Source organism: Onthophagus taurus, chromosome 2, assembly GCF_036711975.1.
Source record: "Onthophagus taurus isolate NC chromosome 2, IU_Otau_3.0, whole genome shotgun sequence".
Classification (NCBI taxonomy): Eukaryota; Metazoa; Arthropoda; class Insecta; order Coleoptera; family Scarabaeidae; genus Onthophagus; species Onthophagus taurus.
The window spans coordinates 11848137-11992315 of record NC_091967.1 but is presented as its reverse complement, the minus strand read 5'-3'; the positions used below and the strand labels follow the sequence as shown (position 1 = coordinate 11992315).

The 144179-nt window shown below is 33.6% G+C and overlaps 3 protein-coding genes and 1 long non-coding RNA gene across 4 annotated transcripts in view; all 4 read right to left on the bottom strand.

Moving 5' to 3' along the window:
• Nucleotides 1–861, bottom strand: part of LOC111425977 (homeobox protein zampogna-like) — a 4739-nt gene extending 3878 nt beyond the window's left edge. Inside the window, exon 1 of the mRNA XM_023060298.2 lies at nt 218–861. Within this exon, the coding sequence (XP_022916066.1) occupies nt 218–395 (178 nt within the window). The 5' untranslated portion in view covers nt 396–861. The remainder of the gene's footprint in view (nt 1–217) is intronic.
• An 11930-nt stretch (nt 862–12791) lies between these two features.
• Nucleotides 12792–19144, bottom strand: LOC139429162 (uncharacterized). The gene is made up of 2 exons (XM_071194661.1): nt 17841–19144; nt 12792–13089 (listed from the first exon to the last, which is right to left on the bottom strand). Exons 1-2 carry the CDS (start codon nt 19142–19144, stop codon nt 12792–12794), a joined length of 1602 nt encoding a protein of 533 aa, XP_071050762.1.
• A 23637-nt stretch (nt 19145–42781) lies between these two features.
• On the bottom strand, nt 42782–95022 carry LOC111426002 (uncharacterized). Its single transcript, XM_023060332.2, has 2 exons — nt 94077–95022; nt 42782–43243 (listed from the first exon to the last, which is right to left on the bottom strand). Exons 1-2 carry the CDS (start codon nt 94858–94860, stop codon nt 42861–42863), a joined length of 1167 nt encoding a protein of 388 aa, XP_022916100.2. The 5' UTR covers nt 94861–95022; the 3' UTR covers nt 42782–42860.
• A 21311-nt stretch (nt 95023–116333) lies between these two features.
• Nucleotides 116334–121803, bottom strand: LOC139428996 (uncharacterized). Its single transcript, XR_011639703.1, has 2 exons — nt 121599–121803; nt 116334–120287 (listed from the first exon to the last, which is right to left on the bottom strand). It is a non-coding gene; the product is annotated as an uncharacterized lncRNA (long non-coding RNA).
• Between the last annotated feature and the right edge of the window lie 22376 nt (nt 121804–144179).

Here is a 144179-nt window from a genome sequence, read left to right as displayed (position 1 = left end):
AAGGAGCAGAAAAATGTTGGAACTTTGACTCTGACATTACAAAGGAATTATTCTAGGAAGCTCCTAATTTATGGAAATTAAGAAAAATAGCAAAGAACATTAGATATCTAAGATATAGGAGAATGTGTACAATACATAAAATGCAAATTCGCTCAAATCACCGGATTAGTTGCAATAGAGTACAAAATTTTAGTAAAATAAATAAATTCTAATCTACCTGGAGTGCCAATCCTTTTGGTATTCTTCGACATATCAATAGCCTTTTCTTGCCCTTCCACATAATCCAAATCTTGCTCATTTTTCTTAGAACTGTTTAAAATATCTTTAATAGAAAAAGGGGTAACAGAAATTTGTTGTTGACTTTTCTCAACTTTGCAATAAATTTCCTCATCCATTCTTTCCAATTTTTCTTAACCCCTTCTTTTTTAACCCTTTCTCCAAATGATAAAGTTTTGAACCACTTATAGACACTTTATTGTTTCTAATTTGTAATATATTTCGAGATAATTTTAACTCGAAAACTTCACGAAGAAAACTGCGGATAGCAATTCCATGAAGAAACCACCACGTCGAATAAACACTCTGTTTCGTTATATTCTCTCTAAACGGCGTGCCAAAGTAAATTTACGACCTGACGTTCGGTTCAGGTGCCCCCTTTAAAGTGCGGGTGCGTAAACAAGTTTTCTATGTCCGCGCGAAACTCATATACTACACAATACACAAGTCGATATTAATGATGATTTTTTTGAAGGTGTTGTTGTGTCTTAGACAGGATCCGTTTTGAAACTGACAGTGTACGTCATCTAAATTGTTCACGAGAGAGGTTCGGGGGCCCGACTCCGAAAAGTTATAAGCGCGATCCTTTTCTAACGCGTTTTCTTCGACGATTCGAAGCAGTTGTGTGGACGCTCGGCGTCCCTCTTCGACGACGTCGCACCACAGAAAAGGGGAGGGACTAGTAGCTGATTTTTTCGATTGGGGAGGACGCTAATGTTAAAACGTTCAATCCTCGACGACATCACACACTTTATGTTACTATAATAAGAATATTGCACTTGTACTTTATTAGTTGTTTTCTGAAAATCATTTCAAAATCTACTTAAAATATTGATAATGCAGATTAACCTACAAAAACATTCTTAACAGTAACATCTTAAGCAGTATTTATAAAAAATCAACTATAAATGATATCATTAATAATTTCACTTTTTTGGAAAGGTTAAATTAGAAGATTTTTTTTACAGTAGCTACACCTATTATGATGAGGAAGCAGTGTTCCATTATAATTGAAACTCTTTCCTTATCAACAATTAAAACCCATCTAAGTCTTGTAGAGCAATATGAAGTAGTGAGATAAAAACCTTACGTCAAAACAGTACCACTCGACAAGTGTATATGGAGAAGCATAGAGAGGAGAAAGAATTTTGAAGAGGGCATCTCCGTTAAATAGTACAAGTATTTAAAGCGCAATTCCGGGGGCCCACTTATCCTCCGCAACAACAATTTTGGACGCGCGTTGAGGCCGCGGAACATGCCACTTAATGTTTTAAAATAGTTATTTTATAAACATATCCGGCTAAGTACACATACTTGAGAGAAGTGCTTACCTCACATGTGGTTATTATAATTCATACCGACGCGCTCCCGAGGCCCGTTCGCGATCACCTAACCGAAAGACGAATGTAAACGATTTACCTATTTTTTTTACCTAAGTTTTGATTTTCATGCTCATGTATCTAGAAAATAACAGCTCCAGTTTAAACAGTTAAAGGTACAGTACAAAATATTGAAATTTTAAAACATTAATATTAAAATGTGCAATAATCAAAATTATAAATCTGGTGATTTTTTATATTTATTACTAATTAATCCTTGCTTTCTAATATAAAATACTAAAAGTTCGAAAAACTTTAAATCTTTAACCAAATAGTAATAACGATATAACATATATGAACGAAATTGCTCACATTCAAAGATGTACATGATTTTGTAAAGTGAACTATTCAATTGACATTAGTCAAAAGTCAGAATGAGAATCAGAAAAAGTATTACCTTAATGAACATCCTGGTGAAAGTAGTCCCGTGTGCTTCTCATCAAGTTAGCTGACTTACAACTTCGTCGATTACGAAGATCTCCACGGGATCAAATAACAGTACTAAGGAAGTAACAGTTGTGTATTTAGCCATTAGTTTTTTCCTTAGTTCTTCTTGTTCTGGCGTTTCCTCACTATCATTACGAAGCAAAGAGTAAATTAGAGTATCAACCTTATTTTTCCAATCTTAGCGTCTCTCGTTCTTAGACAAGATTAGAAGCTATTGTGAATCTGCTTCAACTGTTCTGAACTTTTCTGCGCATACATGTAAAAAATTTAGAACTACAGAACTCTTGAACCATAACAGACCAAATTATTTCAATTTAAAAGTGGTCGTTGTATTGTGACATATAATAATTTTACTGTAATAAGATAATTAATTTAAAGTTTACCAAAAGAAGAGTTATGAAGTGAGCTTTATATAGAGAACTAAGAAAATTGCTGATTTAATTTTCTCCCCTTTATTCCCGTCGCGCGATTTCCGAAAGTTCACCATGGTGTAATTGAGAAAATGGCAAGAACTCTTCGTTGCGCGGAGACGTAACCACCGTTAAGGCTCATATTCATATGCTAATGGGATGGAATTGGCGAGAAGAAATCGTTTCCTGCCGACGTTCGGTTAAAGTAAAGCTTCGTCGTAGGGTTTTCGTCGTCGAGATTCAATTAGGAAACGTTCGAAGCGCTTCGCAGAGCTGGGAAAACGGTTGGAAAAATAAATCCACCGCTTAAATCAACCAATAGTCGGCCGTTTAACGGGTCCATTACCGACGTTATTTCCGACTACTGTTTATTTACTTAGATAGTGCGAGGCAATAAAAGTTTGTTTAGGATGGGCGCGTTTATGCGGCCAATGAAAGGTGCCGTTTAGTTTTTCGCGAGGATCTGGATGAGTTAAAAAAAATTCTTACGGAAAACGTCACGTTACAAAAATTACAAATACTAAAAACTTTTCCGTCCATTAACCAAATTTGTTTAATAAACAGGAAATCAACCGGGGAAAAAAACGTGTACTGCACGTGTCGCTTTTTTTATACAACATGGAACCGAGCTAAATCAAAAACCCTCGCGACACACAATAAAAATACAATCAATTCTAAAATGTGTAACTTGTGGCACTTTGAAGTTGTTCTTTTGATGGTGTTGTCGTTAAAACCGTTGTCTCGTTCGGTTTTGGTTTGGTGTTTTAGTTGAGTCAACGGCGTCGTCTAAAAGAGAAAGATCTATGCGGTGGAAGACGCAGAGAAAATCATAACCATCTCCACCAAACACATGGTTGTTCTTAAAATGCTTAAGTGTAAACAATGCATTTTAACAGCAAGCCCAGTTATGACTCCTAATAGTCTAAACGAACGGATAATGTTACCTACCAACGTTCCCGTAGTTGAACAAGAAAATAAATAACAAGAAAAAACTATCTGGGGAGATATCCTGTCGACGCCTTTAAGAACAAGACCTTAAATTTTTTTTTTATTAAAAAAATAGGTATTACAAAATTTTTTCTGTGATTTATTTATTAAAATGATTTATGAAAAATTTAGTTTTAATTCAATAGGTTAATGAGATTAAAGTTAATGGACTGAATTCTATTAGAAAGATAAACTTTAAGATGCTCAGTAGCAAGCCGTGATCAAGGCTTTTGTGAAATCAAGCAATATCAACAAAATTGACTTGTCCTGATCTAAAGCCAAAATAAATCATTAATCAAATCCAGAAGCCCAGTAGTACAACTAAACTGTTTTCTAAAACCAGACTGTTTAAGTGGTAGTATACAATGCGCATTTAAATAAGACTGAAGCTGCTCAACCATAATAATAATAATACTTTATTCCCCCCATTTTACCAAAAAAGCGTAGAGTGCGTCAATTTAACACTCGAGGATGTGATATTTGATATTTTTTGAAAAATTCAAAGTAATTCTTCCTAACCTATACGGCACATTCCAGAATATAAAATCCATACAAGGTAGGTATTTTATTGTCTTTAGAGTAACATCTACAGCTATCAATATTTTTTAAACCAAAGATTACTCTTACACACCTCTTCTGTAGTATGAAGATTCTATCTATACCAACACCACGGCCCCAAAAGACAATTCCATATCTTAGCAAGGAACATATGTTTAATAGGCATTTAATGCTGCCTCAATGCCAGCTGATCTGGAAATAATCCAAATGGCATAGGAGAAATGACAGATCTTGCCAGCAAGGAAATCAATATGATTGGTCCAAGACAGTTCAGGGTCCATTTTCCAACCCAGAAACAAAATCTCTTCTACACTGGTAATCTCAGTGTCCCCATATCTCGCCTTGATCTGGTCAGAGCATAAGTGATAATCAACAATTTTCGTTTTTTTTTTACTTAACTTTATGTTGTGCGCTTCAAACCAATCTGCAAGTTTATTCAGATCCACAGTAAGTGATTTCTGGATTTCATAATTAGTACTACACCGCGCCTCGGTCGTTGTGTCATCCACAAACATTATCGTAATGTTGTTCGTTACACGTGGTAAATCATTCACATACAGGAGGAACAATAGAGGACCCAATATGGAACCCTGAGGTACTCCCAGCTTGACTTCCCTCCAAGCTGATCTTATTTCTGTTCCCTATTCATTGTGGGCAACTACACATTGTAACATCCCTGATTGATACGATTTCATCCACGACAAGCTAACACCTCTAAAGCCAAGTCTCTTCAACTTGATCAAAAGGATTGAATGATGTACACTATCAAAGGCTTTTGTAAGATTCATGAACAATGCTGCTGTGGCCTGTTTTCCATAAGCCACTTCAATAATTTTGATTACACTGGCAATATTGTTATAGGCCTCAGATCCTGATATGTATTAACTGGAACTACTTTGGGAATGGGAGTAACATAGCCGTACTTCCAGGAGTTTGGGAATACTGATTGAGTAAGACAAAAATTGTACAGATGGCCAAGTACATCAAGAATACGGGGACGGCAGAAACGTATCATGTCGAAGCTGATCCCATCAGACCCAACACAAGTCGATCTCATATTTAATAAGATGCTCTGAATGTGACCAGTAGATACTTCATGAAATGCCATTGTCGGTTAGTCAGGACGAATTCTGTTACCATTATAATACTCCAAAAGATCAACGTCGGGAGAAACTAAGGTATTTTTTATACAGTTACTGAAAAATGTGTTAATATTATTAAGATCTGACAAATGTGGAGGCATGCTAACACTGGAAGATTTCAAAACACAAGATTTTTCCACATATCTCTTGATTGGCGCACGATTTGTAATATTGAAGTTTCCTAATTTCTTAGACTTATAAAATTTATTGTAATTTAAGTCCCCCAAACATTAATTTTGCTCCAAGGTCTTGTTCCTTTATGTTGGCAATTGTAAGGCGAATTTTACCTAAAATTTTGTGTCTTAGGCGGCCTCCGGCGATTCTTTATTAATTGAGAAATTTTTTATTAGAGTTTCATTAGTGACCTCTAAGAAGAATTTTAAAGGTGGTCTTAAAAACGTTATTTATCGATATTGGATTTTGTGATCATCTTTTCAGATATTATTATTTCAATCTAAAATTTTTATGTGTAAATTAAATAAAGCTACTTGAACAAATTACAACCAATAATTAATTTTGAAAATGAAATAATTCATTAAAAAAAAATCTGAATTTTACAGAATTTAACTATTCAAATGTATAAAATGGTTAAATTTGCATTTAACAACCACAAAACTCTACCAATCAATTTATTATGTCGACTCTTTCCATCCACAAGACAAGTGACGCTTGAAAGGCGAACAAAACGAAAAACGAATCCAACGCCGACGACGCCACGGGGGGCAGTAAAACTGAGCAATTTTAGCCCTTAAGAAATAATATTTAATCGATTCGATCAACTGAATCAGAAAAAGTACGCTAATGAAAATTACGGTTGAATATGAGATAGAAATAAAGTTGATAATAAATTGTAAATTTTCGGATCATCGCTAAAAATTGATTCTAATGACGTCAATAACACTCTTAGAGTATTGAAAAGTTGGCGTTAAGTCGATGAAATTGAAAAGGGGCTCAAATCCGTTTGAAATCAACACAAAACAGTCCCGAAATTATTGCGGCTCGTAAAATTTATACGAACTTTTTTATAACCGCGTATCTGGGACGACTGTAATTCTCGAAAATTTTGCTTAGATATACTCTGTTTACGTTTTCTCTTCAATTCGAATTTAATTTATAAATAATTTTGAATAGAAAATGTCTTTTTAAAAAACCGTAGTCATTTAACGTCTCGAAATTGGCTATGAAAAAGGATAATTAAAAAAGAAACTGTTCTTTTCAATATAAACCGGACGAAAGATAAAAGTTAATTAGTGATTAAGGGGCGATTGGACATCGATAATTGATCGACTCAAATTGCTCCTTCTGGTTGCCGTTGGGATTCTGTCGTTCGTGTCCCCTTCGACTCGACAAAAAGGACTCCAAGTCCTTTTTCGGTTCTGGGGGAATCGACGGTAATTTGACCTAACCACAGCTTCTAACAGGATGAAATGGCTCACGTACAGCCGGGGCGATTTTATTTGAAAACGTCTCAATCAAGAAACCTTAAACTTCGCCGCAAGTTATCTACTCGAAAAGGAAAACCGAACAGAGATCGTACTATTCGATAATATTCGTTGAAAATCGTGAATGAAATTCACTTAAAAATGATTCAAAAAATTTATTTTATTAATCAATTTTATTTTATTAATAACATATTTTATTAAATGATTGGTGACTAAAAGAATATCATTCCCTTAACATTTATAACTTTAAATACGATCTGAACGTGGACTTGAAAAAGCTTAACTCACCTCGACCGAGAGCTTTTGTGAACCAATCAAATGCTATTCTGTCTATACTTTACACGAGAGGGATTTGCTAAAAAGGAAAATTGGCTATTTAGGGTTTGAATAAGTTAATACGCAGGTAAGTTTTTTATGAGTTCAAATAACGGGTCGTATAAAAAAAAACGTGCGTCACTCGACCAACATCGTATACCCAGTCCTTATACATTAACAGCATCTATCCTGGAAGACAGATGACTGACGGATTGTTTTTATTGCATTATAAACAAACGATTGGATTACTTCTGACTCCTCTTTTAAATGATCTCTAATGGTCTAATGGCGTGTTTTCCCGACTCTCGTCTGCTTCACTCTCTCTCCTCTGTCGTCTCTCTATATGTGTACACATACTACAAGGCTCATCATCTGCTTATCATGTTTACAAAGATTACCATCCCCCAATCTATTTTACTCTTTATGAGATAGGAGCTTTATTTCCGTTCAAACATACAAAAGTCCTTTTAGGTGTCACTCTTGTACACAAAGAGAATTGAAAATAGCTGAAAACATTATTATTATTAAACAGTATTATTACAAATTTAAATAAGTAAGAATGGAATCATTTCAAATCATAAGTTTGACTTTAATTGAGTTGCTTTAAATTCCTATATTTCCATTAGAAATTTCAAGAAGTCGTTCTGAGAGATTTATTTCCGAGTCGTTTCATTTTAAGACATTCGGGCACGTGCGAAAATAAAAGGTTCTTCGACCAGAGAAGTCAGCAGCAGGAGCAGGAAGAGAGCCGTTCGAGAAAGACTCGTCGCTAGCCGCAGCATCTCAAAGGTTATAAAATCCGCTGTTTATACACAATTCGGAGCGCATTAAGATCGGTCACCCAGTAGATGCGGACGTTTCTGGCACCGGGGGACGAAGAAACATTCGACTTCTGTATATACTCTTACTACCAGACCGAGCTTTTAATGTTACTTAAACACACAAACATCGCTGCCGGTTTCACTTACGCCAGTAAAACGTAAATACCTGCGTTCGTTTTGCGGCAGTCCGAACTCAACCGAAGAATAAAGTATTACCAACGAAATCGGATTATTCTTTTCGTTTTTTGTCAGGATATCTTTTTACCCTTCTTTCGATTTATCGTTTCCATTCTCCTCAACCGGTAATTGTAATTAGCCGACGTTGTTGTAATATTGCGTATTTTTGCTGCGTCGTTCCGAAATAATGACCTAATGGCCGCAATGTTCTCGACGCTAAGCAGGCGATTTTCTACACCCCGCTCTTTAGAACCCATAGAAATCGCTTAGGGTGGTTTATGCACCAACGATTCTTGACTGGTTATCACAATTACGCCACAATAGGCTCTTTAGTACTGTTTTGTTGTGCTAAGTACATTCAAACTGACCCTATATAGATAGATCTTACAAGTAATCCAAAAAGATTATAAAAAGTCCGTTTTGTGTTATTTATTAAATTAACAAGAAGAATTTTTTTTTAAACCTATTCCTATTATAATCCCCTTTTAAAATAAAAATATAGTATTTTTATTGTAACTTCCATTTTTAATTTAAAATTTTATTTTGAAGAGGTATTTAAAAATATTTTAACTTTCTAGTATTGTTATGCCATGCCGAAACTAGAATGAGTATACTCTACCTTAAGAAGTTTGCAGATATTCTGGTGTTGTCTTCCGTTGAACAAAGAGCCAATACTTCTTGGGAATGTCCAATAAACACCAGAATCATCCTCAAGGCAGATACCTGAATGCACTAATTCTTATGTGAGTGTTTTGGTTTAACCAAAGTCGTTATGAAGAGTTGTAGTCGTCATAATTATACATAAACCTGCAAATTCACAACAAGATTATCTGATGTTGTCAGCTCTACAATTCAACAAATTCATTTCAACAAATCATCATGTCTCACATCTCCACCAATGCTAACAAGTAATCTAGAGATCTTCTGGAATTGCATATCTCAACGACATACACTGTTTTAAATAACACTACGTTCTCCTTGAATAGGATTTCCAAAAATAACTGTTGATATTAGCTGTCCCATCTGAAGTTGCATCGAAAATACAAGTCTTTAATATTAGTACTTTAATATTTGGATTTAAAACTTTGATGCGGCGAAATTAAATTATTACTCCTTGAAGAGAAGGGAGTACATTACTAAATTTGTAATGAAAATTCTTCTAATTCTGGTGAATAAGGCCACAATGAAGAATGAGTGAACATTTTTGATTGAAGGCAAGTGTATCAAAGAAACAGCTAGGTTATTAAATATTTGGACACGTTACAAATGTACTGCCAAATATAGAGGAGGAAAATATGAGGATACGCATACTTTAACTGTGCGACAAGTCCTAAAAGACCAACAAACATCAAGGAAGCGCAAAAAAGTGAAAAACGTGAATACTGGAGAAAGAAAAGCTAAGATTGAAAGTGTGTTCTATGGTAATAAATGGGTACAGATAGTGCTTCCAATTGATTGGAAGGATTGGTAACTACAACACTGGTTTACATCAGAAATGATAAGTAATAAGTAGTAAATAAGCAGTAGATATGTAGCAAACTTACTAACAATATTTCACTTCAGAAAACCAAATTGGTGACATAAAACGCCAACACATTAGTAAGAAATTTCGGCGATCAGCAACACCCATATCAAGCCATACAAGCGATAAAAACCAATTCATATGGAAATTAATGTTTTGACTTCTATTTTATTGGAAATCAAAACTCAAAACGTCCTTCAAAAGTACGATAAATCCTTTACATCTACGACCCAGGAGAGGTTGAAGTTTTGTCGGTTAAATATGTACTACTGCAAGAAGAGAATGGATAGACTAACAGAAAACGCCTTTAATAAACAGATCTATGAGAGCAACTGCAAGAAGAAGTAGACAAGAAACGCTTACTCTCAAAGAATGAATTAGTACTCAGGGAACATAGCCGATCTATTAAGTAGGCAGCGAACCTCACTAATACATTGGAACTTGCCCAGAAGAAAGGACCACAGTTACAGTACTATTAAATGTTAATAAAAGGTGTACAACTTCATCTGGAAAAATGACCTGATACCAAAGATGATCGAAGCCAACCTGGAAGGAAACGGCTTCTTTTCTGAAGAATAAGTACTTCGAGATAGAGATAAATCCAAGGCAGAAATTTTTCAATTTACAGATGATGCGTCGAGCTTGGACGTGCCAAAACAGGGGTTACTGGGGTCTAAATACCAAGAAGAGAGTAATATTAGGTTCAGCAGAGAAAATGTGAGGAAAGACTCTCTTACAATTAACATTTACATTAACATACCGATAGCATACTGTTAATATACCATTAACATGCCGGTTTGTATTGAGAATAACAGAAAAAAAAGCAGGCACAATAAGGCAAACATAGGACTAACAATACAAGAAGAAGAGACTAACTCAATGCACTGATCACGATGCAAAGTTCGTGTTCAGCTGAATTTGAACGAAAAGTAAGATGTTTATGCAAAAAATAAATTAATTAAAAATTAACAATACTACTGCGTTGTTCGTTAAAGTACTATATAAAAATGAGGTAATAAAGTTTATTGTTGAATAAATGAAATTAATGCAATAACATTGTTCTAATAAATTATTTAGTTAAATTAAAGATCACCACGTGTTCGTTTTAATTTATTTCCGGTGAAAAGTGCCCCGTTACTGATACAGTTTACCCGTCGACAGAATCGGAGTTAATACAGGAAACCCGTCACTAACTGTTTACGCCAATAACCATTCCGAGAGTAGTTAAAAATATAATCCTGCGGCCTCCCAGCTTTGATTATTTATTTAACAAACCGTCGACAAATACGAACCTAATTTCAAAACATTTAATTTAAAAGATTTCATTGGAACATCCCGATTTCGTCTAAAAACATAAAAAACTATCTGTACATCAAAAACATTAAAATTATATTAACAATTTAAAAGTTCATCTTATTTTACAGCGACATCTTTTATAAGAAAGCTAAAATAGTCGTATTTTGTACTATAAACTCTGTAAAGCTGTAATAATGATATAGCTTTTCTGGTTTTAGTTCTGCTATTCATTTATAGGGGACACCACAGAACGGTCTTTTATTACTTGATTAGAACTTGATTCTTTTGAATTGTACCTTCCCGCAATAAAAAATCTTTAAATTGAGATATTTGAAATTTGTTTAATACGTAGTTAAAAATATAATTGAATGGTCAAGTTGTAATAAAAAATCATATGATATAACGGTTTAAAGTTGATTGACAAAGCAGCTGGCCTTCGATGGTCCGAACGAAACCGTATCAAATTAATCGCAATATTTCGCACTTCTACCTGGGAGGTGTTTAAGCGACCACTCTAGACATTTCCAACTTAAATTTCTTTGTTCTGTCATCATCAATCAACGTACGGTTCGTTTGTACGATGATAAATAGCGAAATGGGACAGAAACGAGAAGTACTCGTGATGTTCTTAATTCGACCTTTCTTAATATTAACTACCGAATATGATTGATTTGATTTCTTTTTCTCAAGATGATCATTTTGTAACCAAATAAGAAGAAAAATATTTTAATTTTATTTTCCAACATTTATTTTCAAATAAGTTCTCTTCTATCTCTTCTTGGTCGACATGATCATTAACAAGATAGATTTTCTTTTTCCTATTTTTTTCCTCTTCCCACGAAAGCCTTGGGGCGTCGTCGGCAAGAAAAGCTCTAAATCACGACGGAACATCTGGACGCTTCTTGAACGGGGCTTCTTCGGTCGCATAGTCGTCGAAGAAGTGGTCCTTCGACGGCTTCTTATTGGGTGGGCAGCGCAGGTCGGGGACGGACCGAACGGCAAAAAAAGACAAAGAAGGCAGAGCGCCGGCGAACACCTGAATGGCGCGACCTAGGGAAGGGGCCATGTTAGCGAGCCTCTTTGTTTCTGGGTGGCATCGTCGGTCAGAAACAGCCTCGCGACGCCCGAACGGCGTCGATCGAACCAGCAAACGACGACTATGATGTTGTCGTGGGCGACCACTCATGGTATAATTTATAATTTGACTAATAAACCAATTTATTATTTATGTAATATTCATTTTTATAACAATTCATAACAGAAAATTGTTAATAAAGTTTGAGAATTGAAAATTTTTAAATGATTGTGGCATTTTTTTGTAACTTCACATGCTTCTCCTGGTCTTGATCCATTATTTCACCCTTATAATACCAGAGTTCTAGATTTATGATAGCAATAGTCATCAATAGTGTGGACTTGAAAATAATAAGATTTATGGAATTAAGCAAAAAGCTATTGAACCATCTATAGTCACAATCTGTATTCACTACAATCACCAGGTCAAAAAGTTTTTGCAAACATTATAGCAAATCTGGTGTCTTCTTTGGGATATTTTGCAGCTTTGTGGTATTCAAAATTAAAGCATGTCCATGCTTCTAATTCAAGTTTGTTAATATACTGGAATTTAAAAATCTAAAAATATATCTCCAATAGGTTTAACTCTCAAATAAAGTCGATAATAACTCACCCTGAGAAAAGGTGTAGAAACTCATGGAATCTAAATTTTTTTGAATAACTAGGCCATTGTACCGGAAGATGGAGTTACTTGGACACGTTTTCTGCGCATTTTCCAAGATTAAAAGTGAAGAAATTAAAAAGTTAGGACAACAGAAACTTGTTCATCATACCAACCTAACCTTCAGGATTCTATAGCTATCATAAAACAAATATATAAAAAAGTGATGTCCGAATAGCCCCGTTGTTGGGGCTTTTTGGACACATCATAATTATATAGGTTTACACTTTTCACTGAAGAAAGGGCAAGGTTAGCGTTGTTAAAGAATGTTGTAATGTGTCATTTCAAATGTCGGCCTTTGTCAAGGGGAACCCCCAATTCGCAACAACAGGCAAAGTTTCAAAAATCAACAGCTCCTCAGATTTGCTTAAAACAATCGGATGTCCAACTGGTGTTGAATTCCATTCAAGCATCTTCTGTAGTAATGCTCTCCGAGGCACTTTGAACTTTTCTGCGGCCTTTTTCCTTGACATCCCCTTCCGAACTGCATCCATAGCCTTTTCCAAGTATTTCACTTTATAATTCATGTAAGATTTTGACCCTGGAGTTTTTTGATGCGCACCATTTTTAGTCAATGACTTCCTTTAATAACAAGAAAAAAAAACACCAGAAACAAAAACATAATCTAACCTTGCTTTCGTGACACAAGTAACCCCGGGGTGGCCAAGTAGCCCTATCTTACGGTATGTTTGGATAAATCAATCCAATTATGGCACCACTGTTCCAGTTGGAAATCAATGGCTTTCTTGTTTTTATTTCTTTCTTTCGTATTTCTAAACTTTTTATCGTCCACTTTTGAATTTCTGATAAAGTTTAATTCAAAAGTAACAAAACCGGTGAAAAGTTGACAATATATACTTTAGACTTAATGGTATAATATCATCTAGGTTCGACTGGATTTCATACTAATCTTTCCTATTAATGGTGTTGTTGTAGCGATTGTAGTTGTAAATAGGTAGTACTTCCCATTCTTCCACAACAGTCTGTATGTGTATTTTCCTTTCTGTCACAAAACGTACTTTCTTTTAGGTTGGCATTGGACATACATCTAACTATCTTGTCACAGTCTTCTGACAATCTTTATCGGGATACCATCTACATCAGGAGGTTTTAATTTTTAATGATTCGGAGATCCATCACCGGCTCCTGGAAATAGAACTACACATCCAAAGCAAGATCCGTATTTTTTATATCAGGACAGCTTAAAAACAAGGCGTGAATAAGCAGTAACATCCTCCCAGCATCACATTTAGTTTGACACGTAATTCTTATCACTTCCAAATAATCAAAAATTGTCAATATTTGTAACGTTTTAATTTTCTCTTTAAAATCTTACAACTCAGTTAGTCAGCAACTCACCTGTGCCTAACTCAAACACTCAATCCACCTACATTTATAGTCAGTGTATGCCATAATGTCTGTGATACAGTTTTGAAGCCAACTCTATTGTTAGTTATTGTTATATTGAGATGTGGGCTCAAATCACAGTTTAGGCATTGAGGACTACATATTTTCGCCATTTTGTTTAAATATACGCTAAACGAGAAATGGACAATCAAAAACTGTCCAAGATAATATCCAGTGTCCATGTTCTCTTAATACCTAGAATAAGGGTCTTAATTTATTGCAATTTTTGTATCTCCTTGTCCCATCTCGGCTAATGATATAAATATAGAATATAAATATAAATAATAGCTGTTTCATCACTATTGAATTAACAACATGCTTCAGCAGTTTGCACTGAATCTGGGTTCTTCTATGATTGCTATAGCGCGATACAACATGGCCATAATTGTGCTCGTATTAATATATACCAAACGAAAGTTGTTTTTGAATCACACGATTGTTAGCCATTATTCCCAGGTATTTTATTGTTGTAGTGTTGGAAATTTTACTTCCTACGAATGTACCAGTCTCTCAGTATCAGTCTATTGAGCAACAGCATGTTAGTTTTTTCTGGCCATCCAAGAAAGAATATTTTGTATTACCACATTCCGAGATGATTCCTGTAGTGTAAGTGGAATGTTTTATTGAATATTTAAAGTTTACTTTTGTTAACTACATACATTACATAGGCTGGATTTGAAAAGTTTTTTTTTAGTGTTTCTTATATCTAGAGTAACCAACATGATATCAGCTACGAGTCATGATTATTTTATGCGTTTCACAGACGATGCATAATTTTTCATCAGCAGTCGATCATCTATAACCTGTTAGACAAACTACCCGCAAATTCAGTGCTGTAGATTACTCTATTTAGCAGCTTTTCAAAAAAATACCTAGCTGTGTCAAACATACATATGGTTGTTTGGAGGGTTGCTTTTTTCTTGAATATAAACAACAACTTTTGAATTGGTGTTAAATCATTTAGCCAACTTTTCTCAACAGAGGAGTATCGTTGATCAAAAGACAGGCGATTCTTAGTTTTTGGGCAAGTTGGAAAAAACACGATGACCAGAAAACAAATTGTGACTACATCAATCGCAAAGATTAAGATTTTTTCCTGAGTTCCTTCATAATGAATCTGTATCTAAGGTCTCAAGGATCGCGGATAATTATGCCTCTCATTTCATCTCACTTTTCTTCTTGCTTTTATTGCGATATTTTCTTTGTAAGCATACTTTGCGAACGTCTGCGATCTGTTATCCACTCAGTCTTGCATACTTGTTTGTATCATTATTAATCGTGCTGATAAGTTTTGCTGGCTTTTTCCAGTGCCAATACAAAATTTCCAGTTGCCAAATTTTCTATCGTATCAAAATGATTCAACACTGGAATTAACTTACAATAACCTGTATTAATAATATTAAAATTGCTAATTATCATTAATATTAAGAATTTTCTCTATCACATGTTACATCTTCAATTTCTTCTTTTATTCAAATCATGAATCAAGCTTAAGTCTTGAGTAACGCGTGGTAGGTATGTTCTTTTATGTCGGCCCTTCCTTTGAGAGTCAGCTAAACAAACATCAGATAAAAGCTGTTTTAATTTTAATGGTGTGTGTGTATACGTGTGGGGCAACTGTTGGGAAACAGAAACGGTTCCTTTCAAAAAAAGCTACTAAAGAAAGAAGTAAGACCGAAAACAAAGAACGAAGCCGAAACGCGCGTGAAAAAAGAGAAACGACATTAACTATAAACGTATGGATAAATGTGTTGGAGAGAAACGGAACTCTGTTTTCTTCGTCTCCATTGATATCGTTGTTGCTGCCCTAAAGAAGTTCTTCTTCGTTCATGCCCTCTTCTCTGTACGCGCATGGCCTCGGCCTCAGTCTTTCTTTCTTCGTCTTTCAAGACCCGCGAAGAGACAATGGTATTTCACTTCAGCTTCATGGTTTTATTGATACCTGTGGTTTCGGTCTTCGGGCGTGTTGGATATTGAGCCGTGGGCTGTTATTACCTTTTAGGCGTTATTACGTGTCGGCGCGAGAGGCAACGAACTGTCAGTTTAATCGCAATTGACAATGGTGATTGTCGCATTATGCCTTTATTCGACAAGTCAAAAGAATTTTTTTGTTTTGCTAAGAAATCGATGTTTATAAAAAAATAAATACGTAAAAAAGTTGTCGAACTAATTTTGCCTTCTGGGTGTTCTTCTGGGAAATTTAGTAATTTAAAAAATAAGAATACTTGGAAATGTATCGGATATTAAGTTTTTTTTTATTTGAATTATTTAACTTTGACAAAATGGTTAAGTTTAGTAACGTGGAAAAATATTTAATTTCGTTTTTTTTTTTCGATATTTTTACATTGTAAGAGAGTGTAAAACAAAATGTAATGGCCAACGAGAGCAATAATTTTCTACGTGCGGTTTCACGGTTAGCTCCCGGTATAAGAGAGCACTTCTTTTGCAAAGGGAAAGACATTAAGAAAGTCTGACACCTTGAATACGAGAACATTTTTGTGGTTAACTCATCCCATCCTATACAAAATAACCTAATAAAAAGTACTCACAAATTCAAACAAAAACATATTTTCAAAACAATAACAAAATAAATAAAGTCATAACAACCCCACCTAATAATAATAATATGAATTAACTTCGAACATGCAATATGGAAATGATAATGTAGCAATTAACTGGATCTATGTAGTAATTATCGTTACATAACATCCACATTTATTAATCGAAAAGAGAAACTATATATTATTTAGCCATTGATGTGTATCTAATCATGTTAAATAAGATTCGTGTACTAAATGTATAATATAATATCAATATGATAACTGTATTTAGTTAGTGTTGAGGTTATACATTTTGATTTAAAAAAAAATTTTTTTTTCATTTGAACTGTTGTAAGATTTATAGGAATATCAAAGATAAACTAAAAGGAATTTATGCCAATGACTTACTGATGTTTGTACTAATTGTGTTTAGTATTCAGTACTATTTTCAACAGGTAGAATCATTGGCACCACGCTTACACGCTACAATGTGTAGAATAAAGTTTCTCTTTTTACTTATCTATATTCGCTTCTATATCTAATACATTGAGGTCTTCTACAAGTCGAAAATAATCGTCTGCAAGCAATGTATACTCCTCATTAATAGTATCTACTTTTCTGCCATCAGCATCTAGTCTTCTGCACATAGGTTAAGATTACGAGAATGACAGAAATTAAAAGGAAGTGTCGTGCTAGGTGAGCACCCTGCACACTTTTCCATAATTAAGTTGCACAAGAAAATTGTTTCTGCATTGAGTGACTTGTGATGGCCATTTTGGTACTTCTTAGCTACACTCGTAGAACTGATACTTGTATGTATGTATGTAGTTTCACGTGGGGGTGAGTTACTCACAGCACTTAGGCCCCAGCGGACCCTTTGTACGTCCCCACAGTTTACTGTTCATTCAAGGGTCAGAAAACCAGCCCAATCTTTTCATGAACGTTAATATAGAACAGAAAGGTATGTTCCTTATATCCGAAATTTGGAGCCATGGTACTCCGAAAATAGATTCCCTTAAGTACACGAGGTTTGGACAGTCACAAACAGTATGACTTACCGTCTCGTCTTCCATTTCACACCCTCTACAGAGGGGTGTATTCGCCAGCTTCATGTAAAACATGTGCTTACGTAACCTGCAGTGTCCGGTCAGGAAGTGGGTGAGAAGCCTCAAGTCACTTTTCGATTTTCCCAGAAACTGAGTAGATGTCTTCCGGTCAGGGTAGAGCAGAGTTTTCTTAGCAAAGGCACCTACTGCCGTCCCATCCCATCTATCGCAAAAAGCTCGGTGGGAGATGGAGTTTATCAGTTTTGATGCTGTATTAATAGCTAGTGGTACAAACGGTTCAGGGGAGATTGGTGACTTGTTAGCCGCCCGTTTCGCCAACCTGTCCGCATGATCATGTCCTTTAATTCCGATGTGTCCTTTTCGCCATTTTATCGTGACGTTGTTGTATACGTTTGCCTCTTCGAGTGATTGCCGACAGGACTTCACCAACGATGATGCAGTATGATGCCTGCCAACCGCCAGCACAGCCTGTCTGTTATCAGTACAGATTACAACGTTTCTGCCGACTTTTTTGGAGTCGATAATCGCATCGGCTGCTATATTTATAGCAATTAATTCGGCTTGAGCAGTCGTGCAATACGATCCTAACGAAGTGGAAAGGTGCAGCTGGAGATCGTGCGAGAAGATTCCCGCTCCGGAACCTTCAGCCTTCTTTGATCCATCAGTGTAGATGGTCAGCGTTTTGTCCGAGCTTGAGTTGCTCTGGGGTATCGTTTCAATGCCAAAGTGTGGCTTGCCTAAGAAAGTAGGTGTAATGTAGTCTGTGCGAGCTTTAAGGAGGGGTTGTTTACTAACAGCCTCACTCCAGAGCTTGCTCCGGACTATTCCCATTTTAACAACCTGCTTTTCATTTACTGATCGCAACCGAAGCAATGCCATCACGGCCACCTCCCTGATAAAAATATCTAGGGGCAGCACGTTTAACATAGTCTCCATTGCAATCGTAGGTATAGATCTCATAGCGCCTGTGATTAGCAGGCAGGCCAGTCGTTGCAATTGATGCAGCAATGTAGCTTTATATGCATGTTTTAGTGCTGAGCACCAGACTATGGCTCCGTGAGCTACCATGGGTCTTATCACAGAAGTGTAGATCCACATTGTAACTTTCGGATTTAATCCCCAAGTATTCCCAATAGCCCTTCGGCACTGGGTCAGTACAATCGTTGCTTTTTTGATTTTGCAACTAATGTGTGATGTCCAAGTTAGGCCTTTGTCCAAGATAACACCCAGATATTTCACCTCTGGAGCAAAGGTTAATGGATTATTGCAGAAATTGGGTGGCGTTAAGTGTCCCAGTTTCTTCTGATTAGTGAAGAGAACAGTCTCTGTCTTTTTGGGATTGACAGAGAGGGTATGTTCTTCACACCATCGTTCAACGAGTTTAAGTGCCTGCTGCATTCTGTAACAAAGAAAATTGTCAGGTTTACTTCTTATCAAAATAGCCACGTCGTCTGCGTAACCAACTGTGAAGAGATATTTATTATTTAACTCACGAATGAAATCATCAACTATTAAGCACCAGAGAAGCGGTGAGAGTACCCCACCTTGTGGGCAACCCTTAACCACAGCTCTCTGTACTGTGTGTCCTTTCGCCTTAGTCTGAACAACTCTGCTTGCTAGCATTGTTTTAATCCAGCCCGCTATGACCGATGGCACTCTTCGAGATTCCAGTGCCAGGCTTATGCTACTAAAGGTGGTTTTGTCAAACGCTCCCTCTATGTCAAGGAAAGTTCCCAGAACTGATACTTAACATTATTTCAAATTTCAATTTAACCCATAAGAATTTTATGTTGGCTGGGAACCGGCATCAGCGTTCTTTCTAGAATTTAGTCGATTCAGTACTTCTCTCATTTCTTGAAGGACCCATAGAATCATACGAAAGCAGGTTCATGCTTGGTGTGATTTGGAATACGTAATAATTTGGTAGTTTTGCTCTTCCACAATTATAGGGAAACTCAATAGTTTTAAGCAGTCCCAGCTGTCACGAAGCATCTTCACATCTTCAACTAGAGATCTAATAAATTTATCTCTCATCTCTATGTATAGAAAATTATAATTTAATAGTTATGAATCGTCTTTGAAAAAGAACAACCGCCTCCACAAAATCCATGATATCTTCCTGAAATAAAAAAGTCCCTCCGCAACTCTCCCACACGGCAATCAACCGTAAGGATCTGTAAAGAGCCATAAACCCCAATTCACGCGACGGCTCTAATTCCATCAACAACTCCGTTTCAACCGTACACATTCACAAACGTTCCTCTTCATTCTAACACATTCCAATAGATATAATTTAAGATATCGTCTTCGGTGGGCCATGGAAGAAGAAAGAAAAACTTAACACAAAATGAATTAAAAATTATTATTCTTTAGAATCAAATAAACGATTAATATTAAAAAATTTAAAAAAAACACATCATCTCTGGTGGCCTATTCTATACATTTTAAAGAATCAAAAAAAGCAGAATGGAACAGAATGTGAAAAGAGAAAGGATGTAAAAGTTAAAGGAGGCGCGACGTTAGAATGTAAAAGAAAAAAGGAAAGATAATGGGAGTGAACCGAGAGCGCCAATATAATAAACTAATTGTTATATCAAAGATCAAAGCCCAAATTAGTTTTGATAATCGGCAATAAAGGCGGTGCCGGTGCTGCGGTCTCGACGGCCCCTAGTCGTCTCTCTCTGTCTTTCTATACTCGGCGTGGCAGGAAGGCGGCACTTTGATCCTGTGGGGCCGCGGAGGGTGCGGGTTGCGGGCTGAACGGCGGCCCCTTTGTGGCCCCATATAAGGTAACTAATTATCGTCGACCGGTGCTCCGACGGCCGCACTACAATGAACGCGAAGAAGAGGACGGGACGAGCCCGATGAAGGAGAAAGGATGTGGTAAAGAGAACGTCTCCACACCACCACCGACAATGTTCCAACAGAAGAAGCAGAAAAGAGGACTCGATAAAGTTATATTACTTTAAGATTTGTTCTTGTTAAAATAAAAGAATATCCTATCTTTAATTTCAATATTAATATTTATCAGAAAATAATTTACCACTAAGAAACATTTTAACTTTTCTTTGTTGAAATGTTTTTACAAGTGCTATAACTTAATAGCAAAGTAATTAATCAGAGTATTTGAAAAAGAAGATTACGTTGCCTTGACAGATCAGATTGAGCGACCAGAAGCGCCCACAAGACGAGCACATATCATAATCATAGCACGTTCTCGTACGGTTCATTTACGGTTGCGCGTGAATCTCTCTGTCTATTCTGTTTTCGCGGTCGCCTTTGATGTGGTCGCGAGACAGCGAACACCGATGGACTATGACGGTTAAAACGTCTTCGTAGCCTCCAAAGAAGATCCCCTTTTCTCTAAGAACAATTCCGACACATAACAATTTCTTAGAAATTATCTTCAAAAAATCTTCAAGAATTAGGTTTTTAATAATTCTTTAATATTTTTTAAATAGGACTTACTTTTATACTTTTTTTTGGTTCCTTTCTCCTGGCAGGTACTTAATTCCCTCTAAACGATATCTCTTCTCTTTTTCCTTTAGAAAGGTACTCGGCTTAAGGTGGTCCCGGACACCTCAGGCGTCGAGTTATATCGCAATTAGTAGTTGGGAGTCCGTCATTAATGACATAACTAGACAAATGGGCGCATATGAAATTATAGCGCTCGGAGCCGCTTAGTAATTTTGGCGGTACCTGGTGGACACCTACTGACAGGACGAAATCCTGAAACCTTTTCTTCACTTTTAGCTTTTAATGCCCGTTTTAGACGGTCAAATAAGGTATGTCATAAAATTAATAAAACCTTTCTTAAAAATCATATTTATTTTCAATCAAAGCTAAAGTTAAATCATTACTAATCTTCATTATCAAAATGATATATATGTCTTTTTTATCGTATTGGCGCTTTTGTGCAAAAAATTGTGTTAAGTTTAGCATTTTTATACATCTTTCCACACAAATATAAACGAAAATAGTTAATAGTAAAGTAATTGTCCAGAAAGCTCTTTTAGATTCTCTATAGATGATTGGCATAATTTAAAACTCGCGAAGCGTTTCAAACGCTTCTCCTACAGTAATTGAAAACTCAATTTTTGCTCAATGCCTATTCTAACATACCAATAACTTTAAATAGGTTAAATGATCTAAAATTTCAACAATGTTAGATAGAGGATAAATAGATGTAAAAAAATTTTCCTTCAATTTACAATACCACTAGTGATGACAAGCGAAGCTGATTACGAAAAGGATCAACGTACGCAAACTGGTCTCAAGATGTAACAGCTGGATTGATCACAAAATTAATAGTATCCTTCTCTTCAATGACACCAGGAAATAAGGTATCTGCTATTGTTTCTCGACGTAGATGTATTGGTTTGTTGTAGTTTATTAGAAATTATTTTAGCCACTTTAGAACAGTACTCATCTTTATGTTGTACTTTCTGCACCATGATATCTTTAGTTTCTTGAAGGATCGACAGAATCATATGAAAGCGTTTTCATGGTTGGTGGCGTATTGGTCTACAAATCTGTACTTGTCAGAAATTTCTATTTCGAATACTTAATCTTGATCATCTGCTATGGATAAAGCGACATAAAGGCACAGTCGCAACACATTATGAAAATATTTATCGAAGGCCTGTATGTCGTATAAGAAATTATCTATGGAGTAATATGCTTTCTTTATTAAAACATTTTTAATTTTGGTTATAAAAACTTTATAAGGCAAGCTTCTATAACCACAATGCAAAGCATTGAAGAATTTCACTCCATAGTAATTATATGCGTTTCGCGACCTCTCCAGTCGCAGTGCCCTTGGTCGAATGTCGTTCCTCCCCCTAGTGCCATAATTGTGAACATCACTATCTTTTCTGAGCTGACAATGATGTAAAAAAGTGAGCGTTAAACACTACAAAATAATGAAGTTAGTGTTAATATTTTTAATTTAATAAAAGAAGGCCTACAGTCATGAGTATGATTCAAGTTAGCAACATTTCTAATAGCTCTCCTTTATATACCAAATATTCTTTTATTGATCGGAGCATGTCCCCAGATCAGTAACCCATAACTCGGATGACTCTGAAAAAGCGCAAAATAAGCGGAACGCAATATCCGAGCAGAGGAAAACTCAGACAGACGTCCCAACAGAAAGGCAGTGGAGCCTAAGCGTGGGGCTAATTCCTCTGAACATTCCAGGTAAGCCCGGAATCCAGATGAACACCCAAAAACTTGACTCTTATATCCGCTACACAGGATTTAGTAGTAGTTTGCTTTAGTGTAAAGGTTATTACTTCTGTTTTATCAGCATTCGGTGTAAGATGATTACTTGCAAACCAATGCCTTGCCGATTTTAACATTAAATCTTGCAATCCCCTGGCGTCAACGTCAGAATCATGTTTTCTCATCCCAATCTTACTTAATTGATATTTTTCTTTTTGTTTGCGGTCCAAGTATTTTGCATTTTGATACTAGATACGAATTTTGTAATGATATCTTAGAATGTATAACACAGTTGTGACCAGAAATTAAAATGGTTAATTACAAACCTACAGATAGCATAACTCAAGAAAGTGTAGAACAAGCGAATCACGTCGTTGACAACATGCTTATCTCTTGGGTTGGTTTGGGTAACTCAACCAAAGTAACAAGTGAGGACATACTATTTATGCAATTCATGAAGAATCGTGTCTATCATTCTGCAATTAAAAGAAGTTCATTCGAAGCCATATTTCGAAAAATTCTAAAGATTGAAAAATTAGATGATTCAGAAGAAACTGTGATTATGGGGTCACAGCCAAATATTACTGAAGAAGACATTCGAATATAGAAAAAAATATAGCGCCAAGATAGATTTAAAAAAACAAGTAAAGAAAATGATAGCAGTTTCTGCCCGAAATTAGACAGAGCGAAAACTGTTGCCTACTCTCTTTTAGCTACGGTTCTTAGTAAAATAGCTTGGTAAGGGTATTTTAGAACGATTGTATGCAAAATCTGAATTCAGTGTTAAGGTAGTAAGAAATGGATACCACCTCACTATGTTATGTGAGTTATGTTCACTCCGGCTTTCGTTCTGGATTTACATATTTACATTTTGAGATTTAACCATTATTCTGTTCCTACATGTTTTTTTTAAGTCTTAATTCTCATTGAATACTAAATGATCGCAATCTGCAGATCAACTTGTTCTACACTCTCCATGAAATTGATCACAACAACACCAATTGATGTCATAATATGTACTACATTCTATACTTGGATCTACGTCTATACTCCAGTAACATAATTAAAACATTGGGTTTAAAACTGAGAAATACATTACTTAGGTTGCTAAATTGACTATAACATGCCAGAAAGTATGGCATACAAGTGTTGCTATAAAAACGAAGGAATTGTTATGTAATATAAGAAACTTTTCATTATGTATAAGGAAAGATTTCTGTCAAAGATGGGTTGCCAGTTTTCTTCACATTCTCTACACTTTTAAAATATAGATGAGTCTGCTCCTCCTATCGTCGCATAGCATTGGAAGTCGGCGATATTCCATCGTCCACTTTTAGTAACCAATGCTTTCTCGAGTATTCTGGAAACAATAAAAATGAAAAGTTCTCGGTATTAGTTTTGATTATTTATACAGTGTGTTAATTCATTATCGTATTGAAAGTATGCAACCAATATCACAGTGCCCGTATTGCAATATAAGTACTGTGATATTGGTTGCATACTTTCAATGATGACGTCGGGTACGATAATTAAGTAACACACTGTATAAACCATTCTTTTACTTCTGGAATTAATATCTGGTAAAAAGCAAGGATAACTTTGTAAGTTATTTTCTAAAAAATTAATAATAATAATAATTAAGGTTTGTACAACATTTTAAGTGATTTTAATTAGTTAATTGCTGTAAAAGATTTAGTTAATTAGATCATGTTATATAAAAAATTTAAATTGGTAATAAAAGAATGTAAAAAACGCATTTTTTCTGATAAATATTAATAAGTAACACTTATAGAACCCAGCCCCTTTTTTTTGCTATTAAAGTAAGTACGCACATAATTTTTTTATACTCATTAAAACTACACATATTTCGGAGCGTGTATATCACGTGTTCCATCACGACCGTCGATCCTTAAACACCGTACTCTCCTTACCTCAAAATTGCACCAACATTACCGGGTAAATTACGCAAAACACACTGGTGTAATTCAAAGTATTCTCCCATCCGCGTCGACCGCCACTTACGACGGCAATTTATTAGCTTTTTTTTCGTTACCGTATAAACCCACCGCCGCCAATTTGAATAATAAACAAGTAAATGACGCGCGGTCGAGCGTAATAAATTTTCAATTATCAACCTGCAGCCTTTGGCCCCAAGTGAATTGGTCGGTCGGTTACCTATCTTTGGACGCCCATCACGGGGTCATTACTGAATTAATAAAAGCTGGATAGCTCGCGCAATTAAAATTAACTCTATCACCCCGTGCGCTTTGAGCGCCAACCAAATTACACCCGATATTGATGCCCTGTAATTTTAGGCTGAGGCCGAAAACGTACCGGGTTTGAGTATTTGTATAATTTCGTTAGGGGGGAAAAGATTAAGGTGTAGGTAGCTCGGGGCAGGTGTTTCGGAATCCGTCGTACTTCTTAAATTACAATTTATTAGTGATATCTGAAGTTTTCTTATAGCCACTCAGCCGCAAGGAGGTAATGGGGGCGGGATTATTGCCTAAATTAGGCTATTTATACCTAACCGGGGGTTGATTCGACTTTGAAAAGAAAATTAGGTTTATAAGATGGAAGGTTTAAATTAGTTCTTATTTATGATTTAATACGGACACCTTTTTAGATAGAGTTAAAACTTTAACAGATTTGAAATCTTAAAAATCGTAGCTGAAACATTCTATAAATCACAAAGCTTTCTTGAAATGAAAAAAAGGGTTTCCGGTTTTTTAAAAACTAATTCTCGCGTATTTCCCAGAATCGTTACCGTTTATAATGGTACGTAAGGTACGCAGTAATAAGTGTTAAGTAAAAATGGTATCGGTACCTTGGTAATGACAAGATAGTCAGACAACAGAGAATGGGCCTGTTTCGCTTGCATGTCTGCTCCTAAATTCGATATATAGCAGTTTTAGTCCGAAATTACACCCATTACGGAACGCGTGTTTCTTAAAATTCCGAGAAAGGAAAAAAAAGTGTCTTCGTTTCTCATCGTCGAAGCCGTCATCGTCATCGTCGTTACCATCGACGTCCATTTGCGGTCGTGCGACTAATGATATCTCTTTAAAACGGTATCGTTGTGTCAGAACATACTGCTTTGCAACGTAAAAAGATGCGTCGAAATAAAGAAATACATCAATAAAAACAGACGTCTTTAACCCGGCGATTTACCTTTCAAAGAATAAAATTTTAACATCTCTTTCAAATTGTTTAAGTTTTTAAATTATTATTTTTGGATTTTTTTATATGGAGCGATGAGAATAGCCCAAAGTGATGTAATTTATCCTCATCCATGCACGTATCACGTAGGTGGTTCGATATATTTAAAATGCCCCCAACGGTTGGGTTTCGCGTAATTCCAGTGACCGGGTGTTCGATCGGAAAATTGCTGGGATGAAGTCGTAACGCAGGCACGAAGAACGCCTTTGGCTCATCGGACACCCAAAGAGCTATACACACACTAGAATTTTTACATGACCGGACTAAGAAAAGTTTGTTATTAATCTTTATTTTTTTAAGTTATAAATCTTTCCATCAGAACATCATTATAAATTAATAATAGAATGCAATATACATAAAATGGATCTTTAACATAAAACTAATAAGTGTGTCATATAGAAAAATGATTTTCAAACCAAAAAGAAAGAATACATTTTTGTCATATCATCCTTGGTTTTTAAGATATTTGCCTTTAAATTCTTAATTGTTGCTAAAAACGCGAATGGTAATGAATTTAAAAGGGAATATCTCAAGAATGAAAAGAAATACGATAAAATCTTATTCTTTAGTTTCGATTTTAAATTTGATTCTCTACCAGAAAACCATATTAACGATATAAAGAAAATGATCAAAATGGAATGAGAGGAAATGTAACAAAAATTAACCTCACAGTTCTCAAATTTTTATTCGTGTTTTCGAATGGTGCTTAATAATAATCATCTTTAACGTAAAACCAATAAGTATGTCATGTAGAAAAATAATTTTTAAATCAAAAAGGGAGAATACAATTTTTTCGTATCATGCTTCGTTCTTAGGATATTTGCCTTTAAAGTCTTAATAGTTGCTAAAAATTCGGAATGGTAATGAATTTGAAAGGGAATATCTCAAGAATGAGAAGAAATACGATAAAATCTTATTCTTTATTTTCCATTTTAAATTCGATTCTCTACCAGAAAACCATATTAACGATATTAAGAAAATAATCAAAACGGAATAAGGGGAAATCTAACAAAAATTAATCTCACAATTCTCAAATTTTTATTCGCTTTTTCGAATGGTGCTTAATAATTAATCATCTTTAACGTAAAACCAATAAGTGTATCATGTAAATAAATGATTTTTAAATCAAAAAGGGAGAATACAATTTTTTCGTATCATCCTTCGTTCTTAAGATATTTGCCTTTAAATTCTTAATTGTTGCTAAAAACGCGAATGGTAATGAATTTAAAAAGGAATATCTCAAGACTGAAAAGAAATACGATAAAATCTTATTCTTTATTTTTGATTTTAAATTTGATTTTCTACCAGAAAACCATATTAACGATATTAAGAAACTAATCAAAACGGAATAATCTAACAAAAATTAACCTCACAATTCTCAAATTTTTATTCGCTTTTTCGAATGGTGCTTAATAATAATCATCTTTAACGTAAAACGAATAAGTATGTCATGTAGAAAAATGATTTTTAAATCAAAAACGGAGAATAGAATTTTTTCGTATCATCCTTCGTTTTTAAGATACTTGCCTTTAAAGTCTTAATTGTTGCTAAAAATTCCGAATGGTAATGAATTTAAAAGGGAATATCTCAAGAATGAAAAGAAATACGATAAAACCTTATTCTTTATTTTCGATTTTAAATTTGATTTTCTAGCAGAAAACCATATTAACGATATTAAGAAACTAATCAAAACGGAATAATCTAACAAAAATTATCCTCACAATTCTCAAATTTTTATTCGCTTTTTCGAATGGTGCTTAATAATAATCATCTTTAATGTAAAACCAATAAGTGTGTCATGTAGAAAATTGATTTTTAAATCAAAAAGGGACAATACAAATTTTTCGTATCATCCTTCGTTCTTAAGATATGTGCCTTTAAAGTCTTAATTTTGCTAAAAAAACTCGAATGAAAACGAATTTATAAGCGAATATCTCAAGAATGAAAAGAAATAGGACAAAATCTTGTTCTTTATTCTCGATTTTAAATTTGATTTTCTACCAGAAAACCATATTAACGATATTAAGAAACTAATCAAAACGGAATAATCTAACAAAAATTAACCTCACAATTCTCAAATTTTTATTCGCTTTTTCGAATGGTGCTTAATAATAATCATCTTTAACGTAAAACCAATAAGTGTGTCATGTAGAAAATTGATTTTTAAATCAAAAAGGGAGAATACAAATTTTTCGTATCATCCTTCGTTCTTAAGATATGTGCCTTTAAAGTCTTAATTTTGCTAAAAAACTCGAATGAAAACGAATTTATAAGCGAATATCTCAAGAATGAAAAGAAATAGGACAAAGTCTTGTTCTTTATTTTGGATTTTAAATTTGATTTTCTACCAGAAAATCATATCAACGATATTAAGAAACTGATCAAAACGGAATAAGAGAAAATCTAAGAAAAATTATTCTCACAATTCTCAAATTTGTATTAGCTTTTTTGAATGGTGCGTAATAATAATCATCTTTAAAGTGAAACAAATAAGTGATTCATGCAGAAAAATGATTTTTAAATCAAAAAGGGAGAATAGAATTTTTTCGTATCATCCTTCGTTCTTAAGATATTTGCCTTTAAAGTCTTAATTGTTGCTAAAAATTCCGAATGGTAATGAATTTAAAAGGGAATATCTCAAGAATGAGAAGAAATACGATAAAATCTTATTCTTTATTTTCCATTTTAAATTCGATTCTCTACCAGAAAACCATATTAACGATATTAAGAAAATAATCAAAACGGAATAAGGGGAAATCTAACAAAAATTAATCTCAATTCTCAAATTTTTATTCGCTTTTTCGAATGGTGCTTAATAATAATAATCTTTAACGTAAAACCAATAAGTGTATCGTGTAGAAAAATGATTTTTAAATCAAAAAGGGAGAATACAATTTTTTTGTATCATCCTTCGTTCTTAAGATATTTGCCTTTAAATTCTTAATTGTTGCTAAAAATGCGAATGGTAATGAATTTAAAAGGGAATATCTCAAGAATGAAAAGAAATACGATAAAATCTTATTGTTTATTTTCGATTATAAATTTGATTTTCCACCAGAAAACCATATTAACGATATTAAGTAAATAATCAAAACGGAATAAGGGGAAATCTAACAAAAATTAATCTTACAATTCTCAAATTTTTATTCGCTTTTTCGAATGGTGCTTAATAATAATCATCTTTAACGTAAAACGAATAAGTATGTCATATAGAAAAATAATTTCTAAATCAAAAAGGGAGAATACAATTTTTTCGTATCATCCTTCCTTCTTAAGATATTTGCCTTTAAAGTCTAATTGTTGCTGAAAATTTCGAATGGTAATGAATTTAAAAGGGAATATCTCAAGAATGAAAAGAAATACGATAAAATGTTATTCTTTATTTTCGATTTTAAATTTGATTCTCTACCAGAAAACCATATTAACGATATTAAGAAACTAATCGAAACGGAATAAGAGAAAGTCTAACAAAAATTAATCTCACAATTCTCAAATTTTTATTCGCTTTTTCGAATGGTGCTTAATAATAATCATCTTTAACGTAAAACCAATAAGTGTATCGTGTAGAAAAATGATTTTTAAATCAAAAAGGGAGAATACAATTTTTTCGTATCATCCTTCGTTCTTAAGATATTTGCCTTTAAATTCTTAATTGTTGCTAAAAATGCGAATGGTAATGAATTTAAAAGGGAATATCTCAAGAATGAAAAGAAATACGATAAAATCTTATTCTTTATTTTCGATTTTGAATTTGATTCTTTACCAGAAAACCATATTAACGATATTAACAAACTGATCTAAATGGAATAAGAGAAAATCTAAGAAAAATTATTCTCACAATTCTCAAATCTTTATTGGCTTTTTTGAATGGTGCTTAATAATAATCATCTTTAAAGTGAAACAAGTAAGTGATTCATGCAGAAAAATGATTTTGAAATCAAAAAGGGAGAATAGAATTTTTTCGTATCATCCTTCGTTCTTAAGGTATGTGCCTTTAAAGTCTTAATTTTGCTAAAAAAACTCGAATGAAAACGAATTTATAAGCGAATATCTCAAGAATGAAAAGAAATAGGACAAAATCTTGTTCTTTATTTTCGATTTTAAATTTGATTTACCTTTAAAGTCTTATTTTTTTTACTAAAAACGTGGATAGTGATGAATTTAAATGGGAATATTTCAAGGATGAAAAGAAATAGAATAAATGTCTGAAAACACACTGCTAAACCCGAAACTTTCTAGTTCTAGGTCTAGTGCTAGTTCTGACGTCACGAACGGGCCTTTGTGCTGTGCACCTGTTTCCAGAATTTAGCAGTCCTCTTAGTTTCTACCATCTTTAGTATAAATATAAAACCACGTAGATTGAACGCAACTAAAAAATAGTTGCCCAAATTTGTGTACATTAAAAATATTCATAAAACGGAGTTTTGGTACGGTATTAATCCGTTTTATCGAGGTTTTACTGTAATTGAATAACAGGACAAAGTAAAAAAAGAAAACAATTTTAATAAATGAGACATTCCCTTAAATATCCTTTCAAAACGTTTTCAAACCTCTAATGAGTGCGTTTCTTCGAACAAACAGGACAATTACAAACGACCACCGCGATACCTTCTTGGGTCGATAGCACGCTCTTAATTGACGTTTAAATCGACATTTAATTTACGCGGACTGTGCGGTAGGTTTCTTATTCATACAAGTAAGAATAACAAGGAAGATAAAGAAAAATAAATGTTAATAAAAAAATGTACCAATAAAAAATTACGAGTTATCCTAGATTAAGTGCGTAAGTAAAACCGGAAATCTCTCGACTACTTTACTAGTTTGGTTTTGCTCTTTTCTTTAAATGCAATTTGTTCTAGTTCTGAGTGTCCCATGAACTTGAGAAACAAAAAGGAGGATAAAAACTTGATCGTCTGGATGGAAGTCGACGGATTTTGCGTCTAAATCGTTTCCTACTAGACGACGAAAGGTTATTCTAAGAGGAAATTGCAACGGATTAATTTAAATGATGAAAATTGGGTTATCTGATTAGTTATGGTATATATCTTGGTTATAAATCTCTCGTAGTAAAATTAGAATGTAACAAAAAATTAAGTTCAAATTATAATTTAATCTATTCCAAAGATAGGTTAAAATAAGTTTACTTTTATAGACATTTGCAGGTTTATACTTATAAATCCAACTTCATTAACACAGTTGATAAATTAAATCACCGTTAACACTAAACAGTAATAAATAAATGTATAAGTTTCCCACACAGATTAATTATAATTAATTGCTTAAAATCACGTTTTTATCGTCTAATACGCAATTAATTTTTTGTTGTGCTTGACAATATTTCGATAATTACGAGGGAGTATCGGTGTAAATAGTGAAGAAGTCGTCCCAATTGCTCACGTAGCCGTGTATAGTCACCTTTAAGTCGCCTTAATTTATTATTAATGCGAAATATTGTTGACGGGTTTCATTGTCAATCGAGAGCTTCGAAGCTACGTTCTAAGAATGCTCTCTTTACTAGGAAATTCACTGACTTAATCGACTCCGCGTTGGTCATCCAGATCGGAATGCATCTTTGAATCACACAGGGTGATTCAAAAGGAATGTGCTAATTTGTATTAAAGTATTCTAGTATTGTTTAAAAAATTAGAAATCGGTTAGGAATTTTTGTTGCAATTTACAAAAAATAAAATGATGGGAATTCTTCTTAAGATTAATTCAGAATTAGATAAAACAGTTCTGTGCCATCTATTATAAAAATAATGTACTTTCATAACTCTGAAGTTATTAAGTATGGCGTGAGAGGAGACAGACTTATATTATGCTATGCATCAAACTTTAGAATTTAGGGTTGCATAAATATATCAAAAATTAACAGATGCACAACTAAGTTTAATTTCAAACTATCTGCTAGGGAGAATGCTAAATTCATCCAAGTGCTCTTTCAACCTGGCGCTTTTTGAAGTCTTCATTGTTAAGCAAAATAGATAAGAAAAAACAAGGTAATCTAGAGTCATTATAATCTAAATGATGATACATATATTAAAGCTTGTTCTGATATTGGTGGCAACTCAGCCAGAGTAGCCACTAAGTTGTAAGTCAAATGTTCAGAACATTATGATATGTGTCATGAATCTCAGTATGGTTATCTCTCTGCTATTCCATGTTATTGCTATATTCTCTGAGAAACTTCAATTCAGAATTTATAAAAGGAAAATAAAGAAAATCTAAAGTATCCCACCACTCTATGTTATATCTTTAGAACATTTGTTATTGAAATAGAACGTGAATCACCCTGTATAGTTCAACATATAAATCGTTTAATTTTTGAATATATAAAATGAATAATAACATAAATATCAAAGTAATTTTTCATAAACGTTTCCTATTTTACACTAAGTATTTAAGTTTTAACCCAGGGGGCGATTATACTGTAAATAAATGATCGTTAATGTATTCAAATAACATAGGTTCGCTTTCCCGGGCTCTCCGATTGCCGAAGGCTATTGCTTTCTCGTAAAGTGCGGTAAGTGATACAGTATTACGTTACAGTTGGTGGTGGGTAATGAGTATGCTAATGGTTAAAACGCGTAAGAATTCCCGCTTAATGTCGGATTAACGGCTTTGAATGTGCGTGTTAATTTAATTTTAATTTAGATTGATTAGTAATGTATAGAAATTATCTTGACTTGTAAATGTCATTATACATATTTTTCTGCAAAACAGCAACGATAACTAGAAGACTATGAGATTTGTTTCGCTGATTGTGAGTGAATTATTTAAATCGATGCAAATATGAGGTGTTAATATGTAGGTTAATTTGCAATTTTTTATTATATGATTAAATTGTTACTTTTTTTATCGTTTTAACCTGTTTTATTAATTTTTATCACGTGTTAACATAATTTTTTTAACAGATTTTCTTAATTAATCTCTTTTATAGTGATTTTTACATTTCTTTATTATTAATTATTAATTTTATTATTAAACGATTCATTTTTGGGGTGATAGGCGATTATGATAACTAGGGCACGGAACTTTTGTAACAAAACAATACGATTTCCCCCCTCCACTCGTTCTCAGCAAAAAATTTCATACAAAAGTTGTTCTAAATTAAATTTTAAAACGATTTTCTCAATAAAAAAATGTATAAAATGTTTTTTGAGGTTATGTTCTTAATTATTAATCAAATCAAAAAATTTTATTAACAAAATTTGTGTAGAATTACTTCAGGAACAGTGTTTGTTAATAAAATTTTTTGCTAACTTGAAATATTAATTTCCCTCTGAATAGTATGCTATCAAAATTAATTATCTCAATAATTATTGTTTTTATCAAAAAATGTTTTAAATAAAATTTGTTTCAATTTCGATTTTGAATCAATTATCTTAATAAAAAAATTTTACATTTCTATTAATTAAGCATCCAAGTGTAATTATGTATAAAAACGGAAAAATTATTATTTTGAGGTTATCTCCTTAATTATTGATTAAATCAAAAAATTTTGTTAACAATGTTTGTTAAGAATTGCTTCAGGAACAGTGTTTGTTAAAACAATTTTTTTCTAACTTGAAATTTTAATTTCCCACTGAACAGTATGCTACAAAAATTAATATTTTTGAGGTTATATCCTTATTGTTGATTTAATCAAAAGATATTGTTAACAAATTTTGTTTAGAATTACTTCAGGAACAGTGTTTGTTAATACAATTTTTTGCTAACTTGAAATTTTAATTTCCCTCTGAATAGTATGCTATCAAAATTAATTATCTCAATAATTATTGTTTTTATCAAAAAATGTTTTAAATAAAATTTGTTTCAATTTCGATTTTGAATCAATTATCTTAATAAAAAAATTTTACATTTCTATTAATTAAGCATCCAAGTGTAATTATGTATAAAAACGGAAAAATTATTATTTTGAGGTTATCTCCTTAATTATTGATTAAATCAAAAAATGTTGTTAACAATATTTGTTAAGAATTGCTTCAGGAACAGTGTTTGTTAAAACAATTTTTTTCTAACTTGAAATTTTAATTTCCCACTGAACAGTATGCTACAAAAATTAATATTTTTGAGGTTATATCTTTATTGTTGATTTAATCAAAAAATGTTGTTAACAAATTTTGTTTAGAATTACTTCAGGAACAGTGTTTGTTAATACGATTTTTTGCTAACTTGAAATTTTAATTTCCCTCTGAATAGTATGCTATCAAAATTAATTATCTCAATAATTATTGTTTCTATCAAAAAATGTTTTAAATAAAACTTGTTTCAATTTCGATTTGGAATCAATTATCTCAATAAAAGATTTTTACATCTCTATTAATTAAGCATCTAAGTGTAATTATGTATAAAAACGGAAAAATTATTATTTTGAGGTTATTTCCTTAATTATTGATTAAATCAAAAAATTTTGTTGACAATGTTTGTTAAGAATTGCTTCAGGAACAGTGATTGTTAACACAACTTTTTTCTAACTTGAAATTTTAATTTCGCTCTGAATAGTATGCTGTTCTTTTAATCAGAACGAGTGGAGGGGGGAAATCGTATCGTTTTGTTACAAAAGTTCCGTGCCCTAATGATAACGAAACTAAAACAACTCAAAATCTAATTAACATTTTATTTCCTTGCATTAACAAGTGACTTAATAATGGTGAATTAACTTTAATAAAGCTTTGAAGATCTTCTTATTAAAGAAACATGAAATAAAAACTTCAGTTTGATTTTTGACAAAAGTTTGAAGCAGTAATTAAATTTATCTTACATAACAAATCAAATTAATATGAAATCAAAAAAGGTTTTAAATTATTTATGAATATGTAATAAAAAGTCTTACTAATTATACTAAAGATCATAGTTCACAGATGTAATTGCGGCAATTACTTTTAATATCTTCGACCGCACACGGCCGTTTAATAGCACAAAACCGTCACAAACGTTTTCTCGCCAAGAGATCATCTCATTAACACTATATAATTCGTTAAGTTCATTAAGATTTGCCCATTAAACCTTTCTGATTTATCCGTTCAAATTTGAATCTTTCCAGCAATCGTTTATTATTACCAAATTAACTCTCTTTTAAATGCCCAAACGTCGTTTACAAGAGGAACAAAAACAGTAGCATTTTCATTGATATCAATTTGTTGTGTTCAATTTCTCCTCCTCTTCCTTCTAAAAGAACCGAAGGACTAACCCGACCAAAGAGGGAGAATGACTTGGAACCTGCTCGAAGCGTCGCAGTCGCTCCGTAAATTACCCAGCAGTGTTTTGTCACGGGAACAATTGGTCTCACACCTAGCGGCTCTTTGATCTCGCCGACACATAAATCTGACCACTTGCCTAATGAACGTTGCACGTTCGTGACGTCACCGGTTCTTCTGCCCGCCTCGCATTCTGTGTTCGATTCCGCCATACGCTCGTAGTCGTAGTCTTCGCCACCACCGAAGGAGGATCAACGGTGTAATACGAAGAAAAGAGAGAAGGGATGAAGGCGAAAAAGAAAAAAAAAACGTTTCGAAGAACATCGTATGAAGGATGGGGAAGAAAAGCTCTTGCGCTTGTTGGTGCAGTGATGTTGTCGTCGTCTTGTTTCTTGTTCTCGATGATGATGGTGGTAACTGATGGTTGATTTATTATGTGTTGCTAACTCATAATGATAGCTAATAAGTAACTATATTTAGCATCATTAAAATAAATTGGAAAATCAAAAATCAAAAGGTTTTACTAAAAATTTTATCTAAATAACTTCAGCATTAAATGGTTCTAGACATAAAAAAATCAAATCCTGGAAACCTAAACTTAATAAATAAAGTCGTCTTATACCTATATATAATTTCTCATCCGTAAAATCTGGTTCATCATCCCTTCTCTAAACTGCACTCCAGTAATTCATTGATCTGCTTTTCATTGCTATCTTCATTTACAATATTTTGATTTGAGGTAAGAAGTCAGACAAAAGTCAGTCTGCAAAATAGATCGTATCAGCATTAACCTGGAAAACCGGAGAGTTTTCGATCTCTTGGCGGATGTTGCCAAATTTGGCAAAAGATCATAAATTAGCGAGTGGCTATAAAGCAGCAACTCTTCAGGTGAATGATGCATGAATGTTCTGAATGTTTATGATTATCGTGAGATAGATGTCATTGCATTAATGATGAACAAAAAATTGACCCAACCCAAACCAACCCAATAAAACCCAACACAAACGAACCCAACAAAACCGAACCTAACCCAACATAACACAACCCAACCCAACCGTTTTTTTTCTTTATACAGGAGGAAAAAGCTCTAGCAGCCGACCTGGCTCAACGGCAAGTCAGTCTGCAAAAGAGATCGTATCATTAACCTGGAAGACCGGAAAGTTTTCAATCTCTTGGCTGAGGTTGGTCCCAATAGATTTACATGTCTCAGTTGCTTAATCTCAGACAAGAATACAAAAAAATAAAACGTTTCAATAAAACCACATTCATTAATGAATATTAAATGACGTCTAGGTTGTGTCTATGTAGAATTATTGAAAGGCTAGTCTGAAGCATATACAGTATCTAGCCCTTTTTGGATACCTATATATCCTTCTTTATTCACACTCAGACTACATCAATCAGCTAAGAAATTTTCAGGATGAGAAAATTCCCTGAGGTAAATTCTTTCTCAAAATAGTAACTATGTAGCTAAATAATTATGCCTAGAAAATTTGCTGTCTAAATAACTTATGTCAGAGTTGAAATCAGCACTATAATTAAGGTTAGGTTTCCAAAGTAACTCACCACAACCACGTGTAAAGTCACATCACAACAAGATGAGTTCGGAATTAGGTTACTTTATGATTGAGTTACTAGGAAGTTTAACTAGCTTACTTTAGGTTAGGTTATTATATGTTTAACTTCTTTACGGTTTTCTTAATTTGATATTTGGTTAGTTTCCTTATGGTTTGAGTTCTTTTGCTATGGGGTATGATTGGTTATATTGGGTTGATTTGGAGTTTGCCTCCTTTATTACTGGGTTGAGTTTCCAAAGCCACTTTTGAAGAGCGGATTACAATGTGATAGTTTGGCTTAGTTTGAGGTTGAGTTACGATTAGTTGAGTTGTTTTGATGTTTGTTAGTTTTTCAAGCACATTTCTTTATTTTTTACTAACCGCAATCTGTGAAAGAGTAGACTAGTATGAACTTTCCTTTAATTGGGATTGTTATATCTTCAATATAATAAATAGCTTTAAATTCGTTGCTGTTACTTGTTTTATAAGGTTATCACCAAAGGTAACCCACTTTGCGTGATTATCGTGATATCACCAGGTCTGTATTTTCTTCTTTTAGAGTCCATCATCACTAAGTTGGATTAATACTATCTCTAGTAAAGCCAATGTTGGCACTTTTCAATTCATTACCTTCATACATAACTAATTCATCCAGTAAAGGAGCGTCATTTTAAACATACTTTGAATCTAAGCATTTTGATTGGTGTCTAAAGCTCTACTGGGAATGTCCCCAGAATGGATTGCGAGTAATGGAGAATGTAAGTAATACCCAGTGGTGATCGAGAAGCTGCATTATTACATCAGACATTAACTTGAAAAAACTAGTTTAGCAAAAATGAAACATAATATGTGTATCACTAGCAAACTAGATGTGCTCCCTATCATCAAAATATATCTTCGATAATGGATTGTGTCAGTAACAACCTAGAAAGAAGTCATTTAGGGACAGAGGAGTTTTATTTAATTGTAAATTTAACGTTTAGATATACATTTTGTAATAAAAGAATCAACATATAAAAAAATTCATAAAAATTTCTTCAATTAAAATTATATTCAATAATTTATGTTACTGGCTATGTTACGTTTAATAACTTGTTCAGGTCGTTGTAACCCATAAACTTGGCATCCATTCACCTCAACTTCCTGCCCACAGAATACAACGCACTTAAAAGCGTGAAAACCCTACCGCGAACAATTTTGTATACCTACAAAAAAAGTTTCTCGACTAATACAAGGCAACCCTTGTATTGGAGATAATTAACTCTCCACATTCCGGTTTTTTAAGAACCGAAAAAAAAACGAATTACGATTGGTAATTTTTTAGCGCGTAGCATCGAAAAAGTAAAAAATTATCGGTTTACGATCGCGCGCGATCTCGCCCCGATAATTACCAAACGCCGCCCTAATTTGGGTCGCTTAAGGGCGATCACGTTTCCGATAGCAAGTCGTAAATTCCGCCCGGCGATAAACGGTTGGTTTAAACGTTTTAAAAGACGTACGGCTAAAGACGTGCGACCTCCTTCCTGTTTGCCTCCTGCTGCGGCTTCTTTCTAGTCGTCGGCAAATATTTGACGAAGACGACGACGACGGCCGGGTCTTGTGGCACGTTTGACAGCCCAGTTACCGAACTACCTTAAAACAATGAGACCCTTCTAATTGTCTCGGTCAATATTGAATCGTTTCAAACCCCGGATGGCCTTTTCGCCTTCTGGTCCGAAATAAAAGCCGCTAGCAAAGAGAGGTGTGTTTAAATTTACCAGTCACTTCCTGTTTAAAAATTCAATTTGAAAATTATCCAATTTTAACTAACTAAATTTAATTATTACAATTTTAATTTAAATGATGTATATATTTCTGTACTTAGACAAGCTTTTAAAAAGCTTCTGTTATTTCTATAACATTATCTGTTGTCATCATCAGATGTTTTTGAACAACTGTGGAATACTGGTCTTCTTTTTGCCTCTCTTACATATATTTCATATATTTGCGTTGCATAATTTCCTGGTACCAGTTCCAGTGTAGAACCATATCCCCTAGTCAATATTTTAGGAAGTGCTCGGTGTCTGGAAAACGATTCGTACGTTAATACTTCAGCAGTTATCCACTGCTGTGGTATGATGGAATTTTATATCAATACTGAAGTCTAAGTACGGTTATACATAACAAATACTTATCTAGGTATTAACTTAGGTTTGGCATGTTTCCGAATTTTGGCATGCAATAGCCATTATTATCCAAAAGCCAAGAACATACTTTGAAAACCTTGTATTTTGGGTCGTCTTTTTGGTAGACTCGCCAGACTGTACCAGAAGATATTTTAACATCACAGATCCGCCACCATTCTTTGCCACAGTCTCAGATTCTTTAACTGCAGATAATCATTTTCTCTCTTTAAAAATATGGCTTGCGATCTAACCGAAAGATTTACAGACCATACGCATCGCAAAGTATATTTCTAATAGTTAATGTAGCAATTTTTTTATAACTTATTTTTAGCACCATTCCTGTTTTGGTACACTAAGGAAGAGATCTGCCTTTATTCCTTTACATGTTGCTATATTTTATGGCAAGTTATAATAAGAGCAATAAAAAGAAATGAAGACTCCATTAGCAAAAGTGCTGCAGCTGGATGTTCTAGGAGCATGAGCACAATTTCTTATATACAGGATGTTTAGAAATTGGCGGATAATGAACACGTGCATCGAAAAGTCGATCGACTCTGAATCGAAAATCTTAATTTTAAAATGTTGTTCTACTATGTTGCCAAATGTGTTTTTTATGAAGATATGATAATAAAAATATTTTAAAAACGAACTTTAAAGCAAAAGAAAATAACTATAAATGTTAAATGTTAAAAAATAAATTATAAATGTTTTCAAAATTCTTTTTATTCTAAATTACAGTTTATTTATCAACAGATATTGAATATTAATGATGATCCGAACTTTGAGAACCTCATATATTATAATGGAAAAATGCTTATAAGACACAACTCAAAAGAGGATTACAATTTAAAAAATTAGAAATATTTATTTATGAAAAAAGTGAGAATTAATCACCTATTACTTTTTCAGCTGAAAAGAAACCATATTTTTCTGTAAACCATGTTTGGTTACAAAATCTCAAACAAAGACGTACTTTCTCATAACGTGTCTGTCGATTCACGCATGGTGGAACATAATCTAGCAAAATTCGCTGTAGTATTTCCTTCTGATCATTTCTTAAATGCTGGTGAGATCCGGTTATTTTGAAAACAAATACCAGAAAGAACCAATTTGGCAAAAGATCATAGATTAGCCAGTGGCTATAAAGCAGCAACTCTTCGGGTGAATGATGCATGAATGTTCTGAATGTTTATGATTATCGTAAGATAGAGGTTATTGCATTAATGATGGAGAAGAAATTGGCCCAACCCAACCCAACCCAACCCTTTTTTTTGTTTATACAGGAGGAAAAATCTCCGCAGTTCGGTCGTTTCAAGCTTGGGCATATCTCTTATACTCTTCTTTCCTTTTTTCCTTTCCTCTTTTTATTCTCTTATAGATCGTGTGTCCTTCATATGTTTCACTCTTGCTTTTTCTCCTCCGACTGCTTCGCCTGAATCACCCCTCTCACATATCCGTCCACAATTTCCCATTTTTCCTCGCTTTGTGGCATAGTCTCTATGATATTTTCCGAGCTTAATTCCCTTTCCAGTTTGGAGTTCATTTCTCTCGCCATGTTCATCCATCTTGGACAGAGATGAAATGTATGAACCACATCATCAATCTCTCCGCAATACACGCACTGGTTTCTCTAGATTCAGCAGATCCCTTGTACTTACTTCCCTCTTTTGGTCAGTATTAGGGTCCTTCCAGCCATATTACCTTGGAGGCAAAGGCTGGAATTTGTCCTGGTTGTGCTGCCCTGATTCCACTCATGCAAATCTAGATATCTCCAAAAATGGATAACTTTAATGTTTGGAGGGCCACGCAGTCGCATAGAATGTGTTCCGCCGATTCCTCCTCCTCACCGCATCTTCTACTGATGTCGGTGTCACTTATTTCCATGTTCAGTAAGTGCTTCTGTAGATGCCAGTGTCCAGTGATTAGACCTATGACCAAACATAGGTTCTTCCTGGACAGCCTCATAAATAAATGTGTTCTTTTAGGGTCAGGGTACATCAGAGCCTCCTTGGTTTGACGACATCCTGGTGTTCTGTTCCAGTAAGTTAGAAACTTCTTCCGTGTTTCCTCTTTTTGATGCTATATTAAAGACCTTATTGTTGGGGCGATGTATGGTTCTGGCGATCAAAGGAGGTAACTTTCCTTGTCAATTTGTCCACCATGTCACGAAGCTTATTTCCCGAATGACACTTTGTCCAACAGATCGTAATCTCATTACTAGCAGCTGCCTCGTAAAGATTGTTATGGCAGTCCTCAAGCAACGAGGCTTGTTTGCAAACAGAATATATTATAATTTCTTTGTTACTAATTTTCTTGGAAATTTCCTCAGCCGCCAGAAAAATGAGCACCAGCTCCGCTTGGAGTGCGGTGGCCCAAATTCCCAGCGGTTTAGAAACTTTTATTGTTGGTTCGACGGAATAAACCGAATCACCAAAGCCAGTTATTAATAATCTTTGAGAGTTTATCAAATTATTAAGAAAATGTTAATATTTTTTGTTTCAAGAAACCTTTGAATTAAAAAAGAAAGTACCTAACTATAAGTTATTGAAACTCTTATTTTTAATTCTTTATCTTAACTCTTAACATAAATTAACATTTTTAATTTTATCTTTTTAATCTCTTTTATATCACATAAACCAAAAAATTATCAGGGAGTAAAAATCGAGACCTACCTGAACCTTCTTGTACGAAACCGTTAATATCGTTTTAAATAGGCGTCGGCTGCTTATAATTAAATGATTATTTATTCGAGCAGAATACGACGACGGCAAGAAGCGTCGAATTTATGTTCGCATACGTTCGAATCGCACATATCACACGCTAACGCTAAGCTCCTAAATAAAGTTAAGTTACGATTCGCCTACCGTATTTAATTAAATCTTATTAAAAAAACCGAGCCGAGCGTTTCGGATTAACGGTTAATTTATGTTTTAGACCTGGTCAACCCAACGATGCCGACTCACATAAATAATTTTAAATATTAAATAAATGCATATCTTTTAATTTTTTTTTGTTATGAAATTTTGATTTTAAAATAAAACATAATTAACTTACCTTTTCGTGATGATACCTCTGCACCTGTCTATCTAGGACAAATGTTTATTTAATAGATAGGCAGGAAAAGTAATTTCCTGTATTTACCCGTATCAATTTAACGTTTACGTTAAGTAGTTCTAATGATGTTTATGTTCTGTCATTGGCTACTACTTTAACTGATTTTAGATTAGGTAAAAATAAAAAAGAAAAAAACCAATTTCATTTGGAATATGTTTATTTCACATATATAATAGCGATAAAGAGAAAAAAGGGGGATTCTTTTATACAATAATTTTAATAGGATTATTTATTTTATATACAACAAATAAGTTTTTTTACTATTTAAATCTTTAAAATCTTCGTAATGTTAATCGCAGTTTTACGTTAAGTTTGTATAAAAGAACGAAAAATAAAATTATTTAGTAATATATTGCAAGTACCCGTTAGAAAATGTAAAAAGAAATAAAAATTTTTTTTTGTTTGGAAAAAATTAAAATTATTTTGTTTAGTTTTGTACGTTTTCTTTCTAAATTATTTTAAAGGCCAAAAACCAGAAGAAATGAAACGTAAAACTTTTCTTTTATGTAGCAATAATAACACCAAGTATTTGTTGTTAAAACATTTTAACTAATATGGACACATTTTTCTCTCTCTCTTACAATTTTAATAAATTGAAATAACTTATTTTATCACTACCTATTTACACATTTGTACATGTTTTTCGTCTTAAAACCTTTCGATGTCTACATATTTATAATTATTAATTAATAGATAAATAGTTCGTATAAAAAAAATAATAAAAAAAATTGTAAAAGGCGAACAACTTTTTAAGTACGTAATCTCAGGAGCACACATTCTCGGTCCATCCAATTTATTTAAAATTTTTGTATGTACACGATCAATCACAAAACACGACTCGAAATAAAAGTAAATAAGAGAACTATTTCTCGGGTGATATCACCAAGTTCTTCGGACAATCATCGTCGCTAACCAAAGCTTTTTTCTTTAACAACCCCAAATCTTGAACGTTCTCTAAAAAACTCTTGTGCGCCGTTAACATTTTCGTACTTTCCACGTCTTTTTTTAATTCTTCCATGTCCCGTTTAAGTTTCGCCCGCCGATTTTGAAACCACGTTATCACCTGGGCGTTGGTTAATCCCAAACTGGAGGCAATCTCATCTCTATCGGCCGGACTTAGATATTTTTGATACAAGAATCGTTTCTCCAATTCAAAAATTTGATGATTGGTGAACGCCGTTCTTGATTTCCTTTTCTTTTTCGGCTGTTGTCTCGAATTGAAAAGGTTTAGGTGACTCTGCCCATCTGTAAATAAAAGGAAGAAATTAAACTTCTCATAAATCAGCGGAATGAGATTGATGAAATCAGTGTTTATAAAGGGGGAGGAGGGTCGTTAATACGACAATATGTTGACTTAATACGTATTAATGGTTTGTACCGGAGGGAGAAACGTCCCCTTGTTGTAATCCGGGTAATAAACCAGAGGTAATGTAGTGGACCGTTATTTGCAAGGATAATCGACAAATTCACCCCTGAAAATTTATTTTCCACCTCTTTATATTAACATTTATTATTAAAATTTCTCTTGGTTTATTAACCGTGATGGTATTTTTATTTGAACCTATAAATATTACTTTTTTTTATTGTCGTGGTAATAAAATAAATCTGTATTAATATAGCACGAACTATATAACTTGAGTTATTCCTCAAGTTGTTCTATTCCATGCTCATAGATAAACTCAGGGCTTTCTTAGAGTTGTCTATACCATTTATATATCAAGAACTAACACTAGACCTAGAACTAGAATCATTCGGGTTTAGCCGTCTTAAGAGACGCAAGGCTAAACTCGAATGTTTCTAGTTCTAGGTGTAGTGTTAGTTCTAGTGACAGTGCTAGGTAGCTCAAATGCTAAAACAATCGTATCTCAAGCACGAATTGAGATATAATGATGAAATAAAAAACATTTCAAAGCAAACTTAATGAAGATTTAATGTGTTAAAAATAATTTCTTAGTTTTTATAAACCTCGTAGTTACGATTGTTTAAACTCAACTCTGCAATTTTTATTATTGTAGATTTTAAGTGTAATGATAAAACAATCGTATCTCAAGCACGAATTGAGATATAATGATGAAACAAAAAACATTTTAAAGCAAACTTAATGCAGATTTATTGTGTCAAAAACATTTTCTTAGTTTTTATAAACCTCGTTGTTACGATTGTTTAAACTCAACTCTGCAATTTTTATTATTGTAGATTTTAAGTGTAATGATAAAACAGTCGTATCTCAAGAACGAATTGAGATATAATGATGAAATTAAAAACATTTTAAAGCAAAATTAATGAAGATTTAATGTGGCAAAAATAATTTCTTAGTTTTCATAAACTTCGTTTTTACGATTTTTTAAACTCAATTTTGTAATTTTTATTACTATAGATTTTAAGAGGAATGCTAAAAAAGTCGTATCTCAAGAACGAATTGAGATATAATGATAAAATAAAAAGCATTTTAAAGGAGACTTAATGAAGATTTAATGTGTCAAAAATAATTTCTTAGTTTTCATAAACCTCGTTTTTACGATTGTTTAAACTCAACTCTGTAGTTTTTATTATTGTAGATTTTAAGAGCAATGCTAAAAAAGTCGTATCTCAAGAACGAATTGAGATATAATGATGAAATAAAAAACATTTCAAAGCAAACTTAATGAAAATTTAATGTGTTAAAAATAATTTCTTAGTACTCATAAATCTCGTTGTTATGATTTTTTAAACTTAATTCGGCAATTTTTATTATAGTAGAGTTTAAGAGTAATGCTAAAACAATCGTATCTCAAGCACGAATTGAGATATAATGATGAAACAAAAAACATTTTAAAGCAAACTTAATGCAGATTTATTGTGTTAAAAATAATTTCTTAGTATTTATAAACCTCGTTGTTACGATTGTTTAAACTCAACTCTGCAATTTTTATTATTGTAGATTTTAAGTGTAATGATAAAACAGTCGTATCTCAAGAACGAATTGAGATATAATGATGAAATTAAAAACATTTTAAAGTAAAATTAATGAAGATTTAATGTGTCAAAAACAATTTCTTAGTTTTCATAAACTTCGTTTTTACGATTTTTTAAACTCAATTTTGTAATTTTTGTTACTATAGATTTTAAGAGCAATGCTAAAAAAGTTGTATCTCAAAAACGAATTGAGATATAATGATAAAATAAAAAGCATTTTAAAGCAAACTGGATGAAGATTTAATGTGTCAAAAATAATTTCTTAGTTTTCATAAACCTCGTTTTTACGATTGTTTAAACTCAACTCTGCAGTTTTTATTATTGTAGATTTTAAGAGCAATGCTAAAAAAGTCGTATCTCAAAAACGAATTGAGATATAATGATAAAATAAAAAGCATTTTAAAGGAGACTTAATGAAGATTTAATGTGTCAAAAATAATTTCTTAGTTTTCATAAACTTTGTTGTTACGATTTTTTAAACGCAACTTTGCACGTTATTTATATTTTCCAAATTCCAAAATATCGTTGGAATGATAATTTTAATTCAACACTATTTGCTTTTAATTTAGTAAAATTAAAAATTTACGTTGTATATTTTTATTGAACTAAAACTAGAACTAACACTAGACCTAGAACTACGTGCGTCTTTAAAGTATAAATTAAAAATATTTGATACAACGTACTTTTTGTTATAACGGATACTCTCTTCCCCGTATTAGTCCGTTATATCGTTGTATTACTGTAATAATAATTGGGTATTGAAAGTCGTTTATTTTAACTATCTAATAATTTTCGTACAGAGAACGTCCCCATTTTCGGCTTTTCAATCACGTTTAATCCAAAACCTCGACTCCAACAACAAAACGGAACAACAGTAAAAGGCGTTCAACTGTGAAAGTGGATTTTTCTCCCTTCGCCGATACAAAACGACTCGACGACAAAAGACGAAAAAGACTATCGTCGTCCCGTTCATGGACGATTTGTTAAATGGGGCCTTCGGGGGCTCGGCCCCCTAACCTCCAACCCCGGACACACCACTGCTAATCGAGGAGCGGTTTTATTATCTTTTATTAGAGACTTTATTGTTAAACGATTGATTTTATTAAAAATCGTTAAATATGAATGTTTTCAAAATGATTAATATGAAACAAAGTGTATTTTCAAGATAACAGTTGTTAAAATAAAGATTAATCGTTACAAATGTTCAGTAAACGTAACGAAAAACATACTAATTTTCGAAACAGTTGTCAAAAAAAAGTTGAGTCAACCCTTAAAACTCCAATAAAGCTCAATTGCCAAGATACCTGTTATTTTCCCCCTGAGTTTTTTTCGAGCGCACGTTACTAATGTTAGCTTCCACTAATATATCTATTATAACGGACAATTCCGGTGGGTAATTTCGAAAAGAATGGTGCTGCGCAGGAAGCCATTTGTTGTTTCAACAGTTATTAATAGCCGTCCGACACCTCGACTGTCGTTTCGTTTCGTCAGGAGAAACGGTGGCGGCGGCAACGCAATAAATTGCCTGCTTTCTTAATTAATCCGATAATAGACTCTTCGGTCCGGGTCTTTCGCGGAAAAAATTGGCCGCGAAATGGAAGAGAGGGCACTTCATGATCTCCGGCTTTCAATCTGGCGGCGTTAATTGGCAAGCACGTAAGTGAGACGTAATGAAGAGCAGCTGTCATCGTTCGAATTCAATATCTCCGGACCCGTGACAGCGTAATAAATACGAGGGCCGCGCTTTGATGCCTTCATCTTCTCTACAACGTTCGCACATTGGACCTCGGGCGTTGTAATTTTTATCAGATGCCGAACGACGGACGCGTGAACATATGTGAACGACGTCAAACGCAATTAAGACGTACAGAAAGCACGTGTAACCATTCGAACTCGATAATATTACATACAGAGCTATTTTCGTAATAATAAATAATAGTTGTGACTTAACTGAAATATAGATAATTAACATAAAGAATGTAACATGGATTAATTTTTAAACATATTGATATACGTCTAATGTTTGTAGAAACTAAGGTGGTCTGAAGTCGATTCCAAGAAACTCGCCGCTGAGTACGAGCGGAACGCATTATTCCCATTAAAATCTGCATAAAAGCCCTCCGAGGCGGTTAAGTGGCAATTCTTGAGCCTGTAATCGCCCGGGAAGTCGTACTCTACTCACATGGCCTCCACTTATGAAAAGCACGTCGCTGGCAGCACCTTTAGAATAACTTCCTTTGGAAGAAATTTGATGGCTTTATTAATACCACGTGAATGAAGGCAAAAAGGATACTTTACCGCTAAATATTTAATGTTCTTTTTTGTGTTTTTTTTTTCTTCTCTTGTGTTCCGCATTTTTTTTTCTTTATTAAATTAAAATGAACTACACTTAAAATATAAGTGCTATCTTAATCTTGATCTTTTCATACAAATTATTCAAGCTTTAAATGCGATAAAAACAAAGATTAATTATAGAGCTATTGTAATTTATTACAATAAACGTAAGTAACAAAGTAAATGTTTGGATATCGCTTCAAATAAGGCAATAAGGCAATTTTGAGTCAATTTTGAATCGCATGTATCAATATAAATGTACCATGAAGTTAATGTTAAGGTGGAACTATTTAATTTGACTCTCTGTGTTAAACATACAGCTTTAAAAATTCCAAATATCATCGAGAAGTCACCAATCATATCATATATACATAAGACTGAAATTCAACAGAACTAAATTTGTTATCATGCCTGTATTCTTCTTAAAATGACATCGTTATTGTTCAATGAAAATTGAAACTATTGATCATACGATTAACCTCATTGCGAAACTGCATATAGAAAGTTATAAATAATATGGTAGAAGTTCAAGATTTTCAATATCTAGTAAGTACTTTCACCAGTTTTCATCGTAATATTAATAAAATAAATTGTGGGTATTGACTGATGTTTTGCAGTGATCTGAAGTTAATTCTGTTAACAAATCCTTTATTGTGTAATGTCCAAGACTAGAATGAACGCATTGAGATTTTGTGATTGCTTTGATTCTTGATGAAAATAATCAAAATCAACTAAATACTAGGCATGATAATGATGAACGATGGAATGAAGTTTTTTAATATTTTACATTGGGATCTTCAATTTCAAACTTTGAACATAATGTTGCAATGAATAGTTGAGAATGCCTTGGATTGACGGACATTATTGGATATCTATTCCTTGAAGATTGATGGTAATTTTATACAGAATAAGGTTGTTGAAAGAATGATGAGATAAGATACACAACCATTTATTGTCTCTGTCATTTATTTTTTTTCGGTCTGATTTTTTTGTCATAAATGACAGAAAATATAGCGGCTGTGAACACTGCAACTACTTCTGATAACAAAAAGTATCAACTGGCTGTTGTACTGATGTTAAAGAGCTGCCAGTACATTTTTCAACCAGATATTTTATAGCACTAGCTCGTTTTTAGATTAGGTTGTTGTGGTCTTGAGCATTCAGAATAAGCTATTTGATTTGGATTAGATGAATCACGATATTATTGGCACATAGCTAATGCAGTGCCAACTCCGTGAATGTTTTCTGCATTGTTTGATAACACTGTGACTATGATATGTTCTTGGTTTCCTAGTGATTGGTTGAATTGTAAATTCATCTCATTTTCATATTTTCGCATTTTTCTCGATATTTATGCATCTGGCAGTAAAAGTGAAAGAGAGCAATATTGTTTAGAGTAAAATTTGCTACAACTTTTGTTCTAAAAGCTTTTCTGTAATATGTTCCAATCCCGAGTTATACCGTTAACAACTAGTAAATTCAATCAGTACTAAATTCAATTGCTCGTCAGCATGGTTAATACGTTTTTATAAACAATTACGACAAAATGGCAACAAAATATGAGAACAATCATTAATTATATACTAGAACTGATGAAAGAAAGATTATGCATAAGCAGATCTAGCCTATCTTATTTTTGTAGGAATAAATTAAAAATGTCCAAATTTTTCAAGTGTGCACTCTGCGCTAAAAAATTTGACAGTATTTAACAAGTAGGATACTCCTCCATTTGTACTATATTGTTTGTGTATTTTCAAAAAACTTAAATCCCCGATTTTCGGAAACAAGTGTTTATCTCAAAAGCTCTTCTAAGCAACTTCAACCCAACCCATCAAGAGATGGGTTCATCGTTTTGTTAACAATCACCATAGAGAAGGGTTTCCACAAACTCTACATTATAAAAATTCTTAACTCGTTGTTACTTAACGTTTACACACACTATTCAAGGGCATAGGAGTCGAAATTTATTTACAAATTTGAATCAGACTCATAACTTGAGTAATTTAAGATGATAATGACCCATATCATATATCACATTAAAATTTAGATTTCCAGTTTGTGATAGATGTTGTAAAGATAATCTGTATATTACATAATTTCTTATTTATAATGAAAATTAATGTGCACACAACAATGACGAAGTACATGATTGTTCAATAGATACTGAAATATGCAAAAAATAACTGTTAAAGAGAAGGTTGTAATAGCAGGCCAGTAACACTTAGGTAACATATAATTATTACTGTTACACAGTTATTGTTATAGGTGCATACAGAAAAATGGTTTCAAAAATTCTTCGATGTTCAAAAAATACAAAGCAATACGTTTAAACATTCTAAAAGATCACGTTATATCTCAGACAAAAATAAGGACACCTATGGTTGTAGTATCAGATGATGCCTCTAATTGTAGCAGAACTGTTTTAAAATGTCATAGTAATTAAATTACAGATAAAGAGTGAAGTACTGCAATAAATTTAGGTTCCGAGATTGTTATAGATGTTGCAATAATGTGTTTGGATGAAAACAAGTAAAATGCAATCTCAACTCATTGAGGTGGATGATAAAATATTCTGTTTGGTTGGTACTCGCGAAACCAAACAAAGAATAAAATACTCTTGACAATGCGTTTGCAATTAAATTTTCAAAATTGGCTCACTTCCATGATTACATGATATCCGTTAATTCATTACATGTGTTTTGCGGTTTAAAGGTGTCCAAATAGATTACCGTTTCATTTGTATGCTTTGTACGATTTGTTGCGAAAAATTTAATCTAATTTATAATAAATATATGAACAATTTGTAATAAGAATGAATGTTTCGATTATAATATATACTTGTTCGTTCTAAGTTAAGGTTTTAAAGTCGGCCACCGTGAATCGTCCCCGTACGAATTCCGATCTTAAATACATGAAGATTACAGCTTAAAACATTAAGTTACACCGACAACGCTGTAGGTGAACTTGGCGCGATAGCGCAGCGGACCAGTTCGTTAAAAGTCTTTGCCGACGACGAATCACCGTCGCTAATCGATATGACTGGACGTCGGCGGCGGCACATCAAAGGGTCGCGTTAGTCACACCTGCCAGTAGGCAACTAGCGACCTCACATCCACCAAACACAATGATTTGGCGATATCCATTAATAATAATAATACCGAATAACTCTCTCGGCCGAGAAGGCCGTCCAAAAAATGAACAAATCTTTGGGCTTGCGGCTAAATGTCGAACAAGAAGACGATCAAGTCGATCGGATACATGCAAATCGAAAATCTAGTTAGCTGGTGCGATTAGGATTGTTTTTTGTGTGCGGGCGGCCTCTACCGGGAATCGAACGGGGACGGTCAAAAAATTAATGGCGTTTCCAGACGGGACCATAAACAATGGAATTCTACGGTTTTTTCGTCGTAATTAATTTATCTCGGCCGTTTTCCAAGAAAACCGGGGAAATGTCTTCTTTGTTGGTTCTCTCAACAAAAAATTGCTCCTCTTCTAAGAATACAATTTTTAACGCGATCTGTCAATTTTATACAATTTCAATTTTGAATACTCGCCACTAAATGATGTACTTTACAATTTAAGTAATCAAAAACAATTTTTTTATTTCTGAAGACAATGAGAAGGTTCCGTTGAAAAAAAGTGCAAAAACTGAGCTTTTTTATTTAATCTACAAGATGAAAAAAGACAACGGTGATAATAACATATTTTTCTTATAGTCTAGTAAACTCAATTTAGTACCAAACGAATGTTTCTAGTTCTAGGTCTAGTGTTAGTTCTAGTGACAGTGCTAGGTAGTGCTAATTAGCACTAGATATCATTACCTTGCATAATTTTATTTAACTAAAACTAGAACTAACACTAGACCTAGAACTAGAAACATTTGGGTTTAGCCGTGCGTCTCTAAAGACGGCAAAACCCGAATGATTCTAGTTCTAGGTATAGTGTTAGTTCTAGTTTTACACTTACACTGTCACTAGAACTAACATTACACCTAGAACTAGAAACATTTGGGTTTAGCCGTATGTCTCTTAAGACGGCTAAACCCGAATGATTCTAGCTCTAGGTATAGTGTTAGTTCTAGTTTTACACTAGCACTATCACTAGAACTAACACATTACCTAGAACTAGAATCATTTGAGTTTAGCCGCACGTCTCTAAAGACGGCAAAACCCAAATGATTCTAGCTCTAGGTATAGTGTTAGTTCTAGTTTTACACTAGCACTATCACTAGAACTAACACATTACCTAGAACTAGAATCACCTAGTACTAGGTCATATGTTAGATCTAGTGACAGTGATAGTTAGCGCTAGTTAGCATTACAGGTTGCGCTAAATGATGTACTTTTCAATTTGAGTAATCAAAAACAATTTTTTTTATTTCTGAAGACGTTCAGAAGGTTCCTGAAGATGACTTGTTAGAATCGAAACCGGTAGAACTTAAAGTTTGTTGCATATTAGGTTGGCAATACCAACCAGTGTGATGTACAACATGTAAGATGAAGAATGACAAGTTAACTCAAGTGAATACGAACATTGTAAAATAAAATAATTCTAAATTTGTTATAATAATGTAGTTGTGAAAATCCTGACTTTTATTGACAGAACGTAACAAAATTAAAATATGTATTAATGGAAAAAAAGTGTAAAAACTGAGTTTTTTATTTAATCTACAAGATGGAAAAATACAACGATGATAATAACATATTTTTTTTATAGTCTAATAAATTCAATTTAGTACCAAACATTAAAAATAATCAATACTTTTAAAATTCTTGCACTAATTCAATTATACCAAGCGTATTATGCCTGCTGATGTCACCATTCGAAATCGTCGATTGCGTGTTTGGGTGTTTTGCGCGCGCACGCAAACTTTAGGGTGGCGAAAGGGGTGTGTTAGGGGGCGGCGGGCGGTGGCGTCAGTTAACGCCGTTATACGGGGGCGGTAGCCAAGGGAGTTGGCGTAGTGCCGCGGGGTGCCCGGAAGGGGGCGCTAACAATAACTCTGAGCTGCGTGACACGCTCGTAATAAATACGGTCTCCCGACTCCCGCTATTTTCCACCCGATTTAATCCTGATGAGAAAATGAGCATTCCTTGCGCTCAGGATGGCGAAAGGAAGAGAGAGGATTTACCCCCGTTCTCAAACCCCTCTCAAGTTATAAATCCGGCGTTGGTGGCGTTTTAGGTGTACCCGTCGGAAAATCTTGTGGAAATAAAGTAGCGAACAATTAACGAACGTTTACATTAAAATTTGTTTTCTTTTTATAGTTTCATAATTATTTAAGATTCATTTTGTAAAATTGCCGTGAAGAATTCGAACAATTTCAAAGCGTATAGATCAACAACGCATTTCAACTGAACACGAAATGCAGCGTGAAATGGTTTAAAGGCTCGCGTACGCGGCAAGAAAAAGTTAATAAATTGTATTTAATACGGGCGCGCACTAATTTAATGGGGTGTCAAAACGGCTCGGTCGACGGGTGCGCCTTTAAAGTCGCGCTGACAGAGTTATTCGTCTCTAAATACCGGTAGCGTTTACGGCGGATTCCCTCCTTCTGCTTCATCGTCTTCCACCACCGCGGTCGGTCTTTCAATATTTCGAGATGGTGCCGCGTATATGACTTCCATGTGGACGACGACGCACGTCTCGCGACCACGACGTCTAAATTTAAATACTAATTAGTCCCAAGTGAGAAGGAATCCTCTCACTAATATCTGCCATTAGCGGTCCGCTTCGGCTCGTAATAATAAAACGCGGCGGATCAGTCGCTATTTTAATTGGTTTTTAAGAGCGGCCAGATTGTTTGGTTAATTGTTCCGAACGCCGCGCCGTGTTTCGCTATTTTTAATTTAGTAATTTATCGCTCCCGACTGGGCAACTTTATTCCTCCGGGGCCTTTGATGGTGATAAGCACGCCAAATCAGGTCTCATTAATGGACCTTTAAATAACCAATGAATTTTCACTACCACTTCTATTCTACCTACTGTAAATTTCACTTAAGATGCAATATACTAAACTATATTTCCATAGAAACTAGGGCGTACCTACTTACTTTCTCCCACATAAAACACAACATGCCAATATAATTTGACATTACAGTTATAGCTATATATTTGTTATAGTTCAATAAAAACATACAATAATCTAGTGCTGAATAACAAATAAAACTAGACTAACACTAGCACCAAAACTAACACTAGAGCTAGAACTAAAAACATTCCGTTTAGCCGTGCGTCTCTTAAGACCGCTAAACCTGAATGTTTCTAGTTATAGGTCTAGTGGCAGTGCTAGGTAGCGCTAGTTAGCATTAGATATCACTGTGTTACATATTTTCATTGAATTAAAACTAGAACTAACACTAGATGTCAAAGATGTCCCCAAGGGAGAGTGTTATCACCTCTACTAACAAAAAATGAATTCAACATTCAGGGGTATGCTGATGACCTGGTAATCACAATCCGAGGTAAATATGATACAATAATAACTCAACTAATGCAGAAAGCCCTACTACTCACCAGTACTTGGTGTAGAAGCAATGAGCTGAACTCGAAGAAGGAAACTACAAATAAAAGTACCCTCCATTCAAACCAGAACTATTAAAATCCTAGGAAGGAACTGTGGTCTCAAACCACGAATGGCTCATTGGGCCTACGTAGCAATAATCACACCCATGATTCTAACGCTTCGTTGGTTTGGTGGCCAAAAACAAAACATAAGACAGCACAACAATAGCTGGCACAAATCCAACTTTTAGCATATCTTAACATAACGGGTGCAATGAGATCTTGTCCGACGGCTGCTTTGGAAGCTCTATTCAGTCTCACAACACTCCGTTTATATATATACAAAAGGATAAAGCTTCAAGTGCCTTATCAGTTAACAGTTTCTTCACTCAAGTTGATGCAGGGGAACCTCAGAGGACACCTCGAAATCTTCAAGGACCCATGTCTAAATCACCTGATTGAAATTAAAACGGACCTCATACCGACAGAATACAATTTTAACCTGCCGTATAAGGTCATATTTAGAAGCAGGGATTATTGGGCGAAGGGTACACCGATACTTCAAAGACAGTTAAATCCGGAGTAGGTACGCACTGATCAGAGCATGTACCAGCAACCTGAGAGAACTCGCTAGGGGCAATGATGTTACCCTATGGTAGGTTCCAGGTCACAGCAACATTGAGGGCAATGAGCAATTTTCCTTTGCAAAACCATCCAATACACTACTGCAGTCATATTGCGAGTTATATGAAATTCCCGGTATAATAAAACTTAATACAATTTCTACGCACAACAATTCAAATTAAGTTGAAAATCTAAAGTTTGACTTTTCTATAAAGTATAGATTTTAATGTATTGGTTAGGAAAAAATCTTGAGGATAACGTCGCGGAAATAATTTGTACAATAACACTGTGCAAGAAAATTTTGGTCGTGGTTTATCCTAAGGTTCTCATCTATTGTCCATTGTTCAAGCGCCACAAAACTGCTAACCGTTTAGAAATAAAAATTCTTTTGGGCTCAGAATAAACCATTAACCATTTTTTCTATTCTTTTTACCACATCGCGAGTTAAAACTGGCTGTGGGCTAAGCGCAACTTCTACTCATAATCCGCTATGATGATCTCTAAATGATATTTTACACCTTAGCTTAAAAGCTTCCAGGTGATAATTCAAAACACTTCATGAACATTTAAACTGAATTAGGATAAAATTGATAATTTTGAGTAATTGCCAAACCTCTCTTTGTATTCTCCAACGTTCAAATTTGCGTGTTTTGGCCACACTTTCTTCTTGTAATGGTCATTATTACTACTATTATCCCACTACTTCAGACAATGGATACTTTATATGGCGCCCTCTGTGTACGTTGGAAAAATTTCTATTTTATAACTTCAACAAAAACTTTCCAAATACATTATTTATAGAAAACAATTTTATTCATACATAAATTTCAATTCATGATCTCCTTAGTGGAATCGCTTACCCTACTTATCACTAGAAGTTATTTTTGAAATTGATGGGATAATATTAGTGTAAGTCTGGGCTCGCCTACTTTTAAGAAAGCTTTTGACTTAATTTATAAACCAACCAAGCATTTTTTACATCTATGATGAGGTTTTCTTCTATGACATAAGAAATATATTCCACAACACATAGCTTTGTAAGACCCATTTTTTGATAATTCAGAGCTGAAAAACATTCTTTTTCTCAGAAAGAGGCAGATGTAGAATGTTTGGCCTAAGCGACTCTTTTTTAAACAGAGTTGGTAAAATGCAAGATTTATTAATTTAACCCCGATTAGTACATGACTGGATGACATAGCTTTATTGCGAGTGACTAGTCTCCAATTGAAACTTCTTGCGATGTTCAGCTTGGTTCTAATAAGCATATCGAATGACTCTAACGGATATAGAGTCATATAAGCCATTCTGAATGATTTTGGTCAAGTTTTTCTGAAATCTTTTCAGCAGCCATGTTAATTGAAATGCTGGAATAACTAAGATATCAAGATTTTACACTGTCTAGTAGTCGTAATGTCTTTGGCCGATATTTTGAATGTCTTTGCGTGACGTATAAATAAGTAGACTCTGAATGAGTCTTTCTACAATTGCTATGGTTGATTCTAGCTGACACTGTGAAGTCATTTAGTCATTTGAAGTTCATTTAGATATTTTAAATTACTTTAACCGATACTTACTGCGCTTTTCCGCAATTTTGTATGACTCTGGCTGGCTATTATTCAGAGATGGCCTTTTTCAAATAACTCCAATGAATTCAGGCATTCTGAAAGTATTTCAAATATGTGCCAATTTTCAACACATCATATCCACTGAAATTTTGAATAACTCTGACAGGCACGCAGTCATTAAGGTTATTCAGGGCGTTCGAAATGACTCTGTCTTCTTTTCTTTGAGTTTAGATGAGTTTTCTCAGTAAGAGTCTTTATGGACGATTCAAAGTAACAAGTAATTTAGATGTTTTTGATGTTGTGGTATTGTGAGGATTAATTGGACTTCATTCCCATTCACTTTGCCAAATAAATTTTCAGTACATAGTGAATTTTTGTATCATTTTCATGCACACTACCTTTTCTACTACAAGAACAAACCTTTGCTGGCTTCCATGACAGCAACTTTAATATTGTTCGACGTCTTTCGCTGATAAGTAGAACATGATGGGTTCCATATTCCTTCATACATGACACCTAGAAATGTCTTACTAGAAATACGCTACTACACTACTTAGTTTGTATCTTGCGGTGATCGCTGTTTTTGCCCTTCATCATTGTTTTAAAACGAAGGGGATAATGGCTAAGTAAGGATGATTGAATTTATCAGAAAAAAGTTGGTTGAATCATTTCTCAGTTTAATACAGATTTATCTACATAGTTAGACATTAGTTAATCCTTCGTTTAAATCGTTTAATATCCAAATAATATATTTTTAATCAAATGATAATCGTATCAACTTAATAAATATTTGATTCTAAATATAGAATACGTGGTTCTACATAAAACTTGATCTTGTAGGTCGTGTAGGTGTCAATATAAAATAAACTGGCGAGAGATTATTTTAATCGAGGTTCCGATCGCGGTGCCCCGCAAATAAGGGCCGGTCGGTGATGAATCGGGCAGCTCCTGAAGTGGCAGGAGCAACTAAAAGCTCAGTGCACGAGCTGGAGAAGGCGCCCCCGGACGAAAAACGACGCCTTGCTCTCACGCGCCAATATGTCACTATTACGCTGGACAGATCGCTTTTAATCTGGATTACGCTTTATTTGTTTGTTTGGGACCCGTTGGGCGAGTTAAGGTTCCGATCGCTTGCCTTTATCCGTTCGAAGCAAATCAGTGATCGCACCGCTTCGTTTACATTTACGAGAAGAACCAATAATCGTCATTTTATCGAGCAGTCATTTATCTCTCTTCTCAAAACTTGTTTAAATACATCACTTTAAATTCGGTCGTTTCTTTGAATTAGTAAAATACAATTCTTGTTGTAAATAAGTATTATCGCGTCTCTTTTTATAAAGAACGTATTAAATAATATTTAGCCTGAAAAAGATATTGCGTGAGGATTTGCAAAACATGTTATGGCGTGCCGCCCAACCATTTAGCGAATAACAATCTGTTATCTTATATGAAAGCGGCAGTTTTGCCGTTTCCGTTATTTTAATACGGCCGAGAATTATTGCCGGTTTTGAATTTAATATTCATCCTGTTTACGGGTATTTTTTTATTTGCTGTAAGCGAAGTCTTATTTCGCACATATCGACCATATGTAGTATTACCGAGAAGTTAAGACAAACAACCCTCAGGAAATAAGAAAAAAAAATACTAAAGAAGCTAATTTAAAGCATGTCATATTTTCTTGGAAAACCTTCGTGATTGTTACATTTATAAACAAGGTAATTATCTCCTTTTTTTACTTTATGATTATGATTTTTTATTTCTTAATGCTTATTTTTATAAATCACATTGACAGATGGTTCCATAATGAACTTCGGTTGAACCTAAAACGCAATCTTCACATCGGCAAGTCTTCATGTTCATGGCATTATTTAATCGTTCCTGGCGTTCCCTTAATTTTTTTTGTTCAATTTTACACAGATCAACCGGATTTGCTTTGATTGTTTGAAGTTCACTTATCTTTTGATTAATGATGTCGGTTTGTAACTCATTATACCGACAGTTTAACATGCACAATTTTTCCTTCAATTTTTTATTTTCCTCAGATAAATCGTTGAAATATTTATTGGCGTGATCAAGCTGATTACGAATAAACTCGAGTTCCTTTTGTTGCATTATTCGCGTATCTTCTTTACTCCCATGCTCACGTCGAAATTTTTCTTCTAAATCACGAATTTTCTTTTTCTCGTTTTCGATTTTTTTCTTCATCCGTTTTTCTGTTTTTCTTCTAAGATATACTATATCCCCCATGGTATTTGCAATCTCATCTTCAAGCATGTGATTGCTTTCTTCTAACCTTGCATTTATGCGTTGTAAAGTTATTATTTCATAATCTCCGGGACCCGAATAAGCTTCTCTAATTTCTGCGCGCTTTTCAAAACATTTTGCAGCGCGAGTTAAATTATCTATTTCTTTATTTAATTGAGTTTCATTTTTCAACATTTCTTGAATCTTATTAACATACTCTATATCATTTGGATCCACATTAACTTTATAAAATTTAGCGGGCAATTTAGGTAGAGATGAAGATTGTGATTCGCACGAACAACTTTGTGAGGAATCACTTGATGATTGGATTGAATCACATTGACAAATTGTTCCATATTTAACTTCAGATGAACCTAAAACACAATCCTCACATTTACATATCTTCTCATTTTCATTAGTGGTGTCATCACGCAAAGCAATGCAATCTTCACATTCACATTCTTCGGAGCTTTCATTACTTTCTTGATTTTTTTCGATACATGGATCAGCTGGGTATGAATTTCCATTTTGCAAGAGTGGTAATACTTGAAAATCGGTTTTCATAGTCTGTAGGATATCCTTTATCATTGATTGATCACTAAGCTGGTGATTAATTTTTCGATGTGCTTTACGACAATTGTCTTGAAACCAATTTTTCATGATTGTATTGTTTATTCGATGATAATATGATAAATTTTACATTGAATTTTGAGTGATGTTTAATAATAGTCGAGATTATGAGGTTATATTTGACACTCATTTTAGAGTTACTTTGGTTATGGATTTTATTTATTACAAAGAATTGTAGTCTTTGTAACCTCTGCCAACCTCTGCATGGTGTGCAATCTTACTACTATAAAAATGTAGACCCAGGTTTTAGTACCCTCACAATCCACTGGATGACGTTGTAGACTGAATTTGTAGCAATCTGCATTATCTACACAAACAAAGCGCTTGTAGCCATAGAAAAATTTATACATATATTATGTAACGTCAAACTCAAAGGTGAAAGCAAACGTCACATTTTTGTTTTGTCGGTTGGTGTGATAACTGGTGATAACCCCGTTGTATAAGCAAATATTCTTCCTTACTTTCCTTTGGCTAAGTGTTTTATATCCTTTAGTTAACTGTTAAATAAACTAGGGCTACTTTTACCACCTCTTCATAGCTTTATCCGATAGATAAATTTAGCCAATGAGAGCAATATATATTATATTTATAATTATGAATTTTGTCTTGGAAAAACTTTAAATTCATATTTTTTTGCATTTATTTGTAAAATGTACTTGACCTCTTCAAAATAAAGTATTGGTATAAACCGGTATAGAAATACCTATATTTAAATTTCGCGCTTTAACCTAATTAGTTCCCTCACAATCCCCTTGGGAGCGCTGAATGTACCAAAAAATAGTGGGGAGATGACCTTCTATATACATAATATATATAAATTTTTCTATGAACCTCTGTGCTTAATGCCAGAGAGACAAAGCTTTTAGTAATTTGAAGTGTGTATGGATCGTGTAATAATGGTAATTTTGACAAGTGCAAGATTAAATAACACAAAATCTTTTCTGTGTGGAAAATTGAAGTATTTTCACAAGAATTTTTAAGGAAAGTGTAACTAGAAGCGAGGTATCGATGAAATATTAGCCTTTCTGTTGAAAACCTTTTAGAAATTTAGGAAGGTTTAGGAAAAACTACAACTTCACAGTTAATTTATTAATTAAGGAATTTTTTCAAAACGAAGTTAATAAAAAAAAAATATATTTCTCGATGGTAAGACCTCTTGAAAAATGGTGACACATGTTTACAGCGATTAAAAACATCGAAACACCAAACTCCGGATCGTTTAAAATTAGTCCCAAACGCCCCCGGTCGTCCCAAATTGGTTCCTAATAGCCCGACTAGATGAGATTCAGGGTAACGTATCTCTTTCCCGGGGGCACTAGATCTCAGTAGATTTATGTTGTTTTGGGCGGCTGCGTGTCACAATTCTGCGGTGCCCTCCGAGATTTGGGACCGTCGTTTTGTCAATTTGCCCTGACGTACCCATTTGTCTCTCAACGGTGGCGTTATAAGTTCCTTCTCTTTTCCACCCTCTTTCTCATTTTGCATCCTATCCTCATTCTCTTCTCTGTGTTCGAAGAGCTTTCATCGCTTGGCGCGTCTATGTCGTCGTCAAGGATTGATTAGGTGTCCCAGAACGCAACCAACGAAAGGTACGATTGATAAATATTCGCCGAGGGAATTCATTTGGAGGAAACTGGGAAGAAAGCGAAAGTGTAGAATTTCATTTTTTTTTTAATTCCTATTCGGTTACATCACTCTCGTTTTAGATACGCCCGTAATAATTGCGTATACGGTTTATCAAAATCGCGCGATGAAATACCGCCGTTATAGCGAATAGCGAGCCGCTGGCGAAAAGCAATCAACTTTCATTAACATCGTTACCGATAATTGCCCCTTTTAGGTGATTACACAAATGCGCTATATTGCGTTGGGTTTTGATTAGTTACTGTGTGCTGGAATTCGAATCTGTCTGTTTTACTTTATTTAATATCTACCAATCAATTCTTTTCTAATTTAAGTAAATTTTCTTATGTAATATTTAAGTTCTAATAAAAAGATGGCGTCCACCACATTAAGGGCTGCTTTATGTTTGGCGGATCTTATCGTTGAAGAGGGAATTAAGGGCACGCCTTGACGGGATAGCGGCGCCTCCCGGCGATCGTCGGCAACGATAACAACGAAGGAAAGCGCCGGAGCGTGGAGCGGTGCTTTTATGGCCGACGTAAACGCTCGGATTAATTAAATTCGTACATGAGACGGAGAGAATTCAATTTGACGACCTCCGAGGTTGCTGCCGTTGCGTTCTAGTGGATTTACTGGATGATAGCGGCGCCAAACGAGGACGTTGTCTTTCTGCTTTTACAACCACGAAGTTATAAGAACAATGTGTTCTTACTCGAAACAATCAGGTGTTGAAATAAAATAAAAATAAAAACAGTATAAAAGAAAGGTTGAGAAAGAAAAATATATTTAATTATGTTCAATTAACATTCATTAATCATCTTTTATTACAAGATAATGGATTTGCAATCATTTAGTTTAAGTGATTTAATCATTATTGTAATCGCTTTCTGGATCACTATTGAGATTAAAAAAGTCGTAAATTATTTGAACACATAAATTAGTCGATTGACGTGTTAATGATTTTCTTAGTAAGAAAAATGTGTTTACCATCTTGGGAGGTCCCAATGGTTTAAACTTTGACCCACCACTCAAGTACAATTTGTCCAAAATGACAGACAACTTCCTCCTTTTCTCAAGTGTCTATTTTAAACTAGCGGTACCCGAGGATAGGTACAATAGAGCATCAAGAAACAATGCAACAATGAGACGTGCGTAATTTGATCTTTCTTGTTCGGGAAAGATTGAGATGTAATAACAGGAATTATTGGTGCACCAATATGTTATGATTGAACAACTTAATAGACTTGAAGACCTCATGTTTCCTAACAAAGTGTTGTTATTAATTTGTGAATCAAAGTATTATTAATCATAATTATGTTGTATAAACTAAATTGAAAAAGATTTACTAATATTAATATCTGATCACAAATTATTTCTCTACCCAATTGAAACCATTTGAAAAAGCAAATAAAACAGTAAGTTTTATGAAGTCACTTTAATTTCTTTAAATCAATGAGTAAAGTTATCAAGAAAGAATGTAACTTTGCGATAGCTTTAGGGGAAATCAATAAAGTCGGAACTCCATTGGTAACTTTCATTACTAATGGTGTTAGAGCAAACGATTGTACAACGTTAATTACGATGCATTGTATGAAGTGTTATTGGGAATTGAGTATTGTTGCGTCTCAGAGCTTCAAAATTTCTCTAAAAAATTCAAAACGAAAAAATTGAATCAAGTTAATTTTATAACTTCTGGGTAAAAGTATATATCGCTCACCATGCAACAAAGTTTAGTTTAAAATACCAATTACTGTTCATAATTGCAGATGGTGTATCAACATATATTCCTTCTATATCGATTTGTATGGTATTTGTTCCCCAACCCAATAAAAATTACTGATTACTGAAAAGTTGTAGATGAAGAACTAATTAGAAGATTTTGGTTTTGACTGATTTTCAACTTTGTGTATACAAAATTCTATAATAGTGACTCATTATTTCTGTATTAGAACCTACGAAGATAAATCTTTCGTATTTATGCAAAAAGGTAATCGCCTAACTATGCACGTTTTCACACCTGATCTGTAACATTTTTTCTTTATTGAACACATTTATGTCATTGGTTTAGATAAGCTCTAAATTTTTTGTTTAACAAGAATTACGAATTTGCAAGCATACATTAAGTAGATATTATGGTACCATACATTAGAGTGCTTTAGAGAGGTGCATTACTGCTTTTGCAGAGTACTTGTTTACTTGCTGCAATCGCGACCACAATATAGAGTGTCTAGATACCTCTCAGTCATAGTTCTTGTCCTGAAATCAACTACAAACTTTATAATGGTAAGAATAGGTAAGGTTCATCATTTGTTAGCATAAACTTGAATGGAACACTGTAATTAGAGTGTCTTCTTATGGTATGATGCACTAAAAAACAATCTTCAATCATTTTGAAGGATCATCTGGCTCGTTTTCAATGTATATCATTATTTCATTGTTGAAGAATCATAAAGAAAAGGGGGAATCGTAACAATACCCTGAAACTGTAAGCCCAAACTGAACCAACGGAGTACTGCGATGACATAATTCCATGGAAATATCATATTTAGCAAACTTTTGGACAAATGATTCTTTTTGGCAGTTCCCTTCATTGCTGTTAAAGTGGAATATGATAATACCAAAGCTGTATAAAAAACAATGCAGAATACGATAGAACATTTCATTTTAACACTTCATTTACCAAACAATAATTGCCTTCAAAGGACGCTCTTTCCTGAAGCAGTATATGCCTATAAAGCCTGTTAAAAGACGCTAAGAGAACTTTGATGCCTGGCGGACCAAGCTGATGAGTTGTTTTTAAGTATCGCCGAAATAAATCAGTGTTATTCACATTGAATGTTATTGGTAATTAATGAATTAGCAAAAATATGGACACTACAACTGGCCAAATTTAATTGAAGTTGTAACACTGTCAAAACTTAGCAATTGATCAATTATAATAAGTAATATTAAAATGGGTACAGTGTTAAATTGCACCAAATTATTACTAGCAAGTAAACGACATAAACAATGGTGGACAAGCTGGCAAGCACTAAGCAGTTTGTACATAGTAAACTGTTGAGAAAATATTTGCACTTTATGGCAAGTATTATGAAAACACATATCAAATGGCAGCTTAATGCAAGAGGTAGTTTACGTGACAAAAATGTCATCAGACTTATTTGGGACCTGAGTAGAAAAATCAGGAAAAATTGGGTGAATCTTATTCCACTGCTCCGAATCGGAGGTAATAAGCTGTTTGAGATGCCAGATCATATACTAATAATATGCAACATCTGATGTGGCAATCAACAGACTGATACCAGGGCGAGTTTGCACCTATTTCTTAAATACTGCAAATGAGATGCCAAATCCCTAAGAACACTTAAGACGTGGCACGATTTGCATAGCTTATCGACAGCGGCTACGAATAGGTTAAGATTCATCGATTTCTCCAAAATAGGGTTGGCTTCAGTTTTCCTTACCATACATTATGTCTTATGATTTATTAGGTAGTGCCCTAATTTATGACACTGGTAGTAGTTAAATAATCATACTCGATGGAAACCCACCAAATTTCAGGAACGAGGTCGATGGTTTTTGTTATCGAAACATCTCCAAATGTTGTTAGGGCTTTTGCTCCAAAACTATCGAAATTACTGGCTAAAAAATAAGATACTGATTTATCTATAAATGTTTCAATACCTAATTGTAAAAGGTACATAAAGATAATACTAAAAAAATACTTCTGCGTTTTGATTTTTATGACTTATACTTATTTTGTTTGGTTACAGGCAAAGTGAAAAACAGGTCTAATTTGCATCGAACGAATATATCAAATAATATTCATACTTCCGCGTGTCACTTACATTGATTAAGGCGCAAATTACGGCAACTTGTCTCGCAAATGTGCACCTCACGTCGGCAAACATGTCGAAATGATCGCTGGCGCATTAATTACAGGGTACGATTAATGAAGTGTGTGTCGTATCGAAACGTCGTTGGTTTAACGGCTCACTTTTTAACGACCAATTTAAAAACACTTTTTTTTAGTGTAATTCATAATTTTAGTAACTAACAGCTTAATATGTTTTTGCAGTTTTTCCATCAAATTTGTCGGTTAACTTTCTATGATTGACGGTTATAAACGATTGTAAATTGATTCATAATTTAACAGCTTATTCGATAATAATAGTTTAGAACAGTTATGTATTTTTATTATTGTAAAGATGCGTAAACTGTTATTAATATTAATAATTGTTATCTATTATTTATATTGACGATTTAAATTTTAAACGGTTGAATTAAATGGACGTGTATATAACCGGCAAGGTTGAGATGTTAAATAATTATTATTAACTATATTTTGGTATATACGCAGACTAAACCCGCACAAATTGAGTTAATTGTAAGACAAATACGAGAGTTTCCACCGATGCCTTTTTAAAAAACCTCGCTTCCAAATTGTATAAATGCCAACAGCACGGTCAATTTAACACAACGGCGTTTTTAACCGGCTCTAATTAAATCAGTGCTCATTACGTCAAATTAAGGCTAAAGCAATTTAGCAGATTGGCAGAAATTGCGTAGCATTTCTCTTCTCATTTTTTTTTTTTAATTTTTTCCCCCCCGTCTAATAACTTTTTTTGGCACCAGAGTCAGATTGGTTGACTCAAATTACCGTGTACGACCTTATTTGACAATTTTAATTACTAAACTATCTATAAAATTACGATATTACACAAAAAATTTAATAACGGCAATAATAGAATGGACCATTAAAAGAAATGAAATGTAAATAGAAAATTACAACTTCTGTTCCAACTTAATGAGACGATGTTGGTTTCGGTGATTATTGGATGGCGATTCGAAGAGGTAGGCCTTCCGGAGGCCAAGTTCTTTAATTGTAACTCGATGCACGCGCCAGTGGTGGCGGCTACAGCTGGGGGCTTCTGCCGTTAGTATCGTTTACTAATTGACGTGGGCACGTACATGCTCGCCGCGACCCCCCACACGGGTGGTTGGGGATCCGGCAACTACTTGCGCACCCCTTCGATTGCGAAATAAGTAGCATCGTTCAAGAACCGGCCTCGGCTTTGCCAAATTGGTAACACGATCCATCATACCAAACCCTCACCCTCTAACCTCCCACTATTATTAAGTTCCAATAAAAACATTAATGTTTTCCTCAAAGTAACAATATTAAGAATTGTTAGTTTAAGATGTATTTTATTATTTTTATAATATAATGATCTTAATAGAAACTTCCAGCTTCCGCGACAAGACGATTTCGTCGCAGCGCAATTGTAGTTTTTCTATAAATAGAGAAGCTCACTTTTTTTATATTTCACGCATGTTCGTCGACGAAGTACCCAATTAACAGTTCTAACGAGAAACAGTGGCCGCAGGCGGTTTCCTTAGCAAAAGCAAGGAAAAACGCACGTGACGGTGTCACGGCAATTGACGGTAAACAATCCAGAACCAATTTATAATTGAAGGTAGTAATTTAAAGAATAGCAATTATTTTTTAGGTATTGTATAAAAGTCCTTCAAAACGTTTAATCAAAAAAAATAGGCAATGGTAATTTTTATTTACCATATTTTAAGGTTGTTCTAAGAGTTAACTAAAAAAATCGATAAATAAAAAATTAAAACAAAATTAAATATTTGGAAAAGAGCTTAGAACGAACTGAGACATCATGATGAAGTAAAAAACTTTTAATACAGATTTAATGCAGACTTAATTTTCCATAAAGCTCGTAGTTAAGATTTTTTAACCCCAGATATTTTATAAACCACTGGTTTAGATTTGATGGTTTTTGAAAATGGAAGCAATGAAAAAATTGTTTTCTCCAAAATGATATGGATTTAAAAAATGAATCTTATTGGAGCTATAGAACAGTGTTTGAAGTTAGGTTATGCTAAATTTTAAGTTTCCCAGATGAACAGTTTTTTTAGTAAAAATGTTTAAAGATCGTTGACTTTACGAGTTTTCAAAATAACGTTAAGGAAGAACATTCATATCTCCGAAATGGATTAGAATTGAACATTAAAACGATTTTGAGGTTATAAGAGATTGTTTCAGGTTAGGTTGTATCAAATTTTAAGGTTTCAAGTTGAACAGCTTTTTTTAAAAGAAATTTTATAAATCGCCAGTTTAAATTTTATGTTTTTTGAAAATGGAAGCCAAGAAAAAATTGTTTTCTCCAAAATGCTTTTGAATTAAAAAATTAAACTTTTTGGGGTTATAGAAGAATGTTTGAGGTTAGGTTATACTAAATTTTAAGTTTCCTAGATGAACCGTTTTTTTAACAAAAATGCTCAAATATCGTTGACTTGAACTCTACCGGTTTTCAGAATAACGTTAAGGAAAAACATTCATATCTCCGAAATGGATTAAAATTGAACGTTAAACTCATTTTGAGGTTATAAGAAACTATTTGAAGTTAGGTTGTATCAAATTTTAAGGTTCCAAGTTGAACAGCTATTTTACGAAAACTTTTATAAACCGCTGGTTAAGATTTGATGGTTTTTGAAAATAGAAGCAATGAAAAAAATTGTTTTCTCCAAAATGATATGGATTTAAAAAATGAAACTTATTGGAGCTATAGAACAGTGTTTGAAGTTAGGTTATGCTAAATTTTAAGTTTCCCAGATGAACAGTTTTTTTAGTAAAAATGTTTAAAGATCGTTGACTTTACGAATTTTCAAAATAACGTTAAGAAAGAACATTCATATCTCCGAAATGGATTAGAATTGAACATTAGAACCATTTTGAGGTTATAAGAGATTATTTCAGGTTAGGTTGTATCAAATTTTAAGGTTTCAAGTTGAACAGCTTTTTTTACAAGAAATTTTATAAACCGCCAGTTTAAATTTTATGTTTTTTGAAAATGGAAACCAAGAAAAAATTGTTTTCTCTAAAATGCTTTTGAATTAAAAAATTAAACTTTTTGGGGTTATAGAAGAATGTTTGAGATTAGGTTACACTAAATTTTAAGTTTCCTAGATGAACCGTTATTTAATAAAAATGTTCAAATATCGTTGACTTGAACTTTGCGGGTTTTCAGAATAACGTTAAGGAAAAACATTCACATCTCCGAAATGGATTAAAACTGAACGTTAAACTCATTTTGAGGTTATAAGAAACTATTTGAAGTTAGGTTGTATCAAATTTTAAGGTTCCAAGTTGAACAGCTATTTTACGAAAACTTTTATAAACCGCTGGTTAAGATTTGATGGTTTTTAAAAATGAAAGCCAAGAAAAAATTGTTTTCTCCAAAATGATTTGGAATTAAAAAATGAGACTTTATGGGGTTATGGAAGAATGTTTGAGGTTAAAATATACGAAATTTTAAGTTTCCTAGATGAACAGTTTTTGTAATAAAAATGTTTAAAGATCATTGATTTCAATTTATTGGTTTTTAACAGTAACATTAAAGAAACATTATTTTCTCCGAAGTGGATTTTAATTATAAAATAAAACCATTATCAGGTTATAGGAGGTTATGAGGTATGAGGTTAGGTTGTATCAAATTTTTTTCAAATCAAGAGGAACGTTTCTTTTTATAAAAAAAATGTAAAATGAGTAAAATTCTCTTCTTAAGTAAAATGAATATAAATTGAGTTAAAACCCAACCCAACTCAATCCAAACCAAATCAACCCAACTCAACCCAAACCAAACCCAACCCAATTTCCAAAATGAAATAGAAGTACTTTCCTAGCAAAACATAAGTGCTCTCTATTCACAAATTATATTTTTAGACACGATTCAGAAATACTTGGATGGATGGGTTTGATTAGATTTGACGATATTTTTCTTAATAATTGAAGGAAGGCACACAAGTAGAGAAAATATATTCTGAAACGATTGAATAGCAAACTTTTTTCTTAAGATTCTAAAGAAAATGCAACAAAATCCATGAACATCCTTCAAACAAATCTTGCTTGTTCTTTAATGTCATAAAAATGCGAGAAAGCCGATTATAAACCGCCCTACAGTTAAATCTTATTTAATGTTAAAAATGCTTTAATTAAATTATTTTGCATATAAGACATCCACTTCTCACATTACATTTGATTCATCCTGTGTAGACGAGAATTCGTTTAGATAATCCCAGCTTGTACAACGTAATAAGGAAGCGTCCAGTATCAAAGAGCAACCGCAAGATAGGAAAAAAGAACGGGTAATTTCATATCAATTACCTGTTAACTAGCCATCCAGCAGTAGTCTTGGTCGTAATGTTTCGTTTTTGGGCGCTTATCGACGCCGTAGACATGGCTATAGCAGTTCCGGGTATATTGCAATTTGCATCGTAATACGGTCCTTTTTGCCGTCTGGTGTGAATTTGCCAACGCGTACTCCGCAAAACAAATCAAAAAGTAAACGTCTACGGCCCGCAGATATGGGTTATAGGTTCGGTTATATCGGTATATAATTACTGAACCGGGCTTCCTCTTTCGTTCGTCTTAACGATATTATTACCGTTAATTAGGTTACAGATAGTTAGTGGTTCAATTTAATAAGGTGGCGGCAGTCTATGTGCCCCTCTTTAGGAATGTGTCAATCACCCATAAAGTTAAAAAAAAGATTTAAAATGTATAATAGTTTTAAGGGTGCTTAAAATTGAAAAATATGTCCATTCCACCTAAAACAACGTGTCAAATTACCGTTTCAACCTCCCAAAGAGAAGTTTTTAAGTAAGCAAACACCGAAACCCGACGCATATTTTGTCGAAAGATACGCCCCTATTTTGACACACAGAAATGTTAAACGCGCGAGTGGGTCGGACGAAGGTATAAGCTTCTTTCCGGCAAATTTACGACCTGCTGATAATATTTGAAGCAAAGTAACAGATACCATTAACCCAATTCCTTTATCTAAATTCAACCACTTAAAAATAATTTCTTATTTTTAGACAATTTTTACTAAAATTTCATTCAATTTTATGACATGAAACAAAACACTTAAACTTCGTGTAGTAATTTTTACATCCGACCTTCTTTTCGTACATGATTAGTACTGCTGGAAAAACACAAAAAGAAAAGACTCAAAAGCTTCAAGCACGTTTGCAAAGCGAACCTAGTAAAACGAGTTGGCATGTAATTAGCTTTATCATGATTTGAAACGAGTCGGTGAAGTGAAAGCACGAAACACGAAAGCTCCAACTTTTTGAACCCGATCTATACGAGAGAATCAATAAGGGAATTTTTCTTTTGTATGATAAAAGGAAAAAAATCTACTTAACCGTATTTAATTTATTACGTAATAATCTCAAAAATAACAAAAAAAAAAAACCCTTCATCAAATTCTTTGCATCTGTTCTCTCAAATGTGATTAATAGCCGTAAACGGGGTTGGGTTTGTTTTCGTTAACCCCCTGTTTAATTAACGACGATAATTAGGGGATACCAAAGATGCACACTCATTCCGGAAACTCCCAAATTAATTCAAGCTTTCAAAATAAGGGTTGATACTCAAGAAAGTTTAAAATGTTCTCTAGTGGATGCTTTTGTTGTATAGATTTTACTTATTATAATTCTATTTATATTAATATTTCAAATCATATTAATAATTAAATAATAGATACAATCAGAGTGTGATATTAACAGCGTCAGTGACGTTGATGGTTTCGATTGCAGCGCATCGGCCATAGGTGACCTTGACTGCTATATACCATGTTCGACAAAAATAAAACATCACGAGTCCATTAAATAATGGCTGAAGGTGATATAATTAATTCCACATCCATACAATATTGAGCAACACATATAGGAGCTACAATAGAAGAATATATGTGGAAGATATACCACATATAAAAGTTGAAGGTCTTGGTATATAATAGAAGCCAAAGCACTATAGTTGATACCAAGTGCACTCATCGTATCTTAAAGATATTAAGCATTAAATATGTAATCGGTTTCAAAAATCAATCAACGTATTTGTGTTAAGGATAAGAAGTCACGTTTTGTCCAAGTTGATTCGCCTGCAATAAATCATCCCGTTGAAAAATATCCTTGCTAAGCCTCGCGTAGATAGTGAGAAGTTGGGTTTAAAAAACTTTGTCGCAAGTATGATCAATAATTAAGGCTTTCTGGTACTTAATAGAACAGATTTATTTTATTATAAATTAAAGATTTTGATTCATTATTTTATATTTTTTTAATGATTCTCTCTTTTCCGTCTAATTAATCAGCAATGATCATCCATATTTCAGAAAACCGCAAGTTCATCAAATTTACAACCTCGATGCCCTTCCACACTAAGTAACTAATTTAGCTTAAAGCAGCTGCTCGCGCAGAATGCCGCCCTGTAATCTTGTACTAAATAGACTGTGATTACCGCATTTTAACATTCTTTGTCATTTTTAACTCCGGTCATCGCATTGATAAATTTGCGCCGTTTTTTATTCCATTTCCAATTCGACCCAAATTGAGAATTTCCAAAAAAGTAAAATAAAACAAAATAGGGTTGCTAATGATCGGGCTGTTTTTTGCGAAACGATTTCGGTTTTTACACACTGTCTCATCTTCAAGTTATTTATTGTTTTCTGTGAAAGGAACATACCGTGAAATTGTAAAGGTCACCTTGTTTTGAGGGGTCGCGCCGATTTCCGCTTTTGGAAGGACGAAACAAGGATTGTTTTGTACATTATACGCGATATAATTAAGAAGAGATGGAAAAACGTTTTTATTAGATTTTTTTGGTCGCCGTAATTACTTCTACTAGGAATAATCATTTTAGCCAAGGTTGAGATCGTTAAGGCGCCACATTAAAACGTTGATTTGTGTGACAGGTAAATAATGCTTTGGATTTCAGTTTTGGTTTCACTCAGGTAATCTGTTTATTGTTGTTAAGTATTTAGTTATGAAACGTTTTTTGTGTTTAAATTGGGCTACTGCTGTTTATTGCAAAAGAATTGTTATGGATTTGTTTGAAAAAAAATCTTTTCTTTTTATAAGATCATTACAGTTTAATAACGTGATAAATATCATCGAGTTAGATTTTACAAGTTTTTCTCCAAGAACTCTCTAAATTCTCCGGTCTTCAGGTTAAATTAATTAAAAACTAATCGATTAGCTCGTAGCAGAGTCGTCGCTTGAGGGGGCTTTAGTACCCAACTGAGTCCTCCTCCTCTTCTTCTTCAGGCGGTCGGTTTGTACAAAATGTTTACGAGTACACCTTAGCGGTCATTAATCGACATTAGAAACACTTTAAGGGCCTTTGTCGGCATCTTTCTTTCCCGCTTTCATCTTCAACTTAATCTACTTCTTTTAGTCTTCTTAGTAAACCTCAATATTTCATATAAAAATAAGTTATTTTTTTATTCGTGATTAATAAAATGCATATACATAATAAACCTTGTATATTTTAATAAGTACTTATTAAGCTTTCGATGTGATTACGATAACGTATATATAGATTGAGGATTTCAAGGATTACTACTTTACTATACGATGTTGGAGCGGATTTTAAAGACCTTCTTAAAGATCAGAGGCGGTTGAGTGACAGCAAACGGCCACCGCGATCGTGAGCCGGCGCGTATCGTTAGCGTAAAGGCCGATTAAAACTGACACGATTCTCTCTACCTTCCCTTCTTCTTTCCAGAGGAATCCCTTTGGCGACCGTTCTGCGCTGTGAAATCGACCGTTCATCAACGGACAAGACCGCGTGGCCCCTTTCGAGGTTCAGACCGTTGCCGGCGTGAAAATGACTTACGATTTTTTGACGAAATCGATTAGGTCTCGTACCATTTCGATTCGGCGGCATCCTTTGATATTAACATCTTTAAGAAGTAACTATAGCAAAAGTTTTATAACAAGAACAAATTTTTAATGGTAATAAGTGTAATAAAGAGAAGAATTATATTTCTTTTGTGTCATTTATTAAATTGATCCTAAAAGATTCTGTGAAGTTAAATTGATTTTTAATCAGTCTTACAATTAGATGTTAACAACATCTAAGACCAATATCTATCGTTGTTATAATTTAAAAATTTGTATCAAATGGAATACTTGAAATATTTTAGTTGAATTTTCATGGATTATAAACAAAAGTATCAGCTTTCCAAGAAAAGTGGTTATTTTCAAAAATTTCTTTTGGTTTTTGAGGTAACAATCTTTTAAGTGAACCTCAATTCTTACTGTTTACAGTTTTTTCGATTATGTTTGGAACATTGTGACAACTCGGTTTTTCAGAAAGTAATTATGAAAACTGTAAAAGTTATTAAAAAACGTATCTATTTTTCAATAAAATCACCTAATTTGAAAAATTACTTTCAGTTATTGAGATACAAGCTTCTGAATTTGATTAAAATTGTTTGCAGACTTTAAATTCTTCTGGTATAAATTTCAAAATGTATAACAACTAGGATCCTTGGAATATTGTTATTTAACTTTCATAGATTATAAATAAAAGTGCCAGCTTTCGAAAAAAAGTGTCCATTTTCAAAAATATCTTTTGGTTTTTGAGGTAACAATCTTTTAAGTGAACCTCAATTCTTACTGTTTACAGTTTTTTCGATTATGTTTGGAACATTGTGACAACTCGGTTTTTCAGAAAGTAATTATGAAAACTGTAAAAGTTATTAAAAAAGCGTATCTACTTTTCAATAAAATCACCTAATTTGAAAAATTACTTTCAGTTATTGAGATACAAGCTTCTGAAGTTGATTGAAATTGTTTGCAGACTTTAAATTCTTCTGGTTTAAATTTCAAACTGTATAACAACTAGTATCCTTGGAATATTGATATTTAACTTTCATAGATTATAAATAAAAGTGCCAGCTTTCGAAAAAAAGTGTCCATTTTCAAAAATATCTTTTGGTTTTTGAGGTAACAATCTTTTAAGTGAACCTCAATTCTTATTGTTTACAGTTTTTTCGATTATGTTTGGAACATTGTGACAACTCGGTTTTTCAGAAAGTAATTATGAAAACTGTAAAAGTTATTAAAAAAACGTATCTACTTTTTAATAAAATCACCTAATTTGAAAAATTACTTTCAGTTATTGAGATACAAGCTTCTGAAGTTGATTGAAATTGTTTGCAGACTTTAAATTCTTCTGGTTTAAATTTCAAAATGTATAACAACTAGGATCCTTGGAATATTGTTATTTAACTTTCATAGATTATAAATAAAATTGCTAGCTTTCGAAAAAAAGTGTCCATTTTCAAAAATATCTTTTGGTTTTTGAAGTAACAATCTTTTAAGTGAACCTCAATTCTTACCGTTTACAGTTTTTTCGATTATGTTTGAAACATTGTGACAACTCGGTTTTTCAGAAAGTAATTATGAAAACTGTAAAAGTTATTAAAAAACGTATCTACTTTTCAATAAAATCACCTAATTTGAAAAATTACTTTCAGTTATTGAGATACAAGCTTCTGAAATTGATTGAAATTGTTTGCAGACTTTAAATTCTTCTGGTTTAAATTTCAAAATGTATAACAACTAGGATCCTTGGAATATTGTTATTTAACTTTCATAGATTATAAATAAAAGCGCCAGCTTTCGAAAAAAAGTGTCTATTTTAAAAAATATCTTTTGGTTTTTGAGATAACAATTTTTTAAGTTAACCTTAATTTTTACTGTTTACAGTTTTTTTTATTACATATGTTTAGATCATTGTAACAACTCGATTTTCCAGAAAGTAATTATGAAATCTGCAAGAATTATTAAAAAACATATCAACTTTTCAATAAAAACACCTGATTTGAAAAATTACTTCTAGTTTTTGAGATACAAGTTTCTGAAGTTGATCGAAATTGCTTGTAGTCTTTAAGTTATTTTTCTGGTTTGAATTTAAAAATGTATAAGAAATATTATCCTTGGAATATTGTTATTTAACTTTCACGAATTATAAATAAAAGTATCAATTTTCCAAGAAAAGTGTCTATTTTCAAAAATACCTTTTGGTTCTTAAGATAACAATTTTTTAAGTTAAGCACGATCTTTACAGTTTATAGTAATTTTGATTATGTTTGGAGCATTGCAATAACTCGGTTTTTCAGATAGTAGTTATGAAATCTGCAAGAGTTATTAAAAAACATATCTATTTTTCAATAAAATCACGTGATTTGAAAAATAACTTTTAGTTTTTGAGATAAAAGTTTCTGAAGTTGATCGAAATTGTTGGTAGACTTTAAATTTTTCTGGTTTGATTTTTAAATGTATAACAAATAGAATCCTTGGAATATTTTCATGGAATCATCATAGATCATAAATGAATGTTTGAGCTTTTCAACAAAAGTGTTCGTTTTGAACATACCTTTTCGTTTTTATCAAAACAATCCAGTTTATTTAATTTTGACAATTATTGAAATAACTCAATATGCAACTATGTAAATATTTTTTGTACTTTGCCTACCAATTATCTTAATAATCCATAATAATCTCATTTATAAATAATTGATATATTTATCGAATTAAATTAAACAAATTTGAAATAAAAAAAAGACTGACTTAACGCTTTCAAAAGATAACTATTTAAATAACTTAACATTTAATACGTTTCAATTAAAAACTATTGAACATGGTTAACATTTTTAAATTGACGAACTAGAAAATTGATTAGACAGTTTAGGAAATAAACCAATTATAGCCATTCACAGATGGAAATTGTTCAAAATATACGAACGTAATTACATCAAATCATCTCGCATCAATCGACATCACCGTTTAATTAATTTCGAATTGCAACGAATCATCTATTGAAATGCAAAACGAAAAAATAACGCTTTCATTTTACAAATATTTCAACACAAACTTCAAATATTGTTCGTAACAGTAAAATATGTACTGTTTATTTACCTTATTTTAATATTTTCGAATAAGTTAGTGAATATTCATAAACGTATGGTTTTCACGCAAGGCTCGTCCGTTAAAAATTAACGTCTACGTGGAAAAACCGTAAATTTCACGTGCTCTGTTCGCGTCCATTTTTTGAGAGGGAGGACGACGACGACGCTATAAACTTGGTACTAATTAATTAAGGCCTTTTCATTGACCAGGGTTCGGTTCAACTCTTTGATCTTTTATAATTTATTCGAACGCGCGGTCGTATTTTTGCCTCCTAGTATGAAATATACCTTGTCCACAATACAACGGGGATTACACGCTCACGAAGCCGATTAGAAATGTTAGAGAGAATGAGCAGCTTATGGAATACAAATAAAAAAACACAAAAAAGGAGGATATAAAGGATGTGTTAGAATTAAAAATACCGGATTTACTAGGTGTTAGAATAAAATATAATGTATGTTTATGCGGTTGGCAACAAATATGATTGCGATTAGTTAATTTTCAAGTTCATTTTTTGCGACTTTAAAAATCCTCTTTCTAATTTAATTTTCAAATTAGTTAATAATAAACGGTATAATGATGTAGTAATTACATGATTATCGCGATAATTAATTAATTTATTTAGTTATGATGAGTTAAGTATAATAAAAAAAAGAGAAACTGAAGCATAAAACAGCGCATGTAACAGTTATTTTTATAATATTATGCAAGATTAACGCTCCTTTAAAATAGAAAACAAAAGTGAAATAACTGGACTGGAAAATAACAAACAGAAACCGTAAGTTTTACATTTAAAATTATTAGTGGTCGGAGAGATTTAAGAATTCATTTATGTTAAATAACTCTACTTAACCCGGTTCTATTTCCATTTATACACAAATTGACGTTATGCAATAAAAAGAAACCGTCTTAAAATATCCCAAAGTTAGTCTTTATTAGTTATGCAGACTTACAATTAGTTGTGGAGATAATAATCTTTACCATATATGAGGGATCTCTTTAACTTAGCAGTATTTATTATAATTACTTCTTTTAAGCAGTAGTTTGATGAGATGTTGTTAAAATAAGTAATTTGTGTTTAAGTAAACAAGTTTCATCATTAAAGGAAATAAGTATTAATTGGTCATATTATTTTGTATCATATTTGTATCATTTGATTAATTGATCACGATAAATATTTTTAATTAATTTAATGTTTCCTCTTTCGAGGGATCCTTTAGTATCAAAACTTCACGTAAAAGTCGAAAAAAAGGGAATAAATGGGAAATATATGCAAAAAGATTCAGAACACAATAAAGTTTTGATCTGATTAGAAAGTACACGATGAAGAATGAGGAACGACTTCTAAACGATGTATTCTACAGAAATGATTGTTTTGTTAAGTGATATTAACTGATTTTTGCACTTATCGTGCAAAATACTTAAAACTAGTGAGAGAATAATGATGTAGTATATCAAATTTTCTTGATGGTTTCTAATTTTCGGTGATCACACTATTTATTAGGTAAAGAAAGCCAGAATAAGATGATCTCGCCTGCCTTATATGTATAGTGTTAATCTTATTATTACTTCTTGATGTAAGCAAGCAATAACCGCGCTGAAAAACAAGGTTCTACATGAGCAGACCCTAAAGATGGCAAGTGTTATAAATGAAATCACACAAAAACATTTTGAACGAATACAACGTAGCTTCCTTATTGTTATTATTATTATTTACCATTTATTGCCACAGACAAAAATACAAAATTACATAAGATACACTTAACTTAAACTGTATCAGCAAATGGATCATTTTATCGTACAAGCGATCTCTGCCAAATGACCCAACAGAACAAACAAAAATAAAAATAATATTTGCTGAATATGGCAAGTAGTGATAATTAGATATTATTAACATCACCAAATAACATTAAGCAAGAAAAAAAAAACAAAGAGAAAAATAAAGAAAAGACACAAAAAGAGAGATAGAGAGCGACTAAAAGAAACTAAAAGAATCTGCCGGATATCAGTTGCCAACAAGTGAGAGCAGTTGAAGAGAGGAAAAAAGAGAAAGACAAAGAACAAAGAATCAGGAAACAGCCAGTTGAAGGGCAAGCAAGTGGCTCTTTAAAACATGTCTAAAATTAGTAATTCTAGAAATATTACGAATTTCAGAAGGCAGTCCATTCCACAGCGCAATCGACTGTACTGTAAATGATCTATGATAAATTTCAGTGCTATGAACGGGAAATGTAAGAATAGTATCAGAACGTGAACGAGTAGCAAGCTCATGAGTTGATAATTGCTGGAACCTATCTGATAAGTACTTTGGGGTGCAGTTATGAAGGATTTTAAATAAAATGGTTAATAAACGAAAGTTATGCTATTTTCTTTTCATCTTTTTTGGTTCTCTTTTCAATTATCTTCAAATAAGTACATTTATAAACCCAAGTCTCAACACTGAATGATTCCAGAACTGATAGCAATATGTGTTGATCAATCAGAACCATAATAGAAGTGTTGCATCATGTTGCTAATCAGCTGTTGCTGCGTATTTTGAAACATAAAATTTTAAGAAACCTCAAAATTCAAAAACGTTTTAGCTTAATGTGAAAATCTTGTGCGAACCCAAGTGATTGCTGAGCTAATGGCTACATACAGGAGTATTGCCACACTCAAGTGATGAATTTCTTTTAAAATCAATGTATCAAAAAAATACCTTTGGATGATTTATGAGGAGGAACTTAGGTTCTAACATATAATAACAAAGCTGTTTAGCAGCTTAGGCGCAGTGAGGTTGGTCAAACCAGCCACGCTAATCAACGCAGAACTTAGGTTTAAAAATTGACTTGGAGGCAAGCTATAATATTTAACAACAACAAAATAATTTTATCAATAGGGATTTTCTCGAAAATTATTTCTAGCTCCGGTTAAAATTTTGACAGCTTATTACGTATCTATATCTATGTGCTGAATTTGAACTAATTTGGAACATTAACCATGACATACACTTATCCGCCATTTATCTGTAACGTTTTAGTCTTGCCATCACTAATTGTGTAATTGTAAGTCTGTAACCACAACATATAGAAGCTTTACGCATAGCTTAAAAGTATCTTAAGAATGCGCTACATTAAATCGATTATTTATTTTGTTATTTTTCTGCATTCATTGTTTATCTTGCCTTTTAATTGCATGTTTTATTAAAAGATTCATTCAGAATATTGCCGATACAGTGCATGTATTTCTATCGTTTCTGTCGACTTCAATATTTTCTCCTCTACACAGAGAGAAATATATTCTTGAACGAAGATTATTACTCTTGGCTCAAGCTTATCATATTCTTATACAGGGTGATTCATAAGTAATGGGCCAAATTGTAAATGTACGTTCAGGAGGCCAAAATAATAATATTTTCATTAACAATAATGGGTCTTAGTCTGCTCCTTACTGAGATACAGGATGTTAAAGCGAAAAAAATAAAATAGATTTTTGTTAATAGATCAGCTACTTTTCTACATAATGACTCATAGTTGACTTATAGTTTTTGTAAGGGTAAACAATAATGTGTGAGAGGATTTGAGTTAACTCGTAGATGTCGCCACATGCGCCCAAGAGTATCTTGTACTTGTTTCTAAGAAATACATTGAAGAATAAATTTTTCTTGAGAGTCAAAAATAATTTCCCTCAGTGTAGGCAGAAAGGAAGTATTTGCAATTAGATTTCTTATTTAGATAGGTGCCATTCAAGAATATATTGGAAATAAACGATGTTTTGGAACTTTCTTCTATAAATTGATGTATTCAAATAAACAGTAAAATGTGAAGTGTAAGTTAAATCATACGTAGCAGTATTTGATAGATTTTTATTGGATCTAATAGGTAATTTCCTAAGATAATAATTTGTTGAAATGACCAATCATCACCGTAAACTATAATAATCTTCCAATTAACTTAGAAGATTTTTCAATGTGATAATGATGATTTTATAAAGTAAAGATGTAAAAATAAGAAATCAATTTTTCTTAATTACATTTCTTTCATTTTTATCGTATAGTGGGCGTTAATTCGCGTTATCCTTTCTCAATTAAAAGAGACGCCGATCGTCGGACATAAACTGATAATTGCAGTCGGCTCGGCCTCTAGTAAGGGGCTTTTACGGCCTTATTAGCTCCGGAGAGGTGAGTACACCGCGCGTTCCGTCCGTCGTCAGAGGGCGCACACATCGCGTACGCCTCCGCTACAAACACACACACTCACAAACACTCATGGTACGGTACACGGTCCGCGCATCGTCTTTTTGAGGATCTTTGCCGGTAATTGCAACGCAATTTGTGGTAGTTAGCGGCATTATCGCCGTCTTGTACGCGCCAAGCCGCCTTGTTATGTTCCGCTCTCGCCGTTCGGTGATAATGATACGCAGCTCGTTTGGTTTGTTAATGTCTTCGACCCACACTCGTTATATATATACCTATGTATACTAACTTGATGGTGAGACCAAGAACTAGCGTTCAACTCAAATCTCTTAAAGACTACGAGGTCTTCGAATGATGATGGTGAGAGAAGAAGCAAAACGGAAATGGTCTGTCCAAGAGAAGAGAAGAGTTCAGTAATTTAACTTTACGTTAGATGGTATTGTAGAGGTTAAAGATCTTTTTGGTTTGCAGAAATAGATGTAAGTGAAAAATAGGAACGTGTATGATCTTGAAGATGAACACCATACATATATATGAAGTTGTTGGTCACTCAATTAGATAAGGGACGCTCAATATTTGATTCCGTCGGCTCCTTTGACCGGTGCCGCTCTCCAATTAGTGTGAACCGTCGCCGCGGGCAACGGCGGCGCCTTTGATCTCGAAAAATACCTGTTACCGCCCAGACTGTGAACGACGCGGCGGCCACGAACCGAATAAAAGTCACAGTCCGGGCGAGTGTGGCAAATTAGAATGTGATTAACATCGCTCCGCGGCCCCGGCCGTTCATTAATATCGGATTCGTTAGACGTCACATTCTGTGGCCGGCGCTTTTTCTTATTGTTAACGTTAATCTTACCGGCGGATCGAAGTCGGACGCGCGGCTAAACGGGCCTCCTCTTTCGAAGTGTTGAACCGGCAGCGGACGGACACCCAACTTGCCACCGACCGGAGAGACCTCTTTACGAAGGAACTACTTTGCCGTCCAATTCTCAGACGAAGACGTGGTGTCGCTGACTGATTAGTTTATAATGATGACATGAACAACCGGATCGTTCCACATTCCTTTGAATTGTATCTGAATTTTTACAACAGTTTGGAATTTTATTTAAAAATATTTACAAAATCAGTTTTTTAATTTCTAGATGATCAATTGAGAAGAAATGCTCTCTTCAAGAAGGTCTTCTTTAGAGCAATCAGACTTCTATCTCGGCTAACCACCGGTCAGGTCCCAAGAAATTGGTCCGACATTTTCTCACAATATTAAAACGGTTGCGGTCTCTTGCATGTGGCCGCTACCGCTCCTACGTCTTCAGCCGTGCCTTTCTTACAAAATGTAAAAAAAGCGTACAAGAGACGCCGCGAAAAGAGAATTAAGCGAACAAAACAAATGAGGCGAAGAATCTTTCTTCTATTTCAGTTTTGTATTATCAATCAATCTGCACAAAGGTTTTCATAAATAATCGGTTTTTTTATAAAAATTTGTCGTTTCAATACTCGATATTTAATATGTAAATGAGTATATTTAAATAAAATGTTAGAGTTTATAGATAGAATCTATGTAACTCGGGTTATTCCCCAAGTTGCTGTATTCCATGTTCATAGATAAACTTGGGGTATTCCCCGAGTTGAGTATAAATCATACAGTGAAATTCCCCTAACTCGAATCACTAAGGGAGCGGAAGAAAACTTCGAGTTATGGAGAATTCGTGTTAGAGAAAAATTAGAAATGTACTTTTCTAATACGTATATTTAAAACAGAAACCTTAATACTATTGTAAGTAGAAAATTAATCAAGTTTTTTAAAGTAATCCGTAATTTTCTTTTGGCTTAAAGTGGACAACCGCTCTTTGTCGAGAAAATCTATTAAATGTAAAGAATTATGAATATTATCTGGAACATTCTCTCTTGATAATACAAAGGTTTCAAGCTTTCTAAGAGAGGAATAAGCTTCATCAAATGTAGGCACAGCGATAAGTATTTCATTTTCAAGACCATCATATACCCAACCCAACCCTCATCTGATTCTGAAACAATAAGAACATTAGGTTTGTTTTGGTTCAAGAATCTGTAGTTTCTGAGTCAGAGTCTATGTGGTTTGATTCTGTAGTTAAAATTACTTAATATTTTATTCTTTGGTAAATTCGACTTATAGAAGTAAAAGTTGAAGAAATTCCATAGTAGTTCAGTTCGAGTTACAGAGAAATTCGAGTTAGAGAGATAAAAACACATTTTTTGAAACCTAGTCAAACGCTTGACCTTACGAAAATTATTCCACTTAGAGGATAATTCCAGATATAGAAGTTCGAGTTAGGGGAATTTCACTGTATATAAATCAAAGACGGTAGTTTTAATTTTAATTGTTATTCTTCAATAATGAAGAGATTGTTGTATATTTTTATTGAACTAAAAGCAGAACTAACACTAGAACTAGAATCATTCAGGTTTAGCCGTCTTAAGAGACGTACGGCTAAACCCGAATGATTCTAGTTCTAGGTCTAGTGTTAGTTCTAATGCTTGTGTTAGTTCTAGTTTTAGTTCTTATTCAGCGTTAGATTGTTATATATTTTTATTGAACTAAAAGTAGAACTAACATTAGAACTAGAATCATTCAGATTTAGCCGTCTTAAAAGACGTACGGCTAATCCCGAATGATTCTAGTTCTAGTCTTAGTTCAAGTGACAGTGTTAGGTAGCGTTAGTTAGCACTAGATATCACTATGTTGCACATTTTTATTGAACTAAAAGTAGATCTAACACTAGACCAAGAACTAAAATCATTCAGGTTTAGCCGTCTTAAAAGACGTACGACTAACCCCGAATGATTCTAGTTCCAGCTCTAGTGTAAGTGCTAATGCTAGTGTTAGTTCTAGTTGTAGTTGATATTCAGTGCTAGATTGTTGTATATTTTTATTGAACTAAAAGCAGAACTAACACTAGAACTAGAATCATTCAGGTTTAGCCGTCTTAAGAGACGTACGGCTAAACCCGAATGATTCTAGTTTTAGGTCTAGTGTTAGTTCTAATGCTTGTGTTAGTTCTAGTTTTAGTTGTTATTCAGCGTTAGATTGTTATATATTTTTATTGAACTAAAAGTAGAACTAACATTAGAACTAGAATCATTCAGGTTTAGCCGTCTTAAAAGACGTACAGCTAATCCCGAATGATTCTAGTTCTAGTGTTAGTTCAAGTGACAGTGTTAGGTAGCGTTAGTTAGCACTAGATATCACTATGTTGCACATTTTTATTGAACTAAAAGTAGATCTAACACTAGACCAAGAACTAGAATCATTCAGGTTTAGCCGTCTTAAAAGACGTACGGCTAACCCCGAATGATTCTAGTTCCAGCTCTAGTGTAAGTGCTAATGCTAGTGTTAGTTCTAGTTGTAGTTGATATTCAGTGCTAGATTGTTGTATATTTTTATTGAACTAAAAGCAGAACTAACACTAGAACTAGAATCATTCAGATTTAGCCGTCTTAAGAGACGTACGGCTAAACCCGAATGATTCTAGTTCTAGGTCTAGAGTTAGTTCTAATGCTTGTGTTAGTTCTAGTTTTAGTTGTTATTCAGCGTTAGATTGTTGTATATTTGTATTGAACTAAAAGTAGAACTAACATTAGAACTAGAATCATTCAGGTTTAGCCGTCTTAAGAGACGTAGGGCTAAACCCGAATGATTCTAGTTCTAGTGTTAGTTCAAGTGACAGTGTTAGGTAGCGTTAGTTAGCACTAGATATCACTATGTTGCACATTTTTATTGAACTAAAAGTAGATCTAACACCAGACCAAAAACTAGAATTATTCAGGTTTACCCGTCTTAAAAGACGTATGGCTAACCCCGAATGATTCTAGTTCTAGCTCTAGTGTAAGTGCTAATGCTAGTGTTAGTTCTAGTTGTAGTTGATATTCAGTGCTAGATTGTTGTATATTTTTATTGAACTAAAAGTAGAACTAATACTAGACTGAGAACTAGAATCATTCAGGTTTAGCCATCTTAAGAACCGTCCAACTAAACCCAAATGTTTCTAGTTCTATATCTGGTGTTAGTTCTAATGCTAGCGTTTTTGTTGTTTTCAATGCTAGATTATTTTATATTTTTATTGAACTGAAAGTAGAACTAAACATTCCTTCTCCTTATTAATCCGTTATATTAACATTTTACTATATTGGATTTTTATGAGTCATTTAAAAAATGAAATGGTCAAAAAATTAATTGAATGTTGTTTCTCCTATTAATTGTTTTCACAATATGAATAGAAGAAACCACCAAATTTGTTCACAATTATTTATGGTTGAAAAATATTTTGTGTTTCTACATATTTTTTTATTTGTCATTACATTACATGAAATGGTGTTAAATTGGAAAGGTTTTAAATCAAGTTTTGGAGAGTTCAGTCAATATTCCCGGACGTTAATTACGAGAAAGAGAATACAAGCAAGCGTGTGGGCGGGTACAGGCCACTTACGTAGGCTCGTCTATACGAAATGTGTCAGTTTCCTTCTAAGTACTTTATAATTATCGGTTTCGCGCACCTTCCATGTAAATAGCCGCCGCCGTAACGAGCAACGACGACGACGACGTTAAGAGGAGAAAAAGGACGCTTGGAAAAGGAGAAAGGGAAACGGCCCGGTCAGAAACTTTTTTTAAATAGAAGCGAGAAGAGAAAACGGTCGGCGCGTACACGATCCTAATGACATAATTATGATTGATTCGGACGTAATTTCACACGTTTTAGCCGTGTGCGTTATAAAACGGCCTCCGTGATGAATTACGTTTTTGGGGTAAACATTAATCACGGGCGACTAGGTTTCTATACCAACCACGAAACATATTTAATTGGAGTTTTAAATCTGTTTATTTTTTTTTTGCTACCTTAAGCCCTACCTCCCTTTATTGATGTTTATTTTTCTTTCGTTCTCTTTATATATCCTTTCAGTTTACATTTAATTTTCAGCTTCAAATCACATTCATTGAATTTCATTGTAATAAGATTTATACTTAGAATGAAGTAAATTACATTACAAAAATACAAAGATATCATTAATGTTTAATTAACTGTTATTGCTGTGTGTTTATGTCAACAATATCATGATATCACCTTTTCAAGTTCTTCAAGTTTCCTAATATGGAAAGACTCCTTGACGAGTTGAAATTTCCTTTTTTAAAAACGCTTTTACATCACTTTGACCGTCATAAGTGTAATAACCAGGGATAAATGCGAAATTGGTTTATGAGTTGATGATTACAATGACTAGAGAGGAATTTATCACCAATATTCTATTGGTAGAGAGATAGTTATTAATGGCCAATTATTGGAAGTACTCTTTATTTGAATATGGCAAAATCTGGCATTGCTTTGGTAAGATGCTTTTGTTGCAACTATAAAAAATGTTGGCAGAAAAGATGTAAAAATCTTCTGCTTATATGGCATAATAGGTACATTTTAAATTTCCTTCTTTCAGCTTCTTTTGTTTGCATAATTGCGTAATGAATATCAGTTGGCATAAAATCCAAACACCAAACCAAAAAAAAATTTTTAAATCAATTACTTCCTACACAATCCCTTTGATAGTTCAATTTTCTTCATGATTTCGTCAATTACTTCTTCCTATTTTCAGTTATTTATTACCGATCAAAAAAAAATTTCATCAAAGCGTAAACGGTGTCGGAAATCATGCTAGAAAATGAATTAATTAAGTGATTTCTTTGTAGGACCACTTTGATTCTATGACTTAACGCGCTTTGAAAATATTACTCCAATTGCACAAGAATGGACACAAACTTGATGAATCAAAAATCAGAAAATACAAAAATATACATTTTTGTGTCTCCAAAACACATGATGTCATAACTTTGTTGATCTGTATTTGATCTTTATGGCAGAGGAAGTGTGCCATTTAAAGACTGCGATAACATCATGGCACCGATTGGCACCATTAACCAATCAACATCGACGAATTTATCTCGAAAAATTTAGAACGCCGCACTTAATTAAAAAAATAACGAGTTAATTATTAGTTCAATTATAAGATAAGTGTTCTAGGATAAACCGAAATGCACCAAAGAAAAGATTTTTATTGCTGTCTTTTCAGTCTTTTTTTTGAACATATCAGTTATATTTGTTACACTTCACTTTAGATAGTAGTATAGAAAATTTTTGCTTTTATCAATTAATTGTTTAAATGATGTGTGTGAAATACCTAGCTAGATAGAGTCTACGGCAGGAAGTTGGGCTGGGTTGGTCATATTTTGGTATCCCAATCACTCTATCAATCGAACGATCCGACTAGAAAGGTCATTCAATAATTTTAGCTTCAACTTCATAGTTGAGATGTAGTTAAGTTTTGTGTTGTAGCAAATATTTAAATCTACTATACTAAATATTTTGACCCAACCCAACCCATACAAAAGTTCTTGCCCGTAGATTTTGGCTTTACGCTTTTCCTTAAAATTAAACAATTCCATACAACGGATGGCAGAAAAATTTTAAGTAGCTAGCGATATATCAGATTACAAACTCAAATGCCTTAGTAATATTCAACGTGCTTACTATTAATCTAAGACAAAAAATCTCAACTATAAGGTTCCATTAGTTGTTGATAATGCGTCAGGCCACTCACTCAGATTTGCTGTCAGATGCAATTTGCATAGATCTGGTGGTATTTGGTTGATGTAGCTTGAGTGGTCATAGACTAGTTAACAAAAATCTACTTCTTCCAGAAACCTCCTAAAAGAGATAGTGATTGTCAATTCTGGCCTCGAAAACATCCAGAAAATCTCATGTCTTCAATAGCAATACATAGCAATTGACACTCAAAAAACTGGATTATAATACCATGTTAACGTTCATTTTTTCCTGTTAGCGTGCCTCGACTTCAATGAAAAACAGTTCAATAGACCACAATGCATGCCAAATTGTGCAACAACCTTTGTGGATTTTCTGAGCGTCAAATCAGCCATTGTGTCTATTAATGAAACCATGGAGGTGAAAGGAGTCACGTCGTTGAAGATGATTTTATCCACAAAACAGGCATCAATCTGTTGGCGGAAGTTGTTGAGTTAATTAGATTTTGAAAGTATCGAATTATGACATATACATTATATCTATTACCAAAGGTATAATACTTTATCAACTAACACTATTAACTTAGCAACAATTCCAGAAGGACTTTGGAATAAACCATTCTAACTTAGAAAAAGTTATAACATTTCAATAGGAACACAAGAAAAGTTATTTAAGTGTGAAAATTTCATAAAATCTTAATGTTGGGTTCACCTCACAGAGACTGATTACATAACCAGAAAGAATCAGAGGAAAACTGAGCATCAAGGTGAAGTTGATTTTGCTGTTTCTGACCATACAAATACAATTTCATTTATTGTAGAAGATGGAATAATAGTATTAAGTTCAAAACGTTTCCAAGTAATATTACTAATCACTAAGTATTAATAAGTAAGTATTTATGTAATTAAGTAATAACCTTTTCTTATTTGATTTGTAGTTTAAAGTTTGATACTTTCACTTATATAATATTAATTCTTAATAAAATTATTAATATATACTTAAAAATGTTTAATATAATTTCAGCAACTTATTCAACTAATCTAGCAATCTGCTAAAATAGATTTATTAATTTATTTTCTAATTAACTAGTTAATAACTGTTACGTTATTGCGTTAAGTATCAAATCCGATTATGGTTTGACATTTGTATTTGTTCATGTTTAAACTATATACATTTAACTTTGTTGTGACAAGCATTTCTAGTATTTCAAAACATTTATTTGCATCATTACTCTTTTACATTTTTTGCATTAATTTTGCAACAATTGTAATGACATGAGATTTTTGGAATAAGTAAGAGCTAATGATCAAAAATAATTTTGCATCCGCAATCCATAACTCAGTCAGAGAATGTTTGACGATATATACCTTTGGTTGTTACCTTCAGTTGCAGATGTAGTGCCAACTCAAAAACAAAATTCACCAACTTGAAGGTTGCAGTGTATTGATAATTTTTCGCTTTCCTGCATTCACTGACTTAATAATTCAAATCTTTCTACGAGAATCTAAATAACTATGTAATCTATGACCTCCTAATCTTTTTTTAATCTTTTCATCGCCATTAAAAAGATTGTAGAGTTAATGAAGAGTGAATCATAAAACACAATCCTAATTTTAATTGGCTTTAAAACTTAAAATACTACCTATTTATACCTACACCCAAAAAGATTTCTTCACACAATAGCCAACTATAATGGTTGCCCCAAAAAGTGCCAAGATAAAGACCATGAAAGTTAAGTCGTCAAAAAACGCTTTAGTTTTGGCAGAGATCGGCGCTCTAGATATAAAGCGTCATTTACCTCGAAAAAATCTTTTCGAACACCACCGCGAAAGATGATAAACACTTTCTGCGGCCCCGAAAACCAACCCCTATAATTACCATTGCACTCTTGAAAAGAAGAATATGAGGATAAAGAAAAAAAGAATAAAAATTGAAAATGTGATGGCAATAATTTCGCCAACGGTTCTAAAATATCGTCATCAATGCGGTTCGAAGCCGGCTGCGTAACCGCATTAATTCTTCGCGGGGCGGAAAAAGAAAGGTGAGTGGGACAACGACGACGACGACGATGTCAGAGTATCGTTCTCGTTCATTTTGCCGAGCCTCTCGCGTTCTCTTCTTCGTTAATCGCCGGTCTTCACGCCTTTAATGTAATAATTCACATGATAGATGGGTAGCGAACGGAGAAGGATACACGAAGGACCTTCGGAGCCCCCTTCAGACCCAGGCCATTGTGCGCCGATTTGGCCGTATAATGCGGTACCGTTCGCCTCGAGAGGTGGTCGTAAGGACCTCACACGGTGTACCCAAGAGAATATCAGAAATAAACCCAATACGGTCCTTAACGTACCATATATAACAACTGTACATGTTTAGATTAAAAAATTGAATAAATTTAATTGGGGAAAGCAAAACCAAAAACGTCAATAATTGTTAAAAAAAATTGTCTTCTTTGTATGATGAGAGAGAGGTAAAGCCGTTCTCTTCAAATGTGATTACCTTGCGAGTACAGTATAAGATGCGTTACGCAACAACGAACTGCGTCGATATCTTGAGTGCAATCGCTTCAAACCTTTCGATAGCGTTCGAGACGAGAGAATGGCGCAATGAAGATTGAAGAAACTAATTCGCAATTGTAAGACCCTACGGAGATAACCACAATACGATTTTTAGTCTTACTTTAAAATTATGTCATTTAATATGTAATATATTGCGATTACTTTAGTGTATATTGTGCTCATCTATTATAGTTTCTTGGATTCATTCCAACCCAATATTATTTTTTTCGTTTAAATTGAATTGCCAAGAAAATTAAATTGGACTATCAAGTATGCAGAAAATTTATGGTTTTGTTTAATTTTATTAAAGTGTTTGCCAAGAAAGATTTTTGCAAAGTTTTATTACTTTTCTTCAGTTAATTTGGTAATTCATGTACATAGAATACGTGGAAAACCAGGATTCTAAAATTTTCAATCTCAAAGCAACATTTCTATTAAGTTCAGTGCAATCAATCTTTTCATCTAAATTGTGGCGTAGCGTTTCAAATCGATTCAAGAGGGGACACGACACCGCTGCACGTCAGAAAATGTCAGAAAAATAAAACTTTGTAAGAATCGTTTTGATTTATTTTTGCTCGGAACTATATCGGAGTCATTCATGGAATATTCCAAGTACCAACTTAAGTATGATAAATCCAGATATTTGACTTATATCACTCAACAGGCTCACCATCACAAGCACCTTACCAAATTTGTGCAATTTTCATTAAGATGAAAGCCACTTCTAGTTATTCTATATCAATTTTCCATGTTTTAATGAGAGACGGCATATATTTGTGTGGATTGATTATTGCAATGATAATTCAGTAAAAACATTTTTCTGTGTGATCCTAGAAACACTAAATCTAAAGGATTGAGAAATTCCCAACGATTACACATTTCTCGTCACACAGAGAATTCGTGTCATTATTGATATATTACGTTTTAAATTCTCTAACTAAGAAAGCTGAGACGTCACACAAATGTGTTTATTGGTCAAAAAGTTATTTAATGAAATTGCATGATGTGTAGCACAAACTCGTTACCAACATTAACATATTTCCCTCTCAGTGTTTTGCCAAAAACTTATTAAATAACATTTTTGCACAGATTTCTTTCATCTCCAAGTCATTGGTCGAAATCTGATAGAGTTATTTAAGTCAAATATCAGTCTTCTTTACCATTTTGACTGTGAAAAGATAATCTGTATGTGCTATAGTCTGAATTATATTCATCAATAAATTTCATCAGTTCATGAACACAAAGAAGAATCTTAGCGCCTGACAAAACATTGTCTTCTTACATTTGTTGAACTTTTGTAAAAAATAAGCTTGCTAACGATAAACAATGGCAAATTATTCAATTACAGGTTTTCCAAGCGAACCTAATACCAAGGGAATACAGCACTACCTAATTATAGAAAGCTTATATTGATCAAATACTGGATAACAAGTTGAAGAGTAAGTAGCACTAGTTATGCTATATATTTGCTTATGATTAATAAGCTGTAAAACTTGTTTAAGATGGACGCATGATGTCCATAATATTTCAAGTGGTAGGTCCATTTTAGTGGATTGAGAGGTTTGAACCATGCAAAAGTATTAGCAGAAACAGGTTAGTTATAGTAAATTTTCTATCTTTACTGGCAAAACTGCCTTTGTCCAAATGGAATAAAACTTTTTGATAGCACAGGGAAGAAGATAAACACAGAGACAAACAGAAATATCATAGAGATATTAAAAACACAGAAACTCTAAATATCATTTCGATGGAAGAAACAAGCCACAAAGATGTTCTGACAATAGAAAATAATCAAAGTTACAATCAAACTTTAGTACCATTATTTTTCAGTCATTTTATTTTTGTCAAAACAGAGATATCCATAAAGAATACATACCAGCAAGCTTTATGGTAAACATACGTTTTTGATCCCTACAGTATCTGGCCAGAATATAGGTACATTCTGTATTAAGGCAGCTGTGTTACTATTTTGCGGCTTCGTGAATCCCATAAATAGCAGAAATCATTGATTTCATTTACTTTTGGGAGTAGTGGTAAAACTGAGATGAGACAACATAGAATGAATTGATGGCACAAATGATACTTGCAAACCTATTGAGCCATCTAAAACGTCAAGTAAATATTATTGAATAAAAACTTATCGTTTTTATTAGGATGAGAAACGATAAAATTAATAGGTTTTAATAATCATGTGACATTTCGAATTGTAAAGCTGGCAAGAAGACAATATAAAAAAATTTTAAATGATAAGGTACTTTGAATTAAACTAAGATTAGAACTAAAACTAGAACTAACACTAGAAACTTTCGGGTTTTGCCGTGCGTCTTTTAATAAAAGGTTTGACGTTTCGGATGCCATGTTGCAACCTTCTTCAGAAACTGGTCGAAGTTCGAAGTTTCTAGTGTTAGTTCTAGTTTTAGTTCTAATCTTAGTTTAATTCACACCGGCCGTGAAAGCCTTCGTACTTATAAGGTACTTTGAATTTGCCAAAATTAGGTTGTGACAGATTCTTGGCATCAAAATCAATCTTTCTAGCCCATATCTCAACATTTTTAGTCAACATCACACCATCTCTTCCATCACGCGATAACTACAATGTCTTTGTTCCAACCAATCTTGCATGATTTTTGTTACATTCTGATTGACTTTATGCGGCTCTTCTCAATGATTCCTTGTTTTTCTAGTAAACTTCTTCTTATGTATAGCGCATTTTCTCGATCCTGTCTAATTGTTTAAATCTCTAATCGTTACCATTTCTGATCTTTGTATTTTATCAATTTTTTTTCTCCTCCATGTCTCTCCTTGTTTCAATCATGTTTTATATTACCTCTTATGCGTTCCTTCTATTTCAATTTCTCCATTTATGACATCATCAACAAACACCTTCACGACTTTCTTCAAGCTATTGAGCATTTTGATTAAGGCCTTAATCTGCTAGAGGACTTTTTAAGAAAAATGGAGAAATATTGTACTAAAAATATGGTTATCATAAACAAATTGATTCGTTTTTCATGGTTAATATAATGATGTTTATTCATTGCCAAAATCATGTATTAACAAACATAGGTTTCACTTTCAGTCTCATTGATTTAAGAAGCATAATTAAACAATTTGTAATGTTTCGCAAATTGCTTCACTTACTTTCTTCTCAAATATCAAAGTTGTTAGCAAAAACATACTGAAGAATTAGATTAATGCCTATAAATTTGTATCTAGTCATTTATATAGCAACTTTAATTCGATTTAATTAATTAACATAACTAGATAAAATCATTGATAAAGATTAGCTTGTAAACAAAATCATTTAAAGTAGTAGTAACTTTTATCAAATAATATCTACACACCCATATTATAACTTCCTGTATATTACCCAACCAACCATGTTACAACAAAACGAGTAAAATAATAATAATTCACAGACATTCCACGCTTACATTTACAAGCCTGACAAACTTAATTAACGACGAGCAAAAACCGACAGAAATCCTTATCTGGCGGAGATGAAGTCGATAATTGACGTGTGGCAAAAGTGCTGTTGCGATTGCAAACGGTGATCTAGCCGATGAGATAACGCACATATAGCAGACAAAGATACGGTGACTGAGCAGGAGACCTCGCGCGCAGGGATAAGTAAGCGAAAGCTCAAGCTAATTAATCAAACTCATATTATACGAACTGGTAATTGCGCAGACAGCGATTGTAATTAATTCGCCAATCGATGTCGTTTACCAAGTTTTTTTTCTTTATGCGTATAAAAACTTTTTTGAAAATCATAACCCAGATTGGTGTGCATAATACAAAATACATAAACATTAAAATGTGTTTTAAGATTAAAATTTTTATGAGATTATAAATTGGTTTGAATCAAATGAAATAATGTAGGACCGGTTATTTTAGACTTGGAATTCTAAACGGTTCTGTACACAAGCTCGTAATAGAGGAATAAAAGTAGAAATAAAATCTGATACTATACTCCTCACAGGACCAATTAGAACGTTTTACGTTTTTACTTAGCGCTCTCTCTACAGTTTGCCGAGAATTAATTTAGGAATTTTTCGTATGTGGTTAATTTGGAGGACGCGATGTCCTTTTTGGATTCTCTTTTATCACTATAGATCGAGAAAGCAATAAAAAATTTTTAAAAAAATCTACTCAGATTTTATGACTTTTTGAACGACCGCGCTTAGTTTTTATTTTCTAACACAACATAAAAACCACTAAAATCTAAAATAAAAAAACACATTAAATTGTGAAGATGGATTGAAAAAAAATTGAAAGAAAAACTTACAGTTTTAAAGTAGCAATAAATAATTATTTACTTATTGAAACCAACAAACGTTTTGCGATTTCGACATGGTCTTTCCGTTAATTGTGAATGAAATAGCATTTACAATGATAGTAACACGGTTTGATTGGGATCGATTGATCTGACGGATTTGATTTGTTGAACATTGGCTTTGCTTCTATAATTCTCGTTACGTAATGTTGTTTTAACATTGTATTGGGATATAACGCAATAGAAGAAACTAATTCGTTAATTATTATTCAAAAAGAAAGTGTTGAGTTTTATTTAAAATTTATTTTATTGTGAAAAAAAAATTAAATTGCATAATCAAGAATTAAAAATTTAAATATCATTTAAGATAGAAATCACAATAATTTTATTTTTAATTGCTTTATATCAAATCATTTTTATTTATATTTTTGAGATTATCTCAATAAATAAAAGTTATATTAAAAAAACATTCAAACAAAATTTTTTTAGAATTATATCATTAATAATGTTTGTTTCAAAAATTTTTTTAAATTTTTTGTGGAAAACATTAATTTACTCCTTTAAAGCGATTTCAATACATAGTTGCAATTCAAGGCTTATTATTGTTTTAATTGAATGTCTAATACAATATTTGCTTATAAACTGGTTTAAAATCGATCGTTTAACACAAAACATTCGATATCTTCCCCTTCTTAGGTGGCATTTTTGAGGTTATCCCAATAATTAATGGATGTATCAAAAAATTTCCCAAATAATTTTTCTTTAGAAAATAATCAGAAATAATTTTTGTTTGAAACATTTTTCAAAATTTTTGCTAGATAACGATATTTACTCGTATTAAGCGATTTCCCTGTGAATAGTACGGCAACTCAATGCAACTCAATGCAACTCAATGCAATTCATTGCAATTTAACGCATTTTTCAATACAAACTACGGAAACAATTATAAACTCTCATTACGAACATGTATCATCTTCTAATTCGCATAAACAAGACATTTTAAAGTTTTATTTTGATTTCTATTTTAGTTTAGTTGCTTTTCCACTTAACTATATGGGTTAACTAACATTTACAAGATTATACACAATTTTAATAAAGAAATATCAGTCAATTTCATAATCTATAGGCAACCGATTTCGAATTAATACCATCATCAGGTCCTTCCTATACAACCCATATATTATTATTTAGATCATAAAAATTAATTTATCAATTAATTTTTGTGTTATTTTTTTTTGAAAGCTTACCTGAACTAGCTTCACCAGTACTTGAATCAAAAGTCTTAGAAGTCATTTGAAAGAGTGCATCCAAAGGAGTCCCTCCTGGTTGTTGTTTCTGTTGTTGATTTTGCCTTTGTCTTTGGTGCGCGGAATTCTGTAGAATATCCGGCGAACAACAGTCACTGGCCACACTAGAAGACCGGTCACTACCAGTTTCTGACGCGTAACTAGCATTAGCGAAGTTCGCGAATTCCGGTCTAAGAAGCGCGAGCTGTTGGGCTTTTAGGTGCCGATGAAAACGTTCGAAACTTTGTTGAGCTTCAATTTCCGGATCCAAATCCCACGGTCTCACGATTTTTGTGGCACCACCTTGTGATTTTGAAGATGGTCGATGGTTGAGGATGTCCATTATGGAGAAACTTTTAACTCCAACAGCTCCTCGATCTTCAACTTCCACCGTTGGTGATATTCGCCTTTCAACATCAATGTTAACCATTTTGAGTCGTTTTAATGGTTTGAAATAATCTTCACCGTCCGAATGATCTTCATGGTGGTGATGATGATGTCTGTATGTTGTTGGACTGGCAGTCATTCTTTGGGGCGAAGTCAAAGCCGGGGATGGACATCCTACGCTGATTTCATCGTCGGATAAGAACTTGTTAGTTGAATCTTCGTGGACCGTTAGATCAGTTTGATGATTTTCCGGTAAGCAAGGGCTTTGCGATCTACTCGAGCACGGACTCCCGTATTTTGAGGAGACGAGGTACGGAGACATCTCGGACTTTGGGCTGACGACCTCAGTGTCTTGCATCGTTTACCAATTGGACACTATGCACTCTTCCCTTCTCGCGAGCGCGTCAATCCATTTTTTTTTGTCAATATTTTTACGCACACGCCGAAAAACAAAACAATAACGAGGCCGTTTAGCTTTGAGAAGCACCGAAACACTCCCGCCGCCGTCTTGGATCCGACCTGAAATGAATCCAATCGTAGTTATCCGTGCGAAACCAGTCGGGTGACAGTTCGCCACGCCTCCAGAGGGCGTTGCAAACGATACAGGTCCGGCCTTTAGAGGCGCCTCCAAACCGGTCTTGTTTTACGACCGATGTTTCGGATTGGTGCGGCGTCGCTTTGATGTCTATCCTTTCATGGGATGCCGCACCAATCGGACGATGGACGTCGACCGGCGTCATTTGTTTCACTTGAAATTAATGAGGTTTTGTTTTATAAAAGAGATTTAACATGTGTTTATTGTCGGCGCGGCTGAAATATAGCTCTTTACCGGCACGTAGTTGACGTAGCTTTTTTGCAATTGTTTTCGGGTGGGGCGGGGCAATGGAGCTTTTTGCCTCGACCGCTTTTTGTTTCGGGTTAACGTAATTTATCTCCGAGGGCGCCCCCCCACTTCGGATATTTTTTTGTTGTTTGTTTGTTTTTTCGGGGATCGCTTTGTTGGTGGGATTCGGGACGTAATTGATGCCGGTTTAAAAACGAAAAGGTAGTTGTGTTTTCTAAACTCGTTGTCTGTTTGAGTTATTAACCAAGTAGGTGCTTAGTTTTTATCATCATTTTTTTATGCACGATTTCTGACATCTTCAGGAATTATTAATTATTAATGCAACTATTAGTTCCATAACCGCATTTCGTTTCTTGATAAATTGATGAAGTCGTGGCACGTTTAATCTTTCTCTACTACTATTTCCTCCTATTCACATGCAAATGATCTCATTTCAATTTCATACGCAACTCCAATTACACGCATAGTTGAAGATATTCGTCGGTGTTTTAGATCGTCTACATATAAACTACATCTTGTTGTTGCCTAGTAATTAAATCATCTCACAAAGCTGTAGTACCACACCCAGCCCACACACATACCCCATTGAATATTAAAAACTAGACTTTGTAATTACTCAATATACCCTACAGCCGGTAAACAGTAATAACCCAAAATGCTTTTATCCGTCTCACTTCTTCGATTAGTCTTTTATGGTAACCATTGGTTTCAACGTCAGCTGGAAGTGGAAACGATTAATATATATCAGAAAACTGCTTGGGGTGTCCTTTTGATGTGTTAATTATTTTTTTTTAATTTACTGCATTTACTAGAAATTACATCAAAAACTAGTAGGTATTTTTTCTTGAGATATTATTTAGTCAGTAAATTTTGCAAGAAGATTGTAAAACATTAAATTATTTCCAATATTAATGCGTTATTTCAATGTTAACGAAGGGATTAAAATTAAAATTTTAAATTTTGTTTCTTTGAAATTTGAAACGCCTAAATTAATTGCAAATTCCTTTCTAGAAATATTAATAATATGTAAGGTATTTCACAAAGCTATTGGGTAAAGTTAATTCTAATTTTGCCCCCTTGAATAGTTAATTAAATAAAATATTTTTTTATTTTAGGTTTAAGATTTGGTAAATTTGCTAAAAATTTGTAACCCACGGACAGGAACTCCACGTCGTGAAGAGTAGCAAAACAGCTTTACTTTTTTCCTGGCAATAAGAAACAAGAACATCATTGATGAATTTATTGGTCTAGTCTTGTTTGGCATCATCTGGAGAAATTTCTTTTTTATTTTCCCGCATGTTCCAACAAGTGTGATTGGATTTTATGCAACTGCTTTGCTAAAGGGTAACTTGTGGACCAGTTATCTGCTGCCAAATTTTTCTTTCAAGGGCAAAATCTGTCAACAATATCCACAAATTTATTAGAGACAACTTTACGACTTTATACATATTGATCTTTCTGAATTTCAGTGTAAAAATTTATACATGCCAAATAATGAACTAATTGATTTTTACAGCCAGAACTAAAGATAATCGATGAGGTAAAGAACTGACATGATTTTTTACTTTGGGTGATAAAGCGATTATCAAAGCTGATATATCAGGAAAAAGAATGCACCCAAACGCATGCACTATGTAATTTTCGATTGGACATGGACAAATTCACAAGTCTTGGGTTTGATGAATAATGGTTGAAAAATACACACAGACTTAGATTAGAGTAGCTAACTTATGCTTACTTCAGGACAATTTTGAATTATTGTGCTTCAAGTACTAAGAAAATCCTTAACTTTTTTTTGAAAAAAAATGTTTCAAGGAATATTAGTAGCAAATTTAACACTCTTATGCAAAACGAGACCGTTGGCAAAACATAAAACTATCCGAATTTTTTACGAAAATATTGTCAAAATATATGACAATTAATATTTTGTTACTAATCGCTATAGTTGAGCGGCGCCACAAGTAGGCGGATGCCTGCTACGTATACAATCCTATACAATTCTATAAGTCAGAAGATTAACAAATATATTGGTAGAAAGTAACTAATTTATAGACGACAGTATGAGACCAAGAGCTAATAAGAGCAAAGTAGAGTTTCATAACGTAGCATACATTTTCTTGGTCTTAAGAAGCACATAGCAATTATTGAAACGTTTCATGAAAAATTCAGAAGCCATCATGGAACACATTTTGTAAGCATTTATCAAGAAGTTAGTGAATTAGCCAATGAAATAGATCAAATTAATAACTAACCAGATCGAAGAAGATAAGCTCCTTATACCCTTAGAGATAGCTGCAGCTGAAATTTTTAATATCCATAATTCTATACATTTGTAAAAAACTGGAACATAGTTACAATATTGACAAGGGTGGCATATTATAACAAATTTAACACAATCATGACACTTTGAAGAAAACATGAAGGAACCTAATTTATTTTCTTGCAGGATAACAATGCAATTGTTGCTTTTATGACTTTTCCTCAAACGATTTGTTATTGAAAGAAGTTTTAGCGCATTAAGAAGACTGTAAAGAAGGTTCAGGTCTACTATAACTAACCAGCGACTAAGTGGATTATGCATGCTAAGTTCTTTTGCGAGAAGGTGAAACATCATGATCAATTTTCTAATGATGTCTTCACATACACTCGTGCTTGTTGTCCAGAAGGAGCTTCTCGATCAATTTTGATTTTATAGGAAACAATGAAATCGGTCTGTAAGACTTGATCATGTTGTTTTTCTGGTTTTGGTATAAATATGATAGCAGATACCTTTCAAAATCTGGGAAAAAATCTTATTCTAAAGGCAGCAGTGATTAAATATGTTTTAGCGTTTCTTAGAACTCATTTAAATACGTTTTCAGCTAGATCAGACCAAGATTTCCTTTTAATATCTTCTTTTATTGCCACATACACCACATTAGGTGTTGTTCGTTTAAACCTTTCTTCTCTTTGTAATCATTTATCCCAGTCTGGTGCTATTTTCATTTGGTTCTAGTTGATTTACATATGTATATTTAAGTGTTTGATTTTGTTTCTAGCTAGTCTTCATGGGTTTAGGATTAAGGCTATTCCTTCCAAGTTTTTTTCTGTAATTAGCTGTAAATTTTTTTTTTGGGTTCTTGATTTCACTTATTCTAGGATTTAATGTAAATATCTCTACTTCTTGTTCTAATTGCATTTCATTGTTAAACTCTTGAAGCTATCCCAATCAATTATGTGTTAACTGTATTCTAGTAATTCAATACAATAAGGTTGGATGATACAATACAAAGTAGATCATTTGATTCTGACTACCATAAAATATAAACGAAAAGAAATAAATCCGTATAAGAATGTTGTCGCCAAGGAAATTTTTTTCGTCGTAGCCGTAACAATACGCAATTAATTCCGGAAATAAGGAATTGTCTGCAAGTCGCGTTTATTATATTACAAAACGTAAAGATGAATAAAACGGACAGTATTTATTGGCCAATATAATGGTCGCGGTGTAAGCAAGATCAAAGGGGCGGCGCGCTTAATAACGATAATGGTAATTAATTAAAGGCGCTTAATGGCGAGCAATTTGAGCGAAAATCAGTCGTAGCTCATTTCGCGGCTTCGCAACTGCGTCTATGTGACGATCACAGTAATCAAGGTTGTAAAACCGTAGTCGTCGTCAAGTTTACATTCGCGGTCTCCGATTGAGGTTCTTTTTTTAAAGCGCGAGATTTGACGGCATTGTTCAATCTTGCTGTTCGGTATTTAGTTTCTCAATTATCAACCGAAACTTTCTACTAATACCTAAGCTCAAGATATTTATCTCTTTCTAAAACCAATTTCATTCACAAAATGAATTTTTTACATCCAACTTTCTGTTTTCTCTTTCTCACTTTATAACTTTTCATTCTTCGTGCACCGTGGCTTGGGTTCTTAGTGGAACAGCTGTATCAGCTGGCAGATTTGGTTCCGAACCGCGCCTCCTCGCTTACCTTTTATTGTAGATCCGGTCCGGTTCGTCGGCTCTTAAAATGGTAAGTGGAAGCGAGAACGAACTATAAGGTGGTGCTGTCGTCCGTATATCAGTACGTATAATTATATACACGAGGGGCACTGGTAAGTGTCAGACCGCACACCTCGATCACGCCTCGGACGGCACACCCCCTTTCACGGGGGTAATTTATACCCTTGTACCCTCTCTGGGGTGGCATACAACCCAAGGCAGTAATCCAAAGAACCGACATCGATTTATAAGTCATCAGTGACAATCTATGTTTCCGTCTAAGATAATTTATAAAAAGAGGAAATAACAGCTTATTTATTTACTTTTTGAAATCCAAAAAAAAATTTGGTGTTAGCTTTTTTTCTTATTTGGTTGCTTATAATACGATGTTATCTCAAGATAAATTATTTTTAAAATCTTCTACAAGAGTTTTTAATCTAATTAAATAATCGCAAAATCTTTCATTATGAGTTTGATTTGCGGTATTGAAAAATCTCTATAGTATATTATGTTGTTTACCACATATAACATTTCTTATTGCTTCAATTACGGATATACAACTCTTTCTGTCATCTTCAATTAAATTGAAATTATTTTATTTTATTATACTTTTACATTGCTTGCGCACCTATTGTTCCTAGTAAAGTGTGTACTTTCTTTTTTTATCGTTCGCCATTTATCCATATCATTCATTATGCATCAATTATCAACATTTTTTTGTCTTTGGCAAAGTAAAATTCCACTAGCAAATTTTGTTCGTTGAGCATTTGTGTTCTTTGGCTATACTCTTCCAATATGGGTATGGATAAATTTTGCTCTTGATCTTTTCTGCATAGACTCAAAACTTGCTGCATTACAACCTTTACTATAAAATTTTAGATTCGCTTTGAAGTTGGACTACTTTAGGATTGGGTAGAGTTGCTTTAGAGTTTGGTTAGCTTGTTTTCAGTACTTTTTAATCGAGATGTTTTAGCAATAGGTTTGTATTGTTTTGAGGTTGGTTTCTTTTAGAGTTGGAATTCAAGAAATGACACATAATAACATTCTTGCCATTTTCTGCATAACTTTTAAGTGCCAAAAATAATTTTATGACGTTTAAAACTTCTCTTTTGAAAGAAACAAAATAGTTTCCATAATCATCAGTGGCATGAGAGCGTCTTAGGTTGTTCTAAGAGTTCTGCCATTCTGCCTTGTTGGTGGTAGGCCACATGACCTATCAAAGGTAGTAGCAACTAATAGGCAGAATGCTTTTATGATGTCTTTTTTTGATTTTACAATCTACCTGTACGATTTTATTGATAATTATGAACCTCGTATGATCTTCCTGCATCTCGTATATTGAAGAGTATGCATGATAGTGTATCATCTTGGTGGAACTCTTTATTTATTCTGAATCCTTATGTTGTTTCGTTTTGTATTATAACATGATTTGCCATCAACAAATTTTTTATTCTTACCCAACATTTCTTATTCTTGTCTACTTGTACAAATAAGCACGTTTTAAGAACAAAATCAAAATAACTGCATTTTATATTTAAATTTTGTTCTTAAATAATAAAATAGGTCAGGCAGATGGAACGTTAGCGATTTTAAATAGCTAACAAAGTGGTTCGACAGTTTTTATAAAGTCGATTGAGAACCAAGTTGTCACCGGGTACAACAATGTCTCTATTAGGCTTTGTAGGCCACTCCATTAACTTACTGTTAAGGGATCATTGTGCAGAAAGCGGTACAAAACACCCCGATTTGTTGCCGAAAACGCAAAAGGGTCCCCTGTGGCAATCTGGCCTCCATTCAACTCAACTTTAGCTACGGTCCTCTAGTTTTCGAAAAGCTCGTTGAGAAGTAACAAAAAAATCGTGAAAAAGTGAGATTTATCAAACTTAAATTAGATATTATTTTATTTTAAATTAAAAAATGTATATATCGTTGATTAATTCTCTTCGCTGCAACATCCTTACTTTTTTGTCCATTTTTTTCTGTTCAAGGGTGGCCCTAACGAAAATGATTTATTTTAATACGATGATAATGACACGTCCGGAATATAGACACACAGGAGGGAAAAAGAAAAAAAGGAGGAAACCACGTCTCCTGAATGGCTACCACATCCTAACCAACCCTTGTCTGAGCCCCATAGATTTGTCATTGGATCCAACAAACGGCGATAATTACGGAGGGATGCGACCCCATTGTGCTCTCGAAACCGTTTTTAATAGAGTCACTAACATAATAACGTTGTCTGTAATAAATATAGTCGGTTATAAACCGACCCGATAGTTGATGACTACAACCTCATGGGAGGTCGATTACATCCTGTACAATATTATAAAATTGGTTAGAATGACTATAAAATTTTTTATATACTTCAAAAAGAATAAAACAATCCAAATTTTATAAAAAAAATTTTTAGAACTGTTACTTTTTATTAGGCAATTAACCAGGTCAAGTCATTAAGTAATTAGGCAAAGTAAAATTTTCGTCGCTTCCTAATGTATTCAAGATTTGGATGAGCGATACGTCGTTCCGTCGGTTAGACGCCTTCCTCTTCGCCTCCTTCGCCCACGACCTTCTTCGCCTTCACCAAGGTGCCACTTAATAACAAAAGCAACGCCGGCGAACAAACAAAGTAAAAGATCGGCGCACTTTATCGTTCGAAATTACAACTTGGTAGTGTTATTACCCCGACGCGAAGAGAGAGCCCCGACCCTTCTTATCGTGCCATCTGGAGGCAAATAAAACGGTTCGCAAACCGACGTTCCGTGGCGGCGACGACGACCACGATGACGACGACGGCGATCGACGTCGAAACGCTACAATTTCCCTTAAAGTTTACAACGCGAGAACCTCAGCACGCCATTGTTCTTTCACCTAACGAATAAATTTCGATAAAAGTGTATACTATTATAGATGCCGCGACGTGTTATGTTAATTAAGTGGCGGTGACGACCAACGTCTAACGTTATTTTGTAATCAGGAGTTAATTATTACTTTCGTTAGTATAACATTTTTTGGGGTTATTTAGGTTGGAACGATATCAAGTTAATTTTTTTACATTAAACTAGAAAACTAGTAATTAACCACTATTTTAGTTTTAACTGGTTTCAGTGTTTTTTTTTCTGGTCCCCCTTTCAGAGTGCTGTCAATCATGATGTCATTCATGACAGAATGATCCTCATTCTCTCTACATATATTCCATCCTCCTTGAATCTCTACATTCTAACAAAATATGCTAGGGGGTATCTTCCCCAGTCCTACACACTCAGTTCTCATGGGTGGCTTTCAAACTTGCTTAGGTGTACTTCTGTATCACTTATGGCCACACCACCATTCCATTTTGTCTCGAAAAAAACTATACACTCCCCTTTGTGTCGTTAGCACGCTCTATCAATTCATCCATTCCTCGCATATTCCTTCTTTCATTTCCATTTTATACACACGTTTAGTTAGCCTTATACATATATGGTCCTAAATCTCCAATAACTCCCCAATCTTTCCATGCCTTGCCCATTTATCTGACATCGTTATATAGGCTGTTTCATAATACAGGGTGTTTCGGTGACTCGGGGAACAAATTTAACCACATATACTAGAGTGAAAATGATGACGATTCATGTAAAAAAAATTAGTAAAAGTCTTCAAATTTCAAAGATACAGGCCATCAAAGTTAAGAAATTTTAACACATTTTTCCAAATATCTTAATAGTATATTAAAAAACAAGTTTCGTAAGACACGCTTGAAATGCACGAATTCAAGTTGAAAAACGAGTGGCGAAGCCACGAGTTTTTTAATGAATGAGTGCTTTAAGTCTTATGAAACGTGTTTTTTATGCTATTTTTTGTAATTCGCGTTTTTATACTTTTTTTTAACAAAAATAAAGTAAATTTTGGCAATGTAGGGAAATAGGTATGTAGCAGTTGGTAACACCGGAACACTTGAAAATAGAAACTTTGAATTGACAATTAGAAACTGTCAAAACACAAAATATATTCACCTGAAAAAAATGTTTCATGTACACCTCCCAAAATAAGAGAAATTGCTCAGAGTCAATGTCCTCATCATTGTGGACTTTGTATTCGATGCTAAGAACGTGTTTAAACATCCATAGACAAAAATTGTCACATTGACAACTAGAAAAATTAATGACCCAATGTCACCAACTTGAACTGGTTCCATAAAATGTTACTAAAATCTCATTACAGCATCGGATGCTGTAAGGAATCTCATTACAGCACCCGTTTGAGTACTGTTATAGCTTCCATTACCGTAGCGAATTACAAAAACACTATTTACAGTAAAGCGCTGAAATTTGGTACAGTATAAATCAATATGATGTAAAATCGTTAGGCGATTTATGAGTTGGATCGGTCCGCGGGAACAATACTATACAGGCTGTTCCTCAAGTTTGTTTGCTCAGAACTTTTTTAATCCATCATAACCCTACATTCATTTTTACAGTTTCTAATAGTAAATTTAGTTCAGAAACTTTTATTACTCTTAGATAATATTGATAAAAATCACCGGTTTTGTGTTAAATGCAAAAATGTTGGGTTCCGATTTCAATAATAGCACTAAAAAAAAATAAATCTCAATTTTTGAACATTTCCTTTAGTATCTTTTATTACTTGTCTTGTAATTTTATGTACCTTTTTTTATTATTCCTGTTAGTGTTGTCGTTTTTTCGTTTATTTTTTGTTGATTTTTAATTTATTGTTTTTGCATTCTTTTATTAAACCAACTAAAACAAATTAAACACTTGGACATGTTGCATACATATTAGTTATGACAGCTCAGTTCGATTTTCGCTTGTCATTGCCAATTCAGATTATTTATTTATTTTTTTTTTTTAGTGTTATTGAATTTGGAACCTAACATTTTTGCATTTAATACGAAAACGGTGGTTTTTATCAATGTTCTCTAAGAGTGATAAAAGTTTTTAAACTAAATTTACTATTAGAAACTGTAACAATAAATGTAGGGTTTTGATAGAATAACAAAATTCTGATCAAACAAACTTTAGGAACCGATCCAACTCAAAAATTGCCTAGTGATTTTACGTGATATTAGTTTATACTATACCAAATTTCAACGCTTTACCATAAATAGTGTTTAAGACATTTAGAAAAATGTGTTAAAATTTCCTAACTTTGATGGCCTGTAACTTCACAATTTGAGGACTTTTACTATTTTTTTTTTTACATGAATCGTCATCATTTTCACTCTAGTATATGTGGTTACATTTGTTCCCCGAGTTACCGAAACACGCTGTATATTCGCAGGACTTTAGGATGTCATATCTTCAAAATCTTCACCAATTATGACATTACAAAAAATTTTTCTCGCACAAAACTTTTATGAGTAGAAAATACTTACAAACGCTGTTTTCTGTACGATAAATGGTTTCGGAGATATTCGCAAAAAACGATTTTTTTTATTAAATTTCAACACCCTGTATCTCGAAAATGGAGCATTTTAGAGGGTAAGTTGATAGAAACTTTTTTCAAATTTTTGGGCAAGCTATCACATCCTGAAGTCTTGCGTATATATTATGAAACATTATGTACTTTTTAGATTCTTTTATTTCCACAATTTTAAGCTCCTTGCATATTGCCACAAAAATGGGAGGAATAAGGCTCAATCTTTTCTGCACTTTTCGATCCCTACACACAACTAAGTGGTTGTGGTTATATCTGTATCTTCACCTGCACCATCATGATGCAAAACCATTCTTCTCATTGCCTGATGATCGGAAGCTTAAATTAGGGATATACATAACTCGACAAAATAAAGTTGCGCAATACTGTTTACAAGCATAGAGATAAAAGCCAGAACATGAATTATTGTTACTGATCTTGCGAGGTCTGGAATGAAGTATATGAGGTATTATCATCGCGATTGCTGCGTTTATGAACCTGTTATGAAGATGAAAATTTAAGGAGAGTGTATATCTTGGGTACATGGTAAGAGATAAAGATGGAGTATCCAATAAACTTCCTATTACAAGGAAAATCTTGGGTTGGGTCCTATTTGCTCTTTTTAATGATTATCAAGTCAACTTAAAAGATATTTTGCAAAAAAGCAAATTCTTATATCCTACACTAATCCCCATTGTCTTCATATATTTCTGTTTTCTCTTTAACATTAGAACCTCCTTTATTAATTGATTGCGCTATACAGGTTTATAGTTACATATGTGACGGTTTAGCTTTGATCTGGTGCTTCGGAAATGGTCCTGGCAGCGAAACCTTTACGACCGGATGCTTAAATATACGATGCGTACAAATGTACGGGTTTCTAATGACATAATTAGAGGGCGAATGCGCTCGATAATCTTGTGTTTTCATCGGGTCTTTGATATAATTACTAATTTATCAACAAGAACGTATTCAAATATTGCGCGGCAAATAAAATGCGTAAACCAAACTCGATAAATGCAATTATTTTTAACCATGTGGATAAAATAGGAATTAACCAAACAGTTTAAACGACCCCAGCTGGACTTCCAAACAAAAAGTATTTATATAAAGGGCTAAATGTATATTTTGATAATGGATAAAGGTTTGAAAGAGGGAAAGAAAAAGAAAACAGCGGAGGTAATTTGAACGTAATTTTTTTTTCCTGTGGGGGTGAGAATAAATAACAGAGTAATTTAGTAAATTGCGGTATATTTCTAGTTTACGGTTGAAATTTCAAATTAAAAGATTATTATTGGGAGAGTTTTGAAATAACAGCAATTTTAATGTAACAATGTTTCTCGGAAAGTCTTATGAATTAAAATCGTAGAATTTGAAACGAATAAAGATGTTTTGCGTTTCTCTTATATGTATTATTAGTGCCATTAATTGTTGTACTATTAATTGCGTAGCTATTAATTGCCATACGTACTATTAAATGTTGTAAAAAAGTTCATAAGCGTCGGGGTCAATTCTGTTTCATGCAAATGGGTATTGGGAGGCGAGAGTTTAAATGTTGGAGGTCGTTATTGCCTGGAAATATTAATCGCTAAAGATCGTTCCGTTACGTTTATAGCTTCATTAATTGCCTGCAGAGAAATACAACGTATACACAAGTACCAACACATATGGTACGGATTGACGGCATCTCGGTGGTCCACTGTTCTTTTTAATGTAATGTTTTCTTTTTTCTGTAAGAATGGGAGATTCATCCGTTTATAGGTATCATTCTACACCATTAACGTGGGAAAAGTTTGCACAATCTGTCGTAATATAGAAATAAATTTATTACCACAAATCATTTAATTGTTTTCGATTTTAAGAACCATTGGTGGTCTAGTAAATTGTACATTTTATTTTAAAATGTCTAATAAAAAAAATAAACGGTTCTTCATTCATTTAGAAATCATGCTTCATTTGAAACAATTTTCCACAATTTCTTTTGTCGTAATGTTTGAGTACTCGTTAAACATTAGGTTTGTTTTTGAAAAAGGTGGGGGCGAGTTAGTTTTGAAGTGGCCGGCCCTTATTTGTGTGCTGAACGACGTCGGCTATTGGGGGGACCTTTTAGGCCGTTCCGTTGTCGCTTTCAGGAACGTTTAACACTTCCGTGCAAAAGACACTCCGAGGTGCTAACTGGACGGTCCAACATATCGCGCCCGCACGATATTTAGGTCGATCGAACGTCGTTGTTGCCTCGGTGGTCCTCGAAGCGCCCCCCTCCCTCCGACCAGCACTTTATGACTCTTCACATCGACCGATCGTAAAGCTATAAAGACCAACATTTATTGAAGTCGGCTATTTTCCAACAGTTAGATACTTATCTTAAAACTTTTAACAGTAAATGAATTTAAAGTTTTAATGTTAAAGGTTGAAAAGTAAACTTAAAGTGAACTTAGAACTTGCTTCTGAAGAAGGTTGCGACATGGTATAAGAAACTTTCTCAACCAAATAGCCTCTTCTTTCTAGGTCTAGTGTATGTGCTATTGCTAGGGATAGAAAAATATACAACAATCTAACACTGAACAACAACTAAAACTAACACTAGTATTAGAACTAACACTAGACGTTGAACTAGTTCTAACGTTAGTTTTAGTGACAGTGCAAGTGTAAAACTAGAACTAACACAATACCTAGAGCTAGAATCATTTGGGTTTAGCCGTCTTTAGAGACGTGCGGCTAAACTCAAATGATTCTAGTTCTAGGTATTGTGTTAGTTCTAGTGATAGTGCTAGTGTAAAACTAGAACCAACACTATACCTAGAACTAGAATCATTTGGGTTTAGCCGTCTTTAGAGACGTGCGGCTAAACTCAAATGATTCTAGTTCTAGGTATTGTGTTAGTTCTAGTGATAGTGCTAGTGTAAAACTACAACTAACACTATACCTAGAGCTAGAATCATTTGGGTTTAGCCGTCTTTAGAGACGTGCGGCTAAACTCAAATGATTCTAGTTCTAGGTATTGTGTTAGTTCTAGTGATAGTGCTAGTGTAAAACTAGAACTAACACTATACCTAGAACTAGAACCATTTGGGTTTTGCCGTTTTTAGAGACGTGCGGCTAAACCCAAATGATTCTAGTTCTAAGTATAGTGTTAATTCCACATAGTAACAGTAGTAGTATAAAACTAGAACTAACACTAAACGTAGAACTAGAATCATTTGGGTTTAGCCGTCTTTAGACACGTACGGCTAAACCCAAATGATTCTAGTTCTTGGTCTAGTGTTAGTTCCAATGCTAGGGTTAGTTCTAGATTTGGTTGTTATTCAGCGCTAGATTATTGTATATTTTTCAAAGCACTAAAATTAGAAGTACACCTAAGACGACATTTATATTAAATACTACAAAGAAAGTCTAGATATACATCCATTAACTTAATGACTCATGTTTTAAATATTATATTCAACAAAAAACACGATAATTTTAAATAACAATTACTGATTCGAATTATTAATCTATCAGTAGAGTTCATCGCACATTAACGTTAAAAATTGATGCCCGTCTCAATGGGAATTGATAGAAACGAGGTTGGCTCCGATGTTCGAGGTTCCTGGTAAATTCTTCATAATTATGAGATCGTACATACCGATATGATGAGGCAATTCATTTGGGAAATTGATATGTATCGGTTGTAATACAATAGATATAAGTAACGATTTGTTTTTGTAACCGGTTTAAGTGAACGGTTGCATGACCATTATCAATACAAAAAGAGAAGGGTACATTTTTGATTAAGCACATTATGTTAATTAATTTATAGTTAATTGTTTATCATGCATGATTAAGCATCAAAGTAAAATTTTATTACATAATTTTTAATAAAAAGTATTAATAACATTTTAAAGGTAAAATAAATACTTTTTTAATAACCAAACAGGAAGTAAGGTAAATATGGGTACCTTTGAAATGACTTGAAATAATATACTACCATCCGTGCTTAGATGGAACCATAAACTCTAAAAGGTCATAAATCAAACACGTGTTTGTTCAGAGGCCTATTCACGGAGTGTAACTCAATTTCTTGAGCTTGTTCAACGGATCAAAGGGTGTATTTTTAGACTAGAATTATTTTACATACATTCATCATCGAAAAAAATTAAAAATATATTCCATTTAATTTCGCAAATTCAAAAATTATTACACCATTTTTTTTAATTTTATGTTGGCTTTTATTTCAATAGTCTTCTGTTGTAACACTACACCTTTAACGAGATTTTTTTTGTGACTTGGCGGTTTAAGACCAAAGGAAAAAGGCCGAAACCCGAGGGTTGGCAAATTCTTCTCAAATTCCTTCTTAATCCGTCCTCTTTGTCGGCACCGCTACCCCGATTTGACGCGGTTTGTTGCTAATTGTCGTATCGTAAACAAATGAGTGCCGACTCAAATTAGACGATGAAAGCATTTGTAAAGTTATAGACAGGATTGGAACAACACATAAAACTAAAATCATAGAATTAAAAAATTCGATCTAAAGAAAAATCTAAATAGAAATTTGTAAGATCACAGCAATCTTTGGTGTCGGAAATGAATGACATACGAGCATCGGCTAAACAGCTGAGCAGACAGGATGGCCAACTACGCCATGGCCGATTTAAAATAACAAATGAGCGTCTCCTGGCGGGCCGCCGCCGCCGTAGAGACCCTCAACTTCATTATTTCATCTTCTCTTCTTTTGCCGACTGCCCGCCTTTCCCGCCAACTCTTCCTCCCTTTCTTTCTGTTACCATCTCGCGTCCAATTAGTTAAATTAATATACGAACTTATCGCCAGAACTGCCGCCACTGTCTCCTTTAAAACATCCTAGTTAGTTTCGGTTCCTTAAAATTTAGAATACCATTAGTCTAAATCCGCCCTCGTTGAAAGGAACCACGTGCTGACTAAAGTAAGTTAGCAAACACGAGTATTGTAAAGAATTTGTGTTGCTATTACAATGTACAGACAGTTCTTCAATAATTTGCTTATTGATTTTGCGATTATTAGTGCTTAGCTTTATTGGATTATTTTGTTCCATCTAATTCCAAACTGTAGTAGAGACTTAAACTGTAGCAGTTGATAAACGTTATATTTTTCAAGAAATCTTCCATAATATTTTTGTACTTAATCAGATTGAACTGAAACTTACATATAAAAGTTCTGCCCTATTTCTGGAAACGATGGTTAGTTTGGTACCTAACTATTAAACCGATAAGTATTCAATGTTCGAAGCTTTTTCTCCGGCTAAAGGTAATCACATCATGCACAGTAGCAGGAAGAAGATCAAAATCATTTCTGGATAGATACGCAAAGAATAGATTTTTAAGTAGGCAAGGACTGCGTCTATCCTCAAACCCGAGAATATTATTAGATAAGTTATATGTATCCGATAGGGTATCCTTGGCCCATGGTTCCTGGATGATAGCGATATCTTACCTAGCTTATATGTACTACCTATTTTTCTCACTTACAATGTCCTAAGATTCCTACAGGATTCTTTAGCAATACTTGGACGAAAGCAGTAATATATTGTCAACCCTTCCCATCTTAGCAGGTTCCCTACCGGAGCCATAGCCGAAGTAACACTTGCATGAGAAATCGTTTATCTTCACTTCGCCGAGGTCGCTTGCGGGCGAGGTGCTGGATTTGTAATTATGTCAATATAAAGCTGGTATAAAGTATTGGTTCTAGCGCCATTTGTCATCTCCAGGTCTCCATCTAAATGTTTGGAGAAAGGATTTGTAGTCTGGGAATAACCGGATTAATAGTCCAACTGCTGGCACTTAACAACTAATCGATTCACCACTCATTTCTAATTTTCACAAGTCCTGCTTTGTGGGCCCTAGCAAATGTAGCATTTTTGGTTAGAGAGACATACTTACGAGTGTCATAATTCCTCATCTTCTCATCCAAAGATCAAAAACAAATCCAAGGTGCTAACAAAATATTCGGCATGACTTATTATCTGCTGAAATATTTAGAAAGTGCTTGATTTAACGATAAAAAGCTTCATTATTTGATACAGATATAGGTACAGATTAATCATTTTAATGTTAGCACGTGTGCCTTCAACATTTATAATTACCTTGAGTCGATTTGTCGTTCATCTTTCAAGTTTATTTGTTAGCTGCGACATAATCATTTGTCATTGACACTTTTAATTGTCGTATAAATATCTGTATCAAATTAATTCCGGAAAATTTATTAAAACTTGATTTGAATTTTGTTAAAAAATTAAATGTTGATTATTTAGACACTAAGGAAATTAAAAAAGTTTGATTTCATTAAGTAAATTAATTAAAACGTTATTAAAATATGTTTCAAATGTAGTGATGACTAATCGATAAGAAAGAAAGAGATTGGATATTTTTGTAAAAAAATCAAGTTGAAATGTTAACGATTAACACGGCGAGTTTGTAAAACGTGTCACGATTCGCGGCCGCGAACCGTTCACCGTTCACGTTTTAACGCGAAAACGGCAAAACGCGGAGTCAAACCGTGTAATTTGACGGCTTTAAGGATGTGATAAATCAATCCAACATCGAACGCGATTTTGCCTTCGGGCGACGCCGGTTCACGTTTGGGTCCATTATTCGATGGACGTCGCGCCGGAACCTGTATAAATTTTACGGCGGGAAATAAATTGGAAAACGCCTTACAGCCCCCAAGGAACTTTTACTTAGTTGAGGTTCATAAACTTTAAACCGATACAAAATAAAAAGTTATAAGTATGTAATGGTTATTAAGAACTAGCATTAGTTTTATTCAGAAATAACAAATACATACAAAGTGTAACAAATAAATTACTGAAAGTGTAAAATTAGGTCTGTGATATGATTAGACGAGATGTACAACACCCAAAATGATTGATATAAATCATCGGGGTACAGTTTGATATAAATAAAACCGACCTGGCTAACAACCATTAGATACACAGTCCCGATTACGCCGTTTAATTTTACAAACTGCAATGTGTGGCTAATAAGCGGTTCAGATTTTTGCTCGTACTCTTTGGCATCGGTCCAAACAGCTGCTCTGAAACGAGTCCCCCGACTAAGAACCATTAATTATTTCGAGTAGACGGAGTAAAGAATTAATTTTAAGACCCGTTGATGGTTATGAAATGTTTATTATTGCTATTATTAATTCTATTACGGTCAACTTATTTTACTCTTTACAACATTTTCTACTTAAATATACATAGTAAGTATAATAATATTAATAATTTAGGAGTTCATTCATAAATCAATTAATTTATAACTTTTATAATAAATTCATATCATTTGGCAATGTTTAGGTAAAAATACTTATAAAATATAATATGTTTAATATAAATTATAGCTCTTACAATATCAATAGTGATAATCAGAAATTGCTTATATATTTATAACTATATAGCAGCAAATGTTAGTAAGCTCATCTACCTACTTGAGGTGGCTAAGAGACTCACTTTGTCTCTTTTCAACAACATTTATTTTACTGAATATTTATTGTATAGTGAATCTAGTAAATTTATTATTCATATTCAAAGCCTCGATACCAGATTTCTGATTTTAGCGAATTGCAAACAACACCGATTTTGTTTACGAGGACGCTGATAATTTGCTTTACCAATTACCAAGTCTAAATATACCAACTGTCTTTTAAGCAATGCTTGCAGACACGATGATCGTATGTTTGGCATTAATAAGTGGATGATTCACCTACACCTTGATATTTATGTGCAATCTAACATTCCAGTTATTCTGACTATATTTCAGCATAACTTCGATCTTGAGAGGGTTGGAATACTTAACTAATACGCAAGTAACATCACTTGCAACTAACAATATCAGAAATACAAGTTGATAAACATGTCATTTCTTTGATCTTTTGCCTGAAACTGGTCAACTATATAATAAAAGCATAATATGATAAAAGCTGAAAAATAAAAACAATCTGAACTGCCTGAAATATACAATATACAAATATGACCTCACAACGCAATCTTGCAAAAGGATGTTGGAACAGGGCTTCTAGGAAGGGGACTGATGTTATCTGATATCATATTAGATGAATTAATTCTAAAAATGTAAACTACAACTTTCCCAAAAGTGACGGATAAATTCGGTAAAACCATTAAAAACAGTTTATGGAAAAATCGCTGAGACGGGAATCTGAAAGAGGACTTTTTTCTGAATCTATAGTCAATATTAATATTGGTTAGATAAGAAAATTTTCGAGAAAAAATATCTTAAAGTTTCATTATTTTCCATTCATTGGAGATAGAAAAATAGCAGTAGCCATGCGTAACCAACTGTTTCAAATATCAAAAATTATTTATTGTTTTAATAAAATATCTGAAACCACTGGTTGCCTATGGCTACTGCTATTTTTCTACCTCAAATGAATGGAAAATCATGAAACTTTAAGGCAATATTTCTTGAAAATTTTCTTATGTAAATAATATTAATTTTGGCTGTACCTAATTTTGAAAAAAATAGCGATGACGTCATAATTTGTTTCAAAATAGCGAAAAAAATTTAAAATATGTACCAAAAAATTTAAATCTTTAGTTTTTAATTTTTCCACAAATCGTTTTTAATTGTTTTAACAAATTTATCCGTTACTTTTGGGAAGCACTGTGTGTTAGCAATTTGTGGTTTTCAGATTTTCGTAAGTTTTATGGTGATTATTTATTAATTTAAAAGTAGCACTTATTAAAAACTTTACTACTTTAAAGCTTTACTTGTTTACTTATTAAAATTATCAAGATATCACCAATATATTCTCGAAACAAACATCTTCAAAGCCAGGGACTTTATCATTTCTCTCAATTTCCATTTTTTGTAACATTTCACCATGTTGTAAAAAACAGCCATTATAATGAATTGTTATTGGTTTCTTTGTGACTTCATTTATCACAGCATCTTTCAAATCATCGAACTCAAGACTTATGTGATAACACGATTTATGTGGTTATCTTGTTCGGCAAACCAATCAAATCCAAAAATTCCTCTGTGTGTGTTTCAGAAATAGTTTCATATTTTTATAATTTATCAATGTCGCCAGAATTTCTCCATTACTTTGAACTTCTCGTCATTAAAAAGGTGATGTTGGTAGTTAATGGGCTACCAACTTGTTTTTCTACAGTTTTACTACCCAGATGAAAATGTGGCAAAGTTACTTGAAGATACTTTCAGGTTGCAAAGGTGGCATAATTTAAATATTTTACATCATCTTCATTTTTATTTTCATTACTGTTATCAGATTTGTAACCACCTTCTTTTATCATTTTTTATATATGTCACAGGTAAAGCGTGCATTTCAGTTAATGTACACATTAGCCAGTCAATAACCAGTCAATGTATACATTAACGTAACGTTTTAGTGAAAGTATTTATCAGTCACAGAGTGTATACATTTACTAGTGAATGTGTACATAAACTAGGCAGTGTATGCATTTGCTAACAGATGTTAGTAAAAGTTACAACAAAGAACATTTACGGTATAACTTTTTTAATGGAAGGGATTGCATGTGATGCAAGTAGTAAGTAAGTAAGTATAGTAGTAACCATTTTTTGGGTTGGGTTGGGTTTCGTTATGTAATATACTAGTAAACGTACTTTAAGCTTTAACTGGGCGTTATTAGTAATTGTATACATCAACTAATAAAAGTTTACACGACTAGACAATGTATTTATAACTGTAACATGTACATAAAGTAATACATTCTACTATAAAACTTGATACCAGATTATCATAATTTTTGGGTCATCAGATTCAAGTTTACATATAAACATTATTATTAGCCAACACTTTTCACCATTCAATGCAGATTTTGAGGGAGGTGGCCATTTGTTTGGGATGTGAGGAGACACCTGACATAAACACATATGATTATTTCCTTTTCGGATACCTTAAATCCCGGGTACATCAAGTAACAGTAAAAAATAACTTTTACTCAATTGCCATCATTTATAGATATTATTTTTAATACTTTCATAACAATTTCCGACATGTACCAGTAATTAATTAAATTTTAAATCTCCCTTTGGAAAACTCCTATATTAATCCCAGAATAAATTTGAAAATATCTCTTACTCGATATAAGCTATTTCAACAGCCTATTATAACTTGATTTAAAGTTGCTGAGACGACAATTGTACCATTTGTGTTGTTGTATACTGTATGTACTGAATGAACGTAAAACTTTGAAACTGTATATTGGATGAGGTGCATCTTTTAATGTACATGTTATGCACTCGTTAATCAGTGTTGCCAGTTCTCATAGAAATAGGGACCTCTAAAAAAATTTTTATTTCTCTTCCTATTTTGTCTTTGTCTTCAAACTTACTTTGACCAATTATAAAAACAATCGATTGGTAAACAACATAGCCATTAATGTTAAAATGTCTTCACCTTAATTAGCTAATTACTTCATCTATGAAGGTCTCCTGTGGAAACTACAAGAAGTCGAAAACTTGAAGAAACAACAATCGTCGCCAATTCAAGACTTGTAGGGGTTAATTAAGTGACGTTAATTAAAGATGAGCATCATTTTTAACAACTCCTATTAAAAAAATGATTTTATTAATTATACGTTACAACCAAGAAATAATTATTATTAAATTCTTTGATTAATTTGAGTCTTTGTGAGCTAATTTATACAATTCAAAAAGTGAAATGTTTTGTTGTGCTTTATCTATTAAAGTGGTATTTGATGTTTCAGAAACCATATCGCAACATTTTTCAGAACCATTTTCAAATATTAAGCTTACTCTTTCATATCAGTTTAAAATAAGTTTCTCTACATAGTTTATTCTGTAATTACCCTACATTAAGGGTTTATTTTACTTATACATAGTTAAATACGTCCAACGATGTTCGACGTGTTCCAAAGTCAACATAGACGCGCGCACTGCCGTTTTGTCACGGTGTAATCGTCCGGAGATGCTTCATTTTGATTGTCTCATTAAGACGCACAGAAATAGCGACGTGAGCAGTTGTCGCGTTTCGTTATGGTTAACGATTCGTGTCGGACGTCGTCTCCCGTTTGACGAAGCTCGTTCTCCGCAAGTCGACGGAGAGAAACTTATGTAAATCCTGAAATAATTGGACCAGCGCGTGGGTCGCTAACTGTGTTTTAAGCACATCGTTACGAATATTATTGAAATGATTTACGTTTTGCGACAATTCTTTTTTGGCTAATAAACCCGCTAACAATCTACTAATTTATGTTTTTATAACATAGATGATAAATAGATTTTTTTTATCGAAATAGTTTCATAATCCTGTAATAACTCCTTTTCAGATTTTTTTTGATTAAGATAAATTTGAAATGTAATGATTATTTTGATTTAAACATTTCGAGGTAAGCGCCATCTCTTAACACATAGCTGAAATTTGTGAGCTTTAAAGTTCGTTATTGGATGGACGCTGAATTTATGTGTACAGTGTGCTTTATTTAGGTAGTTCAGCTTTAAACCATTCTAACATTTAAAAGGATTCATTTTGTATTCAATTGTGGTGTTAGATCAAAGAGGGAGCCATTAATTCTTTTTATGATGGTTAAAATCAAAATTGTATTAATTAAAAATCTCAATGTATTCTAAATTTTTATTTTAATTACAAAACTAGGAATATATTATTTATGATCTCAAAAAATAAGTTTAATAAATGATACAAAATTATGAACGTCGAAATCAATTAATCAAGAGAAAATTACAAACACCCAGTAATTTACGCATCCAATATCAATTGATACGATTTTAATAAAGCGAGATTTTCAAACGAACCCCGTTTTAATAAATCCAAGCGATTAAATATTTCAACACCCACGTTCAATACGGTAATAAATTTTAATTAGAATCGCAATTTTATTCGCATACAGATTTCATACATACACACAAAAGTTGCCCGTCATAGAATAAATACTAAAAAAAAAGTAGCAAAGTAATAATGATGACTCCTATTCTATTTAATAAAAAAAAAAATACTTCTGTTTTTGCAGAGTAACCAAAAAATAAACTAATCCAATCAGTCGATTATTGACAGGTAACATACATCCGAATTTGTGTCACAAACATAATCCGAAAAGATTTGATTTTTTTGGTTCGCACGATTTCACATCACAATCGGAAAACGTATCAATTTAGAGGACTATTTCGAAACGTATTTTCATAGCACACGTCCAGATCCTATGGGATTTGAATCGAAACGGTTGGGAGAGCGCAACGCTCCCTCATCCCGAGCTGGTAAATGATTTTGAGGGGTTGCACCCCTGAACACAACAACAGACTCATACGCTGTGAGAGATAGAGAGGAGGTCGGTGCGTAACGAGCCCACTTGATCCGGTCGTTAGTTGATTGACTTCTAATGAACTTATGGTGTATGAAAACACCCATGGGTTTACCAAAACAATTTGCGTCACCCCCCATTCAAAAACCCCTACGGCTTTATTGCAATTTTATTCCAATACAATTTAATAAGTGATAAGTTGATTTAACAATTTCCAGGCTTCGTTAAATTGATTAAAACTACATAAAAAATTTTTTCTGACATTTTATTTAATTAAGTAATGTGGAATCATAAAATAATGTTGTCTATAAAACAAAAGATTTAAATAAAACAATGTAACAATGACAAATTAATAATCTAATAAGTTTATATTGTTCCTGATTTGGATGATTTTGAATCTCAAATTAGAATCTTCCACTAGATTGAATCCTGGAAGCAATTACTGGATTTTGGATTTAAACATAATGGATTCTGTACGTAATTTCGAACGAAGCATTGAATTCTGGTATTATACAATTACCACAATGTGTTAATTAATTATCGTACCCAACGTCATCATTGCAAGTATGCAACCAATATCACAGTATACGCGATTTGCGTATTACACTGTGATATTGGTTGCATACTTGCAATAATGACGTCGCTTACGATAATTAATTAACACACTGTATGTATAGTGTATCTCATCTCAGAATACTTGAACTAATCATTATAGATGCTGGTTATTGCAATCAATTACCAAATTACAGTTCTAATCATCAAGGAAAATACATAATTTCTAATACTGAATCAAATAGCTGTATACTAGAAGCATTTATGACAGTTTATGAGGCAGATTCTTCACGATTCATGTCAATGTGTGGATATGTACATTATTATAAGTAATTCCAATGACTCCGTCATCATATATCACTCCTCGTCCACAGCATTTAGGTTTCTTTTGTTGCTATTTATTCAAAAACTTTTCTTCAATTGGTAATGTTCTTTGTACTTTAGTAGTGTTCTATGGAGTAATGAGAGACCTCAGCATTCGCTTGATTTTGTTTTATAAATGTGATTCTGGGGTCTTAAATACATGTTATAAATGAACCATGTTTCGATTTTGCTTTTGGCTGCTGTTTTTTCATATCATGGCATTATTTCATGATCGCAATTCCAATACTAATCGTTCAATTAATATGAATAACACTTATGAATTATCTTCTTCCCCGGAGAAACTCCAAAACAAATCCTAAATCAACTCAACTAGAAAATAACTCAATTAATTTAGTCCAAATGCAAAGCAATTCAACCACAAAGTACCTCAACTCCAACGAATGCCAAAACAACCACTGCTTTGAGTAATTTAACGCAACTATTATAATTTGAAGTTGCTATGAAAACAATAATACACCAGAAAACAAGTGGAGCTTTAAACGAACCCAACCTATCAAACTATACAAACAAAAAGGATGACGCAAACTTAATGTATACCAATCTAATGCAATTAATGCAATGAAATGCAATTTCAATTCAAGCTAATCCAAGCGTATAAGAGCAAACTCAAAAAATAATCTAATTCACGAGTAAACCAATCGAAGTCCAGAGTAACTCAATCTAAAAGTAACCTAAATCCAAAGAAAACCAAAGTGGTCAGAAATAATGTTTTGTTTACAAATATCAATCATGCCTGGAAAGAATCTTGGGTAAGGTTAGTTTTCTATTGAAACATCAAAAATCTCAGGAAAGAATGTTGGGTAAGGTTAGTTTTCTTTTGAAACTTCAATTATCCAGGTACAGAATGTTAGGTAAGGTTAATTTTCTTTTGAAATGTCAATCATCCAGGTACAAAAATGTTGTGCAACCTTAGCTTTTCATCCCGAGAAAAAATTTTGAGTAAGGTCAGTATTCTTTTGAAATATCAATCATCTAGAGAGAGAATCTTGGATAAGGTTAGTTTGAGTGTGCCTGACAATGTCTAAGCCAGGTTGAAGTTGGAAAGAGGATTGCATGGGTACCATAGAGTGTACTTCAATTTCTTTTGCCTGTCTTAATACATATGCACTATGACACCATTTGAAAATGAGAGATCCCTACCGGGGTGAATAGCCCTAATAACACGAATTTCTTTGAAGTAGTACCCACGAGAGTGATTCCGGAGTAGGGAGAGAGAGGTTCAGACGGTCGGAAGTGGAAGTAGCGACAGATTTTTGTAGTTAATTCTTCCAACCTGTCACTTCTTGGCCTATACAAGGTAAGGCTATGTGTTGGCCAAATTCCTAATACCCATCTATACCTAATAAATTAACTCGAGGATCAATTTTGGAAAGAAGATTTGTGACAATGTGATCGTATTGTTGCAACCTAATGGCCAAACTTGCCAATGTACTCAACTTTTTGACAGTTAATTTTTTTTTGTATGTAAGACTTTCACTTGTCAATAGCATATAATAATAATATAATTACATTGCTGGCAGATTATCAGAAGGTGATGAATTACAAAAACAATCTTGTGATGACATTTTGAATTCAAATTTCTATTTCTACATTGAACATTTCAGCAATTCATAAATTTTTAAAAAAACATGTTTAAAATGTATTTCCTTATTAGTTTTCTTAATTACTTTGTTTACGTTTAACAATTCCGTGTAAATTATTAACACATTCTTACCGCGCCATTCATAACCTGTATATGTGATAAACAATAATGTACCTACTATTGTTTATGATATGAAACATATTACGAAAAATTATAGAAGTCGTTTATTAAATTTAAAATTTTATTATTTTAGTAATTTAATATTAAAATTATTTTGGTCCAAAAGATAATTTTTAAGAAATTTAATCTAACTGCCTCAATAAACTATTTCTGTGATTCAGTCGGTTTAACATGACGCAGGTGTAACGTATATAATTTTTAACAGGATATCGTCGATTCCCGTCGAGGACGATCGCACGCAAAGCGACTTAAGCGAAAAGATGTGTCATTTCGTCCGGGAATTAGGGACCGCCGGTGTTTGAACAACTTTTATACCTCGACGCAATTTGAACCCCCGAGTAATCCGTAATCTTTTATACCGTCATTATACACGGAGACGTTTTTTGTCCATTCCAGAGGACTCTACTATGTCTATATGAGCGCGAAGACACCGTTTGTCGAACCTCGTTTTGCGGTTTCTGCGTTTCCTGTTGTCGTTCGTCCTCGAAGGTGAGTTGGCGTGGGAGATTGTTGCGTGATACCAAATTTTCTTCGGCGGTCATTTCATCTCTTGCAATTATCTGTTGAAAATATTTCCGGTGTTTAAAGATGTTTTTGATCTAGGTATAATAATGTTTATAAATAATTTGCGGTAAAAAAATAAATAATCACGAAGGGTAATACAAGGTGATATTATCTAAACAACACTTGTTTATATCGCAATTTAAATTTTTTTTTAACTTTTTCATTCGTAATAAAAAAAAAATAATAGTTAATAACTATATTAACTATTATGTATCAAATTTTCTTTAATCTTCTATAAAATCCATTAACTTAATGGTGGTTTTATTTACATATTAAAGTCTGCGAATTGCATAAATAATTTACATGAGTCCGTTAACTTATATTTATTTTAAACGTCAACGATCTATGATGGCAATATTGGTCAAATGTTTTCCTATACTTTTGTAATTTAAATTTATTTAACATTATGTCTTGAGTGATTTATTAACTGGATATATTAACATCGAGTTTGTTATCTACTGATGAAGACTCCTACACATATAAAGAAAAAAAATTTATGAGAGAAGAGAAAATCGTTATGAATAATGTTATCTGTTTTTAAAAACCATTTTGTAGAAACATGCATATATATTTATATTTATACATAAATTGTATTATTTATTACTATGGTGTTTGAAATATATAAGAAAAAAGATTTATATTTTTTATTTTAACTTAATATCTAAATTTATAAGAATTCTCACTTATCTAAATAATGTAAGCTTGAATTTTTTTTGAATTAATTACTGGGATCATCAATGATCTGTGTAGATTTGAAAATGGTTCATTTTTTACTTGGTGAACAAAGTGGATACACGAAATACCCTTGATCTAAAAGTGATGGAGGAAAGGTATCAGGGTCGATGGAATTGTCACATGATGGCAGATTATTACTGGTCTTTAAAAAGAGATTGTCCCCTGAAAAATTATAAAAGAAAAGCTCATAAAAGGTGTTTTATGGAAATATATCATATCTTTTCGACATTTTCCTCTCTGTTTACTTCGATGTATCCTAATTTTTCAAAACAAAACTGATATTATACAAATATATCTGTTATTTTGTTTCTTGTTTTTCGATTTTTGTAATGTAAAATGAAAATAAAGATTTCAATCTTATATCTAAGGTAGAGTAGAAGTACCGGCTGTACTTGTTAACTAATTGTAGTGAAATTAACATCGGGTATAGCAGCCAAAGCGCCGAATTAAAAGAAAACTATCCTTTTATAACGTTAAGCTTTCGGTCTTTATTTAGGCCTTCATCAGAACATTACATCTACAATAAATCAAAAAATGAACAACAATAACAAAATAGACGCAATAAAACTTACGGACAGAGCGCCAAAAAAAGTGAGGTTAAGAGCATGTCAACGGTTGAAGACCGCTGAACAACCAGCAAACGGCCTGGAAAAACAGGTGACGGGAGCGTCAAAGAACCACTAAAAGGCACAAGGCAGGCGAAAACCAAACCAAAGAGCAGGAGAAAACCAAAAACTCCAAGAGCCAACGAGATGCACAAACACGCTAAAAAGACGTACTCCATATTACCGAAAGGCGCGCATGCGCCCAACGGGGTCGATAAATCGAAAAATAGCGGGAATTTCAAAAGAACTCAAAAGGTTAAAAGAAAATCCTCGAAACTTCAGTGACGGGGGGGTGACAATTCTTGGATAAGAGATATTTATAAATACCACTCAAGTTTTGGGTGTCAATCCTTGAGTTGACAGATGACTGTTCTTGATTGATTGACACCATTTCAAGGAAAAGCCTTTTTTTATAGTTGGGCTCTTGACAGAGTATCGAACCTGCAGCGAAGTCAAACTTGTGACCTGTGGAAAGGTAGTGGTTGACAAGGGCAGACTTATTATCCATGTGGTTGCGGCAATCCACTTCATGTTGACTGAGGCGTTTCTTTAGATACTGTGAGGTCGTACCCATATATACGGCATTACACACACCACAGGGAATTTTATAAACGAAATTAGACTTCAAAATGGTAGGGGTAGGGTCCTTAAGGTTGGTGAAAAGCTGTCGCAAAGGTCTATAATTATATTTGGCAATCTTTACATTGTCAGAATGTAAAATGGAAACTATTTTCTTAGTTAATTGGGGAATAAAAGGCAGGAGCGAGAATCTCAATTCACCGCGAGATGGCACAGGTCTAGTAAGAGAAACATTCATATTCCCGACAACATTAAACAGGAGCTTGTTAATCAGTGACCTGGGAAAACCATTATTATAAAAAATAAATATCTAAGGCAACAAAACCACTGTGACCAGTGTAATTAATATGATTTAGGTTGAAAAATTCTTTTGCCACATTTTGGAATGTCTAATTCGTTAAGCAACTCTTAGAATAGTTATTGGGAAATATTATTATTATTATTTAAGAGACTTGGCAAAGTTTTTTTTACTCACCATTCAGTATTTTCTAACTCAAACATTCACCAACTAATAATACAATTGAAAAATTAGGATTGTAGTGAATTTCGTGTCATCCAAGCACAAGAATTTATCCATTCTGTTTTACCTATATTTCTTGACATGAGGACGATCAGCTATCTTTCCACCCTTTCGGAGGTTATTCTGCGGATTTTTGAATGCTAGTCTGGAAACTTCTGCAATACTTGGTAGTTTATTAATATCCGTTCCATCTTACCATATTTTCGCATTCCTCCAGAATGTCCTTCCTTTTTTTCAGATCCCATACTGCCTTTCCTGTGTTAGCTGTTAAAATATGCACCATTCTTTTAGTTGTTGTGTTTTTGTTTTAGTAACATTTATCTCCACGTTGACCTTTTCTACTGTATTCTAAAAGCCTGCAATAGCCATTATAGTCCGTCCTTTGTATCTGCAATCAATGTTGTGGCAATAAAAGGAAAACTTTTCAACAATTAGATGGTGCATTCTATCATTTACAACGTCGTTCTTGCGTGTAAGACATTTACTTGGTCATCCATGTAGACCTATTCTAGTTTCTCCTCATCATTTATTACCTATCATTAACCTGGTAAATAAAACTGCCCTTACTCAACATTTTTTGCCGTCTTGATTGACATTCATAAACAAAACTTAACGTTCCTTCGCGGTATAATTGACATTAAAAAGAAAACTAACCTTACTCAACAAACCATCACGGTATAATTAACATTACAAAATAAAAGTAACCTTACTCGACATTCCTTCACGGTATAATTGATATTCGTAAACAAAAGTAACCTTATTTAACATTCCTAACAAGTCGATGAAACTTAGCATACACAGCATCTGATCTTTCCCAAAGTTTTTGAGATTGTGCAATGTCCATAACCTTGCCCAACTTATATGACACGATTCTTTAGTGATTTCGAGGAACATTCTTAACATCTCCATGCTCCTTAACAGGTAAACGTAACTGGTCTTTTCCATTGTACTCGATGTTGTGTAATGTTCACAAATTTGCTTAAAATTCTTTGGCTGGAAATCCATATAAAGTTGTAAATAATTTTTCTGTGAATCTGTTTTATCACACCTGGTGACTCAAATCCGTTTATCAACTCATTTACATCTTCTTTATTAACACTCAAAGCAATCATGAAGTGTTTCTTCTTTAAGATCTTGTTGTTGAATTGAATTGCCAGACAAGGGAATTGTGAACAGTTTCAAATTATATTACTTTTTTTCTAAAATAATTATAAACAAAACAGTAAATCTTCAGAAATGAATAAAAAAATCTAATCAAATTAATTCTTTGTTAATTTGAAGATCAAATCGTCTCTTTCCCCCAAAATATCTCCATTATTCACCCTAACACCATAAAAAAGGGACAGACACTTGCCAGCGAAAAAGAGCTTTGTCGTTTGTCGCAGGAGGAGTAAAGTCGAGTAGATCGGAAACAATAGCATAAGCGGCGACATCGTCTTCGGTGTTGACTAAATTAAATTAACCAACCCCTCGAAACGACGACGTAGAACGTGTGCGTGGGTACAAAGAGAGCTGCTTTGAGGCGTCCGTCGATATAATTTATTATTAACGATGCGACGCCCGACTCCTATACACAGTAGATGTAATTATTTTGAAAGCTCCTGCTTCGACGTTGTTTAATACATGTCCTCGTTCTCTTTCTTTCTGCCTTATTTTTATTACCAACGACTTATACGACCCCTACTCGGTTTTGTTTCTTCGTTCGTGCCGTACTTTTCGGTGCTCGCAATGCCACATTAAAGGATAACGCGAATGGGAACACCGTTTTCGGTTAGAAAGAATTATAGTCGTTTTAAATATATAGAATGAGTCGTAAAAATAAAAAAAAATTTTAACTGCATCTAAAACTTGTAAGTAAAATAATTAGTAAAATAACTTATTCTTCAGTATTTAATTATAATAAAATACATTGTATCTTTTTGTAATACATACAATTATCGTAAAATTACATTCGAGAATTTATTCAATCCATTTGAGGTTTTTAAAACTGTTGGTTCGGTTAATCGCGATTCAAAAAATAAATTTTAAAAGCTCCGCTTACAATAAACGGTTTTTAGATAACCGAGTGGATGGAACCACCATCGGAGATTCTCTCTCTTCTTATAAAATACACGTCGCGATTACGGACGTGTTTCAGATAAAGAACGGGTCCACTTAATGCCGTGTCCTCTTCTACCACTTACATCGATTACATAGACCTACCACCAACCCAACTAAAAGTCAACAACAAGACAAAAGACTTGTTCTGTTTTTCGATTCCCTTCGGTCGTCGCTTCTTTCCGGGATTTTACCCGTTGGCGATGGCAGAAAATAAAACTTTTTGCCGTTTTACTCGACCGACAGACGTTTGTCACGCACATAGAAAAGTTTTCCTTTCCTACAGAAAACACGAAGCCGAGGTATAATATTGGGCGGTGGAACGTGTTATTTTCCCTTGTGATTGCTTGATTGTGCCGGGGGTGGTGTGTTCGTGTTCCTATCATAACTCAAATATAGACGGTTATTTTTTCAAATGACACTAAAAGTTGTTGGTCTAGTTATACTTATAGGTGGAGAACCCCCGAATTCCAAGGGGGGTCAAAACCTTTGCACGAACGTTCGAAAAAAAGCGGAAATTATCGATAATTTTTTATCACCTGCGGTGGTTTAGTTTTACTCCAGTTAAGAAATAGTAATTTATTTTGTGGACGGAAAATTATCCCCTCAAGATAAAGAACAAAATCTTTAACAAAAATTATTTCTTAGAATTATCTTCGATTTTAACTTTTTAAGTTTTTACACTAAAGTTTAGAACTTGTAAATAATTTAAAAATTTATTATTATAGATTTTTTGACATTGTTAGACACTCTCTAAGATAACAATCATCAACTTGTACAACAACTGGAATAAATCCGGTATTTGGCTGAAAGAAAGCTAGATTGTAGTAATAATGAAGACATCACAAGTAAGAAGACCAGAAATAGATAATTTTATAAGAATGTAACTATACACAACTGGTCAAAATTGTGCGAGTAGAAACAACTTAGTGTGTGAATAAACTGCGCATGCGTCTTACTGTATACTGATAATCAAATCACGTCGTTGGAAAAACTTCTCAGTCTCAGCAAAGTTGCTTATAGGCGTTGGTTGGAGTGTATACTAAAGCTATCATTGCGGTATGTATATTAAAAAAAAGACACCGACTATGATATGTGCTAGAGTTATCTGCTAGTGACAACAAACACATTAATCCCTTTCTAATTTCAGACATATAGGTAAAACCGAGTACTGAAAATGAAATTTTGGAAGAAGAAACAAAAGCGGAGTGTATAAAATATGACAATTGATGCAAAAGAGTATGAAAAATATATAGGTATGGAGTATGAGAAATAGACATGGTTATAAAAATTGAAATATTGCAACATTATGGTATTAGTCGAAATCTTGCAGTGGAACGAAAGACAACCCAAACAGAATGAGATTAAGTATTAAGTCAAAAAATAAAAAATTTTGGCAAATAAGTTTTAAAGGTACCAAGGCAAAGGATGTGCTGAATCGTCTAAGAACGAGTTGAAATAAACAGAATGGAAGAAATTGTGCACACATTATTAGGAATAGATGTAGAAACCATCAGTTTTAATCTCATTTCTTAAAAACGATATGCTTATTAACCAGAGTTTTTGTTCTTACCCACTTTCCTCAGCTTTTATACACACAAGACTAGAAGGCATTCTTCTCTTCAGTTTTCGGATACGGCGTTGGCTGTCCAGCAATTGAAGAGTCTCCACGTCTAACTTCATGATTTTAAGCAAATTTTTTCATTTCTCCCTTAACAGTTCGAATTCGGAGGTCTCTATGTACAGTGTGCGGCAAAACTCTCTCCCTAATTTGAAGGTTGAATAAAAAATAGATGGTACAAATTAACGAAACTGTATTAGCACGAATCGAATCTACATAATGGGAAGTTACGTTATTATGTTTCACAAGTTTCTTTTTTTGATCTTTTCAAGAATTAAGGCAGCTGTTCCCAGAATGTTTGATGTCTTTGCGCGGAGACATCCACTGGCCAGTACGATCTCCAGACCTTACTTCCAGTGATTTTTTTCTATGGGGGTTTCTTAAGGCTGAAGTTTACAAACATCGCAGCATTCGGCAATGCATTGATAACGAAGGAAAACTCTTTAGCGATATACTGTTCAAAAAGAGAAACTTGTAAAACATAATAACGTAAAGTCCCATTCTGCAGATTGTATTCATGTTAATACAGTTTCGTTAATTCGCACCTACTCTACCAGGAGGCATTAACTGTGTTTCGTAGCGCTTTATTTTAGAATATTTGAATACACTTGTTGTTCAAGTCACTAGCACAGCCCCAGAGCTGGATGTCGATGTGCCATATTAGTTTCTAAATCTGATTGTAAATCAGTAGTGTGTTGCAAGATAAATGTTTGAAATTCTTTCTAATAACCTTTTTTTCCACCTAAGTTAGTGCCCAGAGTTTTGTTTAGATACTTGGCGTTGATTTCATATGGGATAATGGACGGATTTCAGGTCGATTTGTCACAAGTATCTAGCAGATATAGGTTAGTATCCAGTACAGTGCCTTGAAGCATTCCCTCTTTTATTTTAAGTCTAAATATTCATCTTCTTGCTTAACTCTAAAGAGTCTGTCCGAGATGTACGATTTAATATCGTACATCGTAACTACATATTCCTTTGGAAGCATTTTCTTTTGTTTGTGTATCAAGCTTTCGCGTCAAACTTCGTTACAGACATCTAGGAAGATTGGCGAGCAGATTTTCTGTTCTTTCGACGCCCGTTCAATGGTATCGGTTATACTATGTTCTTGGTCTATTGTTGAGTGCTTTTGCATGAATCCAAATTGATAAGTTGGGATAAGATTATTAGTTTTTATTATAGACCTCAATCTTTTGAACAGTAAAAGGCTGCGTTGGGCAGGTAGGGCAGCACCATTATGCAGGTGCTGTAGGTTTTTCTTCTGTTCAGCTTTCTTTGGATTCAGGTTAGTCTTATCTCATCTCTTTCTCATTCTACTTCTTTAGGTGTAACTCTTGTGATATTTTCTTTGGTTTTCAATATTAGTCATTTCTTAATTGTTTTGTCCTGAGTTGAGAATAAAGATTTCAGCCAGATGTTCAACAAACAGTTACTTCTATGAAGTTGGAAGATACTTTCCTGATGAAAAAGATGCCAGTACGTTGGCTTTTCTGTTGAGTGCTACTTGCACTTCTCCTTTTGGATTACTTTCCGTAATTTTCTTCTTTTTGTAGTGATTGACCAATCATTCTTCTTATTGTGTCAGGGCAGATAGGTAGTCTTCGTTTTTATGGTACGTTTTGTTGTGCAAGAAACTGCACTGAATCTCAAGTTTTGTTTTGATGACTTAATTAATTGGATAAATTAATAAGTAACATTTTTGTTTCGCAAACGCTGGTGTAGGCTACACCACTTGATGTAATTTACTTCATTTAAGATGTGAGCGACACGCAATGCAATAACCTCCCAACTCAATTTTTTTCATAAATGACACTGATAAAACTTTGGGATTACATTGGATCTTTTGCAACATTGGCACTTTTACCAAATATTCATCTACCAGTTCGGGGTTCACTTCTGTTTGTGTTCTGAAATAATCAAAGTTACTTATTAATTATTACACGTAACATGATATTTTAAGTATTTTAGCCATTACGCGGCTACCAAAATAAATATGATTAAATCGAAATAACGTAGTCGTCATCAAGCTTGACGGCGATAGTAATTATGTGCCATCATAGTAACAGTACGTGAATGACATGCAATGCCATGCATCGACATTCAAATATTAATTTACGTTATAGATATATAATATTCATATAATATATATTTGTATTTTTTGTTCTATGTAGTAGTATCCTAGAATTCATACATACATATAATCAGCAGTAGTCTCTACTATTATTTGGAATACATTATTATATTATATTACTTTAATGTGTAAGTTTTGATCTAATACAATTGTAATATGTATTTGGTTACTTTTTATATAAAAGTTGTTCATGTCAATTATATAACTTAGTTATTGAAAAGTGTACAGATTTAGATGAGGATGGGAACCAATTAAGATAAGCAATAAATAATTCTTTTGGATACATAATAATAAGTAGTGAAAATACAATGTGACAAAATAGATTTTGTTACATAATTTTGTATGACATCAGATTTATTTTTCTAAAGATAATATCAGATGGCATTTTCACTTTGAAACAGGTTGATTAATGAATGATATCTTCAACAAAAGGTGTAATTTGTAAGTAATGTAAATATCTATGTAAATACAAAGTAAGTGTCAAAAGTGTTACTAGGTAAAAGATCATGTGAGTTGACCTTTTTCTTATTGAATACCTCTGTACAAGTAACTTCGCGCCGTCCTCGGACGTTTTCCGTGGTAAATTGTGAAAATCACTTAATAAAACGACTCAGTATTATAATGAGGCTATGTTACAAGGATGTAGTCGCGTTGTTAATGTTAAACGCTTTCCGATTTATAATCGCTTAACATGTAAAGTCCATTAGCGTGAACATACCAGTTCTTCAACTCTGTGAGGTGACCGTGTCAAGATCGGATACGCATCGGCAAAGTTCGTTTTTTTTAATGTCTTTAATACTTTATCTTATTACTACAATTCATTAAAACAATTTATTTCTATTTCAGATATTTCAGATAAGCACAAGTACATAATGAGGTTGTTTAATTTGAACAATACATTTAATAAAAATTATAATTTATTTTAAAGTCGAAGATGTCCGAATGAATGTGATCTTATACGTACCATCCAATAAATGTCTTCGTAGGTATTTAAATAGTATTAATAGGCAATTCCTTTTACCGTAATCGCTAAGAGTTATGGGAAGTTTGGAAACGTTTTAGCCTAATCTTTTACATTAAACGCAGGTCCGTAGGCCCCACGTTGGGCCATTTGGCCAGCTGTAAAACCTTTAAAACGATGCGTCACCTCTAAATTCCAGGTACTCGTATTGTCTATTAATTTAATCGCCTTTTATAGCTTTATTTGGTCGCGTAAAACGTAAATTATGTACTCCGATTAGCGGCGCAATTAATTAAAGATACGTAGCGTTAATGCCGTTTTTTCTCCACCGTAATTTGTTAGTCAACAGGATAATAAAAAATAAAAAGTCGAATGTGGATAGAAAAATTGTGTTATGGGTATAGGAAATGGGAACAATTGAAACATTGTACGTTACTTCACAGCGACACCTACCAATTACGACACCAATTACAACGGTCGCGAGGGTTAATTGCATTGCTTCTTTGCTATCTTTTATTCGATGCTCGTCTTTTTCGGGAAAAAACAATCGCAAAGCCCCTCGGTGCCAATCTACCACTAATTGGGGAAACATTTTTTTTTTCTTGTTGATGAAGCTTTGCGGATGCTTCGCGTTGAGAGAAATTGGAATTTTCTAGTTTTTTTTAATTATTTTCTTAATGGACCATCAAACAACACACGAGAAATATTTGCAAAAATTGTATTGAGGTTAAACCATACAAGTAGGAATTAAGACGCACCCATCAATTATCGGTTTCGACAATTGCACGTATTTCGTGCAAGTTCGCCACACCCAGCATTACATACGGTCACCGAGGTGCCCGTCAATTACTGGGATCATGTTCTTGGCCGTTTGCCGTTTCGCACACATTCTGTTATTCGTTATTTCGTTTTTTGTCGCGTGCTCACAACGTACTCCCGCTTTCACCTGCTGTTGATGATCCTTCATCGCGGTCAGCACGGTTCTGACCAGAAATTAACAAAATAACGGCACACAAAACAAATTATAATTGCTTTATTACTACCTATTACTCGACTTATTCCAATAACATATGTATAACAACCACATTTTTAACTCCTTTTTAAGTAAGAAAGTAAGTACTGTCACGATCATGTATAATGAGTTAAAAGTCTTGTATATTCATTATTGGAAACTCTCTAACCCAAATAATTTTGCATAAAAAATTGGTTTCCGGAAAATGGGTCACTCCATTTACAAGTGGGGTTAATATCCGGGATTAGAAGCATTTTACAAAAAGACTTTTAGAACAAAAGTTGTAGCAAATTTCATTCTTATTAATACTGCTTTCTTACACTTTTGCTCTCAGATGCATAGATATCGAGAAAATACGAAAATATGAAAATTTGATGAATTTGTTGCTTATTGAAGTTGTTAATGGTAACACTTGAGAAACGGGGCATATTACAAAAAAACTTTTGGAACGAGAGTTGTGGCTAATGTTGTTCTTAACAATATTGATCTGTTGCACTTTTGCTCGCAGATGTATAGATATTGAGAAAAATACGAAAATATGAAAATTCTATAAATTTCATGGTTTTAAACTTGTTAATGGTAACACTTGGGAAACGAAGCATATTACAAGAAAGCTTTTGGAACGAGAGTTATAGCAAATTTTATTCTGAACAATATTGCTCTCTTGCACTTTTGCTCTCACATCCGTCAATATTGAGAAAAATACGATAATATACAAATTTGTTGCTTATTCAAGTTGTTAATGATAACACTTGGGAAACGGAGCATATTACAAAAAAAATTTTGAAACTAGTGTTATAGCAAATTTTATTCTGAACAATATTGCTCTCTTGCACTTTTGCTCTTAGATGCGCCAATATTGAGAAAAATACCAAAACATGAAAATTTTATAAATTTCGTGGATTTAAAGTTGCTAATGGTAACACTTGGGAAACGGAGCATATTACAAAAAAACTTTTGGAACGAGAGTTATAGTAAATTTTATTTTGAACAATATTGCTTTCTTGCTCTTTTGTTCTTAGATGCGCCAATATTGAGGAAAATAAGAAAATATGAAAATTTTATAAATTTCGTGGTTTAAACTTGGTAATGGTAATACTTGGGAAACGGAGCATATTACAAAAAAACTTTTGGAACGAGAGTTGTGGCTAATATTATTCTTAACAATATTGATCTCTTGCACTTTTGTCGCAGATGCATAGATATTGAGACAAATATGAAAATTTTATGAATTTGTTGCTTATTGAAGTTGTGAAGTTGACACTTGAGAAACGGAGCATATTACAAAAAAACTTTTGGAACGAGAGTTGTGGCTAATATTATTCTTAACAATATTGATCTCTTGCACTTTTGCTCTTAGATTCGTCAATATTGAGAAAAATACGCAAATATGAAAATTTTGTAAATTTCGTGGTTTTAAAATTGCTAATGGTAACACTCATGAAACGGGGTATATTACAAGAAAGCTTTTGGAACGAGAATTGTGGTTAATGTTGTTCTTAACAATATTGATCTCTTGCACTTTTGCTCGCAGTTGTATGAAAAATACGAAAATATGAAAATTCTATATATTTCATGGTTTTAAACTTGTTAATGGTAACACTTGGGAAACGGGGAATATTACAAGAAAGCTTTAGGAACGAGAGTTATAGCAAATTTTATTCTGAACAATATCGCTCTCTTGCACTTTTGCTTTCACATCCGTCAATATTGAGAAAAATACGATAATATACAAATTTGTTGTTTATTCAAGTTGTTAATGATAACACTTGGGAAACGGAGCGTATTACAAAAAAATTTTTGAAACGAGTGTTATAGCAAATTTTATTCTGAACAATATTGCTCTGTTGCACTTTTGCTCTTAGATGCGCCAATATTGAGAAAAATACCAAAATATGAAAATTTTATAAATTTCGTGGATTTAAAGTTGCTAATGGTAACACTCATGAAACAGAGCATATTATAAGAAAGGTTTTTGAACGAGAGTTATAGCAAATTTTATTCTGAACAATATTGCTCTCTTGCTCTTTTGTCCTTAGATGCGCCAATATTGAGGAAAATATGAAAATTTTATGAATTTCGTGGTTTCAAACTTGGTAATGGTAACACTTTGGAAACGGAGCATATTACAAAAAAACTTTTGGAACGAGAGTTATAGCAAATTTTATTCTGAACAATATTGCTCTCTTGCTCTTTTGTTCTTAGATGCGTGAATATTGAGGAAAATACGAAAATATGAAAATTTTATAAATTTCGTGGTTTCAAACTTGGTAATAGTAACACTTGGGAAACGCAGCATATTACAAAAAAACTTTTGGAACGAGAGTTGTGGCTAATGTTATTCTTAACAATATTGATCTCTTGCACTTTTGCTCTTAGATGCGCCAATATTGCTAAAAATAGCAAAATATGAAAATTTTATAAATTTTGTGGTTTTAAAGTTGCTAATGGTAACACTCATGAAACGGAGCATATTACAAGAAACCTTTTGGAACGACAGTTATTGCAACTTTTATTCTGAACAATATTGCTCTCTTGCTCTTTTGTTCTTACAATTAGATGCGCCAATATTGAGGAAAATATGAAAATTTTATAAATTTCGTGGTTTTAAACTTGGTAATGGTAACCCTTGGGAAACAGAGCATATTACAAAAAAACTTTTGAAACGATAGTTGTAGCAAATTTTATTCTTAACAACATTGGTCTCTTCTTACTCTCTGATGCGCCAACATTAAAATGTTGGTTTTTCAAGTTATTAGTGGTAATACTTGGGAACCGGAACATGTAATAAAAAATATTTTAGAACAAAAATTATAGCAAATTATATTCTTAGCAATATTGCTCCCCTTCACTTTTATTCTCAAATGCTTAAACATCGAGAAAAATACGAAAATATGAAAATTTTATGAATTTCGTTGTTTTACAAGTTGTTAATAGTATCACTCGGGAATCGGATCTTGTTTAAAATAATTTTTAGAACAAAAATTATAGCAAATCATATTCTTAGCAATATTGCTCTCCTCTACTTTTGTTCCAAATACTTAAACATCGAGAAAAATACGAAAATATGAAAATTTTATGAATTTTGTTGTTTTACAACTTGTTAATGGTATTACTCGGGAATCGGATCATGTTATAAAATAACTTTTAGAACAAAAGTTGTAGCAAATTTTATTCTTAGCAATATTGAGAAAAATACCAAAATATGAAAATCTGAAGAATTTGTTGTATTTTAAAATTGTTAATGGTAACACCGGGAATCGTAGCATGTTATAAAATAACTTTTAAAACAAAAGTGTATTAATTTATAATATTCTATTTAAAATTATTTAGTAACTGTTTTCGATTAAAAAGCTTTCGATTATTAAAATCTATAATAATAAATGAGAAAGTTTTCCATTATAGGAAACTTAACATCTTGTTAAATTAAATATTTAATAAACTCGATTCATTCTAAAACCCGTAATCACGTATCCCACAATAATTACTTGGCACGAAATCCAATAATAATAAAGACATTTATGTGAAACGTCAAGAATCCCCTTCCGTTTCCTTACTAACTTTAAAAGAAACGCAAATATCGACCGGAAGTAGTAAGGACGTTTCGCCATCGCCTGTCCAACAATTACTTAACTCGCCCGGTAAATTTTTAATCCGATAATTACTTTCGATAACGCGGTGGAGCCGGGGGTTTACTCCCAAAAGCTCCTTCACTAGCTTCCTGTCCTCTCTTTGGAGGAGAATAGAATGGTGAGGGGTAAGCGGGGGGACATGCCACTTACTGCTGTAATGCGAGGCGGAAGCCGCCCACTTCTCGGAACCTAATTAAGACGAACGTACCCTAATTGGCGGCGTTGAATTATTGACGCGCGATTTTCGAATTAGTTTCGACTTGTCGGGTTTAAAGGGGGGGCCGCCGCCGTCGCTTTCCCTTTGGGCGCTCGAATACAACGGGGGGAAATCGATGCCGACGGCAACGATTAGATTCAATTCTATCCATTCGAACGTCTATAATACCAAATTACAAGACGACGACTATTGGTTAGGGATTATAATCGGTTCTTGGAATTTAAACCCCTTTTCCATCACGGGGGGAAATCGTCATTTCCTGTCGTTACGACTTCGACATGTTATATTCATTCTTTGAGAATCAACGAATATGTAAAATTATAAACCGGAATACAATTTCCTAGTATAACTTTTAATTAATTATTTATAAGTAACTTATTTTGTGTAAAAATCAACATTTATTTTTTTGTTTCATTAAAAAACTGTTGATATCACAAAATATAAACTACTTTCTCTTTTTGTTTCATTAAAATAAAATAAGATATAAAATCAGTATAATCTTAATTGGTGCTGTTAATGTATAATCAAAAAGAATTGAATCGGACTCATTAAGACTTGGAGAGTTTTATATTATTTAACAAACGAAGAGGTAAAAGGCGAGTGTATATTTTTAGGTCCGAATCAACGAACAATACAAGCAATTAAGCTCGCCTCTTTCCTCTTCTCTTGTGATCCAAAACACACACTGAGAAGGAAAAACGGGCATCTCTTATCTGATACCACAACTATTTGCAGGCGCTTGATTGCCGTTTAATGTCAGGCAAGAGCCATTAACTTTTATTGCGAACAAGCGCTGAAAAAGGTCGCAAAAGAAAAAACGACCGACAGGACCACAGAGAGCGAACGAATAATAAACGAAAGAGTGAAACGCTTTGTTTTTTTAGTTTTTTTTCGAATCCGGCCGAAAAGCTAACGCCAACCAGCTTTTTTCGGACGTCGCCACCGTTTGAAGACGGAGTTCGAAGAGCTTTCTTTATCAACGGCAACAAAAAGAAGATTATTTTCTAAAAAATTTATTGCTTTTCTCAAAATTGATATGGAATGGATAAGAATTGGGATTGTAATTAATTTTATACGTCTTATGAACTGGTTATATCAATTAAAAAAGTTAAAATAAAACTTTTTTTTATGTTTTTTAATAATTGGACACAGGAAATGATGGTGGATTATCGAAAGATGGAATTATTGTTGAAGGGAAAGGTGAAGGGGATCGATTACCTAATAACTATGATGGACAAAACGGACCGATGCTTGAGAAATAACAAGGCACCGACGCGGTAAACGACGCTAATGGCATTTTAAAGACGAACAAGGGGGCACCGCGAATCGACCTCCACTTTATTCGAACCGAAAGGCGCTGTTATTGCCGCTGATTGCCGGTGCCGGGACCCCAAAATGACATAATGATTATTGTGCCGCTCGAAACGCAGAGCTACGGCGGCACTTTTCAACAGATTGCATTATTCCTTTTTTTCTAATAAAACCACTTCAACTGTTTTTGGATCATTTTCCTTTGTCATTTATGATTAAAATAGTGTCTCTGTAATTTACAACAGATTTTAATTTTTGCATTCATGTGATTATATTAAAGCAAAAGTTTCAAATTTGACCTACTCATCTATACAGAACTACAGAGACTAAGAAGAATGAGGTTGAAAATTGCTGAAATTCCAGTTTACAGGTACAGAAAAGCAAAGAAATTTGACAAAGGTTAGAAGATATAATACACAAAGATCCCAAAATAAAACGGATGATTTCAAACACTGCAAAGTTCAACTCTTGTTGATTTGTCTACACCATGATGATGAAGCAGTTTGATCACGCTAATGCTTCTGCACATCTTGACCCTGAGACGATGTTGTCTTCGGTCGACATCCTATTTCGGGAGTGAACTTATTGTTGCTAAAAAGTTGTTTAAAACCAAGGTTTGAATGATGTCATTGTGGAAACTCTTAAATTTTTGACAAATGTGGCCTCAGATATATTTCTAGTCATGCATAACGATATTCTAAAACATAGAATCTTCCATCTTGAAGGTAGTGGTTAGTACTCAGGAAGAAATAGCTCAGCAACCTGCACTTTTCGACGAAATTCTCTTGGGTATAGTAGACACAGCCGAAAAACTATTCAAAAAACTTACAAGGCTGCTACAAGAAAGCGATGAAAACACAACGGGTCTCCTTTACTGACATACAGATCAATGGTACGTTTCAAGGAGTCACTCCACATTCCATGCTATGGTATTGGTTACCTTATTATGGTTAATATTAGAAACGCCTTTAACGCGGCTCTATAAAATGAGATCCTGCTAGTCTTGGAACACGATTTTGCCATATCAAACGATTTCTTGAGACTCCTGAAAAGTTGCGTCAGCTGTAGGAGCATCGTCTATAATAGTAGGTAGTGTATATTTTACTACGGCTTATTGAAATTACTAATACTAGAGAGTTCACGATCTTGCAACGACGAGATGAATTTTCACTAGGACAACTCATCGTTTTCTTGGTGAGACGTAGAGTGTTGCTAGATACGTTTTGAGAATTTCTAATACCGATGTTACCAAAATGGCAACAAAGTATTTGAATTTCGAGCAGATGGACGATAAGGCCGTTTGAATTAAGGCGTGGGACAGTTTATTATAAATATAGGAGGAACAATAGCATCTCAGCGTAGATTATTGATGAAGATGGCGTACACAAGAATTCTATATGGAACAGTTCTGCGAAGATACAATTAGAAATTGCAAGTGATTTGGTAAGATCACTGCCTACAGAATCATGTCTACCAATGCCTACTTCAATTGACCTGATGGATTTGGTTAGAAGTATGAACTGCAATGTATCTACTAAGCATGGCAGCAAAGATGGGATCACGAACAAAGAAGAAAATGGACGAAGCGACAGGTCTTGACATCGTGATGTGGAGGAAAAAAAAAGCATAGAAAAAGTACTAGCTCTATATGTCTGTACTTAGACACAGAAACGGGGTATATTTATGACCAGCTGAGCGTATGAAGGACTGCTGTCTAGCTCTTGTGAATAAGCCCTAATAAAAATTCAAATATGACTCAGAATTAGAAATAATCATATATGGTTTAGTTAACCACACACACATGGATATGAAGGCTTAAGGAAAACCCTATTTCGAAGTAATGTCTGAATGGGAGCAGTGATGGGTTTTTGATCAATACCTTCAACCCTTACTGGGTTATACTATCCAAGGTCCTAGATGAAGATGTTCAATGAAGATGTCCAATAGCGGATTCACTAATTCATGGAAAAAGTTTATTTCTCTTTCCGTGTCGAATCTATTGGTGAGTACACGTGAGAAACGCGTTATGAACGGCTCGGCGGACTGGCCGAGGGTGGGGCCGATTACCTGAGTCTAATTTACAATCTACTATGGGAAGGCTTTAAACAGTTCCCATGCGGTTATTATAAACATTTCGAAAATTTTTTATTAGAAAAATCGCTTTAGAATAAAATATCCTTCAACCGTATAATGCTCTGATGCGGAAGATACGGGACAGCCTGTATACAAAATTAAATATGAGATTAATTAGGATTAATGCGAAATCTTTGACCTGGAGATACAACTATATACATAACAATTATATAATATAACGGGTCTAAAAGCAAAACGAAAATAAATACCTAAATTACTCCAAAGAGGTACGAAGCATTTTTTAGGCATAATTTACATTTTCTAAGACCTACTAGAACAGAACAATGTAGTAATGATAAACTTACTACAGATTGGCAATCTTTGATATTTTCGAAAGAAATTAAACGGAATTTTATAAAATCAGACTCTGGCTGAACAACTGGTAGAGTTCACGGGAATGTGCATCTAAGATTTGTATGGTGTCAAAACCAGCGCTAAGGAGTTTGACCAGAAAACCTTTAATTTTTATATTTTAGAAAAACAAAGCAGAACATAATCATTCCACATTTTTTCAAAGTTTTGTCAAAAAAAACATTTTGTTTAATAAAAAAGGTGTTGTGATACATTTACAAAGCATTTTTACAAATTAATTTTGACAATAAAATTATCTGCTACACAAAACCCCAGTTTAGATGAGTTTAAAAAAATAAAGCTACCTAAAAACGATGTTGGATTGGAATTCATGTTTTGCCTTCCTCTAGTCAGATATAAAGTATTCAAAGGTTGTTGTTGGAGAAACGAGAGAGTGGTGGCGGTAAAGGAGGGCTACGTAGCGAGAGCCAAACGAAGTTAATAACTATAAACGTAGTTTGCGAACGCGGCCGACCGACCATAAAAATGGCCCCGGAGGTCGCCATAAGAGGAAATCTGTATTCAGCACGAGATTGTCTGTCGGACGTCGTCCATGAATGTTTAAAGTGCGCGCCCCGAAACGGGGCCTCGCGGCACTAAACTTTGGTATTGTTTTATTTGCAGCTCTCTCGCGGCCCCGAACGCTAACTAAATTAGGCGGCCCGCTCGATTTGTATTCGGAGGACGGACCCTCTTTCTTATTGCCCTTTGGACTTTCTTTCTTGTTCCCCGTTATACTCTCGGGCGCCATCTTTCACGTCCTTTGGGGCATTTTTTATCGGCCAGGATTTCATTCTAACCTCAATTCTCAATTTCCAAAGATTTCTTGTTAATTTACCAAATTACTCTTAAATTATTCATTCTCCCATGAAATTGAACTCTTTTCTTTTAAACATTTCAAAACGACTTCTGATAAACCACAAAACTTAACCGCAAATCGATTTGGTAATAATTTTCTCAACAAATCTCATCGTTGATTCACTGAAATAAATGAATATCTTCTAAAGAAGTTTACAAAAAAAATTTTTACTTGGGGATCACGTAACCTTCAATGGCCAATGGGGAACATCGAAACAAGCGAATGGCGAGTTCTTATTGAAAAGGCGTTTCAATGTGGCGTGATTACAGTTTCCGTGGTCTTAAATTACCCTTCGGACGTGTTATGCTGAGTCTCGATCCATAAGAAGTTTGAAATGTTAAAACGGACGTTTCTCAATCGTTCTCTCTGGTGTGTCATTAAAGTTTTTTTTATTCGGAAATTGATTTTCAGTCGTGTAGAAAGTTTAGCTATCTAACGGTTCTTGAAGGTTTTCAACGTAAATGATTTGGGTTAAAATCATCATCATGGTTGAACATTTTTTTAGACTAATACATCAAAGAATATTACTTTATACACTTATTTGAAAAGCAACCTTCACTTTGCAAGATTTAAAATGGGGTTTCTGTATAAGTCATCCTCATAACCTAAGTAGTGGAACACGTCTTGCGTTTCCAATTTGGAATTCGAAAATCGTAGGGGGCGTTTGCTTGGAACCTTTGTTTTATTTCAGAGGTTCGCAGTAGGCGCGGTCGGATTGGCGCCGCGGCCGTTTCTCGAAGCGCGCCGCGGCGCTCGGCGTCGGATTATCAGTCTTTTGTCTCTGTCGGCGTCACATCAATTTTTCAAAGATGGCGCAAGCGGAAACAAATGAGCAGCCCGGAAAATTGGAGTAAGGAATAGCGGTTAGCTTTTGTTTTATGCGATGCCAACTGCCTCGACGTTGTTACGTTTTACGTTTATAGACCTCGGTGTCGTAAATCTTTCATACCGGGCGGAATTGCGAAGGAGGGCACTCGCGTCCAATTTTCAATGTTGGCTTTTGTTATTGTTCGTTTTCTTTCGTTTTTTGATACGAAATAAGATTGTTATCCACATTTGTGTACATTTATCTACATTGTTTTTTGTATTAAATTTACAATGTGAATTTAAATAAAGTAAAGGGGTGGTCGCGAATGTTTGTGTGCTCGTGGGGGCGCCGTCGTCGTTAATTGAAGTTAAAAAGGGTCGCGCGTAAATAATTTAGCGAGTTTAAACTGTTCAATCCGGCCCGCCTCGTTGTGAGAGCTAAACTCTCCTCTAAATACTGAGACGAGGTAATTATTAAAAGCCATCGGGGTGGTAGCGACGACAACGAAAAAGGGTCAGATTCGTCGAGCTACAGTTTACCCTGTTTTTGGACAATGCTAAATTTATGGATTATTTACCAAGTTTTGCATCAACTCTTCGCTTAATCCTTTAAATCCATCTACAACAAAACTAATTTGATTGCTACAAACACATTTTGTAAAACAAATTTCTTTTTTCCCTGTTCGACGCTATATGACCATTTAAAAATTCATAACATTTCATAGTAAAAGAAATTAGACCGTAAAACTCGGGTTGATTTCTTACGAAATTGCTTCTTATTCGCGAGACAGTAAAAAATTTACTTTCAAAATCTAGAAGTGGAACAATAAACTTTATCTGCATAATGCAAAACTTAAATCCTATGGTTGCTTTCAATGTCATAATATGGATAATTCCAGTTTACAATTGCTTGGTCTAGTACCCATTTGCATTGGTTCCAGTATCCAGAAGTTGCATACAATATACATAAAAGAATTAGATTCGGCATCTAGTTGATGATTCTATTAAATAGTGAATTGCAGTACTTAGTTGTTGAGAGCAGTATCAACTGTGACTGGATTCAGAAAAAGGAATTAAGCTGGGAGGTCATCTAGTCAAATTATTTCTGCTGTGGCGTGTCCTGCCAGGAAGGACAACGATTTGATTTTTTTGAATAAAGGTAAATCTAGCTAAATAATAACCAGACTTGAAACGCTGAGAGCAGTAAATTTGTCTATTTCCACGGAAGCAATAGGTGCTAAAAAAATTGGAAAAGAAAAACAAACAGGCGAAATAATGCGATCGATTTAACTATCAAGTTAGTTTTATATTGAAAAACAAAGAAATGTTGAGAAGCCTAAAACGAAAGGTCTATGATAGCTTGATATTGCCAGTGGCGAACTTGAAACTATGCCCTTGACATAGAAAAGTGCAGAACAACTTAGTGTAATGCAAACAGCGATGGAACGAACAATCACTCTGAGATACAAAGTTCAAAATAGCGACATTCGCAGAAGAACACAACTCACAGATGTTATGAGTTGAGTAAAAGTTACATCAAAAATAATCTTTTGGAGACCACGAGAAACTAGTGCAGGAAGAGCGCAAAAGAGGTGGATCGATGATATGAAGGGTGTGGCGGGGAAGAATTAAAAGCAGTGGATGAATACAGGCTGAGGAAGAAAAAGAAGAAGAATAGCTGGTAAAACAAAATGAGAAAACTTTTCATTAAAAAATCACGTCCAATTATTTTAACCATGCGTTAGACAGAGAAAAATGCATTGTTCCCAGAAGACTTACCAAAGCCGATTGGCGTCGATTTGTGTTATGTTTTCAAAAGCCTGTTTTCATTGATTGTTCATGTATTAAGGTTGCCGCGGATTCGGTTGCTCAAATGAGCAGACATGATAAAAGATGATCTGTTACTTGGTGGAACCTCAAATTGCATAGGACATCAAGGCAGTAAGAAGAATATTAAAAATACCATGTAAAGGATACCATGTACTGTAACCAGTTAGAGACAATAGATCAGATAGTGACCACAGCATGTAAGAAGTATTCAAAAAATATTGTACAAAAGGTTCTGCATCACTTTATGACTTGCCGTGAAACGAGTTGGTCTGATTGCAAAATATTATATTTATCTGAAGATTTGACTATAAAATCAATTCATTAAATAAACTTCAAAAATTCTTTTACTACTGGTTTTATTTTGTTTTTAGTTTAACCTGACATGTTTCGATCAATAATTGATCATCCTCGGAGGTCTACAAGTAATAAGACAGTATCAGAAATACACATATGTAAAAATATACACGTTAATTTATTTACACGTTGCGTTATTTAGGTTAGGTTGTCAATTTGAGAAGGATGCTCATGTTCATAAGGACAATTCGCAAGAAGCGGGAACAGGAAGAGTGTAAATTTGAATTTGAAACGATCATAATGAGATGAATTATAGAACTGAAGATAATAAAATGATGAGCATATTTAGGATTGTGGAGGATAGGTTTGCTTGTCTTATATGTATATAACTCTAGTTATATAATCTGTAACTGGAGTTCTCTTCTGTTGAGTAAGGGGAGGGGTGGGTTCTAGTAAAAATCGAGGTAACAAATGGGGGAGCAAACTTAAGATTGTCAAGGACCCCAATCAGTGCAACTCTAGTTATATAATTATTAACTGGAGTCCTCCTCTGTTGAGGAAAAGGGATGTGGGGGTGAGGGTATGTAGGTATCTGCAATATCAGGGAGGGTCGTTGGAGAATGGTTTCTATTGTGTTCTGTATACTGGTGGTCTAGTTAGGTCGATCTGGTCGTCCTTGTTATAGATTTTAAATTTTTCAATTTCATATGCTACAATTCATTAAATGTTTTTAAATGCAAATCCAGATGGTAAAGGTATGTCATTAATTTTTGCTGACGTTACTCATCAAATTTGGTGATCAAGCAAAGTACACCAAAAAACTTTCAAGCATAAATACAGCAACACCCGAGACACTAAAACCAGACCAAGAACTTTACCAAATTAAAACTGAACATTTTTTGATGGCATAAAGAATAAGACAGAACTTGACCAATCAACTGAAAACACTGAAGTCATATTTTTTGAATATGCCGCAACCAAAAGTGGATAAATCGTTTTCTGTTGACATAAAGAACAAGGTAGAACTCGAAAAATTAACTAAAATACTGAGATTTTTTTTTTTTTGATTATCACCAAAATATTCCGCTACCACAATTACCTTCAAAACTTTTTAAAATGATGTTTCCCAGAAAAACTTGGTCATAGTTTTAAGCCATACGAGGTTGCTTCTAGACTTAGCGAAAGAAATATGAAGAAAAGAACTGCAGTTTACTCTTTCTGGAGTTTTTAAACATTATAAGGGAAAATGGCAAAAAGTCATCAAAGTTCAAAAGGGATTTTAAACATGATTTTGAATTATGTTGATAGTTAAAGAACAGATAAATATTTACTGGATTATGTACCAGCGGGTACATAATCCACTGCTGCTGAAGATTCTAAATATGGTGAAGTGATAATTTTGGCACAAAAATATGTGGGGGACAAAGAAATCCATTTCTGCAAAGCACTAAAATTATATAGTCGTTTCGCTAGAAAAGTGGTAAATGGAGATACAAAACATCTAATGAGTTAACTCAACATGCCTTATATTTGCGCCGGTATGGGAAGTAAATCCAAAATTTGTTCGATACTTGTAGGCTTTTGCGCATGTAATATTTGAATTTGATCCTCTCTTAGTAAAAAAGAAAATTAAAGAAATGAGGAAACATATATTGTTTTGAAACTGAAAAAAAAAAATAATTGACTACAATTTCCAAATAAGTATATACTTGGAGTTACACACGTCCGTCAATAATTAATTATTGGCAAGATAATTATGCAAAATTGCAATGAATTTTTTTCTTTCTTCGAATATTATTGGAATCGTTGTTATTTCTAGCATAAACCGGTAGACAGAAATTGTCGTTTCAGCACGTAACGACCGACACACGAAATGACAGTAATCCGATATTAATATCGCCCAGCCTGGGCTTCCTTGATCGCACAGTAATTTCGCCAGCTAAACGTCCGCGAACGGATCGGCGCAATAATTAATAAGCCCCCGTCGGCGGTGGTTAAACGAAACAATTGGCCACGAAAGGCGGAGCCTTATCGAGCCCAACCCGCTGTCCATCAATCTACACCACCCCCCACCTCTATATTACTTCCTTCTTCTAACCATACTCTTATAATCAAACCAAAAGAATATATATTCAATTGCTAAAGAATAAGAAGATAATAAAATTTCATCCAATTAAGTATTTTAAGGTATAT

Coding starts and splice junctions, on each gene's coding strand:
- LOC139429162 (XM_071194661.1), bottom strand. CDS start 19,144: ATGCTAGCAAGCAGAGTTGTTCAGACTAAGGCGAAAGGACACACAGTA. Junction 13,090..17,840: donor GGACATGATCATGCGGACAG/GTTGGCGAAACG, acceptor TTGTTATTAAAG/GAAGTCATTGACTAAAAATG.
- LOC111426002 (XM_023060332.2), bottom strand. CDS start 94,860: ATGCAAGACACTGAGGTCGTCAGCCCAAAGTCCGAGATGTCTCCGTAC. Junction 43,244..94,076: donor TACTGGTGAAGCTAGTTCAG/GTAAGCTTTCAA, acceptor TTTTATTTACAG/ATGGGCAGAGTCACCTAAAC.